The sequence below is a fragment of the Diadema setosum genome, chromosome 11 (assembly GCF_964275005.1).
Source record: "Diadema setosum chromosome 11, eeDiaSeto1, whole genome shotgun sequence".
NCBI classification, from domain to species: domain Eukaryota; kingdom Metazoa; phylum Echinodermata; class Echinoidea; order Diadematoida; family Diadematidae; genus Diadema; species Diadema setosum.
The window spans coordinates 21703055-21847233 of record NC_092695.1 but is presented as its reverse complement, the minus strand read 5'-3'; the positions used below and the strand labels follow the sequence as shown (position 1 = coordinate 21847233).

Sequence of the window (144179 nt, the reverse complement as noted above, 5' to 3'; positions counted from 1 at the left end):
CACCTGCTGAGAAAGCGGAGTTTCATAAGATAACATCGGATGAACGCGTTGCGGTTCTAGGACAATTACCCCCTGGACAATTACCCCAGACCCTTCCCCTGACCCTAACCCTAATCCCAATCCTGCGCCTAATCCCGACCCTATAACCCTTGTTCTAACCCTATCCCTAACCCTATATCCCTAACCCTAACCCTAATCTTTACCTTAACCTTAATCTTTACTCTGACCCTAACACTAGCCAGTATTTAGCCCGGGGGGGGGGGGGGTAGTAATTATTACGTCTGCTTTATTATGTCGAGCTGAAAAAATGATAATTGGATAACAAATTATATAAACTTCTCCCTGAGCTACCTTCCCACGAAGTTCATCGTAATCAGTATTTCATTCAAAACACACGAGTCCATGCATCCAATCCCTTATACGCGCCTGTATCCTCAGACAACTTGACAATGCATAATCTAATGGAAAGCTCTCTGCTTTTTCATGTATCTTACTCCCCGTCTGTAGTGTCCTTTACCTCCGCGAAGCTGGTCTTCCCCCTGCCAGGATGTTTGTTGTTTTTGCCAAGAACAATGATGACAGTTGAAAAGCGGAAGAGGGTTTAACAAGGGGACGCCCAAAGTCTACATGTCGCCTGCAGTTTTCTGTACATTAGATGATGGCTTCCGCATTTGGGAGCTGCGAAAAATGACTGATTCTTTCTGGCAAATGCGTGAAGAGCGCGTCAATATTGCCAAGACCCTTGTGCTGAGTGTTATCGTCTGTCCGTCAGACGCCGCCTTGGGAGGGGAGCAGCGAAAAACCAATGTGTAATGTTATTATCTCGTGTGACAGCAGCATGCAAAACATTGGTTTGCTGCAAGCAAACTTTGAGTGCAGCCAATTTGTTTCGTTACGCTTGGCATGTTTTTTATTACTGGATATTACTCTTCGTCTACCTCTGTTTTTCCCCATGTTGAATGAGTGATATGATGACGCGCGCGGAGTTTCGATCGCTCGCCCACATAATGGGAGTCCTGGATGAGATGAAATGGGAGAGGGGGGGGGGGAGGGGTGTAAGTGGGAAGGGGGCGGGGTAGGGTCGACACTTTTTGTAGGGCAACATTGAGTTGAACTGTTTTGTTTTAGTAATATGCTGAATCTCTAGAAGACTGTCAAAAAAAGAACCAGGGTCCAGTGTACGTCTCGTCCGTTGCCCTCAGCAGAAGAGAAAATGTGTAGAATGTAACGAGCGCCATCTCAGTCAAGATTAGTGACAGTCGTGTGCCGGTTGGGTTCTCTCAGCCGCCGGGTTGATATTGCGAAAAACAACAGTTGTCGTTCTCTCTGAGTATCATACACGGGTGTTGATGGGTTTATAGCTTGGAATCCGTCAAAATGGCAAGAAATGAGAAATTCTGTGGGATTTGGAAAGGATGTCTCTGTCTCTCCATCTTAAAAGAATAAGGTGATGAAAAAAAAAGAGATGGAATAATCATTTCCTGATGAGTGTTCACTTGGCACATGACATTCAACAGATTGCTTTCAGAGACAAAAATCTGTCCTGCTTTAATCTGCAGTCCTTCTTATTTATTCTTTCATATTTTTTTGCGGCTTACCCAATGTCACTCTTGAGGTTAGCCTTGGCAAGTTCATTGGGCTTACCGCCAAAGACGCGAAATTCCCCGCACTAGAGGGTTTTGGGGGAGGGAGACCAAAACAACAACATCAAACAAATTGGTGCCTTTTAGATGACGTTTGGAGAGCAACTTCACATATTCACCTCTTTATGTTGGAATGTCATTATTTTGCAATATTGAACAGCAGCAGTAGTGGTAGAAAGACAATGTACTTATCATCTACAGTCCGTTTTAGGGACGCAAAGGCGGAAGTCCAGTGGCTACTTCCCTGTGAATATTGAAGTGTTCCTTTGTGGCCGCACCAAACTCAAACCAAGCCCGGTATTCGATAATCATTAAACGTGAAGTACATGGCACAAATATGACATGGCACAAATATGACACCCAATTGTGGAAACACCAGAAAATCTGAATCATTAATATAGAAGCAAGACACTGCCATGCTCCTCTTCATAAGCCCTTGCCGCATGAATGGCGATCACCCGGTAGGAAGCTGAATATCAATGAGTTTGGCCTCTACATGGGTGTGGCGCAAGGTGGCGCCCTGGCTTGCATGCTTCCCCAGGCAATCTGGAGGGAGTGCATGACTGTGAGTGTAGGTTTCTGCTTCCACTAGTGACCGGGGTAAAAGATAGTTATTATGACGTAATAGTGCATTGAGCTGATGGTGATCACTGGTCTAGCGTCATTTAGGTATTCATAACGAGTGTTTATGTCAAGGAAACGTCGAGTTCCAGTCAGCCCATTTTTTATGCTATTTCACGAAAGTTGTCCCTTTCCTCCGTTGGCCCTTCTTAAGAATAAGAAAATTATGTTGATTTGATCATTATACAGGGAAATAAATCCATTCTGTATCGAGAGATATTTAGGAAAATGACATATCTTGCAGAGTCATGTTCTTACCAGAATCAGTAGGAAAGTGTCCTTCGTTACAAAAAGGAATGTCTTTGACAAGGCTCATTATGAATGCATAATAAAATAATGAATACCTTTTTTAACGAACTAAAGTTCACACGGCAGGTGTCTAATTTTGAGGTTCCCAACAGGGCTAAGTCACATGCTAACAATAGAGCAGTCCTATATTAATGGATATTTGTTTAGTTTGCTCAATTCTTTTGACCAATTTAACACTCAACATTCAACTAAACGAGTGACAGGTAACAAAGAAGAAGGAAGCCAACAGGCGAAGATTGAAATGGTGGAAGAGAAAAGAGAATGAGATAGTAAACACAGATACGAGAGATAATTTTATGATTAAGATAGAAATGTATGCTTTGGAATCTCTGATGCTAATAATCGTAAATTGGGGGGGGGGGGTGACCCAATAAGGATGGGTCGCGACAAGCACAAAGAAAGTCTTCACATTTTTTCATTGTTTGTTTGTCTATTTATTTATTTATTTATTTATTTATTCATTATTACTGTCATTATTATTATTATTATTATTATTATTATTGCTGTCGGATTGAGCCTGACACAGAGTGCTAGGAACATACTGTTTAGGTCTGCACACATGATGGCGTTTTTCTATGACCATCACATTTTCACTTGGCAGCCCCCCCCCCCCCCCGGGGGGATGGGGGGGGGGGGAAACACCCTAACTTCCCCTACCCCTTTTTCAAGAGAGTGCTTACAGATTCTTCCTACAGGGGGTTCTTGTCATTATTCTATCAAACGTGTCGTTTTCCCACTCATTTCTCAATCTATCATATTTCGCCTTTCGTGCGACCATGCATAATGCATTTGTTGAGCACAGTGCATAACTAACGTTCATTGTAGTCACCTGATTTATCTTAAAGGAGCATTCCAGACGATTTTCATGATTTCACATCATGTAGTACATAAATCGACAGCTCCATCATGTATAGATTTGTGGAATTTATTTTGGTCTTTGAGCAGAGAAATCAATAATCTGAAAAATCTTTAACAAATTGCACTGAACAGTGTTGATGACGTAGAGCCTCACATATTTCAGAAATGTAGCAATGTAATTCCATTACAATACCGCTTGATTGACAAGTTCACCTGTGTGAAATCTATGCATACCTTATTCTTTTGTTCTGTTTTCTTGAGCCCCAACTCAAGCATTCTTGTGGTGAGGCTGCCATGTCATTATCCTTGTTCATTGCAATTTGTTATAAATTTTGAATGCATTCTTATTCCTCATCCTAATCGTCATAAATTCTTAAACTCTGTACTCAGTATGAATAATTTTATCGTTGTTCAAATGTAAAAATCTAAAAATCATCGGGAGGTCTCGACTTCCAACACTTTCAGGCTTCACAAAACAAACGAATTTTAGCTTACAGCGCCCTCAAACATGTTCAATAGGCTATGCATATGCACAAACATAAACTCATATTATGTAAACACGCGCGCTCCTCTACTACTCATCCACAATCACTTCAGCCCTGATTTTAGACTAAAATTTTTAGACTATTAAATGGGGAATGTTTCATAAAATTAGGATTGATAAGTAGTTAGAGTGTATCTAAGTTATTGTGGAAGTTGCAAAAAATAGTAATAATAATAGTAACGTTCCAATACACAAGATATAACAACATAACTCCAGAATGATTAAGTTCAAATATATCCCGTGAAGCATATAGACAGCTTTAATTATTCCAATGTCAACGCTAAACATATTATACTCACGGGAATCACATAATACCACGTTTTACATTTGTGGGAATCGCAACGTCTCGCAGACAATGATTAAATGTTTTAAAAGCCCCTTGAAGTAAGTTTTTTTTTTCTTAATTTTTTTTTTTTAACAGACAAGTGTACATGGCATTACGAAGAATGCGTATTTTTCTATATATTATTGACAAACCCGTTTCTAGTTATAGTCGTTACACTTATTTGCTTTTTTTTTTACCAAACAGCAAACACGCAGACATGAAACAGACATGTGAACAAGACATACAGACACACAGACGAGAAACATACGTGTGGAGACTGCGACATAATTTTGATTAAACTTGGTAGTAGCCTACATAATCTTCCTCGACATCCATTTCTGAAAGAATTTGTCCATCCTTGCATTATACCTTGCGACATACAGCATGGACTTGGATACATAGCTTGACGATGAAAACGTGATTCACTACACAAGTCATGTACAACTTATGTCAGCTTTGGAAGGATCGACTTCTACTCTAATATCGCTTACCTAACCGAGCACGCGCCTGCTCGTGAGCAAGCCAGGTGACTAAGAATTCGCCATCTTTAAAGTTGCGCACTTGTTGCCTCCCTCAGAATAAACACTATCATAGTATACAATAACTGTCGTGAATATCGAGGTATATACAAAGGTGTGTTGCGTCACTCGATTAAATCGTGTAGATCCCTGGGCGCACGGCTATGAATCAACGCAAAATAATTGGGTATACCTTCATCATTCAATGCCGTTGGAGGGCTTTCGTGCAACAAATGACGCCCCCTGCTCGACAAGGTCAATGCCGTCAAACCAAGGTACTGTCAACAGTACGAGGAAAGGGGGAAATAATTATATCTATCCCAAATTGATGATTTTTCAGATTTCTAGAGATACAAAAATCATCACAAGTAGCACACGTTTTTACATCAGACCGCCTTAATGCAAGTAAACAAAACGAAACAAAGCAAAACAAAAATTGATGAAGCAATATAAACCTGTGAATAAACCTGGCTTCGCATTTGAAAACACCCTCATCTGGCCTGCACCTCAGCCGTGCTTCCTTGATGTCGAAGCTGTCATCGATACGACCTGGCCTCCTTTTGAACTCGACTTGCAAAGTCCACCCCATCCCCCACCACCTCCTCCACCTCTTCCCCAACCCCCCCCCCCCTTCTTAACTCATGCATCTCCAATCCCTGGCAGTGGCCTCTGAGACCAGGGTCGAAACACTGATTTCAGTTCAGCACAAAATAATGACCCCTCGGCAGCCTTCACTCCTGCTCCGTTTCTTACCCGGGGCCAGGGGAGAGCATGGCAGGAAGTTCAGCTGCAGGGGGCACGGATTAGGACCAAAAGTGACCCCGCGGTAGAGGATTAATAAACAGATGAATCATGACACAGACTGGGAAAATGGAAAAGAGTAGGGCGAGAGAGAGAAAAAAATGGTTATTTCTCTTTTATTGATTGTCATGGTAAAAGCGTGATCGAACTGCTAAAATCGTCCAGCGGAAACACAAACCTGATGCATTAATGTCAAGACGATGAGTTTGTTACGAACAAAAACGCATTTTCATATGAAAAACTTTAATTAGATAAAAGAAACGGGGCGACTGTCAAACAGTTAAGAAATTGATGCACCAACGTCGAGTTGTTGAGTTCGACAGGAACGAAAACGCATTTTATGCGATAAACTTTAATTAGAAAAAGGAGACAAGGCGATTGTCAAACAGTTAAGAAAGTAGATGACATCTCCCTTTCTTTCCTTTATTGTTTTTTTCTCTCTCTCTTTCCAGTTATTTTGCCTCTGAATGATAAGTTTCAAATAAAAGAATAAAAGAAGTGACACAGTGGAAATGAGTACGATGCGATATTTACCTTGCTAACTAAAATTCAGGCCGTTGAAACTGAGGTTGCTTCACATGTAGTTTTCAATACATAGTACCTGACAATGTTTACTACCATATCATTTATGTTTTTAACTTCTTGAAGAAGAAGTGAAGGCGCAACAGGAGTCATTTTCACGCTCTTACAATACAAACACGGTTTGGGGTTTGGTGGGGGTAAGAGGGTGCCAAAACGGCGCCGATTGTTTTGTGTATGATCAGGGTAGAGAGACCTAGACCAAAAAAGAAAGGAGACATTCCGCTGGGGATCATGGATATCTGTCTGATTTTTAACATTATCAATTTGTATTGACAAAAAAAAAAATCACTTTGATACCACTGTATTTGTAAATATTTTCACTGTGAGTCATTTTTATGTATACAATCACTTTTAGAGCAAATGCAAAACCCCAGTGAAAATTGTTGTATTTAGTAAATACAGCTGAACGGGACGGGGGACACCCTCCATGTCTTCATAATATAGTATTGTGCGTTGTATATGTACTTTCTTGTTATATTGTATTTATGTATTATGTATTCCGAATTAATCTGACAGTATGTAATTGTATGTTCTGAAATATGATTAGTAGTGATGATGCTGATGATGATAGTGGTAAGTATGTATGTATACATGTTTGTATGTATTATTTTGTGTAAAACTGTAAGTAATATTATTGCATGTATAAGTTTGTATAATAGTTTGGTAGTTACGGAACGCACTACAAAAACGTTTTGAATGAATAATCAACGACATGTTGAGATAATTCTAGCGAAAATTCATCTTCAATGGAAAAGAGTTCTCATATGAACTCTGCTGATATTGCTTTATCTCTTCTTCACACTAATCTTTGCCTTCCTTTAGATTTCTCTTAAAATGGGGAGGAACACCAGCTATGTTCTTACGGCAGAAGTTCTTCCGAACAAACCATCCTCTCATGAGGAAATTCAGCAAAACTCTTTCGCAACAGACGATTGGACACAGGGGAAAGTCAAAGGCAAATAAAAAACGCGTAATAACATTCTTCCGACGTGTTTACGAGGGTCCTCGAATTTGTACTCTTCAAGATTGTCTTTATTTTTTGTTATCATCACCATTATACTCTCTCTTTTTTTCTTTTTTTTTTTTGCGCAACACGTTGCAATAATATGCCAACCTTTGCCAAGTTCGCCATTTGCTGGCTTCCCCTCATCAAAACAACAGTGGGGCCCCGAGAAGGGTAGCGGAAATATTATGAATTAATGGAGCAATGTAGGCCGGTTATACGCTACAGCATCGTAACACAATTAGTCCTCGTTTTCAGACCTTAGGAGGACAATCTGTATAAAGGTTTAATTTCCTACAAATCCATCAGACAATAATTGCGAACAGTCAGTCTGTGACATTCTTTCCGATGTTTTTAAAAGACAGCAAAATGGCAAAGACAAAGGGCAAAAATACGGAAAGGAGAAAAGGCGTCGGAAAAGGGATAATGGCATTTTCAACCGTCATATGCAATGTCTGTTTTGGACACGGACAGATCTCCGTGACACCTGTAAGCAGGCTAGGACTGGGCGTCACATCCGCTGCGCTCCCTCTCGGGCCAGCGCCGGGCCCCCCTGCTCGGAAATGAGTTAATTCTCGGTACCGAATTCGGTCAGATCGCGGAAGCGCGGCATTACCGCTGCACGGATAGGACTCATCAGCGCGTCTTCACCGGCTTCCTGGCCGGCCCGACCCGGCGGAGGAAAAGTGGTTCGGCAGGTCCGCGGCAACAGCTCGAACTGCAGAACCGAACGAGCAATCCAACAGAATGGACGGGCTAAAGTCCACTTGCAATATTGGAAAAAATCTCTAAGAAATGTATTAATTGTCCATGCAATAAACTCCCCTAACTCGCACTCCAAACACCAACACAGTGGTCATTAACAGACATGCCAGTATTGGCAGCAGACATACTACGAATCTTCTGTTTTACGCTCATAACTTATAATAATGTCGATATGTTTATTTCTTTTTCAAATCCACTCCTAATGTCGCTCAAGGGAACACAATCGGTGTGTTAAGATATTTGAGATTGCGTCGATAATAGGCGAAAAACCCAAAACTTTGAACAATCACATACACGTTGATACACAACGTGTTATTTTCATCTGACACCATTACAAAAAAGTCTTTTATTGCTACGAAGCATCATTTACAACAGGGTAAACAATCAAAGGTAAATTATCCAACAAAATGTGCATAATTGGCAAAAATCTGTGCATTGAAGTTGCACTGAAGATAAACAGAATTTGAGTGCGTCACGGCAACCGTGGGTTTACAACGCCAAAATGCATAATTCAGATCTTCCTAGAACATACGGAGATGAAAAACAAAAAACAAACAAACAAACAAACAAACAAACAAAACAATATAATCGCTATGATCTCGGACTGGATATTGTCATGGTTTGATACTAATAGGCATAATATAGATGCCTGATTTTTTATTTTACCTGACATTAATGTCATAACTGTATTTTTTTAGTCGTGTCGTTGGTGGAGAAAGCGTTATTTCGTATAGAAATGTATTCATTTCTCAATTACGTATTAAATTAATTAATTGATTGATTTCGTCGTTAGTATAACATTGCAAAAATCACATATTCTTTCGTACAAACGTAGCAGACAAAAAACAACAACAAACAAAAATGCGTTTTGAATCTGCAACAGCTAGCGATGCATCTCCCTCGCAGTATACAAACCCGCTGTCGAATTTGCCATGTCTTCGGTGGTTGATCCTGAAGCAAATTACTTGGGTCATCCGCCTCACCGGCTTACTAAGACCCGACTCATCTCGGACCCATGACTCAAAATGACGAAGATGGGAGCATTTTGCTGCAGTTGTTAATTATGTTTGCCTTTTTTGTCAGAGGAATACTAAAAAAAACTGAAGTCGATTCGTGATGAGAAGAAAGCGTGAAGCGCAAAGGGATAAGAAAACAAGAAAATGGAGACATTATTCGCCCTTTGCTGTTTTTTTGTTTTTTTGGATGGCTTGTCATGAATTATTAAATGCTAAGTTATAGAAAAGGCCAAACATTTCGGGACAGCTTTTTCTTATCGTGTGAAATGAACTCGGGGCAAGCATCGCTAGATGAATAAGGAATGCATCCATGGTTGGACAGATTAGGGGCGACAAGACGAGACAAAAAACATCTTAAAGATGAATTATACATACCGAACGACCTCTCGATAGCGACATAATTATTGTCATGGTACAAATATTATGGGGAAATAGAATTACAGATGGAGATGGCCTCTTTGTCATATTGTGCTGTTGTTATGTGCGAGAAAGATACATATCTGATCTTTAATCTCTTCTTTTATGGTTACAAATCCTTCAAGCAAATTCGAGCACCAATCGGACATAATCACCTCATGATTAGTTAATCTACTGCCAACCTGTTTAGAAACCAACGTTCTTTTGCTATATGTATTTTCCAGCCTAGACTGTCGTAACCTCAAAGGCACGACGTCTTCTTGGCAAGAGCAATGTATATGGGATCCACACCCATATTGATTGAATAGGGAAAAAAAAAATCATCCTTTGAATATTGATGGCCGGCCGACCAGGAAAGGGTGAAAAATGGGGCTAGTCGTTATGTATAGATCACAGCAACTCTTCAATTCACGATATTTACTTGTTGGAAATATACGAATAAACATGATTATGTAGAGCATGTCAAGTGTCTGTTTTGTTGTCGTATTTTACCAAAATAGGAAGCAAATCCGTAGTCTTTAAAGGTCCTGTTTACCTTTGGGAGCAGTGATTTTAAATATGTTCAAGATATCACCTTTGATGCACATATATGGGTAGGTCAGTTGTATCACAAACATGATACCACATGAAATTGTCGCAATTAAAAGCCTAAAATAAAGAGGTATCACTATTTTTCTCATTAAACGTAACTGTAGACGGTTGAGTCTTAAAACATTTTTATTATAACTAGTGTTCACATTTGTATATTAAATATTTCAACAATATACTTAACATCGATTATACTGGTTCAAAATTTTACATTGGTTGTTTCTATCCCCGACTCACATTTTAGAACTATTTTGAAGCAGTAATACTGGATTTTTGTTCCATTTGCAAATGGTTAACTATGCCTTTAGGATGTTCACGGTTTTGAGAAAGAAAATAGGACTGCAGGGTGCTTGGGAGGGTTCTGTCTTGACATTGCTTGAAGGTCAGAGACTCTATGATACTCAGATCATCCCATCTCGCCTCCCACCGGAAAGATGACGTGATGTGCACCTGTTAAGGGAGGGATTAAAAAACCTCGCCACAAAATAACGACGACGTATCACCGCCTCGATGGAGGTTAGGTTAAAGGCACTATTTACCATTTGCAGATGAAACAAAAACCCAGCTTTAGTGCTTCAAAATAGTTCCAAAATGTAATAGGGATAGAAACAACCAATGTAAAATGTTAATCAGTATAATCAGTGTTAAGTATTGTTAAGTATAAAAAATGTGAACAATATCAAACTTTATGATAAAATTATTGTTTCTAGAATAAATCGTCTACAGTTATGGTTTATTGAAGAAAATAATAATATAGCCTTATATTTTAGGCTTTACTGTAAAAATTTTATATGGTAGGATGTTTTGTGATACAACTGACCTACAAAAAAAAATGCATCAGATGTGATAACTGGAGGAAAAAAAAAATTACTGCTCCTAATGGTAAAGAACAACTTAAACAAGAGAGAGCACGACATGTAGAGAGAGACAGACATAAAAAGAAAGAAAGAAAAGAAGAAAGAAAGAAAGAAAATAGGAGACTCGAAACAACCTCTTACTTTAACAGCATCATCGATCAAACTTCGTAACTGATTTCAATTCTCTACGATGAAAATATGATGGAGATGATGATGATGATGATTTGGCCACCCTGATGCAGCCCCTAACTATAACTACACCGTGACAGGTCCATTACGAGACGATATCAGTGTCAGACGTGATATTCTGTCTCGTATACTTTAAACGTTGGTCAGCAACATCCTCATAAGCATACAGGCACACAGAGCCCCGTGCATGCGCAAATGGGCACTCGCACAAAAGAGAAAGCCACACACTCAGGTGCACGCACGATACACCTGTTGCGCTAATCTTACAGTCAAATCATAGAACGCCATACATGAGAATCCTTTTCAGACTTGTGTGTGTGTGTGTGTGTGTGTGTGTGAGTGTGAGTGTTTCTGGGGGGGGGGTCTCCTGCAAAAAAGAAAACAAAAATAAAAAAGGTAATAATACCATCATTGAATTATTATGTTCAAATGAAAAAAAAATAAAATACATTATGATACATGTGGATCCTTTCATTTTTGAATCATTTATAGAACACATATATAAAGTGTGAGGGAAATCACAAAATCCTTTTAAAAGTTATGTATTTTCAAAGATTGGTACCATCATCGCTGGGTAAGAAGACTACAACAATTCCTAATTCCACAGTAGAAAGTGAATTCTACCAAATTTCATTTTTAAAAATGATAAGTACACATTATTTGAATATATATGAAAGTATTATGCTAGAAAAAAAAATGAAATTCTCTTCATATATTCTTAGTATCGTTGTAGTACTGTGACATAAGGAATTATGTATATAAGGTACCGAAACTCAAAAAACTTCATATCTTGCGAACGGATCGTCCGATTTTCTTTAAACTTCACTGATTGTACTATGTTATTCGTGGACAAAACATACAATTTATGAAGAGATGATAATCTTTCTTCAACATTTAACATCTCTCTTCATTTGTATCTTGTGGTTCCCAGTAATAGGGAATTAAGTCAAATGTCATGAACAATGCCATGTTTTTGCCTGGAAAATCCCAAATACTGGTGTTTTTTATCACTTTCCTTCTCGCTCAGTTACGGAAAGATTTTGGGCACACAGATCACGTCGTTCCAAATCATAACCTTTAAAAATTATCTTCCCAACAAAACGCTCTCATAATCAGCCATTTAATTAGCAGAACCAATATGTTATTTGCACAATATTTGCTCTTGAAATCTCTATGCATTAGCATCCATGGTTTCACTCCAAAGCACTTCATTTTTTTTTTTCAGAGTGTCAACAAACTTTTCTAATCACCTTAATCCGCCTTTCAACTTGGCGCAGAATTGAATGTGGCTCGACTTGGTGACTGGCCAGAATGATCTGTTCTGATTAAGTCATGAATCAGTGTTTCCGCTGCATATCGCGGTGAAAATTAATAAGTATTAGGGCTGGTGTAATGAAGATTTTTTTTTTTTGTTGCAAACATGGTATGCAATATTGACATGTCGATATTGATAATATTATTAGCATATAGGATCATCAAAATTGATACTCTAATGAAAGAGAGAGAGAGAGAGAGAGAGAGAGAATATTATGGATTATTTCAGATTACGATTCACTTCTTAAACTTGATTGTCACGTCAATATAATGCAGTCATCTGAAATTCACCATTCATGATTGATTACTTTGCTTTGTTAGGTTTCTGAATTTGTTCTTTTGTCTTCTTTGTGACTTGAGATTTGCTACATCATAACAGTTTCTTGACAAATGAATCGGTTCACCTGACACCTCATATCGATGTAATAATGTTGATGCATACTATATATGACTCACATTTTTTGTTATGAAGAGATTTCTTGATTATTTTTGCATCATTTTTATGACTGTATACCTACATATGCATTGTATAATTTCAACTTGGCCAATGTATTTTTGTTTGTGAAATCTGCCAGTTACAAACTAGACTGACGATAAAATCGCATCATGAAACGCTTGAGTTGCAGTAGAAAAGAAGTTTTGTCTTGGTTTGAAATATGATGGAAATCGCACGAATACTTTGTGAAACAGGACAATTTGATTTGACAAGGTTATTAAGTCACTTCCCTTGAAACGTAAAATCGACATAAGACTTCACACCAGTAAACGGTGTTGTTACAATAATTAATAAGTTGTGAAATCAAGAATGTGAAAGTTATTGACTTAAACAAAGACTGACTTACGAAACGCCAGGTCGAGGAGGATAAAGTTAATTGGTGTTGTATTGATTTACATCAAACACAATGATTCATTTTTCTTCCATACCAGTATAGTAGATTTATCAGAAACTATCCCCGTCACACCATAATTCTGATTTTTTTTTCGTCTTATCTATAGGAAGTATGCGACAAGGCATATATACTTGTTGTATAATAGCAATTAATAAGTCGTTAAACAAGACATGCATCTATTAGGTGGTCAACTCAAAAGTTTGTCTAACACGTCGTAATGGTACTCTTCCTGTCAAGCTTGCAGCCCCCTAAATAGCGAATCTCAAATTCATACATCAATGTAGATTGTAGAAGACAGTCAACAGTTCGCAGTTTGTGCAATGTCATGCTACACCAATGCGCGTTCCTGATCCCCTATGTGATTATGCTCAAATTCACATGTAGACAAAGTTTTGAAATTGTTTTCTGTTAATAATGATTATAAATTGGCTGTTTTCGGTGTCATTTTAAGCCTTTTAAGCTCGCGAGACCAACGCCACATGTAAACAAAGTTTGAAATTGTTTTATGCTAATAATGATTACGAAACCGTCTGTTTTCGGTGTCATTTTAAGCCTTTTAAGCAGGCGAGACCAGCACCGAGGCTTTGTTGTGGATAACTGCTAATTATGCTGATAATGCATGGAGGGGTTCGTACGACTGCTGGCACACGTAGGCAACAAACGCGGTGCCAAGGAATCACGGTCGATGTACAGTCATCACTATTACTAATATCACTACGTTGAGGTACAGGTATTACTAATATCACTACGTTGAGGTACAGGTACTGACGAGCACTTAGTATGTCGAATACCCTACTTACCAAACTTACCTACACGATCATACCATTAAATTGTCAATTACAGTTACAAAAGTTTCAGCACTATTGTAAACAAATTAACATACCTTATTTTGTATTTTGCATATCGCGAATATAACTACGTTGAGGTACAGGTACTAACGAGTATTTGATATGTTGAACACCCTATACAAACTTACCTACACGATCATACCATTAAATTGTCAATTACAGTTACAAAAGTTTCAGCACTATTGTAAACAAATTAACATACTTTATTTTGTATTTTGCATATCGCGAATATAACTACGTTGAGGTACAGGTATTAAGGAGTATTTGATATGTTGAACACCCTATACAAACTTACCTACACGATCATACTATTAAATTGTCAATTACAGTTACAAAAGTTTCAGCATTATTGTAAACAAATTAACATACTTTATTTTGTATTTTGCATATCGCTGATATAACTACGTTGAGGTACAGGTATTAACGAGTATTTGATATGTTGAACACCCTATACAAACTTACCTACACGATCATACCATTAAATTGTCAATTACAGTTACAAAAGTTTCAGCTTTATTGTAAACAAATTAACATACCTTATTTTGTATTTTGCATATCGCTGATATAACTACGTTGAGGTACAGGTATTAACGAGTATTTGATATGTTGAACACCCTATACAAACTTACCTACACGATCATACCATTAAATTGTCAATTACAGTTACAAAAGTTTCAGCTTTATTGTAAACAAATTAACATACCTTATTTTGTATTTTGCATATCTCTAATATAACTACGTTTAGGTACAGGTACTTGCGAGTACTTGGTATGCTTAACACTCTATTCAAACTTACCATGTACGAGCATACCATTCCATAATCATTGATACATTCACTAAAATGTCAGCACTATTGCAAGCAAATAAAAATGTATTATCTTGTAGTAGGTCTATATTCCATGAGGAAAAACGTTTAAAGTAAAGCTGTGTCATGTTAAATGTACATCAAAAGGGAAATACTTCAGAGTAAAGTTTAAAGGGATCGTACAGTTTTAGTTGAGACACAACTTCAGGTTTCTACCATTTTTGGTGAGATAATGAGAAACCTCTAATGAAATGTGAAAGAGCATGTAATTGCTGAGATATAAAAAATAGATCGATCCTATAAAAGGTGGGACCCACCTTTTATAACGATCGCTTTGTTCCTTTTTTTTTAATGTCTCGGCCATGCACTCCAAAACCGATTATCATCATTTATGAACTTTGAATTCCTCTTAGAATAGTATGCTCTGTACTATTCGAAAGCGATTTCTTGGTATCTCGCAAAAAGTTAAAAGCCTGATCCTCATCTCCACTATACTATCGATGGTATGCTGTGCCATCTCTTTAAGAAAATGAAATTCAGGGGATCATATTCATTAGTTTAGCTTGGCTAGGAAGATGCCCCTATTATGTAATGTAACAGCATTCATGACACAAAATGAACTATCATAAAGTACAATATGAATTCATCAATCTTACCGCTTCCTGAGTGGACAGACAATTGATGCTAATTTACAATGTCTTATCCTCTCCCCCCCCCCCCCGCGCGCTCTCTTTGCGTACATTTGGCGAACAGTTCCATCCAAATGCATGTCGTACGAAGGACATAGACAGCCCAAGTTAACCGCAGTATTCGTCATCGTGCAGACATTGAAATCTGATCCAGATAGATTTATCATGCCATAGCTTAGTCCGTTGCCTTTATCGTCTCGGCCGCGCGAAGAAACGGGACCATCGTATCCCAACAATATAGGGACAAAAGGATAAAAAAAACAAAACAGACCAGTTAAAAAAGTATTAATAGAAAGAGTAAAATTTCATCACCACAACAGCAACATTTATTAAATATGGGATAAAAATTAGTGAAGTTATGAAAGTGTGAAATTGGCTGAATTTTGGGCAAACGGTTCTCTAACACTGTAACAGTTGATATGAATATGCAAACGGGTACCTTATGATGACGAACTGACGAAAATTACATTCTATGCTATAAAAAGTAAGACATAATGTTATTCCTGGCTGAATACATTTACACCAAAAAAAAGAACAATCAGTCGAAGATATTAGGATACGAGAATGAGACATAATTATGTATGAACTAAAAACAAAAAAACACAAAAAACACCACAAAAACAGGAAGTTTCAAAATTTTGTGTTCAACCTATCAGTATATCTTTAAATATGGCAAGCTGTGAGTGGATGGGTTCATTGACATTTGATTGCTCCTGCGAAAATTGCTCCCATGAAATATCTGCACGCTAAGACAAACCTAAATTCTACCCACAAACATAACTCCAAATCTAATCCTAATCCTCACATGAAACTACCCTAAAACTATGTCACAATCCTAACCCTAACCCTAAATCCTTAAAAACAAACAAACAAACAAACAAAACAAACAAACAAACAAGATCGGAGCAATTGTCGCAGGAGCAAATGCCGTTTTACTGAGTGGATGACATCATCAACTTTTACAGTTCCACATTCAAATTCACTGTTCAAGAACTTTTCTTTTTCGAAACACTAGCGAAACTTCAACATTTCGTAACTTTCCTAATTTTGTATCTGAGCTTGAGCACATTTTAATAGTTGTGTTTATTGAATTTTACTCTTTCTTTTCAGACAAACTTTTAACTGCCCAGGAAATGCCCTGAAAACCTGAATGTGAGACGAATGCGTTTTCTAATGTCGTAAGTCCACTCAGGCATCATTCAACCTTGCATCAGAGGCTCAAGGCTCTTCTGTACCCTTCCCCTTTTTGGCAGTTACGATGGGTACACACTACTAAAGGTCACATGTTGGAATGAGTCCAAAGAGAGCACAAACTGTGAAACAGAAAAAACAATATAAGAGAAAAAGTCATAACGGAAAAGCCACAATCCGAAAAGGTTTCCCGGAATCTCCCGAGCAATAACACCCACTTAGAATATGGAAGGAATTTATTAAAATGTCGCAATAAAATCGCCCACTGATAGTTTTACTGTTGGTTGGCATTTCCATTGCAGATTTTCAAACAATCTTCACATGGACACGCCCCCGTACTTCTTGTATTTAACAACTTCTGTGACTCTAAAGACAACGCCCAATTTGATCGCCACAGCGGTGTACGTTATGTAAGTTTGTACATTGTATCTGTGCTTGTCTCTCTTTGTGCATGTTGTGTGTAGGTGTGTTTGTGATGATGTAAGTGTAGGTGTGTAAACATTCACTTACATAATGTGTTTTTTATTACTTTTATCATTTATTAACTTTATTCTTGTTTTATATCTTATTTGTAACATCAAGATTAAAATTGCATTGTTGAGAAGACATTGTTTATCTCCAGCGGTCACAGTTCGTTATTCCGAAGGTTCGATTAATCCTAAAATGAAATAAGGTTCGTCATTCCCAAGATTCTCTGACGCGAAAGTGAAATGAACAAAAAAAAAAAAATAATAATTTGGAAGGTTTGATAGTACGCGCAGTCGATGCACATTTTCTGATTAATTAACCATATTTCATTTTCGGATTAACGAACCTTCGAAATAACGAGCCTAATTTTATTTTCGGATTAACGAACCTTAGGAATTAAAAAAAAAACCCAACTAATTTCATTTTCAGAATTACGAACTTTGGAATAACGCCACAAAGACTTTCTGATTAACAAACCAGATTGTACCTCTTGGTATACGAAATTTCTGTGTTTCTGATTAACAAACCTTCGGAATAACGAACCCTATTTCATTTTCAGATTAACGAACCTTAGGAATAACGTACATATACCCATCTCAAGCATCGGAGTTGAAGTCAAGCAAATTGCGTTTGTACGAATATAGTTCTTATATTCATAATTTTTTTAATGAGAAAAAAAAAAGAAGAAGCAAGAATGCAAAATTCAATATGATTCACATTCTCCATGTTTAATCTGTGTGTCTTATAAAAATCCATACATTTATCAACTCGTTTACGTTCAAGATCCGAATTCTGTGAACGGTTTCATAAACTTTTGTTGGAATGAACTTTGGTCTGCATTGAATGTCAATAAACAGGAAATTAAAGGCAAAACATTATCCTACACACACCCACACACCCACACTGCATTTCATTTTCTTTTCTTTCTTTTTTTTTTTGGGGGGGGGGGGGGCTGGTCGGAAAACCGAAAAATTAGCATGATTGAGATCAGCTTGTGACAAGGATGGTAAGATTGACAAGAAGGGCGAAATACGCAAGTTGCCGTTATTTCGCAGGAAGGTGAGTCGGCCTTCTCCCTTTCCTCCGCAGACATGCGTACACCCACGCGTAAAAAAACACTAGTAACCGCACACTAGACGCGCAGCCTATCGTGTCCTGGCAATGCGAGCTACTCATTTGGCACTTATCGCCGCTGTACGTGACAGCTCGTGAGTGATGTGAGTTGAATGTTACGACTGTCACTATACTCTGTTGGCACGTGGTTTAACATGCATGTGTGTGTGTATGTGTGTGTGCGTGTGCGTGTGCGTGTGCGTGTGGATGGGTGGGTGTGTAGTAAGGCTTTTTTTTTAAAGAAATTGTATTCAGAAAAGTTAAATTTTATAATAGGCTTTATATTGAATAACATACAGTACGTGATAACAATACGGTGCGTATAAAAAAGAATAAAGGTAATCCAACTTTGGAGGGCTACTTTTTCATAATCGTCAGCTATGGAGAGCACGATGTTGGTTGTTAGGAAAGATGTACTCTTCCTCTTTCCATTGATACCTATTTATGTTGACAAATGTCATGCATGATTGAGCACATGAACTTTAAAGACAACAATGACAAATTGCACTTTTTCCTAGTTCGAATGTTATCGTGAAGGACAATGAATGTCTCACTGAATGGATGAGATCTGTCAATGAAAGTGGTCAAATTAAGAGGGTTGCTCTACGGGATATTGTGACATAAAGCATAAAGGAAAACAGTGTGATCCACTTTCTCCTCCTTTGTTTTTAATGGTTGTTGAAATTTTAAGAATTTTCAAGAATTTTAGGCATCACGATCAGATTAAAGGAATTCATCATGGTAATAAAGAAGTAAAACATTTTATTTTTCAGGTGATACTGCTATATTTTGTTAGAGGAAAACTCATTTAGCAAATTACAGGTGTTTTTTTTTTAAAGCTTTTAAAAATATGTGCATCAAATGTTAATTTATAGAGAAAATAGTAATGTTTATAGGTGAAGATATGTCGGTGTGAGACTTTTGGAGTCTGGAAATATTGTGACAGAAATCAAGATATTAGGAATCTTCTTTTCTTATGAGATCGTTAAGTTGCTGGAAGCGAGAGATATAACTATTATGGGGAAAGTATATATTTACTGATTTCTTTTTACACTTTTAAAGTTAAATTATGTTTCTTCGTCATAAATACTTCAAAAAATGAAAGGCTCTCCAATAACTTGGTGATGTCCTGTTTGGGTCACCTAAATTATCAAATTTCAATTTTTGGTGGCCCAACAATGAAATCTGGTATTCCGAAAAATGAAGAAAAGAAATTGTAAAAAAAAAAAAATAGGACACAATAAACCATAATAATGATGTGTGAAAATTTTGTGAGAATAAATGCTTCAAATTTCACTTACAACGGTGTCTAAGGTGTATATGTATATATATATATATATATATATATATATATATATATATATATATATATATATATATTATGTTTCACTGATACTAGTACATGGGAATTATTGTAAACCATGATAATTATATAATACATAGGCAGGTACTACAATACGCAGTGTAACTACGTTCACAAAGTCTTACAAATCTAAAAGTGCGGAATTGAGGCATAAAAATAATTTGCACGACACTACATAATCGTGAAATAATTTTAATCAATAATAAATGATAAAATCTCCTACTCTTTCAATATTGGAGAGCCACGAGAATATCAACCTTACTGGAAATGATATTGGAGATATTTTTTTGTAAGGATCAGCACATCTACACCTTAGCAGAAAACTCACTGACTTTAATACAACTTATCACTTGAGGCAATGCACCAGGGAGCATCTCCTACACCAAAGTTTGACTTTGTTGAGGACAATTTGCGCTCTTTTTGTAATCAAAGTACAGAAACATGTCTACACATATTTTGGAATTGCTCAAAGGTCCAAGCCCTGTGGCAGGAGGTTCTTGAGAGTACTGATTTTGAAACTCAGAAACGCAGATTGGTATACCATTCATTTTGGGCATTTAGAAGAGATCTTTTTGTTAAAGACTAAAGTTACTAGTATGCAATGCAGTTATATGCAGTTGCAATGAAATATATATATATATATATATATATATATATATATATATATATACACAATGTAATTTATATTGCATTAACTATTAACACATAATGTCATAAGCTGAGCAGTAAGCAGGATTGTTCTGATGTATATTAGATTTTGTTTTAGGTAAGGTGCAAGAGGTACAGTATTTACACGTATGTGTATTGAAGGTATAGGGCCTATAGGGTCAGGAGGTAGGGTTGGGGCGTGGGCGTGTGTTACATTATAGGTGAGGCTGAGGAGTGTTTAGTGAAGGGTGTGTTTTGGGTCGGTAGGTGTGTGTAGGTAGGTAGGTAGGCCTATGTGTGTTTATGGATGATAGAGGGAGTGTATGTTATGTCAAGTAATTGGTGATTTCCTCTTTTTTTTTCTTGGTAAATCCCAAGTGAGGTATGTTCATTTCTTTAACTGCTATTTAATATGTACTATTTGTGTTATGAATTCAGTTTGTAGAAAATTCAGGTGTAATAACTGGTTTGTTTGTTGTTGTTGTTGTTTTTGTTTTTTGCTGTTTTGAAATTATTGTGTCCGTGTGTGTGTGTGTGTGTGTGTGTGTGCGTTAGTGCAAATTATATAAGCTAATGTATATTTGTTTTTGTTTTTCGTTTAAGTTTGAATATAGGCCTAATTTTGACAATTTTGATCGGAGGAAACTATGTATTCATTAATAAAATGTAAGATATGCCATATGTAAGATTTTACCTTGTTTTACTTGCTGGTTTTAATCTGACCCTTTAACATGGATTGGCGTATAGCTTACATTAGACATCGCTCTTGTATGACAAAATTTCATACAGTATACTCAGTATATATATATATATATATATATATATATATATATATAAATATATATATATGTATATATATATATATATATATATATATATATATATATATATATGTATATATATTTATTCATTTATATATATATATATATATATATATATATATATATGTATATAAACATTATGTGTGCGTGTGTGTATGTGTGTGTGTGTGTGATCTTATGTCACAAGCTTCGGAATGGTAGAGGAATAATTTTTTTTTTTTATGAATTCGTGGATGCATAATGTCATTAACACTCCATTTCAGAAGGGCAAAAAAGGGTACAAGTGCAGGAGTTTGGAGGGGAAACAGAAAATGGACTGGGTCTAGTTTACTTAAAAAGAAAATAATTTACACGGTAAGTTTAAAGTGATCGTGAAATAAGATAACGATGCGTTTAGTGTTGTAGATACCAATGAAGTCAAGTACCATACTGTAATCTTTAGCATTATCGTCATTACTTTCAACCCTGTGACCTCTCTTCTTCCAGAAGTCAAGTTCACCCCATACCATTACATACAAAGATCTTCATGTTGAGGGGGAGAAAGCCATGGCGGGGGTGATGCTAATAGGTACTTCCTCTTAATTCCTCTTGGTGCATATATAAAGCAGACCTGCAGTCGGGGCCTTCTTAGCCACATGTGACAAGGTTGGACCTGTGCAGGATCAAAGGTGACAGACTTTTAATACGCCAGCTCATACCAGGGATCGATCGCTCGTTAGCTGCGATTTCGTGAGAGAGTAAACCAGGACCTAAGGGGGACCTACTCGAGACTGCTGCAACGGAGAAACCCTTGGTGAGTAACATTGATAAACATTTGTGTTTTTCTTACCGAGGTTAACTGTAATATCCAGCAGAAACGATTGGAAGTGTATTGCAGCAGGTGGATTGCAGTCGACGTGTTTGTGGTAAAAAGCAACAAAACTCTGCCCTAGAGTAAAAGAGATGATAACAGAAGTATACAAATTTTATATTTCACCAACTTTTATGTAGTTAAAACGCTCAAGGTAAATTAAGATAACTAATTTTGCACAGGTCAAGGAAATTAGAAATAACACACTACAGAGAGAGCGTGAATCTGGGGAAAGCAGATAGCATTTATTATTGCAGATTTTTTTTTTTAACTCAATGGATGGAGCATTTCGGATTTCGGTGTTAAGATAACTTATTCTAAAGGTGAGACCCTTTCTTTCCATTACGCTTTGCTTTTCGGATACCTCAACAAACTAGTGTTCAAGGATAAAAGTAATCTTGCAGTGTTAAAATAAAAAGTTCATGATTAGGAGCGTCGAGTCATACTCAGTTTGACACAACGCTTTTGAAGTGTTGCCAATAGTCACAATCTTGAAGAAATTCAAAGAAAATGCATGATAAGTGTAATACCCTCCCCTACACACACACACCTCTGTTTTTAGTGATGTACTCCCATGAGATTGGCGATCCAGCAGCGCCCAAGGACATGAAACATCTATTCTAATTGTCCAATTATTGAAAGGGAAAAAAAGAATACTGGCCCATAAAATGAACTAGGTTGCTGCTTCTTCTTTTTCTGTCAAATATATACATTATGCGACGTAAATCTTTTTGTACTGTTGTATGAAGTCAATGCAATAAATTTGAATGAATTATTTTGATCCTTTGCTTGAGCAGCCAGAATGCGTGCTTTCTAACACTGTTGTCTGGTATAACATTCTCAAAATGCTCATCTTTAATCTTATGAGTCTAACTGTAAGTAACTATTTCAAAACGAAATGCCTAGATTGTCGGATACAGATAGTGCTCTGCCATCAGGTCCATTTTTCGGCCATTAGAATGTTTTCTTGAAACTTCAGTGGTAATGTCTTTTATAAAGCATGTTAAACGTTATTTATGCTCGGTGTGCAATGGAGTTCACCGCATCACCTGTTACCGCCTGTCACTTAACATCAGAAACTCGTGGTATAGAAGGGTCTAAAAGAAAAAAAAAAGACTATTGATAAAAAAAAAGTGTGGGATGTAGACTCAAATGATACATGAAATTCATCAAATCCTTTTCATGATGTCATGCTTAGTCCATTCTGTCTCCGTTCCACTCTAACCAAAATACCAAATTCCGGCAGGTGCTTCTGAGACTCTAAGATACGGAGAGCGTTTCTAAGCAGTTACGTTGTCATTACATAAGAGCAGACTGTTTGAATGAATTGCAGTCAGAAGACTGATTTCTCCACAAAGACACTGCAAAAAAGAGACTTTTACATTGTCTCCCATGACATCATATAGAAAAGTCATCTTTTATCTACCACGAAATGTGATTATCGTTTTTTTGTTTGTTTCTTGCTTATATTCGAAATAAATGTACAATGTACGTACACTCATATTTTGCTCCGGCAGCATTTAAATGTAAATACGTACACACTCTCACCCCCATCCCCCCCCCCCCTCTCTCTCTCTTTCTTTGATGTATAAGGAAAGGGATAAAGATGCCTATCTTGAAGAGATGCCTATCTTGAAGAGAAAGTTCGACTCTATTCAATGCTATCGGTTTAATTTTGCTTTTCAATTCATTCTCCATACCATCTCCATTTTTTCTCACCCGGTATACCAGAGCCTGGTTTTTGTACCAATAATAGAGACGTCCTGTTTTCCTGTACAAGGGTGATAATAGACTCTTCCCCCCATGGTCCCCACTACCAACTGAGAGTATGGTATAGACTATTATTCTCAATATCCTGTTGTATTAAGCCGGTGTCTGTAGAAACTATGCCGGAGATCGCGCACGGTTTTATATCGTGACCCCCAGACACTGGTTAATAGCTAGTATCCATAATGTCTGAAAACGAAATGATTTTTGATATGAAGGAAACTGAAATTTGTTTCTTCCGTTGTTTCGTTCAAGATCCGAGTAGCCCATGTCCCCTGTCTCAATATTTCTTGAGATGAAGTCAGCAGTTTATAGATTTTAATTCATCGTTCTTGTTACTCTTATTTTTGGTTAGTGGTCTTTTCTACAGTATCATATTTGATTAGAGTAATTATAATGATGATGGTGATGGTGATGGTAATGACAATTATACTGTAAATAGTAATGAGAATGAGGGCAATGATAAGGACATTAACAATAAGGTAATGAGAGCAACATATCACTTTCTGTGTGTGTGTCGGCATCTCATGAGCATCTTATAAGACTGAATTGTAACTTCATGGATTTCCACCATCATTATCAGTCGTAGTAGTGGTAGTAGTAGTAGTAGTACGAGTGGTGGTGGTGGTAGTAGCATTATTAGCATGAATATGATGATGAAAGTGATGACGATGACGATGATGGTGGTGTTGATTATGATAAAAATTATGATAAAATCGTGATAAAGATAATAGTGACAACAATATCAGTATTATATGTATTATCATTTTGACTGTACTGTTGTGATAATGATAATAGTGAAAACAATATGAGTATTATCTTTATTATCATTTTGACTGTTATCGTGTGTCAGAAAGAATCTGAACCATGCATGGCGCACTTGTGTACAGAATCATGAGCCGCAAGTAAATGACTTCCGGTAGATTAATCATGATAGTGGATCAGTAAGCGACAAAAACCGACAATTTGGCAGGTTGCAGTCGAAAGTCGTGTTACTCATCGCCGAAAGCATGATATCACTCCGGCAAATCCCACAATGATATAGCACGAGGGGGAAGGGGGGGGGGGGGGGAGGAGGGGTTAAACCGTACATTTTGTTTTCTTGTTCGTTTGTTTGCGTGCCTTTCTCTCCCCCCCCCCCCCCCCCATCTCTTCACATTAGGTTAGGTTCGACTATAGTCTATTAATGTTTTTTGGGGTTTGGTGTATTGTAGGGTGTCTGAGTTGCTGTTCGAATTTACATCGTATCAATCGCAACCAGTGTACTGAATAAACGGCGATCGATATCATTACTGATGATCGACACTGAGAGTTGCGGTTATTGACCACATAACAGTAACTTCCTTTTTGTTTTCTTCGACAAAATGAACACACAAGACTATACCCCAGGTGTGTGTGTGTCAAACCGTTCCAAAGTTATTAAAATATTGCAAAATCTTGTGTGATGCATATAATTTTCTTTTTTTCAGTTGAGCCATAGATCATCGTAATTTCATGATGCCATGTTTGTGTGTGTTGTCTGTGATTTTGTCAAACGAATCTTACTATTAATGTCCACTGTGATCTTACCCCTGGAGTTGATTTGGGGCAATGACGGAGAAAAGCCTAATCATCAACACATTCTATGAGATTATTATTAATATAAATGGGTTATATAAACTTATATATCATTTAAGGTCATAGATTATGTGTAGGGTATAAATTACTATACATACTAATTTTGAACTACCTAAGATATCTAATGTATTTTTCAAGGTAAAAATCATTTAAAATTGCCCTACAATGTTTTCGTGCTACGCTACATGTTTTTCTTTTGTGACCTCTTACTTCTTAATTAATGAGAACGAGACAATCCTTGAAACATAAATAGGTAGAGATTAAACGCCTTAAACGCCTAAAACTTATTCGTTCATTCTACAACAGGTAATCGCATTCATCTGTGAATTTTTACTTCAGAAGGACAAGAAAGGCAAATGATCGCAGTGAAGTGAAATAAAAATAAACTTTTTGGGCAAAAAGGATATTTCACACTTGTCTATGGTATATTCCACGCGTACGTGTGATCAATGCAGACTTTCTAAAACCCCTTCGTGAGGGTGACTAATAGGCATCTGATACTGAAGACGTGCGCCGAAGCTGCGGGCGGGCACGTCAGCGAGGAGGGTACCTGCGCTCAGCTTGTTCCAGATCCATGACGTGTCGCTAAGTAGATCCGGGTTCTGAGCTCTCCATTTCCATATATGGTTATGAGTTCCTCTTGGCTGCGCGCCACACTCCCATCTTGCAACTTTTTTGGACCCCCGTTCGCCTTGCATTCACACGATGTCACATCGGAACTTACCCCTTTTCGCCAGCGTTTTATCATAAACGCGTAATAGACAACTTTTCTCTTGTGAATAAACTGTTATGAGATGGGTTTTTTTTTTTTCTCCACTCGAGTGTAAACGGCTTTGACCTTTACTTATAAAAACATGTCTTTAAAAAGTTTGCCTTTTCTATTAAAGTTTGACTCAACGGGAAAAGAACTGATTATCAAGTTTTCGAAATGTTTATACCTGTGATGGTGCTGTATATTTAGTTTGTTGACAGAAACTCACCTTTACAATAATCATACGTTCCTTTGGTGATTCTCTGTCATGGTAGGATCCAGACGACTTAAGATGATTCGTGTAAAACTGAAGTTCAATAGTTCTGATAGTATCTATGGCTGGCCAGATGTGCGTTACGTCATTCTAAGTAGATGTATTAAAAAAAAAAACAAGATAAAACTCACTTTCCCTTATAGATTCCCCATTTCCAGGGGACATGCCCAATGTCATCAATAAAAAAAGAATAAGTTTAACCTTGAGAAGAAATTGGATCAGCGGAGGCGACCTTATGCACGGATATTAGTATCCTTGACTTTAAGCATTTACCTGCCAAAAGATTTTAAGGGGTATAAAAAAGTGGAATAATCATGGCTTGAGGACCGCGAGTCCCCCGCCCAGTGGAATTCCGCACCCCTCTTTTTCCCGTGACCACTGCCCACTCGAAATTTTTCCCTCCTACACCATTTCCTCTCCGTTATCCGATATCTAAGATGATGCATTTCCGTTGCTGCGTGCAATCTGAATAATAAGGCGTGGACCTTTCTTTTCTCCATGTTTTTTTTTTCTGGTTATATTCAGAGGATATTATTTTGGTGTTTTGTTTTGTTTTGTTTCTGCTTTTGCGTTGCTTTTCACTCATTACCATTTTCTTGTAGAGTGACACTTATTTACTAAAATCTCATTCTTCCTACCTAACCATACCAACTGATTTGTATCTAAAATATTAATCGTATTCAAAATCTTAATCATAATCACATTTAGCATCGTTAGTACTTTCGTCACTATCGCCATCTTCATCTAGACCTATACCATTATCAGTTTCATCGTCACTATCATCCAGTATTCCCCCTGTTCTCGGTTTAATCTCCGTTTTACTCATCACATCAGCATCATTGTTAATGGCATTTATCGACATGTTTCTTTATCGTCAATTTAGGCATGGCACCAATAACGAAACATTTTATTGAATAGATCGTGTGCGATCATCAACCTCCCAAGCAACATCCGATTAACAAGCAGTAGACTCGTACCGATATATCACGTACGTTGTGAAAATAAATGACTGATAAACGTCAGCTCGATCCTTCCCGCTTGAAAACGATTAAATCTTTGATAACTTCTCTAATTGCTGCATCCTGCAAACTTCAACTATAATCGATTACATTTACTGGCTGTACGCTCCATTCAGAGTCGAGCTAGCAGGATGACAACAGAAATATCCTGTTTGTATTCAAAGTACAGACAGAATATATACCCTGTGACACAGTTCTAGAAGAAGGTTGAATCGCATACAGGTAAGCGTGTTTTTTTCCCCTATCACAATGGTGTGCGACCCGATTACGATTCAAGGTGCCGTTTCCTTCACGGGAGTAGACAGCGATGGACTGAAACTTTAAGGAAGTATTTAAACAAAACAAAACAACGACAACAACAACAACCTGTCGGATGGAGACGAAATCGCATGAAGCGCGCTTAGATCCCTTTAATTCGCTGTTCCTGCCCAGATTATTACACGAGGAAGTCATGAATGTTTCAGTGTTAATATCGCGTTTCCCCATCTTCGAACAAATTGTTCAGATCACGGAAACACTTGATTTAGAGGCGGGGGGAGTGGTGTCGAAGAAAGCCAGAACACAACATAGTCACAACTCTTTTGTAAGATTACACACACAGAATATAACTGGAAAATCACGACTGAGCCTTTCCATGCGATCATACACAATGTATTTTATCATATATTCCTGTCACTCACATAAAGTATTTGATGATGTAACTGGTGTGAAATGGCATTTTGTGAATCTGAATTTACCACGGGACTTCACTTGCGCATTTTAAGGTGTTGGTGTGAATGATGACAACGAAAGAGCAAATTTATTCTGCACTTAAAACCTTTCCATAACACATCGGTTGTAAATAATTTAATTCTGTGACGACTGCTGACAAATATACTTGATAGTGACAAAGTCGTGTCGTGAATCTCCCCTTTTTTGTTGAACTTGTTTCTTTTTTCATATTTATTTTCAATTCTATTGTTTTATGTTTATTCTTACGCGCTTTTGTAAAGGTCACTGATGCGATCTTGAACACAGGGACTTGCTTGTCATTGAATAAACCCGAAGAGAAATCAGTGTATAATACATTGGCTCTCTGACAGCACTTCCGCTCCGAAAGTTAACGAAACTTTCCACATCCAGATGGGAACCCCACGGCATATCGGATACAGACCTACTTGGCACGAAAGAGTTTGAACGTTATGTGCCTTTATTGTGCAAAACAGTATAACTTCCCGGATCCCCAGGCCAGCGTGCGCGGGGAAGGGTGGCGGTGATAACCCGGGCCCAATGAGAACCAAGGGGATTCGGAGTTGACTCATCGACTTTAGACTTCCTGCCCCGAGTTCTCGTCGGGGTTGGAGTATTCCGCGAGCGAGTGCCCCCAGGTTTACAGCTCTGCTTCTTGCACGCTACTCCCCAGCCTTGTCATTCTGCGTTTAGAAGCGGTGAGGAATAGTACCGTGGCAACAACGTCTGCAGGTAGATCCACATCGCATGTCGCGTCTACTTGCTTTCTTTCTTTCTTTCTTTCTTGTTTGCTTGTTTATTTGTTTGTTTAATTGTATCACAGATCGGATCAAAGCTTTTTAAGGGGTTTTATTTCTGAACAATAGCGGCAACAATCCATATTTCGCGATGATAAAATTGCTGTTGCATTTTGTATTAGCATAGCACGGCAGTCTCCTTACCCGTTAAGGAATAGGACTGTTTACTAAGTTCGTGACGCCGCCCCGTACTTGCTGAAGTGTTGTGTTTACAGCAATACACCAGCATTAAGGTGTGTCTGTCCCCACATTGTGGAAAGTACTGCTCTTCGACGCAATTAGCGATTGGAAATACCAGTAATTTTCAGCATCTTTCCATCGATCGCTCGCCTTGAGGAAATTTTTAGGCGTATTTCACACTTCTTCTCAACGAATTATTTGGATTTGAAGAGTCAGAAACGAGATTAGGGCGTGGCCTTGCGCAAGGTTGTGACGTCGCTGTAAAGAAATCGTGTCGCGCGTCTATGTGCTTGTCTGGATTCGTGGTCTTGAAGGATCCTTGCGTCGCGGGGTAGTTCTACGTGAAGACATGTATTGTGCACATTTGACGTATCTGTAATAATTGCAGGAGTTTCTTTGCTTTTCTGGGTAATTCTACGTAGTGGGACTTGAACGCCAGACGGTTGATTTCAAGGACAAGCTTACCGTCCAGTGTTTGTTGGGTTGATGGGCTTGTGACCAAAGACTTAATTGCCTTTTTGTGGTTTTTTGTATTGTCTTTCCAGATTTTCTTAAGAGTCTTTCTCGAAACAACCGAACACAAATCAAGATGACTAAGGAAGAGGCAGCTACGGAGGAGACCAAGCCAGAGACCAAGACCGAGTCTGCACCCGACACGCCGTAAGTCAAATTCTCTTCCACGTACTCTCTTCCACGATTTCATTTTCTCATTCTCTCGTATCACATAGCTCGACGAAAATATCATAGAGACCTTAGTAGAATAAAGCGCCCTCACAGTTTATTTTATAAACATAATACTCTCTCCTTTTATCGCCGTGTCGTGCTCTTCCATAAATTTCCCTCATTATTCTGCCAAGATACTTTTTAGTCTGCGTCTTCCAGAAAGGACAACAAAATACCTACTATTTTAAACATCTGGCGGTTTCTCAACAGCGCACAATGAAGTTAAATATTTTTTTTGAAAAAAAAAAGTTTTGTCAAGTGTTTGTAGTCGTGGGTAACAAAAATGCATTGAACATTCCAGGTTGAGTAATGATCATAATAAAACTGCGTGATACTATCATTGGTGAATAAGTTACCGAAATATTGGATAATGCAATTCTTTAAAGATTACCATGTTTCATATAATTGGGTGCAAGTAATTGTACACTAAAAAAAAAAAGAATGTAAATGATATTTTCTTTTTGTTCCGACGTTTATGTTTGGATGCAGGCTTTTTAAACAGCTGTCATTGCAAAGAGATTTTCATAAAGCGTAGTTATATATTTACGCAGCGATGTAAAAACATCGCTGCAAGATTTGACGAGCCGAGAATCCGTAGCTACAGTCCCCCAATCCCGACCCCCAAGCAATAGGCAAGTCATGGCGAGTCATATCTTGTGTAAAGGTACCTCACCCCAGCGCTCTCCATTATTTTGAGGGAGCAAGTCGCCTTCATCATGTTCACAGCATTGGTTTGGAGTTTCATCCCGGCATCCACAGCACCCGAACATCTACCCCCTCCCCTTTTGTAGTCACTCATCGCACAAACAAGCTTGGGACAAATTCTTCCCCTTCACCATTATGCAAGGTCGCCAAGCTCTTCTGCTAGACACCTGTGATGTTGCCTCCAACGTCAGGGGCTGTCGCCAGAAGTGGGGCAGATGCGTGCGTGTGTGCGTGCGTGCTTGAATCTACATTTTGTGCATGCGTCTACAGTGTGTGTGTCTACCTTGTGTATTCAAGTATGTGCGTGTGTACGTGTGTGTGTGTGTGTGTGTGCGCGCGCTTGCGCACGCTCGTGGTTGTGTTTATGTTTGTGTTTGGGTCTCCCCACCCCCCCCCCCCCCTTCTGGAAGGACTTTCGCACTGACCCCGCCCAACCGAATCTTGTTTACGACAGGCTCTGGCAAAATCAAGCACGTCATGTTGTTCCTAACCTAGACCCAGATTTTCCAGACAGCTCGCAGCCTTGCGCCAAACACACGTACACACACACACACACACACACACACACATATACGCACGAAAGAGAAAATCACAGCATCAAGACTTTAGGGAGAAAACAGGATATATTCATAAAGCACAATTATCTTTACCCAAGATATATCACATTGTGCTAGAGTGAGCGATGCCCTTGACAAGTAGTCATGTCACCTCGTCTTGTTAGTGTGTCTATATCTAACATAGATGTTTGATGGCTCCTCATCAATAGTAACGAAGTTACCGACCGTTTTCTTTTGCTTTTCTTTTTTTTTTTTTTACCGGACGGGGATTAGGAGGGGGTATTGCAAAACTCAGGGATATTTTTCTAATTGCTTTGTCTGGTTGGAATAAATAACCTTCATCAAATTCGTATCTGCCAAGCTAAGACCTTTACCATCCCTTTGTTTGTGGTGTTTTTGGCAAGTTATCACCCCTCCTCCCTTCTATAGGGAACAGGCATTCGAAATGATTAATGCGGTATACATTTAATTAAAGATGTTTTTCTTCTTTTGCTCGGTTTGCTTCGCAGTCCCAAGGCAGAGGGTGAGACCAAGTCGGATGAAGGCCAGAAGAGCGACGAGGGCACCGCCGAGGAGGGAAAGGCTGACGAGTCGAAACCGGAAAGCAAAACGACCACGACGTCGACAAGGAAGAAGAAGTGGCTACCGTGGCAGAGGCGAGACGGCAACAGCGTAAAGGGAGCGAGTAGCCCCACCACCGAACAGCCCAACAGCTCAGGTACGTAGGAGTTATAAACTTGGGCAGAAACTGTCTGCAACGACCGACCGTTCTACAGAGATTAGCGACCGTTCTACAGAGATACAGAGATATTATGTCTCCGAGAAGGTCATCATCCTTTTCTCTTGCCGTAACACTTCACACACGTGACACGTTACTTCCCTCAAATTAGAGAAAGTCCTTCGTGTTGATGCAAGCACGAGGAGATAACAAAAATGTTATGATATGGATATCATAGCATGGGAAGTTTTAAATAGTGTTTCTTCTGAGGAAAACAAACTGTCATTGAGACCATTAATGCAACAACAACAACAACAACAACAACAACAACAACAACAACAAGCCCACCAAACACATTTTATGGGTAACTCTTGGAGCTAGGAGCAATATCCTGGGTCAAAAGTGCGAGTGGAGTCAAGTAGGGGCGAAAAGAAAAAAGAGAGCAAGAGAGGGTATTGGCATTACCCCGGAACCGGAGTGGGGGTTTCGAAGGTTGTCATGTGGCGCGGTCCGTCATTGGCTGTGGCGGGTCCTTGCCCAGTCTCGCAGCCAGGTACTTCCCATTCGCCAATCCTCCTGGCGACGTTGCCGGCTCGAGGTAGGCCCCACCAATTATTATCACAGCCACCCACTATCCTGTGTGAGCAGCTGTCAAACTCATCCCTCGCTCTCCCCCCCCCCCCTCACCTCCCCTTATCTATCCACCCCTTCACTCCCCTCCCCTCTTACCTTCTCAGCACTCTATGTTGCCTTATTTTTTCCGTCCGTCTTCTTCTGTCTCACACATGCACACACGCACACACACAGACACAGACAGACAGACACACACACACACACACACACACACTCCTCCCTCAAAAGAAATCGTGAGAGATTAGGGCAGTAGTTATGCATCAAGGTTTTGCTTGTCCCGCAAAATGGAAAAAAAAAAACGCTTTGAAACGATCTTCCTAACTCCAAGATAAAAAAAAAAAGAACGGAATCTATATAATAATGTTTATCTTTTATTCTTGCTGGTGATACGACTGAAACTATATTTGAAACTATGGAATCCTTTCAGACAAAACTGGTCAATTCCAGCTCAAAGAATTCTTGTAGAGTTTTTATATTCAGAGCTGTACTCCATTTATGAGTTCTTCTTCTTCTTCTTCTTCTTCTTCTTCTTCTTCTTCGTCTTCTTTTTGTCAGCGCTTTGAGGAATTTTTACGCTTTTCAAAAACATCGTCGCTCTCTCTCGACGAAAAATATTAATCAGTTATAAACCCCAAGGTTTTTGGTTGGTCAAACAGAGTCTAGTGTGATTACCCGAATCTATAATCGCTTTTGACAAGGCCATGATGCACGTATACCATACTCCAGCTTGTATGTCATGTACGTAGCCACAAAAATTGCAACATTTTGGAATATTGACGTTTTGATATAGACGTGCTGTCTCGAGAGCTCTGAACATTTTTACGAATATATGCTATGCCTATTTGTATTTGGGGGAGAACTTTATCATCACAGCTTCATATACTCGCAACAAAATTAAAACTGACTTCAAATGTGTATGCTTGCCTCCAACGTGTGTGACATGCATCGATAAACGGGTTGCCACTGATTTCTTTATAACGATGAAGAGCTGAAGATATTTTGATAAGCAGCTGATGCTTTTCACTGTTACTCAAGACTTCAGTGTTATTTGGGTGCGCAGTAAACGCATTCATTGCAGCCCCCACCGTCCGGAGAAAACTCTTCAAATTTTAGTTTAAAATGGTGTTATAGTGAATTGCGTTATAGAGCCGCTGTAATACAGCGACATGAACACTTCTCTTCTTGTTTTGTTTTGCCTATTTCTTTTTAATTGTGTAGTATTTCCGGTCGTCTTACATCCCAAGTCATAGCCAAGTTGAGTAGACTATGAATGATCCGCTTTGATACGATATAAATCGAATACCTTGTGACTTTTCTTTTTGTTACCAGTCAAGTTGAGCAAGCAGGTCAACAGTTCATGAATGTCTGAGTAAATAAGCATTCGCACGGATGTCGACTTAATCTAACCATTTTTCCTGTTGTTGGTGTTTTCTTTTTCTTTTGGCCTCAGAAGACCGGGAGCCGACGGAGGCGGAGGTTGATGCGGAACTGCAGAAGCGAATCCAGGATCTGGAGCAGCAGAAGGCGAGGCTGAATGAGCGCCTGACGTTGTACAGGAAGATCTCCGACCTGGAGAAAGAAGTGGGCGAGATGCGGGGCGAGATCGACAAGCTGAAGGTGACCGTGCAGAGGGGGGACGAGACGGCGGATACCAAGGTGCCGGATGAAGGTCAGTGACATGGTAAATAAACACTCGCTCTCTCCCTTCTTTGTTTTTCTCAATTTTTTTGTTGTCAATTTGGTTATTGCATATTTGTTATTGTTGTGTGTATGTTGATTTCCCTCTTTTTTTTTCTCCATGCGAATTTGGTTGGTTCGTACTTGTTCGTACTTTTGGTTTTTATTACTAGTAAATCAATGTTTTCGTATGTTACAACTCTTGTTGAGTCTTCATCCCCCCCCCCCATTCCCATCTTGCCCCCATCAGCCCCTATCAGCCCCAGTGAATTTTTGCTGATTTTGTTCTTAGATACTGTTGCCTAGATACCCACTTTTCTTTTACTTTCTCAATATTCCACCTGTTTAATAGGATGTGAAACACACACACACACATACACACAAAGAAACAAACAAACGAGAAATTCTGACGAGTCTTTGTAAACTACAGTAGTCAAGGGTATGCGTATGAAAATAGAAATGGATAAACACTTATATAACAGTATTAGAATCTCAAAATTGATGATTGTCATTGCTTGGGAAAATGCAGCATTACGCTTCAATTTCTTGCGTCACATCTATGCGAAGTGGTTTATGGGCGACTTCGAGGTCAAGTTTTCCGTAGCTTCAGCAGAGCATAATAATATAGCCTTATCATTTAAACTTGATCAATTGAAGTCTATTTCAAAGGTCCTTTAATTTAGAAATTGCCAGGTTTCCTTGCATATATATATTTTTTTTGACGTAAGTTTAGCCATAACATCTACTCAGACAGTATTTTGCAGTCAAATTAAATAGGTTTGATATTCCAGAGAAACTAATGACATGAAACCAAGTCTCCTGTACACATGTATTCCATGATTCATTCGATTTATATGATTATTTGACACTTGGTTGTTTTATTCATCAATTTGTTCTAGATGCCCACCAGTTTCTTTGTTTACATGTGTAGTCCATTTTTTCCTTTAGACCAAAGGCATGACTTCCTTTAGTAGCGAGAGCGAGTTGTATTCATGTTCGTATTTTACAATCACTTTTATCACTCTTTTTTATTCTTCATCCACGTTGAAACGTTGAAACTTACAGCAGAATATCAATTAACGATGTTATATCATTGTGTCGAAATGATACTTCAATAGTTTAAGAATGTTTTCTCATGGACTTGATTTACTAGTACTCAATAAATAATTTCATACAATTTTTCGATAATGTAGGTGACTTTCATCTGTCAGACATTATTATAATTTTTATGCATAAAAATTTTTTGGGGGTTTGCTTTTCTTTATTTTCACCCAAAAAGCGGGAGTAAAGAGATGTTAACAAGTTTTCAAGGGTAGACACATCTCGCAATAAGATCTTTATTTTGCATTTTAATCAAACATACATAATGCTCTGGCCACTTTAGTCGCCATGGATTGTGTCACATATGGAATAGTATACTCAGTGATATTAGCGTTACACTAAGTAATACGACTAGGATTACCTATTTTTATCACGGTTGGATCAAACATCTACCATCTCTGAAAAATATCTTTGCTGATTAATCCTGTGGTGTCTCCAATAGCGTTTCCATTCGTTTTCTTTTCGCTGTGTTTAATATTTGACTGCACATAAATCCATTAGGATTTTCCTGCTATGTCAAAACGTACTCGCAGTTCCAAACATTATGTGAGACGCTACACACGCGCTATAAAAATAATGATTTACGCTAAATTCATTCAACGTAATCCTACAGCTAATAAAAATCCTGATTTCAGTCTAAATTCTATCGGTGAGTTTGCCAAGGATTAAGGAAAATCCATATTTCACGCTAAAATCTCTCTATTCATTTAACTACTATTGGATATTTTTTTAGAAGTGTTTATTGATTCATATAGATCATGAAATCGCTTCTTCATCCATTGATTCATAAAGATAATGTAGTCGATAAATCTATATCATCCGTGTTTCGGGTACCTCCCAGTTTAAAGGGATGGTATAGTATTGGCTGAGATGGGACTTCAGGTTTCCAACTTGTTTGTAATATAATAAACCTCTTATGAAACATGAAAGAGCATACAATTCTAAGATGAATTCAAAGTTTATATGAGGGAAAATAGTTTTGAATTGGCTGAGACAGCCCCAGTCCAAAAGAGGGAGAGAGAGAGAGAAAAAAAACCCCCACCAATCTTAATAAAAGGCTTTTATTAGAATCGTTTTATTTTACTTCGTTTTTAGATATCTCAGCCATTGCAAAACCAATCTTCACCATCAAATAAACTTTGAATTTCTCTTAGAAGTGTATGCTCTTTCATATTTCATAAGAGATTTCCCATTATCCCGCAAAAAAAAAAGTTAAAAGCTGAATCCCCATTTCGACCAAAACTATACCATCCCTTTTAAGCCCATCTTTTGTCTTCAGATTATCCCCCCATAAAGCTCTTACACAGAAAAAAAAGATCTTTGTTGAATTTCGACATCCAAGAGGGTGAGCATATTGGAGAGAGGAAACTGTCTGTGCATCCACACCCATAATAAGACTTTGAGTCACGTCCGCTCGACACCGCCATGACCTGGATTTCTCTGGGCCAACTGACAGTACTTTTCGCTAATATGTTATCTCAAGAACCTGTGTCACTGCAAACGTCTTAAAAACCTGCATCACAAAACGCTTTCATAGAAAAACAAAATAGATGTAAAGCAATCTTAATTATGTACCAAAATAAAACCCTACTCTCGTGTGATCCCCTGCAAAAAGCATCCCCTTTTCCAACAATGATTGAGGATTTAATGAACAGAGTATGATATTTCATATTGAAATAAGTTTTCTCACTATAGAACTTGACCTGGGTAAACAACCTCTTAGAGACTGGTACAGCCTGGGCCGACTACGATGACACTTTTTGCAGTGAAGTAGACCGGTTGATATCATTCATGATTTATCATTTTTGGAATTTCTACAGCACACAAATCTTAAACTGCGGTATGATGTCGCGAACGACTACGGTGGACTCCCGAAATCCGAGGGACCAGCCATATTTTCTTTCATCATAACGTAACAAATAAAAAAAAAATAGAGAGGATAACGGTGCGGCCTGTGTTCTTATTTCGTTGTAACCGGAATTTCGTTATAACCGTATTCTTTATGACGGGAGTGCACTGTATTAGACGCCTTTATAGGTAAAATATAAATAGGTAATATAGTCTTACTCAAGTACGTGAACACAGTGTTGCTTTGATTGTTGCGTGTGTGCATGAATGTATGGTGGCCCTGAAGTACGCTCGACAACAGGTCATGTGCGCCGTAAATTTTGCGACCAGGTCGCGAAATTCGCGATTTGGGACGCCAAGTTCGTGACTCGGGACGCGAATTTCATAACCCGGGACACGAACTTGGCGACCGGGGACGCAAAATTTGCGTCCTGTGGTCGCAAATTTCGCGACTTTGGGTCGCGAAGTTCGCGATTTTGGGTCGCGAATTTCGTGACCACAGGACGCGAATTTTGCGTCCCCGGTCGCCAAATTCGTGTCCCCAGTCGCCAAGTTCGTGTCCCCAGTCGCCAAGTTTGTGTCCCGGGTCACGAAATTCGCGTCCCGGGTCACGAACTTGGCGTCCCAAATCGCGAATTTCGCGACCTGGTCGCAAAATTCACGGCGCACATGACCTGTCGTCGAGCGTACTTCAGGACCTCCATATGAATGAGATGTAAAGTTCTGTGCTCTACTTCCTCCTGTGGATATTTTCATAAAAATAGTATTTCCTTGTTTGTATTTTACTATATCAGACTTCTTTTCTTTCATTTCACGAAGGTAATGGAACGACGAAGCCTTTTGCGTTTCAACAGTAACTGATGAGGCGAACAACTCAACAGTAAAAACAGGAAAGGAAAAGAAAGAAAACACATTAAAACAAACACTCTGCATCTGTGCACACAATATGTATGGGACAGTATGGAGGAGAGACTACTGGGCTTGAGACTACACTGACAAGATGGTGGCACGGCGGTCGCCATTGTGATGAACAAGTGAAAGCTGCCAACATCAACTCTGCAATACATTCTGTCGCCGGTTAGATGGGCAAGGATGGCCTACATCCGTTCTCATTGGCAAAACGAGGCTCCCATGGAGTAGGTGCCGGGGATTGGACTCATAGGTTACCAGGGGAAAACAGATTCTGCAACATTCAACTAGTTTCTTAAACTTGGATTCGTCCGTTCTTCATTTTGCAATATTCTGCTGCAGAGATGCGCACGCATCAACCTCCTCTTCGCATGCGTGTGCGCGTCCGTTCACCGAAATCTCTAGCAGACACAGAGCATGCGCCAACGTGTACATTGCATCGAGTTAACTTTTTGCTTTACATTTTCCTGTTTGTCTGTCTTTCATCGAATATGGCCCAAGGGCGGGGTAGAACTTAGGTTCCGGATGCCTAAATCGCACGATATTCGCACGATTTTATTTTGTGTGTGCTTGTGTGTGTGTATGTATGTGTGACTGTGTTTGTACGAAAACATGACTTTGTTACTCCGACCGTAGACGTCCCCGTTAAAAACAGCCTTCGTGGCGTTGATCAACGATTTGTAGTGTAAAGTATAGGTCACTTACTTTCGATGAGTAGCTGCTTATTCTCGTATCGATAAGACAATACTGCAAACCTCCCTCGAGCTAAATATAGCGTCACCCCCGCTCGGTCTAGTGCAGGTAATGCCAGTCAACTCAAAGAAGGGAATCAGCATTCTCATATTATTATTGCAAATTCATGTCAATTCAATCGTTCGTAATAATTTCACCATGTGATTTGGTAATGATGGATCTTAATGCTGCCTTCAGCTAGCCATAATCTTCTTCAATCCTCTCCCATTTAGTGAATTAGAGTTAGTTATCATTCTTTAGAGCCTATCATATGTTTTCATCTTTCTTTCTGTGGAATATTCTAAGTGCATGTTATCTAATCTACACACACAAACAGAAAAAAAAAAGTTTGGCCAAGTTTACCTATTTTCATAAAGTGATCCCGAGTTATGAACACTATGGTAATGAAATGATAATTATCTCCTTTCGCGAGATCTATATAGGATGCATAGTATTATGTATGGATATGTTATAAACAAGCTTGAAATCATGTATTCTGTCGTTTTTTTGAAATTGAAAAAAAAAGGTATATAAGTATTCAATTGCTCTGTAGAAATATAGCAATGTTAGCCGGGCAAAAAGTGCAATGTTACGGAATCGAGACATCTAAACCATGCTGAGTATTCACACGATACAATAGATCTAGCGTTAAGAGGTGTAGAGAAAGGCATTTTCTGTGTGCATGTTAAATTTCGATTTTGCACACGATTTATCAAGTATTTGTAATATAATATTTCTCAGATTATAAACGCACCGATTCTAACATGTACAGTTCACGAGATGATGGTGGTATTCCCATGATTTTTCTCTTTTTTTTTTCTAGATTCACTCAAGTAGAACAATTTTCTCTTTCAGTTATTCATGCTGTTTTTTCCGTTGATTTTTTTTGTATGATTGTTTTCAAAAAATGTAGTAAAAGATATATATAGTCGTGCATAATGTAATCATTCATTTTTTATTTCTTGGTAAATATACATATGATTGGTTTATTTCATTAATTAAATACGATGTGTTTGTGTTGTATTCTTTCTACACGAGCGTATAGGTATGGTAAATATTATATACTTCACATTTCTGTTTCATTTTGAGATACATAGAATCATCTCTCATTTCTATAGGAAATGACGTATTTCTAGGAGAAATACAATAATTCTACTTGGTAAATTGGAAAGATATTTAAAGTTCTATCAGCGTTTGGAAAGTTTGGAAAGTTATCTCAACAGATAACTACTTTTGTGATGAACGGAAAGAAAAAAACAATGAAAGTTGAAAAAGAATATATATATAGAATATATATGGCTTACATGGCTGTACGTTGCACTGTGTGTTTGTATGGGTGCGATGCGGTGTTGCAGAATATACATTGTATCATGTACAATGTATGATGTTATGATGTGCTGATGTGAGTAAGCTTATCATATTATTTGTGATTAAATCTGCTAAAAGCACGAAGCAAATAATTTAGATATGTGGGATGATTTCAATGGCATCTTCAGAGATATTTTATACATAGAAATATGTTATGTTATGAGTGCAGTATCACTGAAAAGACTTATTTTTTTTTCTCTATTTGATGATGACCGAGCTTTCAAAACTAAGGATGGTGCTTATCAGATTTTGCATTCAAACTTTATATATATATATATATATATATATATATATATATATATATACATACATATATATTCTATTTATTCACTGCAATCCCGTTATAACAAAATTTCAATATAACGAAAGAAAATCGCCGATCCCAATGACTTTGTTATAATGGGAGTGCACTATATATATATATATATCTATATATATATATATACACTATAACAATGATTATATAAAGACAGGATATATATATATATATATATATATATATATATATATATATATATATATATATATATATATATATATATATATAATGTGAGAAATAGTTCCCTGGGTCCCGAACGTACGCGGTGCCGCATTGTTGGATGCATATAGTTGAAAGAAATTGGACGGAGGCAATGAGGCAAATTGGAATGAGGACTGAGGCGGGACGAGAGCAACGTCCCGCCTCAGTCCAATTTCTTTCAACTATATATATATATATATATATACACTATAAAAAATGATTATATAAAGACAGAAGGATAAAGAGCATCTATTTTGGTCAACCGTTACCCATGGAGCACTTCACCTTATTTTATATCAACGAATGATTATAACAACTGTGGAGTTATTCTGTGACCTAGCCGTTGATGAAGTAGCTGTCAAATCAAAGTATTATTTTATCAATCAGTTGCGTGCAACCACACTACGACCGTCACCGATAGTCCCAGCCCATCACTATTCAGTCAAGTGGCAATAAAATGACACCGTCGTGTATCATACAATTCGATTTTTGTGTTTATTTATTTGCATGAAAACAGGTACAAATCACTCAAACTTCGAATCAAAGTAAAAGCAATAACTGAATGGATCGCATTGCTCCATTGACTCGAGCAAAGGATCTTTTGGTCGAATGAATACTGCATTACTGTAAATGAAAATTCCGTGATTTACCTTGGTTTGGACAGGAAAGGGGGGGGGGATGGAGGATAGTGTTCCAGCACATACCACTGTCTAGAAGGGGGAAGGGTAAACGGGACTGAAGGAATGCTATTTCCTTAAAAAAAAAATAAAAAAAGGGTAACACACCAGGAATACAGAATCATGACACGACGCAAATGGATAAAGGTAATCTCTTTGTTACACAGACAAAATTCTGTACATGAATGCTGCTTTTTAAGGCGATTGTTCTTTACAATGATTTTAGTTCCGTATTATTTTTTTTTCTTCCTCACAGAAAATACCGAAGAGAACATCAGGACAAAAATGTTCAGTAGCTATCAGATCAAAACAAGAAAAAAAAATATGTTGAGGAAGGTATGAAAAAAAAAACTAAACTAACAAATTGACAAAGAAAATAAAATGATCACTTGATATCCTGACTTGTAGCATTCTACTTGACATCACACCAGAACTACGGCTATGTCTTGAGTGTATCTTATACTAAGAAGCCATTCACCAATCCGTGTTTATAGTTGCAAACGACCAATACACTGGAATCGGTATGTACAAATCATGTGCGTGTGAAGACAGACGGCAAGCAGACATGGCTATGACGTCACAATGTGTGTCATGGCTATACAACTACGTGCTGTCACTCTATAATCCTCCCTTTAATATTTTTTTTTCATCCATTGCCGATACTGTGCAACACATTCAAAATCACTTCAAACCCGATGCAGACTTCCATACCTCACTAATATAAGGCCGTATCACACGAATCGCCACTTTTAATGTCAAATAAACTTTTTTTTTTAGACGGTACAGGAGAATTTCATCCTTGAATCTACATTATCACTGAGTGCTTCTTCGTCAACGTTTATTGCGGAAATCAACCTGTAACAAGAAAGTGTACATAGGTGCACTGTAAGCTAGCGAACGGAGCTCTGATTTCTGAAAGAAAACTAAGGACGAACCAGTAACAAACCTATCAAACAATAATATGATCAGTTTTGGAGACCCGGCGTATCTTTATTCTAGAGCAGCAGGCCGCATTTGTACAGAGAAAAAAAAAGAAAAAAGATAAAAGAACAAATTAAGAAATAAATGAATACAAGCTTCATTCTTACCTAAGAATGTCACCGTTTCACAATTGCTTTTGACCCAATGAAAAACTCTTCGCAAACTGTCAAATTATATGCGTTTAACAGTGCAGGAATCATAATTATTCGTTAGATATCAAACGGCGAAAATGACTTGGGAAGTGATTGCGTAATGATACTGCTTTACTCCTCCATAGCGGTGGTTTACAGAGCACATCTCAAATCCGTCACTTCTGATGTAGATTCAAGAGAATTATCTGACGACACAACCATTAGATAGTGCTGATCGCAACTCTAAATGATATAAATGTGTGTGATTAAAGACTCGATACTATCACCGCCACGGTAAGAATTGCTCACCTCTACACATTCGCGTGCACTGTGTCAATTAAACTGCAAAAATCAAAGTGATTTGATAAAAGCCATGGATGTGAAATGGATTTTTTTTTAAAAACCCACTGCTATGCAAAATACTGTCCAAAGTCTATGCCATCACACTCAAACTAATAGGAAAATAAAACAACGCTTGACTCAAATGACTCAAATTCTCGGAAACATAATCACAAAAGCCCCCCCCCCCTTTTTTTTTGAATGTGCTTACATTGTTTCTATTAAAAAAAAAAAAAAAAAAAAAAAAATCTGCCCGTTTAGACCCCAGAGCATATTAAGAGCGCATTCAAAAATAATTCGCCCTTGAAGCTTAAGTACTGGAATGGTTGGTACAAAGAAAATATTCTTAAAAAAGAGGAAATACTAGCGAATATGTAATAATTAGTTTTGCATGAATAAATTAAACATAACGTAATTGTTATTGCTCGATGTGTAATGAATAGATACGTACTATAATATAATGATACAGGATATATTCTAAAATTGCTATTTACAAAATTTACACTGCGCAAAGTACTACAATATAACGCTGGCAAAGGTAACGAAGGCTGTGGGATTAGAGACACTGAATGCCACAAAATGTAAAATCACTGTCTTCATTGTGGGTGTGTGTGTGTGTGGTGGGGGACTTTAGGAGACAGCGAAATTGTTTTTAAAAATCTCAAGACAGCGCACAGATAAAAAAACGCCAAACAAACACAAGTTCAAATATCAAAGCGTGGGGCACCACTTTAAATGAAGACTTCAATTACGAAGTCGGTGCAACGCTGCAATCGCTAAATGTGGAACAATGTCATTCACGAAAAAATAAAATGATACTAATGCAATGCTTAATAAAAACAAAAACTCTCATGCAAGTTACTTCCATGGTTAGATCTTTAAACATTCACGTTGATCAGTGATAATCTCAACAAATACGGCAAGGAATGAGGAAATTACAGTACAAAACAAAATATAGCGATCATTAAAGGGCCGTAATCAAATTCCCTACACGTAATGGACTACTCTGAATCCGTCTTGCACGCAAATTTTGCAGTAAACTTCTCCTAAATCACGTATTTACATGGTCAAACTTCCAAGTTATCATCATGTCAACAAGAATACATTTCCTCGAGTCACAAAGATAACACTAATCACATGAAATATGGAAACACAAAAAATAATAATAATAATAAAACTTTTCGAGGGTTGTCCATAACTTCTATTGTTTTTCCTCTTAATTTGACTTCAACCCTCTGGTGATAGCTAGATTTTAAAACTGCTACGTTTATATCCCTTGCCTGATTTTGTTACAAGCTTTTCGACGGACCTAAGTGTACTTGTTTCAAGTTCACGCCAAAAGCAATGCGAGTTTTCCTTTAATGCAGAAAAAAAAAACGGTATACGTTGAGAAGACAAGACATTTGCTTCCTGTATGAAACATCAAGCCTCCTGACGCTTGTAAGAAATACAACGTGCAGTACGTTGTCACTGTTCCCGATTCTTTTTGTTTCTCTTCCCTTCTGTACACTGTATCTCTCTCCATCTCTCTTTCTCTCACTTCTCTATATTAATTTCAACACTCCTTTCTACACTTACTACTACACTACAGTGCTGTCTTACTAAAATATACCAGGCCTCATGTTCCTATAACCATTTATAAGCACCAGTGTAATTCGAAAGGAAAGAGAACATGATATCTATAATGAAAGAAAAAATACGAGAATATCAACTGAGTAGCAATAAACGTTAAAGGGATGTTATAGTTTTTGGTTGAGATGGGGCTTCAGATTTTAATTCATTTTTTTTTTTTTGGGGGGGGGGGAAGACAACAATAAACTACTTATGAAATATATAAGAGCATACAAATCTAAGAGAAATTCAAAGTTTGATGGTATTGAAATGGCTAAGATATCCCAAAACAAAGGGATCCTAATAAATGATGGGACGAATCTTTTACCAAAACCACAACCAAAACTATATCATCCCTTGTGGACATATTTTGCTCTCCATCGAAAAACATTAACCGCTTTGCTACGAGATTCTGATATCTTCACGGTCTTTGCATAGGTACCATCAAGTTCAGGTAGGAAAAAGAGTAAAGTGAGTGAGGAATTCTAATTTTACACAGATATAATGGGAAAATATATTTCGTAGATGACGTATATACTTGAGTAACAGCAAATAAATTGTTCTGAAGTAAGCGAAAATGTTATATTTCTTCACTTATTTCATCTTCTGCCAGTCGAAGAGATCGGGGTTTTTGTCTTGTCTTACCACAGCTCCCTGTCGAAGACTTTGAAACCATATTATATGTACTAAATAAAATGTCAGTTAAATCCCATATAAAAGCAAAATTGTAAACAAGAATCTTTGTTCCATACACGCTCCATCGGCACTTCTCTTGATTAGCTGTCTACGATTTACAAAAGCAACTCAAAAGATAGTAGACATCCGCGAAACATCAAGTGGATTCGATACGAGCAGATTCTATGTTCACATTTTTGACTATGATAACAGCCCGAAAAATATAATTATATATATATATATATTTGTTGAATATTTGTTGAAAAAGAAACCATCTGATCTAGGACGTCCTACAGTTCTAACTACTTCGAGCTGACACCGTTTTGATATACACAGACATTAGCTGGTGCAATTAAAAGAGTGTCAGCAAAGGAGGGCGTCTATCTTTCTATTCCACCAAAAAAATAAGAGTTCCGACTACACAGTGGACACCGACTCACGAGCTATACTGGATCAGAAAACCGTGAGTATCTTTGTACATACGTTGTCGCGTTCAGACATCATAATTCTAAAGCGTTTGGTCCCACGCACGTCTTTTCTCTGGGAAGGCTGTGTAATAACGATGTATCAACGCTTCTTGCTGCTGTTTTCTCTTGGGCCACAACCAGGCGACTTTGGTAGGCGACGAGGTGGTGGTGGTGATGGTGATGTGGATGGGAGTGGGGTTGAGGGGGAGGAGATGACGTAAGCGGAGGGGTCAATATTCAATGAACACCAAGTCAGCGGTAGCTTGTTCCAATCATCCAACGATTTCTCGCAGAGACTTGAACTAGAGCGCGTCGATGTTTTATTCATGGCTTCCGGACATCACACTGAAGTTTATTGAGAATGTGACGGTCAACAATATGAAGACGATGGATATGTTTGAATAAGCGCTGTGCAGTCATCGCTCTTTTGGTAGGAGAAGAATATTTCAATCGAACATATGATGTTGTTCGCATTCATAACACTGTTCGTCGAGACTGGACGCTCCATGACTACATTAACAATTATGATTTAGTGCGTCAAAAACCTGCCCTAGAAATCGATTATAACAAAGTAACAAAGCCGCAATGATTGGTTAATTTTGGGGAGTGCAGGAGGAATTACTATAGGAGGGGACTTTGAAGTTGCTTGATATTTTCTACTTTCAGCTACAACAACAGGCTTTAGAGAGCTGTGTAACACAATAAGCACTACCTCTGATGCACCTAGAATGCTCATTCACATCTTGCAGCGTTCCAGAAACGTCGCGTGGCATTTTCTCCTTTAAATGAAAGAGCACTGTTTTTAAGTTTTCACTTCGTCCTTGTTCGAGAACACGCACTCAGTGCAACATCCAATAATGGGAGGTGACATACGATTCATTGCCACACTTGAAGATATGTGGACCAACCTCGACTCAGGTTCAGCAATGTCTCCACAGTGACATTAAGTCGGACATCGTACGATCGATCGCCTTGAAATTAGGGTCGTGCGACGTGCGACAAAGTCGATAACACTGTCTCCGTAAGAGCCAATAGAGGGCGTGTTCTGGACTTTTTAACCTAATGGCGGACGTTGCGTTGCGACTGTTGAAGGGTCCCGTCTTCACCTTCTTGAGATGAGAGCTGGAAAATAAATGGGAAAGCAACATTACAGGACTAGATCAATGAGGAAAAGGCTTCTCAATGGCAGGAGCACAGTATTCAAGCGGAAGCTGATTCAAATGCCTTACAATCACATACAGACATGCACATAGACACATTTTAGATCTTCATATTAATTTGTACACATACTTCGATGTTTTTATGTTCATTTTGCCACTTTGAATGTTTAAATAAGTCATAAGCTGAAGGTAGGACGATATGACTGCATATCAAGAATCAGCGAGGAAACATTACATTGTCCTCAGAGAAGTTTCTGCACAAAACGGACTGACTCAGTAAATTCATTTATGATATTTTAGCTCATGTCAGTCGGCAATAACACATCCATATTTCTGTTATTACAATATCGTGTTACACAAAATTGTAAATGGTAATCATATGCTGTAGTTAAAAATAATTAGGCCAGACCACCACTCACTTTTGTACGAGTATTTCCTTCTGTGCAGAGGGCAGTCCTTGCCGCCCGTGTACTCCAGAGCGATGTTTGTCCGTACTGTTCTCGTCCCCATCCTCTGAGGGGGACGATAGTTACGTAATATCCTCTTGACGGGCTCGGATCTTCTCGTCCTCAGGAGTTCTCGTAATGACTCAAGCTGAAAAGCGCAGAAAGAATGTTGAGGAGTGAAGGAGATGTCTGCCCAATATCACATTATGTTACGTTGTTTGTTTTCCCCACTAAAGGGCTGCCCTATACAGTATAATAATAATGATATACAGTTGATGTGAGTTGATGTCTGTAGTACGCTGGGATGATGCTTTAGGCACTTGTGAGGAAGCGATTATTTTTTTTTTTTCATTGAAGATTACGACATTCCACAAAATGCTTGTCTATTACTTGGCAGTTAAAAGTTGCCACAAAATGTTATAAACAACAAGTGAGGAGAGTCTTTAGGCATATAGAGCAGCAACCGCATCAGCAGTCACTCATCATGAGCATGGTCTGCCAACCTTACGACTGCCGAGAGAGGGGGTAAGTGCTAATGTACACCATCCAAGTTCTTCTCCATCTGCTCTTTCGTGACAGATGCGGTTCATCTGTCCTACAGCCATTTCAACTCAGTTTCAGATCTACTGCTTTGTTTCATCTTCTACATTTAGATAAAGAAAACTTAAATAATGAACATATCGCACCAGGATTCGACGAATGTACAAATAAACACAGACATAAAGCAAACAACGTATCAGTACTATAAAAAAAAAAAAACCCTTTTCTTTCCCTCTTTACCTCTCACCCCGCCCCCTCACGTCCCTCCGTCTCATCCCTCTCTTTCTCCAAATGTATTTGTATTTTTTTCATTAAACATTTGAAGTGAAAACTGAGGATCTGCTATAAAAAGCGAACTTGTATAATGCAGTCCCCTCACTTACAGTACATTACAACACATTTTATACAAAACCTACCGCATTATTATAGCGATATTAAAGGGCCTCTGAAATCCAAATGCAAGTTGATTTGTGTTGATTTATGATACCCTCAACATCACTTTTGCGGTGAAACGAATATCTAGAAACATTCCATATATTTTTAACAATTTTTTCTTCTATTTTTCTTCAGATTACTTGGGAACGCCCACAAAAAATCCTTCCAAACCAATCAATATTAATATTCTTGAGATGACATCATCTGTCAATCATTGCAAAAGTACTGAAATGTTTAACAAAAGACATTGGAATGCACATTCCTCTCGACTCGGCATAACTTGTCAATCAATGTCACTAACATTAGCAATGATTGACAGATGAGGTCATCTCAAGAATATTAATATTGATTAGTTTGGAAGGATTTTTTGTGGGCGTTCCCAAGTAATCTAAAGAAAAATAGAAGAAGAAAACGTTAAAAATACATTGAATGTTTCTAGAAATTTGTTTCACCACAAAAGTGATGTTGAGGGTATTATACATCAACACAAATCAACTTGCATTTGGATTTCAGGGCCCCTTTAAGATTTTACAGCCGATAACCTTTAAGTCACGTACCTGGTAGTGTGTGAGATAGACGGGCTTGTTGAAGAGAATCCATGTTACTGTTTCCGCACACATGGGCGTGGTCAGTGACCCTTCATACGTCATGTATTCCTTGGTTTCCGGAAGTAAAAGCGGGACGGACAGACCCGTAACGTTCAGCGCACTTCCTGCGAAATTGAATTGAATTGAATAGAATTGAAATGAATTGAAATAAATTGAATTGAATTGAATTGAATTGAACTGATTTGAATTGAATTGAATTGAATTGAATTGAATTGAATTGAATTGAATTGAATTGAAGTGAAGTGAATTGAATTGAATTGAATTGAATCGAATCGGACTGAATTGAACTGAATATAAATGAACTGAATCATGATTTTTTTTTTCTCAGGAAGCACATGGTTCTTGTAAGCACACAACCTCCTTTGCGTCTTTAAGTCCCCTCTGAGGGACTGGGTATTGATGGCAAAGTGCTTTGCCCAGGGGTACAACCGTAACTGTCAGGGGACTCGAAGCATGGACCTGTTACTGTCAAACCTTGTAAAGTACATAATTCATCTCTACATGACCCATCATTCATACAGGACAACGCAAAATGAATATATTGATTTCAAAACTGATGACTTCATCATTAACTAAAAAAAAACCCCGATAATAACGACAATTGTCATAAAAAGACAGATATTGACATAAAGAACAGTGAATGAAAAACAAAACTCGCCTTGCGTAAAGTAGTTTAATGAATTAATATTACTCGACTCTCCAATTGGATGCGCAAAACACTTCACATCAATCTATTACCCCAGTGACTAGACTCGCATGAAGAGTGCCCCCTATTGTGCTCCAACTCCATTCCCTTGGAAGCATTCTAGCTAGGATGCCACTTTGCAGCATACACATTATGCTGCCAGACCGCTAATAGCGTGCGTCCATGCAATTTCTTATACCTGGTACCCATTTACCAAGCAGAGTACAGAGTACAGGGTTTTGAAATGATAATTATGTCTCGCTGAAGGGCACAAGTGCCGTAACAAAGCTCGAACCTATGATCCTTTCGTTAACAGTGAAGTGCACATCCTCCACACCACGGCGCCTTCATTTTAAGACTCTTGCCATTTGACATTAAAGCAGCACATTAAAACCGATACCATTAATGAAAGACAAATCCCCACAAATCAACTCACCTTTAAACACAAGACGCTGAAGTACTCGAATTCCTGTTAATTTCCCCAGTTCTCGTCCCGTCATATTTCCTTCCTGTACGAAGGAAAAAAAATAATTGTTTTGGATATAAACTCCAAATTTTATTGCCCAAGAATGGAAATTCTTTTTGCCCAATTGATCGTGGGCCCGGCAGCCACTGAGCAGCGCCAGATCGACGTTGCTCTAACCTTTTCAACTGTTGAACGGCAAACAAGGTAGCAGCAACTCCCATCTTTTAACGTCTTTTGGTATGACGCGGCCGGGGTTTGAACCCACGACCTCCCGATTGTGAGGGCAGCCGCTCTACTCACTGAGCCAACACATCGGTTAAGATGGCAATCCCGTAAGCATTTATAATAAAAAAAGGGTTATATCCGTCATTGTTATGCTTACTGCGCCTATATATTTATTGTTAATTATCAGAGACTACTGGGAGTAATCTACCGTCATTTTATTTTGATTCTGCAATTTGGCGCTAATTCGTACGTTTGAATTTTTATTTCCAGTAAGGAGTTTTTTAATTTCTAAGGCCCAATGCATAGCCGTTGCCCACCTATAGTGCATCCCACAGTAAGATCATTGCATGTTTAATACCTCTCCATTTTATTCCTTTGGCTCGTCACTATTGGATAAGCAGTTTTCAGCAGTTTTTTTTTTTTTTTGCTATACGCGCAGCTAGGATCGAAAGCTCAGGCCTCTTTTGACCCAATTTAATACCTCTCATTTACAAGTCCATGGTCCATACCTACGTCTATTTCAAGTCTATCGCAATACATGTCTGGTATAAAGTATATCACACGTCTTTTTGCATGTCTTGTGAACACGTATTGCATGACAATCAGATGACGACTGGTGGCGTTTGAATATCTGATGTCAAAATCTTGGAGTCTTCACCTTTGGCATAAAATACCCCCCCCCCCCCCCGGAAACTTGCAAGGTCTCTTTCAATACTTTCTCATTTTTTGTGACCGATTATAATGTTGCATCTTCCAGTGAAATCTGAATGAATTTTCCGCTTTTTATTGCAAAGCAAGGCTTGTGCGACAGTAAATTGACTAATGTTTGAAAACGTTAGTCGGTCATCTCTGGTTGTACTGACGATCAGAATTACAGAGTGTGAATAATCTAATGCACCGACGATTGTGATGTGGTTTGACATTTAAACTTTTGTTTCACCCCTGCCACCCCACCCATCGTCATTCTGCCGCCACTTATTTCATGTTTCCATTCAAATGGTACATTATGATGAGCTTCATGATTTTGATCTTGAAGATTTAGTTTTGTCTTTCTTCAAGTCAAGGAGTTGCAAAATACAGTATTGTTTAACGAATTAAGAACACAACTGGATCATAAATGATATTTTACTAAGTCGTCACCACCTCCAGCAAGGTACTGAGTTATTGTGTTCGTCGTTTGAGAAACTGAGGAATCAGTATTCGAAAAGACACTCGGTTTATTTTGGCACACTTAGCCTCGTACAAGTTAATATGCAAAAAGGATAGAAAAAGGAATGGGCACCAGAATATTATTGTGTGCTGGAACATGTCCTGTGTTGGATATAAAAATATTTTTTCAAAGGAGACCCGTACCGGCAGCACTTAGGACGATGCCGGCTGACATCGAGAGGCGGAAAGGTGGTTTTACTATCACTATCCGGGTCGGAGTTAATGGGACATGACATCAGCTGTATTTAACTTTATTGGCTGACCTTTGGTTTCAGCAGAGGGGAAAAAACATACACGTACCGTATCAGCGTCACAACGATCAATAACAACTTTTAACTCCGAACTGTCTTGTTTGCAGAGCGCAAATCACGTCTTTGCTAATTAAGAATGACACCCTCATTTTGCAAGAAAGACTGGCAACCCACTTCCAAAATCGATAAACCGGGGGCTACTTTTTTCCGTTCTTAATCTCATCATCTGGGATTTAATTAATCATTCACCTGGTGAACAAGGGTATAATAACCGTACCCTGTAATTAAACAATTTCTAGACAACAGACGACCGATACTCATTAGCTGATTGGCGCGATATGAGGAGTGAAGAAGAAAAAAAAAAAGTCGATCAGCAATACGGCGCCCTCAGCGGGGAGTGCAGCACTTTGGAGCCATGCCTGTCTAAAAAAAATCATTACAAGAACAAACTGACAGATTCGGGAATCTATGCCCCCTGAAGTACCATCCGGTCGAGGAGAGAAAAGAAAGTACTTCACAACCAGGTTGCCCCCAGTCCCTTGGGACGTAATGATCGATCGCTGTGATCGAACATCGCTTTAGCGTGGCACGTCTCGAAAGGGAAACGATTACAATAGAATTGACTGAGTCAATATACAATGGAATTAGCTCCGTATTGAATCATGTCCAGCTGTCACCATTAGCGTGTACCCCGTTCCTCGTTCCGATCCCTCGGAAGGTATCATAGGATTAATTGATGGATGAAACAAGGGGTTTTAGATTCGATTGATGAACCTTTTTGTAACGAAGAGCCTCATTAAAACTTTGGACTCGCTGCTACTTTTTGTTGAGGGCATGTCAATCTCAAATGCCAAAAAGACGCTGCAATGAAGACCTAGAAGCGGTTTACGTTGGGGTGACTCTAGTCTAAAATTTGTGGCATGAAATTATCAATGTGACGCTTTAACGAAGATTTATTGAAAAAAAAAATCTATAAAAAGCGAATCTTTAAGGTGTAAATCTATGTAGTCAATGTGAGCGAGGATTTTTTTTTTCGATCGAATCCTCGCTATCTGGATAACACAGAGATTTGAAAATATTTGTGTAAGGAGACACAGGCAAAGAGGCATAAATCTAAGATATATCATGTTATTCTTTATAAGGACTTGTTTAAAAATGAAATGCTTTGGCTGAGAAAGAAATGGATATGAGTAGATGTGTTGATACAGAAAAATTACATTGGACGATGAACTACAAACTACCTCGAACTTCAGAGAGATTATGACAACTGACAAAATTTTGTATAAACACGCAAAATATGGATGAGCCCTCAAAGATACACGCATTATATACAATGTATATATACATTAATGTTAAAAAGATGAAGACGGAATCATTGATGTATAATGCATACCTCTAACCTGTACACAAGGATAGGAGGTACAGGATTATATTTATTTAAAGAGCTCTCACCTTAATGAATAGTCCAACAATAGCCAGTCCGTTAGGTGATGTTTTAGCCTCTTCAAAGCTCTCATAAAAGTTTTCGTTGTAAAAGATCAGTTGTAACTGTTGAAAGGAACAAAGAAAGAAAGAAAAGAGATATTCAATGTTTAAAAAGGGCAGCAACAACAACAACAACTATGGGTGAGGAAATTGCAAACTTTAAGTTTTAAACTTTAGGAGACTGCAAACTTTATGCTCTGACTTTTTAACAGTTCCCTCCATTTCCAACAATTTTGGCTTGGTATTTGTCGTAAAAGTCATAACATCTATTGTATTTCAGTTCACAGTATTTTCCTTGATTACAATGTAATCAAGGAAATGTAACTTTAGTACAATGATATTCAGATGTGTTATTTCAATTGCATTTTTCTTGGGAATGAATAAAGGAAAGAACAATATTTCAATTTCTCACGATTATTTATGCTTCAACATCACAGCTGTTCCGATGCATAGCGTAGGTGGCAAAGTACCTCTGTCTATAGCAGTTTCAACGTCCATCAATATAAAGCTAATGCATGTAACACTCACAAAAATCATAATTTATATACGCAGAACAATTCATACTAAAAGTTTACTGTCACTTTTTCTGAATGATTTCACGTATTGCATGTTGGTGTAATTATCATAACACAAATGTAAACATATAAATAATCGTTCCATCACTCTTCTCACTAGGGGAAAAGAATGGTATCTGAATATCAAATTGCTATATCAATATCGCATTGACGTAAAATATATAACAAAACTACCTGCGCCGGCGTTCTACACGTTTGAGTTTATTTTTATTTTTATTTTTTTGATACATGCTGAATGAGAAAATCAGACAAAGTATGGACGAAAAACTTAATCGAGACAAATCTTGTATTAGTATCTGTTTAGGTTTTCGGGGAAACGTGAGTTTGGCGGATTTGCGCATTTGTATAGGATCGTCTTGTATACAAGATTTGAAGAGAGAACTCTTGTTAATCTATAATTAACTATTTAATCTATAGTTAACTATTATATTCTCTAATGTGTATGCATATCTCATGATAGATTTGAATTCATTTAGGATCAGACGTATAACGGCTTGGCGGGAATGGCGATGGGACCACGCTGTTTATGTGCTACGCCTTGTGGGTCACAACATCTTACGATTGAGGTGAGGATGGGGTTGAAGATTATATAGCAGGACGAGAAGGAAGAGGAAGAGGAATATCGTAACTCTGTTCGAAATCGAAACGTGTGTAGAAGTGAAAACCCCGAAAGGTTCCTTCAGCAGTCATATTTTTTGAACGCTCATACGTTTTACTAACAGAAAAAATAATGGATGTCGGGGTTTTGCTTTTCAATTCTGAAATCAGACTGATATTACCTATGCCAGCGTAGGATTTACAATGTGCATTCAAAAGTAAATAACGACTCATGATTGTGCTACACCACCTGAAACAAGATGGAATTACGTACTTCAGAAAGTTGTTTGCTTGCTTGTTTCTTGGTCATATCGACAATCTGCCGAAATTTGGAAACCAACCAAAGTGTCAAAGTGTTTTAAACTTTGGAACTAGCTTTTAAAGGCACATTAGCAAATACTTTCAGAATAATACACAGAAGCCTTTAGCAACAGAAACACGATTCCTCTCGTGGGGAAAAAGCCCTGAAATGAGTCTTATAATACTCAAAATGCATGTGCTTATGAAATGATAGACAATGGACATAATTATGTCTCTTATAGTCCATGTTTTAAGAAAACAAAGAAAAAGAATGATAAGTATGTAAGAAAATGTGATGTATAGCATTCATCGGGTGCGAGCATTTCCTGCGGTCTAGCGCCCAACGATCAGTCTTGCACCATGACGTGACCCACGAAAGCAAAACCCTCGCCTCGGCTCGTCAAACATTCAACAGAGATCCGAAAAAGCACGGTATATAGACGAATGAGAGTGTTGTCCGTCTGCCGATCCCACCGGGACCCGCGCGGAAATGTTTGCGCCTCTGGTCGATCGTGCAAATACCATTATGGATTGCATTACACATTTTGCGGAAGATCCTTTTTTTTTTTTCTTATTCCCCTTCAGCAAAAAGATGTTGGTGCTAGATGCTGGTGTTCGACAGGAACTACGGGGAAGGGTGGATAGGTGGATGAATGGATCAATGAAAAGTCGGAGGAAGGATAGAATAGTACAGTGTATAGAAAGAAAAAGAGTGAGATAGGTAGATAGATAAACATAGGTATAGGCAGACAACCATACTATCAGATTTCATAAGTCCTTTTGTTAAGTCATTTATTTAAGGATAAATTCATTTCATTAAGTTTATGCTGAACAAAAGGCGATGACACATGAGAAGACCATCATAACATCTCTCTCTATACATATATAATTATGTATAAAATTATCCAAACATATGTATATATGTATGATGTTTTAGATAGATAGATAGATAGTCTCATCAAATCCCTAGAAACAATAACACTGATAACAATGATATATAAAATTGATAACTACCATGCTGTTCCCTGACTCTTCTCATGTTTGCAAACTTTGAATTTTGTTTGCTAACTTACTGCTAACGTACTTACAGAAAGAAACAACAAAATAAAGGAATGAAATCAAATCAATTATAGACACCCGCATGCTATCGACGCATGATATCATAGGAAAAGCGGCATTTTCAGTTTGCAGGTAGATATCACATCTTATCACTGCAACCAGCCGGCTGCGCCTAAAGTGGGAACGCGCCATCCCCCCTCTCAGCTCTCAGGATCTCCACCGGTGGTGATACGGGTGGGTGTCTCGGCGACAGAACGTCATTAGTCAAGCCTAGCTTGTAAGGGGGTCGCGGGCCATGGAAACACCAAGAGATACAGTACCGAGCATCTGGAGAAAAGATACTATTGGGGGTGATTTCATCGTGTCTCATCGATTCCGAGAAAAAAAGGGGGAAAAGTGCATTCAGTGGTTAACATTCGCTTTCATAGTAGCCATCGATTTCTTGCCCTTACCGTGAGGCATTTGCCCCATGGCATTTGTCTTCGGATACGGCTACCATGTGGCAACATTAAAACCACTGTTGTCGAACTCGCATCTGCGGGAGACAAAAATGAGGAGAAAAATAGTCCACTGAAACTGTCGTGCACACTTCTGCTGTTACTGACACATTGGCTATACATCTCCCAAGGTTTCATGACACCAGTTATGATGAACATGGAGAAGAGTCTATCACCATAATCACGCTGGAGTGTGTTATTCTTGTCACTGTGCTAATGGTGGATGATAACACAGAGCCATTAATGATGAGAAAAGTCTTTTCAACAGAGGTCATGCTTTTAATGTCATACAGAAAGGTGACTCGCGAGGGGGTTTGTGATTAGCCGAATAAGAATGATGTATAGGATACTTTTACTTCTACCTTTCAGAGTTCCTCACAGTATCTGATACAGCGGAACTATGCATGAGAGTCAACAACCACATTAAGGTCACAAATTGGAAGCGATAAGTGTCAACGTCCTTCTATTTTGGCGTAACTAATAGCGATTCTCATTAGGATGCATCATCAGTCAACAGCCATTTCTGCACGTCTCAGAATACGCCGTTTCCTAATCGCAAAGAAGGCTCATAACGAACTTCTTCTTTTTTTTTTTTTCTATACGCACACAGACCAGCCAACACGCAGTCGTTGGAATTTTAAACGGCAACAGCCCAAAAATGCCCATTTTCGGCCAGCGGAGACGCGTCTAGTGAAATGTCAATTGCGCAGTTTGGGATAACGGTTGGAATTGCTAGTCACAGAAGCGGTTCCGTAATAGGCCTATTTCAACACACCAACTTCACTCATGCGAGATGCTTATAGTATCGTTCATCCCTTTCCCCTCCCACTTCTCTTTATCTGTATTGCAGAATGAAACATTTTCCTGCTGTGGATATAATACTGGGAAGATGTACGATTGGGGATACTTGTCAACGGCAGGGCATGGCTATTGTCATCTCTCTCCCCCCTCCCCCCACTCTCTCTCTCTCTCTCTCTCTCTATCTATCTATCTATCTATTTATCTCCTTATACTATATATATATATATATATATCATTATATATATATATATATATATATATATATCCGTCTCCGTCTTTCCATCTCTCCCCTTTATCTATGTGCAGCCATTTATAAAAAGGCTAGTTTGTATGTCCTCTATACTTTAAAACAAGTACTATCTACAATATGTTTTATCATATAATCTGCATCATACATGTCGGTTAAAAATGCTATACCTAACTGTATACATATTAAAGGGACTGTACAGTACTGGCTGAGGTGGGGATTCATGTTTTGAACATTCCTAAGTGAGATAATGAAAAGCCTCTTATGAAATATGAAAGAGCATGTAATTTTAAGAAGGATTCAACGTGTATTTGATGAAAATTGGTTTTCAAATGGCTGAGATATCCAAAAAAGTGCTAATAATAAAAGGCGACATGCCACAATTTTATTAGGATCTCTTTGTTTCACCTTGTTGTTGGATATTTTACCCATTTCAAAACCGATTTTCATCAAATAAACTTTTGATACCCCTTAGAACTGCATGCTCTTTGACATCTCATAGAGTGGTTTCTGAATATCTCGCAAAATGTTAAAAGCTAAATCCTCACCTCGACCAGAACTGTACACACCCTTTAAATACATTTAGGACAGATTTGATATTTGATTTACCAGCTCCGGTTTACAACAGATCACTCTTTTTTAATCAATACATTTAGTTTTTGTCACCATTGCAAAGTATGTCTTGCTTCTACCTTTACACATTCCCTCGTTCGTACAATGTTTTGTATTAAATTTTATGATATTATGTATTTCTCACAAATTGTTAACAATATGATTTACAATGTATCAATGTATACTGTGTATTTGTATTAAAGTTTGTTGGATGGAAATAAAGTCTGACTGAATTGAATTGATAATGAAAGGGTACAGACGTGACTGAAAAGGTTCATATTGGCGGTCATAGTTGTCAATTACTTTAGTAAATGGGAATGAGAATAAATTATTCCCATTGTCTAGAGGGTTAGAAGACTGTCTGATCTAGGAGAAAAAGAACAGAAATCGTACGAGGAATACGAATCAAAAATGCCGGGAGAGATAACTGCTACTAGACGCGAACTAATGTAGTAGGAGACAGCCGTAAAGTACATTTTGAAACTATTAATTCTGATTAAACAGTCATGAAGGTATACTGCCATATATCGAGTTGATGGGTGGCATAGAAATACCGGCAGTGATATCAATATGCCGGATCGGAGTCAGTTCAAGAGTGCACATTGGTACAAACGACCTTTCTCTTTTACTCAGTTGCCATGGTTACGCACTTCCCTCCTTTACAAAGTGATATAATGCATAGACTTGCACGTCCGACGGGGCAATTTACGGAATTCGTGTTCAAACGATCATTGAACTTGCGTAGACCGGGTGACCAGAATGGTCGGCAATCGGCACATCGACAGGCATTCATTTTTTCGTTGTTTTGTATTGAATGCATTGACAAACTTTTTCTATTAACTTTGCCAAATACCAGGCTTACTGTCAGGTGGGTGTACTGCCAGGCACTATTCATACGGTTTAACACGAAAAATTATGACATCACACATGTTTATCTCAGCAGTGGCGGATCTTTGCTAAGCGAAAATGTTATGTGCACAGAAAAACGCCATCATGTGTCCAGACCAAAAAAAAAAAAAGTATGTTCCTCCTAAGCACTCCGTCTCATGCTCGACCTCAAACACTTGCATTTTATAATCATAGTGATGTATACAACAGCCGTATCTGTCCATGAGTCATACAGCTCATGAGTCCGACACCAGGCAAATAAGGCTCCCGAGTCCGACACTAGGGAAAAAAGGCCCGCGAGACCGCGGGACTGCGCACGCCCCGTGATGAAATGAGTGACAGACTCTTTGGTCGTGTTTGCCTACACTGTAAAAACATGGGTGTTAGATTTAACACCACGGGTGTTAAATCTAACACCGATCAAACTTCAATAAAGGACCACACCGACAGGTGTTAAAAATGCACTGTGATGGTGTTCACCTGACACTTCGTGGTGTTAATTTGACACTGTACCAGGTGTTATTTTGACACTGTACTGGTGTTAATTAAAAAATGACACCACATGGTGTTGATTTGATACTTGTTGGTGTTAATATCAATGGTTTAACACCCGTCCAGCTTCAATAAGGGACCACACCAGCTGGTGTTACTTTGGTGTAAAATTATTTTCAAATTTTTTCAAAAATCTAGTATTTCAACGTAAAATTCTTGATCGTCTTGTTTAAATTAAAAATCAACAAGAAGTGCAGTTACTAAGAAACTCTTCAAAAAACAGTTTAAAATTTGGAAATGACACCCGGGGGTGTTAATTTAACACCATAAATGAGCACCAAAAATTTAACACCAGCTCGGTGTTCACTATATCACCGGACTTTTTGCAGTGTAGTGTCGGACTCGTGACGTGTACCCGCTATAACATGGTTCTTCTGAGACTCTTTTCATGTCTTTGTGTATACACCGTACTATTCTAACTCAGAGTAACACATTGTTGTCACTGAATCGATAACTAGCCTTGTGATCAAATCTGTACTTTCTTCAAGTGAAAGGGAGAGAAAGACTCAGTCGTGAACTGATGCATGCTAAAGAGTGTATAATTATATGCCTTTTGGAAGCATATATAGCAAGAGTTCATCTACCAAGAGACAAATAGAGGAAGATATAAGTAGATGAATAGATAGAGAGAGGGAGAGAGAGAGAGAGAGAGAGAAGGAGGGAGAGAAAGTTTCTCCCCTCATCTTATCATATTCTCACACTTCGTGACGGGAAAAGATTGTTGAGATATAATATACGAAGATGATCAATTATTTACATTTGGAAACTTTGGGGGTTTGGAATCGCTATTACGAGACGGCGCGGGCAATTTAGGCGGCACACGAAAATAAAATCACACATAGAGAAAAAGGCTTGTGTTTGACATCGGGCGCTTAATTCCCGTTATTTGTCACCGAGTTTGATTTAAAAGCACATCTATTATTCACCAGATACGAGACGAAGACGATTTCTACTCTGTTTTCTCATCACCTCCCTGTCCCCGCTCTGCTACAAAGCCCCCCTCTCCCACTCCAAAAAGGAGAAGAGCCTATATCCAAAGTGCTATTAACGCATTCCCCGTTGGTGTTGTTTCAATTCGTCAAGGATCGGATCCATTTTCTCAGCTCGGGCCGTGATGAAGGAAGAGAAAGATTTGCCAGAACAACAAAGGGAACGACATGTCTTTCTCCCTCTCCGCTTTTCTCTCTTTTTTCTATTTTTTTTTTTTCGTTCTGCCTTTTTCATCTCTTTCCTCCCTTGTCAGGGACGTCGCTCTGGTATCGCCAACGCGCGATCGATACCAAAGCCAAGGTATCCAGAACAGCGCGCGCGAAAGTTTCGGCGCTCATTTTGGTTTGCAAAGAGCAAGTGGACAGATGTCATATCACTTGGCTGGCTGCGAATTGCAAAATACAGTCTCTAGCAATAGGTGAAGAAAAAGTTCAAACAATTCATATTCATTCAAAGCACGTACTGGTTGCTAAATCAACCATTTTGAACAAGTACTGTTATCCTAATCGACCAGCATAATGTGTATTGCACTTATTGTTCCGTGTGACCCAGACGAGTACAGGTGGTACAATGCACTAATGAAACAAAGCTGAATTTACATGAGTTATGTTTGAACGCCGTTTATGCCACACCCAAAATGCTATCAAAATTGAACATAATATAACAATTTACACGTAACTAAAAATGGATGTGAAATATAATTCATCATATGTTGTAGTCATCGACGATGTGCGATATAGACACAGTGTTCATGTATAAAACATTTCTACATGACTCACTGCATTGCTGAAAAAAAAAACCACACCTACCCGTCTACAATTGATATCAAATATAGTGCAATTAGCAATTTATGAATCACGAATTAATGATTAGGCCGACGCGACGCCGTAAAATGGTTCCACAATATAAAGGCGTGCTTACAAAGAGATACAATTGTAATGAATGAACACCACAGACCGGTTCATTAATTCAACTTTTGATTAACTCAAAACGGATCACGCGCAATATGTCTCCAATGCCACGAATAAAACGACCGGTAAGCGGCTTCTGGCGGTTCGCTTGTGTTTGAAAGCGGGGTGTGATACAGAATTTGATACCACAATATATGCTGCAGATTACATAATCCTCATTTTTCCCCTCAGATTGTTCCGTTTGCCTTTGCACTTTCAAAGTAACGTAATTTATGTAATATCCTACATTTCTCATTAATTTGATGTACAGCGGGATGTTGACTGGAAAGTCGAATTGGGATTAATTTAGAAAGTGATTAAAATACTGTAAATATCAGTTGTTGGGAATTTACGGGTTTTTTTTTTCCACGACTCAAATGAAAGGAAACACAGATATATTTCACTGCACAGATAAGCAACTCTCTCGCTAACAGAAGGTAAAGAAATGGGAAATAGAATACTACCGAAGGAGCTTTACTTGACTTTAACGAAACGAGTAACATTTTTTTTTTTTTTTGATAGAGTGACAGTAAACCATGACTCGATACGGCTGTCGTAATTTTTGTAATGGGTTGGATATTTCCGCATGTTGTACTCAGTGTAACTGTTTTTCTATCCTTTTTATTTTAGTTTGTAAAGGTATTATTTACACCTCATATCCTAGTCAACGATGGCTACACTACCCTACAGCTTTTTCCTCTTGTACTAATAGCTTAGGCTTGGTGTTTGTTTCCCCCTGTTATTCCAAGCCGTCTAGCTACTCTTGTCATTAGCAACACGATTCCTCATCGATGAGGTAAGTTGACTCGTACACCGATAGGCGAGCGGTGGTCACGACGAAATGTACGCAGAAAGTCCTAATTTGGCGACGACTGAGGTATTAATTCCCTCATTACCATCGGGAGCTGTAAGTGTGTAATGTTAGCGGCATCTCAGGGCGGAGGGTATGAAAGAGTTAAATTAAAGCCGCACACGATGTCAACGCCCGAGTATCTTCCACCTACTATAGCTCGTCGTAAACCGAATCATTCGCTACATTTCCCCCGCTCCATTTTGTCGCACTTTTTTTGGCTGTTCCGAATGAAAGGCGGAAATCATTTGCCACGTTTGGCTCTTAAGCTTGTCAACAGTTGGCAATCACGTGCCTTTTTACACGCCAAACAGAACTCCAGAAATATGTTGGTCGTTAAAACAACGCACTCCAAACCTTCACTGAGGTTGGGTGTGGTGGATTGATGATGATGATAAAGGAAAAAGAAATGAAGTCAAACGCTGAAGTAAAACACTTTATTGATTTGAAAAAAAAAATACAGAAAACAGATAGGTTAGAAAGAGCAACAACAACATCCTTAAATGTCTTTCTGCTGATTGCAGACGCACTTAACGACAGTCGTGTGGACATTTCAGATTCCAGTGATCATTTTAGCGCCATTGCCTTCTTACAATCACATTGAATTATAGAGAATACCGAAGTGATGATATCACAATAGCTTGGGCTGGAACCAGGTGCGAGCATGGTTAGTAACAATATGTTTACAGATATTTGGGCCAGGTGAGGTTTAGAACCAGTTTCCATGGCGATGAATGGATATGACAGCACACTTTGGCGCTGTATTTGCCACCAAAGGAATGCAAGCAATGTCTACATTACATTCCTTTTCTTACTGAATAAAGAATTATTTGCAGTTCTATCAATAGGCGTTTTCACATCAGCCCGATAAAAATCCAAGCTCGAGATATTTTTCGCGATCGCAAATTAGCGCGCTATTTCATTTCCTATTCACATCAGCCCGAACATTATCAAATAGCGCGCTAGTTCAATTCAATCATATTTATTTCCAATCAACGAAAATCAAAACATAGTGCAAAGTATACATGTCATGAAATGATATTGTTCAAACATTTGCAAAAGACTCTTGTAGTATACAAGATAAGTTATATAACAACAACAATAATTAGGAGGAACAATGCATATAAAATACTTCATGGGCATGCGGAAAATAAATTCGATTATGGAAAATAGTGATCCACTAAAAAGCAAAGCTTGTGGGACGTGGATCGCTAGATGATTAATGAGTAAACAATATATTATTCAAGATTCTTTATAACTATTGTATCTAATATAGATTATTAATTATCCTGCTATTTCATTAATTATCCTGCTATTTCGAAAATTTCCCGAGTTGGACTCGAGAAATTTTCTCGATCAATTAGGTTAGCGCGCTAATTTGTATTCACATTATCAATTAGCGCGCTATTTCGTGATCGGGTTAATTTCCCAAGTCAGAAAATAGCGCGCTTTTTCGAAACATCGGGCTGATGTAAAAACGCCTAATATTCTCAGACACAATTACTCGAGGGAATCATTTCTTTTGTCTCCCATTCTCCCATCACATCGTCTTGTTTTCGCGCTTTCTATGGAAAGGGACAAAACAAAATAAGACAAAGCAACAACAAAAAATTGACTGAGACACGAGATGTTTTGAGATTGTGTATAATGAATCTAGCCAGAAACGGGCTAGTGCTCGTCGGTGACCATAAGCCGTAAATCAGGAGGATCTTAATTTTTGAATTCTAGCACGAATTGTTTACGGGGGTGGATAGTAATGACGGGGGAGGAGACCCTTCCGAGAACCACGTTAATGAGGAGGTAGGGCCCCCCGTGTCGCGAAGCCCTCGAAAAACGATCAAACGTCACGTGCCTCGAGTGTTTTGTTCCCCATAAAATATCACAATGCATTGCCATTCCAGCCGAGAGACTAGAGGGGGAGTGATTAGGGGGGACGTCCCTTTTGGGTTGCAGAGAGTTCGGCGCTTGGAACGAATCAATTTGTTTTCCTTATTTTCCTTCCTGTTTTTATTTCTTGGAATACATTCTTCTTCATTCTCCTCCTCCTCCTCCTCTTCTATACTTCTTCTTCTTCTTCTTCTTCTTCTTCTTCTTCTTCTTCTTCTTCTTCTTCTACTACTTCTTCTTCTATTCATTTTAATCTTTGTTGTTTTAATGTCAAACCTTGGAATATGAATAAAAGCACACCCGTCTTGGGATCTCAAGAAACTATGTTCACCACCATTATAAAAATGTCAAATAATACAAACGATACGTAATATCAACACCCACGAAATCTTCTTTAGCATAAATCGAGATCAGAAATGATGGAACTAGTGTTCCATTTCAAATATTCACATTCTTCACCACAAAACTTCAACTATAGCAGCAGCAGCAACAATAACAACAACAAAGAAAATTTAACCGTGATTGATAATTTAAGGGCGGGGTTGTCATTAGCTTCTTAAAAAACTCATAGCAACTTTTACGTATTTGAACACATTTCCTTTGTGAAAATTTTTTTTTCTCTCTCTCTTTACAAGTGCAGTCATAGATAGACGTCAAATGGTGATAATGGTTAGTACATATTTTGGTTTGTTTGTCATTATTCTCGAACCAACGAAAAAGAAAGAAGATGCAGAAATGCCTCTAGCCTCTATACGATGTCCTAGTGATGAACCGTTGAAGATGCAGTCCCAGTGGACAAGCTTCTGTCTCGCACAGAAATATCCCCAACTAAGCTTAAGCTAAAGCAGAGGAGGTATGATACCTCCTCGGCTAAACTAGATCGCTGCCGCATCTCCGCAGCTATATACTATAAGGCTTTTCTTACACAGTCAATGACACCGCATAAGCTCGGAGGAGTAGATGTCTTGTTGAACGAAGGTGGCAGAAAAGGAGAGTAAGAAGAAGAAGAAGAAGGGTGGGGGGGGGGGGGCTAAAAGCTGATTCCGTGATGATGCTGAGAGGGATAGAGATAGGTGGATGAGAGAGAGATCCTCCAATTTTGACAAAGCGTCTGCCGAGGATTTGATTTGAACTGGAGTCAAATCCAATGAGTTGCTCTGCCCGTCTTAGCCGAGACTTCATCATTGCTCTTCTCAGCCACGAGAGAGCCGCCGTAATCAGTATGAGGCGTCGATAGCTATCCGCGCTCTTGTCGCCATTCCAATGCAAAGCCACACGACAAGTGTAAAATGAAGAAACTTTCCCTTCCTATCCATGTTTTTTTTTTTTCGTTCAGTCTTAATCGACCCACTTAGACGCTTGCGTATCAAAAATCATGTACGGTTTGTTTCGACAAAATAATGAGCATTCCCCGCAAAACCCGTAAAATGCGCAAGCGCAACTCACTGTTACGACTTTAGCACAGTGCTCGTAACAGTTTGAATCTCCGTTGTACATTCGTGGCACTGTTGCGCACATACGCAGAGATGCTGTATATCCAGCCTCCGGCATTTGATATTCATAGGGCATCGCAGCCTATGTCGTTATCGACGCCTGAACTTTGTGGTTACACATTGTTTCGTTTGGGCTCGTCGTTTTCTCTATTTTTTTTTCTTAGCCCTTCCTTCGAAGGCGCCAACAAAATCAGGGCCCAGAGAAAGGGTTATCAAAAAACAGGATAGCAAAAATGTTGTCTGGATTAGACGTGCGTCATAGCGGATTAAACCATGGATGAAAGCGTGATATGCTTTGCACGTTTTTGTTTTTGTTTTTTTAATCTCTCTCTCTCTCTCTCAACTGCAAAACGTCACAAATAAGGCATAAGTATGGGCTTTGATACGCGATATTCAACATTCCTTGAAGGAAGATTATGCTCACAAAATATTATGATTACACTATTCCTGGCCTAATCCTTTTTTTTTTTTTGATAATTGCAATACGTTACAATCATGATGTCTTTTAAACACTGGAAATGCATAACGAAATGAGGCAAGCAAAATCACCACAAAACAGGCTCAAATATTAGGTGACTATAGCTTAGAATTACAATAAACAAATCGTAACTTCAAGTATTGTGTAATAATGACTCAATCACTAATCAAGGAAAAAAAAGAAAAATGATGCAAATCGACTGCAAGTCGTCTACATGCCTATAAATACAAATTGTATTTGTATTCGAGACATGATTAGCTGTTATGATGAAAAGTCTGACAGGAATACATCATTCTAGAAAACGTAGAACTTAAAATTCATGGATATTTCACCAAATATCTTCATCACTAACGTCTATTTGTGTGTGTGTGTGTGTCATGCAGGTTGTGTTTGTAACATTTTAAGCTACAATTCGAAATGCACAGAAATAAATGTTGATATGAACATTGTAACATTTAAGCGATTATTGTTAAATAATTAGACTGAATAAGACTCAATGGTGTCTATTTTATGAACAATTCAAAGATTTTGTCATGTATGATGTTTGTATAATTAATGATTATTTTGATTTGTATATCGATTTTTAATTTGAATGAGAAGATAATATTGAATATCATTATTGTTATTACAAGACGATATTACCCCCTTTCCTCCCACTTTTTTTTCTATATTTTTTTTTCTTCTTCTTCTTTTTCTTCTTCTTCTTCTGGTCCCCATGGAAGACCAGTGACTCTATAACAGTGTCGCTGAATATGGGTTTTCCAGCCGTTTTCCACTATCTCATCTATCACTTTGTCTTTGTTATTATTGTTTCGGTTCGCTGTTTGTAAACTCATACTCGTACCGTTTAATGATATTAATTTTCTCTTGTTTGTATAGTTTGTATAACATTGCATTTCTGTAAACTCTGTATATTTGTAAAGATATTTCATTTGTATGCTTTTTATGACGGGAAATAAAACCAAACCAATATGAAATGCAAAAGGACTTCGCTAGCGATCACAGTCTCTCTCTTTTTTTTTTTCTGGAAGATATTTGCGCACAGTAATCCCAATTGCATTGTTTGAATATACACTGTTAGGTTCTTAAAGTGTTTGAATTATTAATTTACTTACGTGATACGATTGAAAGATTTGCCCCTAAAAAAACAAAAACAAAAACAAAAACAATAGTTTTGCCGGAGGATGACGCATAAAGTACTCTCTATGTATTCTAGGCACGTTTGTATGCGGTATATAACACATATTTTAAGTTACAAACAGAAGAATTACGCGTGCCCAATTACAGCAACGCCGTGGCGTGATGTTGCAAATAATTGATGGACCACAAATTGCCCGCTACAACAACTGCATGCAATGAATGCATAATTAACACCGTTCTCACCTCTCCCGGAAACGCCCTCCCTCCGACGGTGTGTTCCGATCCAACGCTGTCTTGTTCGCCAAAGTGCAGGCGGATCTCGGTCAGCCGGTAGCGATAGCTCAGCGGGCCGCGCGATATGTACGTCCCATTCATCAGGGGGTCCGGGAAGAACGAAATCCCGCGGCCTGTGTTGTTCACTATTCCATTTATCTATATTAAAAAAGAGAATCAAGGTAACAGGGAGAAAAGAGGAGAAAATAGTGTGAATCAAAAGTCGTGGTAGTTTCATCATTTATTCTGCATTTCAAATTACCTAAGGCAAGGATTTAAAAAAAAAAGCAAGGAAAAGACTGCCAGCAACTACCATGCAATGTCACAAATTTACTGTATAACAGAGGTAAGTATCACTGCAGGGCTACCATTACAGAAAATTGCGACTCTAAAGGCGGGACACACTTTTTTTTCTTTTTGACTTTTATCGAATCGTTGTGTTAGAATGAGACATATTTCTGAAAATAGCTGTTAATAGTTTAGAGGTGATTAGTAGGAAAATTCTGATATAAATGATTTATATAACATATATTAGCATTTAAGCACTTATTATATAAGTATGAGAATAAAGTAGTTCTTACGGGAAATGACATTCTATTTGAATTCACATTATAGAAAAAAAAAGAGATCATGGAGTTTAATAGTACTACAGGCATTGCATTTAACATAGGCCTACTTGAAAATATACTATGGGCAGAGTAATTTCCCTTTAGCTCAAACTTTGTAACTCTTTTCCACTCAAACTGCAACATACTATTATATCAAGGATTCTTTCTCAGCATCAAAAGAGATATATGCATCTACGAATGTTGTGTGATTTCTGTCACTTAGTACAGTTCATCCATAGAGAAGTTTGTTTTTGTCCGCCATGCGTACTGACACGATGCCGTCCAAATAGAAATAAACCGTCTTCTCTCGTTGCAGGGGTGTCCATCAACAGGAGCCCGCCATTCCTGTGTGTGTGTAAATCCACTCATTAATAAGGTAATTGGATACACTCCATACAATCCCCGCTATCGGCTGCTCCACCCCTAAGGCCGGGTTGAGTGATGCTTTATAACTCCACAGTCAAGGGAGAAGCGAAATGGTGGAGCGGTCCAGGGAGCTAAAGTGTGTGTTCACACCGCGTATTGGAAAAGTCAGCTTAATGCTCGTATGTAGGCACCTGTTATTTGTTTATAAAGGAGTTCTGATGTCATAAATAATTTGATGTAATACCTGTGCCAAAATACCTGTGCCAATTGTCTTTCATTTTAGTTAACTATTATAACATCCCTATAGAAGATATCAAATGATATCAAATGCAGGGTGCAAATCGAATTTTAGCCTGTATCTGTTAACTACTCAATGCAAAGAATGTGAGGTAGATTTCGTATAATTCTCCAACAAAAATTGCCATATCCTCCAGAAAGTTGCCACTTTACCTTAACAGATAATCCACGTGGTGTTTTCGATAGAAAAGTGATTCAAATACATAGTCACGCACATAAACAATTGCGGTTATTGTTACATTTTGCCCTATTATTGTAACTTCACAGCATGGTAAAGTACATGATAATGTCAAGATATGTTCATTTTTTAAGGGAGTATTTTAGTTAATCCCGTAATCCCGTCGCCATTTCAAACATCCTTACTGTTTTGGTTTATCCCATATCCGCTCCATTTTAAGAGGAATGGAAAATTCCCTAAAGTGTCACTTCTGGCCACAGATGTTCCCTGTCTGGTCATTGACCTTACTGGGAATAATTATGTACAATACATAATCTCCCTGGAGTTGCTAGTGGCACTTTCAAAATGTCACATTTCTACTTTTGAAAATAACAACAAAAAAGAAAAACAAATGCTTTAAATGAAAGAAAATGTCATATTTTCTTGTGGCTAAGCCAGTCTGATCTCATCTTGCTAAAAGTGAACACAATGATACGGAGAGACGTCTAAGCAGACATCTCAGCAGATCTTTGGCATATCATCTCGCACGGCCGGATTATAGGAGGCGACGATTTCTCAGTTTGATTTCATTTCATTACGCGCTAACCCGATTAAACAGAGCAAGGCAGGAGTGTATACAACAGATAGAAAGAAGACGAAGGAGATAGATAGATAGATAGACAGATAGATAGATGGAGAGAGAGAGAGACAGACAGAGAGAGAGAGGGAGAGAGAGAGAGAGAGAGGGAGAGAGGAGATGATGGCACAAACTTGGAGGACGAAGTCCGAATTACAACATAATCCTCAGTTTGCGAAACAGCTTGTTTTCATTTTTACAACGGCCGATGAGTTACAGCTCGACCGAGAAGATCTCTGTCACATATGTCTTAAGTTTCAATGCAACTTCTTACCACTATAGAAACGGTAAAATGCTTTGAAAGATTTAACATTGTAATTATTATTGTGTAAGCTACTTCATACTGTAAAATCAACAACGCGCGAGGATCTCTGTTGCCATAAATGTCGCAGTTAAGTAAAACACATTTTTCTAATGTTTTCGAGCGTAATCATTCATGTACCTGCTCCAGTTGATACGTATAGGCCTACTTTTAGCTAAGACAAGAATAAGATAAAGACAGAGACTAATAGAGATTAATTAAAGAGGAATTCCAGATGATTTTCATAATTTCACATCATGTAGTACATAAATCAGCAGCACCATGTATAGATTTGTGGAATTTATTGTGGTTCTTAAGCAGAGAAACAATACTTTGAAAAACCTTAAACGAATTACGCTGAACGAGGATGATGACATAGGAGGCTCACATATTTCAAAAATGTAGCAGTGTAATTCCATTACAATACCGCTTGCTTGCAAGTTCACCTGTGTATAATCTATGCATGCCTCCTTCTTTTGTGCTGCTTCCTTGAGCCCCAACTCATGCATTCTTATGGTGACTTTGCCATGTCATCATCCTTGTTCATTGCAATTTGTTATAAATTTCGAAAATATTCTTATTCTTCATCCCGATTATAATAAATTCTGAAACTCTGTCCTCAGTATAACTAATTTATAGTTGTTCAAATGTAAAAATCTGAAAATCATCCGGAGGTCTCCTTTAAAATATTATGTTGTAGTTCGGGGGGGGGGGGGTGCAGGGGCACACGCACACCTACATCACTCCACTTCCCCGCTGCTTGTCCGTTTATAACTGTTAGGATTGATGCATTCAAGTAATTTCTTACTTAATGTTTTATTGATGATTTTGAATCGTCAGTTTCGTTATAGTAGGAACATCTTTATTATGTGGCAGGGAGTGACACACATGAGGGCTTACAATCACGTCTCCGGGTATAACAGAGCAAAGAATGATACTTTTGTAAGCCCATGCATGGTCAATGTGTGTTGATACATTGTACGGCTACTGCAATTTTCTACAAATAGTCAAATAAATAATGATGATAAAGATAATAATGATAATGTTAGTGATAATGATAATAATGCTAATAATAATACTGATGATGATGATGATGATGATAATAATAATAATAATAACAATATTAACAATGGGGAATAGCAATAACAGTATAGTAATAATAGTAATAATGATTTGAGTGTACGGACACTCAAATCACTTTGCTGATTTTCACATGATGAAACATTCAAATCACTAACTCGGAAAAGGAATATTAGACCGAATGTAATATATAGTAAAATACATATAGTATTTGTCGAGCAACTCGTAGTGTTGGCAATAGTGTCGGAAAATCCGCGGAGACCATTAATGACGGATTCGCATACATAACAGCAGTAGGATACTCACAGTCAACGGGGAGTCGATCTCCAGCTGCGGAAGATTAGGATCGTAAAGTAGAGAATCATCTCGGAGATCAATCGGGGATTGCCTTTTCCCTATTGAACAGAGCGCCCACGCGTCCCATAAATCCCCCCAGTACAATGGACCTGTCCAAATCAATGACAGAAAAAAAGAAGAAGAACAAAATCCAAGATAATAGATTCATCAACAATGGGATCATGGGCATCTCAAAATATAGAACAAACAAACAAACAAACAAACAAACAAACAAACAAACTTATGAATTTTTGATAGTAAGTATGTGTTGATAACACCATACTCCGCATTATAATAAGCACGCGGGATACAGCTGTCATAATGTATACACGATCATGAAGACGGGGAAGCTGAACACAGATTAATAATTTAATCTCCTCTTTGCTCACTATCCATTAATCCATCCTTCTCTTTGTGTTTCTACAAAATACAAACATACAAGTACTATATGCATGATATATATATATATATAAATATATATGTAGCGAAAACTTTGAGCAAAGAAAAACCCATTTTCTTTGCTCAAAGTTTTCGCTATTTATTATTACATTTGTTTCTGGTCAGTTTTTCCTTCCTTGTTTCAAAATATAAATATAAATATATATATGTATATATATATATATATATATATATATATATATATATATTATTATTATTATTATTATTATTATTAATATTATTATTATCATTATTATTAGTAGTAGTAGTAGTAGTATTATCATTATTGCATATATTATGTATATGTACTATATGTATAAATATAATATAATGTTAAGTAGTTCGTAGTCCACGTGTTGGTACAATGATATAAACAACAGAACAGAACTGAGGAAATCTATCATGCTGTCAGTATATCAACAGTTTATTTGTCTTCTTTAAAAAAAAATGTTGGTAATGACAGCATTATACATTTCTTCAGTTATTTTTTATACTGATTATATACATACACATAATCATATACATTCACACATAATGTAGAGAGAGAGAGAGAGAGAGAGAGAGAGAGAGAGAAAGAGATAGAGATGTGAGCGTGGGAGTGTTTTTGTGGTTCAAAGTAAAGCTAGTGTGCTATTTTTTTTTTAAGAAAACATCCAAAAGCCTTTTGCTCTGTAGACATGATAGATGTTAGTGTCTTCAACAAGTGGTATGGAAGCTCATCTGGCCTTGCACGCGCCTTAATTTGGGCTGTGCATTCTCTTTTTTCTTTCTGTTCATCTCTATTTCACTGGGTTCTGTGGGAGATAACGATCGAAAAATCCAAAAAGTCCCCATGGCAGTAAGATGGTTTTCGAAACCGAACACTGAAAAACAACGAGTATCGATGTTTACGATGTTTTTATCATATGTTTTTTGTTGGAATGTAAATAAAGAACACAAAGAAATCGAGCAAAATAATGAAAGTACGATTACTTTGCTTTCAAGTGATTAACCTTTTTTAGAATTCATCTGGTTAAAAGTAAATAATAGCATTCATTTCCTTACATCATTCACATATTATTTTCGTTCTTTCTTGCCCGACCTCAAGTGATCAGTATGAGGTGCTCGACGTATTGCTAGTCAAAATTTGAACGTCGATATTGGCATGCACACGACGTAAAGAAAGATGAAAATGTCAATTTTAGCATGCACACAATGTCGAGGAATAGATGAAATGAGTCAGGGCTGTATGCGAAGGCCAGCGATTCGGTCATTCATGGCATACTTCCTTTCATCCGATCCAATCTTGCTCTCATTCCTTCACACGTCCATTCATTCATCCACCTACGTTGTCTCTATAATATAATGTATACGGCTTAATCAGTCAGGCTCACAAAATGATGACGAGAACCGTATAATATATAACGGAGCCTGCTCCCCGCTAATGGCGAAAACACAGGCTGAACAAACACTGGGCTACCTCTGCGGCAGGGCCACCGCGGGGGGGCTTGTCGCATGCGGAAATCGTGCGTGCGCGCCTGTTTTCACTCTACATATATCGCTTTCGCGTTGGCAAGGTGTATATGGCGCCACTGCATGAGTATAGCTCTTTTTCGGAACGCGGGAAGTCCAAAGGTGGAATACGAGCCTAATTCCATCTGTCGTATCATCATCTGCTCAGTCTTTCACATTGTCCTGTGTCGTGTATGCTTCATTCATCAGTACATCGTGTCTAAGAAAAAAAAAAAGAAGAACCGCTACTCCTAAAATTTGGTTACACTGAATTTCTCGTAGCTTAGTGGTCTCTAAAATAATGTCAAGTTTTTTTAGATTCTCATTGTATGACTCCTTTTTCTTTTTCTACACTTAGGTTTCTGCAATGATCTCCTGGTTACAATCGTTATCATGGTTACGAAAACACTATCTGCTATACAATAATGACCTCTCTTCAGCCAATACAAGCCACACTGGTTTCTCTCTCTTTCCAAAGGGTCTGAATCATGTCCACTTTTCGTTGGGAGACGTTTTGTATTCTCCTAGTTCCGCTCATTTATATCGAGTCTGCTCACTGATCAACTCGTCATCGGCTCAACTGTCTACGTAAGGGTGGCAAAAGCGCTCACTGATCATGACAGACATCTGATAGACTTACAGGACAGGAGTTTCCACGAGAAAAAGGTTACGACATTTACTGTTCTTCGGACTCCTCTGCGCTTGGCTGGCACTATTTGGCGGGAAAATGCTGGCAAGTTCTCAACGTACACAGATTCAATTATGAAGAGTCTCGGCTAGCCCGATGTTTACTTTCAAAATATTTTTGATTGTCATGCCAATCATGCAACTCAGCGAGTAACGACGGTGGTGAAATATTGGCCATGACCGATGTGTGTGCGCGGGGAACGAGGCATGATATACTAGTTAGCTTCTAACGATGCGAGTGCGTATCCCGACGGTGGGGTATTGACGCGTGTATGGACTGGATGGTTCGGAAACCTCGTCGAGGGATCTATGTCACTCCTTTTTTGCCGCTTAAAGATCAGATTGGCATGAAATTGCATTTGAGACGGAAAGTTCGGTGTTCTCAAGAGTACAGAGCGTCAATGCCTTCTGTGTGTATTGGTATATACGTGAGAATAAGAGGGAACGGTATGTGTGTTTAGACGTACGCGCGCGTTGGTCAGATTCCTGCAGTAGCCGATCGACGATTTTTCCCGTGTCAATATTTAGTATTCGATGCCTTTATGGCTGATATAATACACTCAACAAAATTTTGTTAAAAAAAAACCGCTAAACATTCAACGACTGTGATGTTCTTCATGTTTTGCTTGTTTTTGCATATCATGTATTCATAATGTGAGCCCCTAACTAAAGGTCGTATTTACAGACAATGATAATGATGGAAATGTATTGTATCTGAATTTCCAGCTATATACTCAAAGTAATATCCAAACATTCAGTTTACGGAGTGTTGTCAGTTCCCTTATTGGGATAGGCCCCATAAGTGAACTTGGCAACGGCGGGAATGAGAACCCCGTTCGCCCCATTGAAAGCCTTAGTACTCTTATATTTAAATAAAATGACAGCTATATACAAAACCAGCACCGACGCGAAAGAGAGAGAGAGGGGGGGGGGGGGGGGCAGCGGGGGAGGAAGCGAGCAAGGGAGAAAAGAAGTTATAGGTAGTGAAAGTCATCAGGACGCTATCCGGGAAGGATGGTTTCCGGAGTTATCGCGCTTCTGGCAGGAGATGGACATTCCCAGCTAATGTTCAAGACTTAAGCAGAACACATCACGGGCTTAGCTGCATCTAACAGCTGGCTACATTGGTTGGTATTCTTGGTTTTCGTGGAAAGACCAGTGCTCATCTCAGTAAAACGGTGTAATTACGACGCAAACTTTAAGTAATAATTAATAGTGCTTGGTACAATCATTACTAGATATTGAATGCAGTTAACATTGCATCATCTTTAATACACAATTTCCACATTGAGTTCTCTTATGACATGAGCCAAAAGATCATTTAAAAACTTTATGCAATCATTATTACTCAGTTTATGCGTCCCTATACATTGTTATTTAAGGTGTAGGTGCCATTCATCTACTTATCACCATAGTTTTTTCTTTATTCCCATTAAAATTAATGTATTTCCATTGCAGAAGCTGGGAGTATTTTACCTTTAAATTGCATTTTCTAACTTGTAAGTCACTATAACCTATTGTTGAATTTCAAACTCCCGTTCCACATCTATATTTACTTTTCACATTACTACATGACATATACTGAACATAATATTTAAATTTGCATAATATACAACTTAAGGGTAATTAGAGTACTAACAGTAAAAGGAGTCGAATACTCGTTTCATATAACGTTCAATATAAACATGCGGAGGAGGAAGAAAAGGAGATAACATGCCTTGCAAATCGTTGGAACTTACAATTGAAGGGGTCGGTGCAATAGAGTGCTAACCCACACTTCTGTCAAAATTGAGTTACATGCATTTTCATAATCCGTATCCTTCACTCTAACCTCCGTGAAAATATATATCATATTTGAATTCAACCAATAAGATGGTAAAAAATGCATGCATTCATGTTTTATCAATGTACACTGTATGGACTTTCCAAACATTCAACAGCGATTATCTCAAAATGAACATTGTGTGGGTTAGCACTATATTGCACCGACCCCTTCAATTTTATTCATTAATCTTTTTTTTTTTTTTTTGCGCTCGACAGCTAAAGGCTTGTCTAAAATAGGCCCCTCAGGAGTATACAGGGAGACAGACAGAGAGAGAGAGAGGGGTGATAAATAGGAAATAGACACAGAGAGACGTGGAAAGGTGGTAATAGGTATCAGTACAAAAACGTCACTCACAGAAAGTACACGAATGTAAATCACACATAGATATCACAGTCATATGCATTAGTCACCTACACTTGCACTTTTTTTTTTCAAAGGAAATTGCAGTATTCTTTCCGCTGAATAAAAGACAGTCTTGGCAGACTTGTCATGGGTTGTGTGCCATCTCTGTTTTCATGACTCAGAGCTAAAAGCCGCGATATCAAGATTTTGACATTTGTGGTTTGTTAATCTCCTCGTAATGATCGAGTCTATGCGCATGGGCATATTCGATGTGTATTCAATGAGTTAATAAAGCTTAAATATAGTAAAGCTTCAACTCTGGATGTCAATAGAGAAGCCACGTCACATATTATATAAACCGCCACAGAGAACATGGTACCTTGTTTTTATATGCCCTATGTAACTTATAGAGTGCGAATACGAGTCATAGCTAACCTGTAATTCCCCACTCCATCAAAAAGTACATGGGGTAATCTGACATGTTTGCAAAAGTGACCATTGAGAGAGTGAAAGTAGTGACAGAAAGGTTAATGACTCCACAGACCAACCCACTTTGTCCCTCTTCCCCGTTCTGTAATTACCATTGGCACGTTTTTCTTGCTTTACTATACTGCGCAGTTAGCAAAATCTACGAGAACGTCCTATGGGGGCGAAGTAGCGATCTACGGTAGATCGTAAAGTGTTATACCTCTGCGCGGTGAATAAACGCTACTTTCTTCAAGAAGGAAGAATAAACAAAAACAAAACAAAAGAATATGAAAGACACTAAACACAGGGGATATAACAGCATTAAAGATAACAACAACCAATCGGCACCACTTCAACAGTTAGTAGTGGGGGCAACATACGCTTTGTAAGTATCTAGTAGCAGTATGAATATGGAGTATAAATAGTATCAATGGCTGGAAAGGCGTGCTGGGGTACGCGTGATTGTCAAACATGCCCCAGGGTACAGCTGGAATCTCGCTTGGTCTGAACGTCGGGCAAGGGGGTGAAAGCACTCTTTCTCATATTTAGGTTACTTCTGACCGTTGGCCACCACAGGGCAATATATACAAACACACACCACACACAACACACACACACACACACACACACACACACACACACACACACACACTTACTCACTCCCACACTCTCCAATCCATGTTTTAATCCCGTCAAGCTTTAAAAAAAGGGGGCACCGGCCTACATTATTAGGGGATGCGGTGGGTGTGATTTGATCGGATTCTTAATAGATACGGGTAACACAATATTTTTATTTCAGAATATTGGTTTGAAGTGGCTTTTCTTTCCATTTCATCAGCTGGAGCCGACGGATTTTTTTTTCTATTCGTTATGACGCATCGTTAATGACGCTCACATCTCAATGCTAAAATTCTTGTTGAAAACAATCATAAAAAAGTTCTAGAATAAGACAGCAGACAAAAGAGCAGCGTTAGAATAAACATTTTCTTTAGAGGTTGACTAGCATGGCATGGTAGATATGTGTTAAAAGATGTCTTGATGATGACAATTCATAATCCTTAGAGGTTTTGTATAGGCTTGACTATTTCTTCATCCATTTTGAATGTCATTTTTCTAGCTTCGTGAAAAGAAAGGTGCGACGATTTTTTTTTGTCTTAAGTGAGTCACCATGTTATTCAATTGTATCTTAAATTGCCGAAGCCCTGTTGATGCTTCAGTGTGTTACATTCGAAACAGAATCGTTCATCACTTCATATCAGTTAGGTCATCCCCCCATTTCCCTCATTTTTGTTTAAGGACACCATAGACTGTGAAATTTCACACATCTATAATATGCTAGGAAGGTGTTTGAGTTTGCAGTCAATTGAGGCCATCTTGTTGCTACGCACAAATGCACATTTTAATGTGTAAAACAGGATATACTGTACTGAAATGTCTGAATAATTCATGCTGTAGTCAGTGAATGCAGTTCATCCGGAGTCGGTCACCCAACACGCTGTACGTTGTGGAATAACGTCATTTTGAAAAATTGTTCGTTTTGATAGTATCATCTTCATTAGTGACTATAGATAGAAACAACAATTTTACGATAGGGTAGTGCAGTATGTGTATGATTACAATTCGTGGGGGATATGTCATAAGTCAAAACTAAGCTCCTATAAGTGACCTCTAACTACCAGCACTTTGCACAATTCCTTCGTCTTTTCAGAGTGCGTCTATTCCTGGGGCCCCGCTCCTTAATTTGGCAAGAACACATGCAAAACTATCAAATGAATGCGGTTTGCCCAAGGGGAACGCCGCGGGCGTGTTATGTGCGACGTTTGGCGGGATTTGTCTTCCACAGGCGCCAAAGCAAGCACCACTTTTCCGGCAAGCGCAAATTGCGTTAACGCCAAAAAATTACGTCGAGGGAAAAGAGGTAACGGCAGGGAAATGGCACGGTGTCTGCGGTGCAGATTTCTAGCCAGGGGCTGTATTTTCTTATCTGCGGGGTGTGGTACGACCGCTTACATTGACACGAAGCTATACTCTTGTCTGCATACGCCAGGCCGCTATTCGGTCCCCGATCACCGCGATGGAAGGTGGGAGGGGAATTTGGACATTAATCTTGCATGCGTGCCGGTGAAAGGTTCGGCTCGGCCGACACATCTTCGAGATAGATTCCAGTCGAGAGGCTGTGAAAAAAATGAAAATTGGCATTCAATCTTATCTGATGTACATTGAAAACGTGACAAGCGCCTTCCGCCACGTCCGGAAGGCGGGTTTGATTTCTCCATAGACGTTTGTTATCGCGTAAATGTCAATTTAGATCACCAGCGAAGTTGCTATACGATTTTAAGATATACTTATCTTATTTTCAAAGCTACAAACACTAGCTTGACTCCTCAGAGGCGTAGCTCGTAGCTCAACTTAACTCCGAGGAATGAAAATGAGTACATCCATTCCCCTCCCCCCGCATCCGAGAGGTTTAAATATTTTGTCCTTGTAAGCATTTTAATGGTATTTTGTTTCGCCAGTGTCATAGCAGAAATGCGAAAGAAAACTTGTGAAGAAGGTCTAAACTTGAAAGCGATAATCGGCAAGATTCCGGTAAGCCCCACGACAGACTGGAGTTCGGGCAGAAGATTTGGGGCAAAATCTAAGTTGCATCCACTATTTTCCTTATAAAAATCCTCTCCGGTGTATAGTCTTGAGCCCATCTTGAAACGGTCATCTTGTCAAAACCCCCTCTGTATACTGCCCAGACCGTTTAGCATCACCTCCCTGTACCTTCTTGAGTATACAGCGGATTAGTCCTTTAAACCGTGTTTAAATGATTAAATAGCTCTGTTTAGCTGATGTGGCATGAGTCGTCAAAGACGAGATAGCGCACGCTGCTGCAGTGATAAACGCAGACGTCCAAATATTTCTGGCCAGTACGAAGTGACGACATTATAACACTGAAAGATTGCATGGATGAAGACTGTGTGATATGCAGTTAGAGCAGGAGAGAAAGAGAGATGTAAGTACATACACATGGTGATTCATTAGGTGACTGTGTATCGGACAGTTTACTGTATATCCATGCACCCCTTATTTCACAAGCGATCAACATCAATTCACCGCCTCTCTTATCACGCTATATGCCGCGAGTTTTCTACACATTAAAGTCGAGGGGCTCCGCCGAGCGGGGGAGCTGTGCGGAGTAAATCAACTCCATTGGAATGGGTACGTGCCGCGGAATGAAAACGTTATGATAATGGCGGAACGCGTTTTCCAGCTGCAAAACTCAGCTAATTATTTGTTGTTCAAATCGAATCTGATGGCGCTTAAGTCGCACTTGACATTCTGTACAATGTTCATGGGAGTAAGGCCATTAGATGTAGCACCTAACGTGTGATGAACACATTTGTTTGTGTGTTAGTATGTGTGGGTGCGTGTGCGTGTGTGTGTGTGTGTGAGGAAGGGGTGCTGGCACTGGAGGAAGGGACACTAATGCAATTCTTGGCACATAGTTTCTCTTGATTACAGAAAAATATGGAAGAGCAAAATTAATGGCGACTTATGTTGTTGTTGTTTGTTTGTTTGTCTGCTGCTGTCTTTTTTCCTTTCGGTTAGTTAATCAGGACAAAAGTCCTTATGTACGTGCAATCATACTGACGTCACTGAAAAAACGTTTCACACACACACACACAAACGATTAATCTATAAGAGTTTATAATCCAAACCCAGCTTAAGACTGTAACTCCTTAGAAAATTGAACGCACTCTTTTACACTATTAAGCCCGTCAGAAGAATGAGGGTTTTGTTGTTGGCATCACATCAAGCAATATTCAAACTTAACACCCAATATTAACAGGAAGAAGTACAGACAGACACCTACAAAAATGCAAACACAGATTCTCATCATTAAGAGAGCACTGAAGAGAGGGAGAGTCGTTTTTTTTTTTCTCTGTCAATTTGTCATATGAAAATATTAAAGGCAAATCAGTGCGTAATGAATTTTTGATAAATTAATTTTCATGATGGTAATACATTTATACATGATAATTATATAGATAATAATATGAATATCATTAAGCAATATACACAAACATAATCATATTCGCTGCATTATAATGTGTAAGAGTTAGTGATACATGGTATCACGTGAATATTCGTTCGTTCGTATTCAAAATACATTATTGTAAATCACATGGATGTGACAAATTTACACAAAACCTAACCAAGTGACATAGGAGCAATGCAAAAGTCTATACTACATGCATAACAAAAATCACTGTAAAACATATTTTGTGGTTGTAGTACAGATTATTCTTTATATTTGTGTGCGTGGGTTTGTGTGTGTGCGTGCGTGTGTGTGTGTGTGTGTTTGTGTGAAAAGTCATTAAACAGTAATCTCACCTTGTAAGCCGTCGTATGACCACACATCCTTCCATGAATCTGCATCGTCGGCTGAAGCGAAGAAAAAAGGAACAATAAAAGATATTAATCAAGCAACCATAAAGATAAGAATTAGTGGAAAAGTAATAGTAGCTGCTTGATATATATATATATATATATATATATATATATATATATATATATATTGTCTAAAGACGGAGAGAGGGGATGAGGGCTTTAAAAAGGCAAGCACACACACGCTTGACCAATGTAAGTGAAAATTACGACTTATCCATGATCTTTTGAGCCATCCTGCTGCGTATGATAATACAATCCCAATCTAAACTTGTTGTGTTTTTTTTTTATAGATACGAAGCATCATTTAGCGTCAGTTTTTCTTCATCAACACAGAATAAAAAAATCACTTGATAATCACTTGGACTTCCGTTCCCTGCATGACATGTGTTGTTTGATGTGTGTGTATGTGTGTGTGCGTGTGTGTGTGTGTGTGTGTGTGTGTGTGTGTGTATGTGTGTCCGTCCATTTGTGTATGAGTGTGAATGACAGACTATTTCCTTCAAACCGTCTCACTCATCACCACAACAAAAATGGTCGATAAACATGAAAATATGTTTGTGATGATACTGCACCTCAAACCATACCATGGGCGGGATTGCTGATGCCAGACATTCCGCAAGGGAAGATCGCACAGATGTTTCTAGATGATGACGATTAGTCTACTTTCCAGTCGTAAGTCTTGCTATTTAGGTTTTTTTTTTCTACTTCTCTGTAACATCTTCCTTATCTTATTTTTTTTTTTTGTGTGTGTGGACACCATCCTATCTACCATATTTACTAAGACTATAATTATTGATATTGTGTTTGCATAATTATGTACTATATCACTATATCATTCAAATTTATGAAATTCTTCCGTCGAGATGTTTTCATTGCAACTGATTGACAAATTGCCCTACGTCGATGTAGGGCAATTTGTCAATCAGTTGCAATCACTATATCATGTTGTATTGATCATGATTCTTGATTATTCCAAACATGTTTCCACATTTTTGAACTAATTCATATTACAAGATCATAAGAAAAAAATGATGGTTAAGTACTGTCAAAAATGTACACAAATTTATTGTGAAAACAGTCAAACAATACACAAAGCTCCCACTATTCTGAAATTTCCTGTATGGAGATAAATAGAACTGGGCTTGTACGATGGCGGACCGCGTGTATAGGCGTTCAACACGAAATAATGCTGCATCTATAAAAGGCGCGAAAGATCTCGCTTTAATTATAGCGAGAGCAATTATCGGCATTCGATAATTTCTGCCTCATGTCACGGCCGATATCACTCGCGATGATCCGAATCATGATGCTTTTACCCGTCATAAGCAATATTGAAATCAACAATAAAAACGCTTGGGTGTTGGTAACGATCAAATCATACGTCAGACCCCACTTTAAAAAAAAAAAAAGAAGAAAAAAAAAAACGAAGAGCGGCAATGCGGATTCCAGCTGACGCCGTGAGCATCCTCCACTGCTCTGTTATGTCATCTTCTTTAATCTCAAGCATAAAGTTTAGTCCGCTGGAAGACCAGCGGTACTTGAAAATCGGCCAAGTGCAAAGCGAGAGTAGCTCGACTTAGTCCAACTGGACCACGAAACTCCCAGGCGTCTGCACGCATCAGTCTGGAGTTGACTCTCATCAAGCAAGAGGAGACGGGAGCGGCAAGGAACACCTGCCGTGGATCTCTATCAATTTTCTCGCGACGGGAAGAAGCCCGGAAACTAAATAACGGCGAGAAAAGAAAAACACAACAGAATAATAAGCAACACACCGGACTGCCAATTATGCGAAAGATAAACACCGGCGGGGACATAATGTTCAGTGTTACCATAGGTTCTCCAGCGCAAAGTGCGTTGCTCTGATAATATGGGAGGGAGGGAGGGCGAAAAAAAAAAAGAAATATGAAATCATATATAACCAAGAGGTGTGTAATTAGATTATTCGGAAAGGGAGGATGAGCATTGGTTATTCATAATCAACGGGGCAGGTAATACTGATTTTGTTGAATAAGCGTTCTTTCCTTTCATCGGAGCAGTCTTATCTATTCTCATTGGGCAGCCAATGAGGTATTATTATTTCGCGAAATTGATGACGAAAGACATTTTTTATAATATTCGCTCCCCAGTGGCTCAAACACGTCAGAAGTCAAGCACAAACGCGAAAAAGTGCATGACCAGTGACGCTCACCGCCGCGCAGCCGAACTATCTCAACCACGTGACAATCAAGGCGTTTATGTCCTGAAACATCCACATACAGATATTAATTCTAGAGAATTAAGTGAAAACAGCAAGAAATTTGGCGGTCATTTTACAATCATTTATTTTTGATGGTGTTAATGAATTCAGAATTTCGAGAAAAAAAAAACACAAACCATTTTCTATTCTGAATTGTGTAAGCAATAGACATGCTATAGAGGAAAGGCTGATTAATTCTGTCCTTAGAAATTTGTGGGTATAAAAAAAAAACAAAAACAAGTTGACCTAAGAAATATTTCTTCTCTACAGGGTATAGGAGAATACATCTAATATTATTGACAGAGAAAAATATTAAAGAAATGATGTGGTGGCCCTTATCATGAAAGCAATCTTTGTTTTGCTGAGGAGCTTATTATATGCAAACGGGGACATACAGATATGTAAGTACCCTTTAATGGAGTAATTTTCGAATTCTGAAATAATTGTGAGAATTCAAAGGATAGCTGCACACCATACGTTATTTTGATTTTTGTAGTTAAAGACAGACGAACGGAACGGTCGATGTATACCTGCAATTTTCATCTAAGTTGTATACATTTGTTCACTTTATAGTGAATACCACACAAATAACAAGGGACAATGTTGAATAACTGTATCTACGTAATATATATATATATATATATAGCTATAGATATATATACTATATATACGAATCGCATACAGTTATCATAATCATCATTGTTGTTTTTATCATTGCTACTTGACTAGTAGTATTATCACCATTGTTATAATCATCACATCTCACGCCTCTCTCAATGGTTTGTACGCAGAAGTGTCAGAAAAACCATTTGTTCGTATAATATTATTTTATAGTATATAGTATTCATATCATTAACTTTAACCCTTTAGCCCCTTTCTTCACAATCATCGTTGTTGATAAGTTATCACAAGACTATATGATTTGATGTCTCATTTATGTATCACACACACACACATACACACACACATACACACACACACACACACACATACACACATATATATATATATATATATATATATATATGCTTTAATGATGTTGTGCGTACAGGTGATAATTATCAACTCCTCCAATTTCCATATTGAATGCGGTTGCTACTCAAACCATCGTTTCCTGACAATACGCGAAACCTTGAATTTCCAGGTCTTACTTATTTTTAGGTCGTATTTTAAGGAAATCTCCACTATTCTGTTTGCGTGACTTTACTCTTTTTTTTATCAAAGCCAACAGGAATTTGATGCCGAATAGCACTTTAAATAGATCGAGGGCGCCCTTGTAACCTCCCCTAATGGGAATATGTTTTCAGTGTAATCAATGCACAGGGACATTTCTGATAGAACGAACAGACTAAATGAACTAATGGGGTTTCAGTCGACATTGCAAGCACTCATGAAGAAAAAAAGAAGAAGAAAAGCATATCTTTGCCATAGTGGGACGATTCCAAATGAGGTTCATTAACTCACTTTAAAATCAAAGCCGAGGTCAAGGCAAATGTATCAGCTCAAGTGTGACCTTTGATTGAAATACACACCGAGTAGATCTGATTCAAATACTCCACTAATGTCCTTCGAGACGATCCCTTTTGGGCGAGATATAGCCTCACCGTCGAGAAAGAGATCAGTATATCATACTAGCCGGAAATCGCACGGATTTTCTGGTAAGGTTATGACAGTATGAGTACATTGACGGCCGTGCCCAAGCCAAACGAATCGACAACGTTTGGTTGGTCTCTTGCTGCTGTATATAAAGCTATGCAGACGATTCATTCGGAATCGGTGTGTGATCGCAAGGACAGTTTGTCTATTCAGTTTGGAGAATACCCAATACATTCTACCAAATATAAGGGGGTATCGCTTCACCAGAGGCGATAGTCATAATTCAAGTAGCAATATCGGTTATTACTCGATATGAAGCGACCGGCCTGCCGCAGGAAAAGAAGAAAGTTTTGTTATTGATCTCTGGCAGAGAGGGAGAGAGAGAGAGAGTGGAGCAAATACAGGAATGCAGCCATACAGGAATAGACAATATGTGGAATGTGAAATGTTTCGGTGCAATAAAGCAAGTTGTTTAATCATTCTCAACGCATACTCATCGCTATTGATGTTCGCAGAGAAATCACAACGGGATAGAACCTCGGAGACGCTTGAAGACGTCTGCCAAGTGTTGCTAAAACGAAATCGACAGGCCAAACGTGACCACTCGATATCATTACGTGCATTCCTCTCTTTCTCCCTCTCTCTCTCTCCACACGAATGGAATTTGTATTTTTATCGATCCCTCCTAACTTGAACTTTCTTGCCATCGATTTTCTTGGGATGAATTACTAACTCAATTGAGTATAATAAGTGAGTCCAGCGCAACATTCCCTTGTGTACACGGCTCAAAAGCGTGATCATCACTCAAAATTTCCAGTTCTTCTGAGATTTTTATTTACCTGAGCATATTATTCGTCTCTCTCTAAACGCATGACTGCTTTCCTAAAATCGATAATTCTTCAGCGTAACTTCTATTTCTAAAACCAAGTGCTATTTGGGGTCAGTGGCTGTTGTTGGTCCTTTCGTCAAATAAGAGCTTTGTTTTGTTTTTACAAGTTTCCATCCAGATCCGGTATAAAAAAATCTAGGACACACTCCTGTTACAGACCCAATCAGCGTGGCCTGTTTTTTCTCTTCTTTTTTTTTAAAACCTAAATGACTGTTTTCCTATGTAATCAGTTCTGATTATAGTTGATTCTTGATGATACAATATTGTACTTCCATATCTATGGTGAATACGTCTTTTTCAAAGCCAAATCATCATGTACCCATTATCTTTGGTCATTCAATAATTTGACAGTTTCAAAAGTCACATGAACCCCTGACACAGATTTCAAATACACAAAACATGACTGAGCTCTGAGGATTAAAACCGCATCAAAGGTGAACACAATCATGACGCAAACATGAATGTATGGGACTACCATTTGCACTTTGCACTTGAATCTTAAAGACGATTGGGTCTTTAACCAAAATTCGGCATTGTAAATGCATACATGTAACAAGAAATGGTTTTCTCCTCGAAAGAGATAGGACATGTAGGAGGAAATCAATATTCACGAAAGACTCGAAATGCTCTTCATTAAGAAGGCATCGATCTATTTTGAACGCGCGATATTCATCAGGTATTTCAACTTGTTGAAATCTTTCGTGCGAAATCTGTATGTTACGCAGTTGTTACGTCTTTCTATGTATAATGTGTCCTGTATGCTTCTGTGGGCACGGATAGGATTAGAGTGTATCCGTGTCTATATTTGTGTTATTGTCTCTCTCTATATATGAAGAACTTGCTTCCAAAAGGCGCTAAATCCATCATTTTTCGACAGATTTAGCGCCTTTTAGAAGCAAGCTCTTCATTATATATAGCTCATGCGTAGGTGTGAATGTGAATGTGTCTCATGCCCTGTTAGCAAAGCATCGTCGTTTTCGTAGAAACACAATTTCAGCGGGGAGAAAGACAGGGGACGGGAAAGATATAGTCTACATTTCTTGGAATCGCTGAGAAGAAGGCGTGCATAATAGGTAGGCTGAGGGACAGGAAAAGAAGAAAATCGAGGGAAAAGGTCCATATGTCTAAAGAAATGCCAACATATTCGAAGAGTTGCCAACTTTTTTTTTCTTTCAGGAGAAAACAAGAGTATTTTCTGCACGTTTTCATTACTTTTTTTTTCACTGATTATCAGTCAGACAAGACACCATTTAGTGTATCTTACCCAGGAAAGGAGATGCCATCGGCCCTGACATTGAATGAAGTGTTGAACCTGTCGGACGGCAGGCGACCATACCCGAGCCACTTGAACAACCACGCACATGGTCAGAGAGTATCAAAACAATTAGAGTCCACTCGGACAACGCAGCAAGTAGCCGACAGAACGCACGAGTGTTTAACATGTTTCGCTGTCTCCGTTTGACGAACACTCGAGCCAACTGCTCGGCGATGATTTTCTACGGCTGTATAGCGGTTCATAATCTATTCATTTTTTTTTTGAGGGCATTAAACTGCAGTCCGCCGATTATATTTACTTTCCGTCCTTTTGTTTCACAGATTAAATAGACATTGTTCATCAACTAGTTTATCAACAACTACGCAAACAGTTAATCTACGACTAATTAAAAGTACCCCATAAACTTATTTAGAAAATAGGGGCGATGTTGATGCACTTTTTCAGCACTTAATCACAGAAGCATATTGCGCCTGATGAGAACAACATGAAGGTTCATGGACTACATATGCCCCTGGTTTGCTCATGAAAGCACAAAGAAGAATTTATGAGGATGTCTAATGAGGAGTTAATTGTTACACGTCACTTTGGTGAATAATGGCGGGAAAGTACGACCCAGTAGCTAGCTGCCACCGTTTTTATGCCGCCATTAATGGCTCCAACAGGAGCGTCGGAAGCTTGTGAAGTCTTCTGCTGGCGATAAAAGAGTGAATAAAGAAAGTGCGCCTCCACTGGTTGGTGAAGGAATGCTGTCAGTTTGAGATGACGTTCTCAAGAACTTTTTAATTAATTGATCACGAATGAGACGCCAGAATTCCTCGTTTGCCCCTCGCTACAAAAGGTTATACTTTGTTATAAATCTAGCAATATACAGGGTATGTACTCAATAACGTTGGGAAAATCATGTGAGAAACTGAGAGAAGGTTAAGACGGTAGAGAATTTCCGGTATTAGGAAAGCTATCACATTATCTGATTTGATTTATTGTTAATTATGGAATTTTTGTACTTTGTAACATACGCCAGGGACAAATTGGAAGAATTTATTGTCGTGGATCATAGGAGTAAAGTGCAATGCCTAGCAACAGCAAAAGTAGCACCGATATATCACATAATAACGGATGATGCGCTATGACAGACGCGCACGAAGAAAAAACAGGATAAATCAATCCCAACTTTGTCGGCTCGTTATAGAGAATCCAGTTACCCAAGTAAAGAAATATCTTTAATCGCTTATAGTTGGCTAGTGTGCTCTTAACATTACCAGGGCACATGGATGAACGTCATGAGCTCAACATTCACGAGTCGTACAGCCAACGAGTTATACAGCCCACAAGTCACACAACCCACGAGTCAAATGACCAACGAGTCATATAGTCCACGAGTTAGACACTAATTTAGTGAACAAGGCTCACTTTTATAAGCTCGACATCGAGTAAAATAGGCCCACGAGCTATACGGTCCACCTGCTCGACACTTAGACACTGCATACATTAAGCCCCGTGGTGCAGTATCGGTCTCGTAGGCCCTTTTTGCTAGTGTCGAGCTCGTGGGCTGTATGATTCGTGGTGTCGAGCTCGTATGGGATGACCCCGGGCACACTTGTATCTGGTGTAGTCACTCACCCTCCCCCCCCCCCGTCTCTCTCTGTCTATCTCTCTTTTGATTAATTCTTTCTTTCTGAATCTCTTTTAATACTGACAAAGGTCGTGATCAGTAGTTGTCGTCTGTTGATAGGCGGCTGACAGATTATGAATCTACCGCGAAGGGAGTCTCTCTAAACTGTTGCTTCATTTAATGAAATGGGCAAACACGGTGAAGGCAATTGGCTGGATGAGACGTGACTTGGGTCTGACCAGCGTGTTGGAGACTGGTAAATACAGCGATGATTAAATTTGATGGCATCTCGTACACATGTAAACAGACGAAGAAGGAAGCGGGATGACAAACGAGAAACGAGCGATGTCTGCATGCGGCCGGCCTGATGTGAGAAACCGAATATTTTTTTTTTCTTTCAATAGCCACGAATCCCGCCCGTACTGGCAAAAAGAAGGTAAAGCAATCTTTATCGCTGCTCGCGTGCAGTGGAGAAGGAAAGGACACCACTAAAAGTGACTGATACACTCAAATGAGGCGTTTCATGAAAATATAACTGCGCCACATGCTATGGGGTGATTGTACGAAACATAATTAAATGCGTCTAAGTGCAATATCGTGCCTGATCAATCAATTAATAGTGATTACAGAGATGCACGCATCGGCAATGCACAGAATGAATAACTCTAGACATGACATGTCGCCGGTAACGTTTGCAATTGCAGTTCTCGTTGGGCATTCCGTGTTTGTAATTTGTGTGAATGTTCACGCTACATACGCATGGCAAAATAACATTTTCATCGCTTGTATAATCCATCGGTTTGTTTGTTGAGCAGATTCATCATTAAACACTAATAGCCAAACACTCTCATAATCAGATATATAGGGGCAAGGTACGTGATTATGGAATACATACACGTACAGATTACGATAAAGTTACTTTCGGGAACAAAGAAAAAGGAGGCCGAAAGACCGTAAAAAGATCGAACAAGTTTATTAAAAGTTCGAAGTAAACCATTTCTTCCTTTATTTCATGAATAGGGGATGAATGGTCTGATTTTCGTCATCGTTTCCTTACCTATTAAGCTGATTTCCAACCAAAGGTCTCTCAAATTGAAGGAAATTCTCCATAAATACGAAGGCGGCTTTGTAAATGATATCCTCGTTAAAACAGCCGATTTGAACGAAGCTTGCTGAGAAAATTGGATGCATTTGTCAGTTTTATGGACTTAGATTGTTGGACCCACAGAGGGAAAGTTAGAGAAAGAGAAACAGATCGTGAGACAGGAAGTTACAAACAAACAGAAACAAAGAAAAAGATAGGTAGATAGATAGATAGATAGATAGATAGATAGAAAAGAGAGAGAGAAAGAGAAAGACACGAGATTGCGGGGGAGGGAAGAGGCACATGATAATATTCCCGTTTGTGTAAAAATACTCATTGATGCGGAATTACAACATTTTGGAAGAATGGTATTATCAGTGTTAGCGGTAATTGAACTGACGCCAAACGTTAATGATATCCATACATGTGGCTTTGCCGAACGTACAATTTGCAATAGACGCGGTGCTCTATCATGAAAAAAGTGCATTTTTTTTCTCCAAACTTGCTACTCTCTAATCTCTTCAAAAACAAAAACAAAAACAAAAACAAAAAAGACTGAGTTAAGATCTGATTCCCCCCAAAACAAAGTGTTTTTGCTTTGCTTTTTATCGCGTTTCGAAATCTTTCACTATGTTTGTTGTATCGAAAGATCAAATCATAAATAGCCTTAATTATATTCATTTCCTATGTGAGATTAAAGATGACTTCGTTCTCAAAATTTTCACATGATGGCTGAGAATGTCACGATCTGGGTAGACCCTTATTTAAGCCACAAAAAGCCTCACACGGGTCGAATGAGCAACGTGCAAAACAGTTACCGTCGCGCCAAAAATATACTCCACGATTATAGACCGGAAACAAGAAATTCATTCATTGTGTCTCTTAGTCTTTCCACAAGGTTCTTTTTTTACGAGTCCAGGGTTTCTCATGCATATTCATGACATATTAATGTATAAGGCCTTCTTAAAGTAGGAAGAAATAGAAACAGGTGTTGCAACTGATTGACAAATTGCCCTACATCGACGTAAATAAGCACTGAATTGATCAGTGTCTTAGTAGTAGCCATGATAAAAAAATCATGGGCGTACATACTCGAGCAGGATTCGAACCTACGACCTCCTGATCACCGGACAGGCGTCATCTCCACTAGACCACCGAGCTTTCGCCCGACAGCAAGTGTTGGTTCTAATCCTTATAGCATGCAGCGGGTACTGCTTTGTTATTCAAATTTATGAAATTCTTCCGTCGAGATGTTTTCATTGCAACTGATTGACAAATTGCCCTACATCGACGTAAATAAGCACTGAATTGATCAGTGTCTTAGTAGTAGCCATGATAAAAAAATCATGGGCGTACATACTCATAATCATGGGCGTAGCCATGATTTTTTTTATCATGGCTACTACTAAGACACTGATCAATTCAGTGCTTATTTACGTCGATGTAGGGCAATTTGTCAATCAGTTGCAATGAAAACATCTCGACGGAAGAATTTCATAAATTTGAATAGAAACAGGTGTTTTGTAAAGTTGATTTTCGGCTTGACTTTTTCACCTTCCGCTTGACGTAATTTGACGGGGCGTCCAAAAAAGGGCGCTCGGTCACAGGTATCGTGCGTCTAAAGTCCTTCAGGTGGGGCAACAATAATAATCACAGTTTCTGTTGATCGAATTCCTGCCAATGAATTTACCGAGCAAGGTTATTTCAATGAGAGATCCGACGGAAAATATCGGGTCAGCGGCGGTGACGACATCAAACGTATATATAACAAACGCAACCATAGCAGTCACGTCATTCCATATAACTATCGGGTAATAACAGTCATCGCCCTTCATTCATTCCGATTTACTTATGATAGATCATCGCGACCAATATTGTGTTGCTACCAACATGAATCGTTTCACTTAATTATTTATGTCTGAATGCATGTGGATTCGATCGGACCGAGTTAACCCATTGGTTCCATTATTTTTGACTGAAATATAGTGTTAGACTGAATATACATCCAAACTTACACTGTAATGCTCTCACTTCACTTTCCTCAGGTCTGATAATTGTGTTGCCTGATGGGTTCAATGTTCATTGCACGGCGAGTCGAGTTTGTATATTTGTGTGAACTTCCTTGACCGTAATGGAAATATTGAAGGTTTGGGTTAGGTTTCGTCAGTCTAATTTCTGTTGCTAGGTGAAGGAGCTCTGTCCCAAGGTAGGAGATCACGAGGGAATTATGTATGTACCTGCATATGAGCCTTTATGTTAATGGAAGAAACACCGAACTCAACAAATACGTGTTTACTCTTAAAACTGATCGTTTTCATGGATGCAAGATACAGTCTGTTGATACGTTTGTTGTTGTTGTTGTTGTTGTTGTTGTTGTTTTTGTTGTTGTTATTGTTGTTGTTGTTTTGAGGGAATCAATGTCATAACATTTTCAACCTGATTACTATTGCTTTCATCATGATTGTTTCATAAAATCATATTGTGTCTTGTGTAGGGCGCTTCTGTTTCAATGGTTACGATGGTTATTCATCATCTACCTTTTAAAGAAACCTCAAAAGAACGAATTTTCAAATCATCATAATACCAGTGACAAATGATGCTTTTGCTCACAATTATAGCTGATATTATCAATTGGAGTAACGGTCTGTTCTAATGGTGTCAGTACTGGAAAGATGAATGACAACATGAATGATAGGAGACAAACGCGATCAATCCAGTTCCCTGGGTAACGGAAGCGAGTTTGTTGTGGATTTTTTGAACGGCTTTCAGTTCAGTGTTGTTGGGGATTTTTTTTTCTCCCCCAAGGTCATACGAGAAGAGCACCTGCGGTTGCTGGGCCCTCGGGCTGCCTCCGCCAAGAATTCATATGCATCACGGTGTGACACGTCCCCCACGGGCATACGCATCTATGTATCGTTATCAACACTCGTCAGAGACGCGCTAAAAATGGGTTGGGGGGGGGGGGAAGAAGCATGTTTCATTGCAGTGACATGATATGACTGTCGTTAAACTTAATTTTTGCTATGCATCGAAGCACAGAAACGCAGCGTACCAGAACCAAAGTGGGACTATCACAAAATTCTCTGTACGAGCATACACAATTCAAGATTAGGGCAAGGCAAGGAGCACCTTAGCAATTAGGGAACGCTGAAATCAAATTTCCCTTTCGGGACACGTGGAAAATCTAATAAGCATGTCCCACTAATATTGTTTCACTTTGATGTCATTATGTGACTGAAGTTTTATAGATCAGACTGGTGCAAATATGAGCACAACACAAGTAGGCACTCTTTACCGGAGCAAACACTGTCGTAAAGGTTGAATGCGCTACTAGGAATACATGTACACCGAAAACTTGGCAGGCGTATACCGCTCATTATACAGAACGGGTTTTAGCCGGAGTTCATTGCTGGAGCAGCGTATTATTTTTGCCATGTTGAGTCGTCTCTCTCTGATGTGTGTATATGAATTGGTGACCTCGCAAAGCCTTCTTGTGCCGGCTAAATCATCGCGAAATGCAAGGCATGATGATGAGATTAATCTATGCAATATCTTTTCAATTGTTGGCGGGAATAGTCAGACGGACCCTGAATGAGATTAAAGTCTGTCCTCAGCCCGCGCGTATAGTTCATGCTCGGCACCTATTGACTTCATGAAAATAAGTGCGCAAGCAGGTTTTTTTTATTTTTTATGCACATGCATGTTTTTGTGTTGAGGGCGTGCTGCCATATAATTATCGCATAAATGTGTTTGTGTGCCATTGTTTCATAGGGTAAAATGTGTGTGTGTGTGTGTGTGTGTGTGCGTGTGTGTGTGTGTGTGTGACTGTGTGTTGCTGTTGTTCCTGTTGCGTGTTTAATTGCCAAGTGTTCGTGGTGTGGTTACGATTGTTTTATATCTTTAGTGCACAGACTGATATGAATAAGTATTTTGTTCATAACAATAATGAAAAAAGTAAGCATTTAGTTTGTTCACAGAGGATACAATGCCCAGTTTGAATCCCCACAATAAGATCATGACTTAAGGTGAGACCATTATCATCATCAATATCACATCTATGCACAGCTTGAATGACACATTCGGTTGTTGTGTATAACAACCTACATTATCATAATATTCATCACCTTCCGTTTTTCTTTTACTTTTTTTTAGCAATTCTTTTAGTTTGCATGGAATTCACCGAAATAGACCCCATACGTATACTACACCGAGGCTTCAATTTCGATGTTTGTATGACATGACTTGAGGAATAATTATGATACATCTCCAATAGGTAACTTTTACTTTTTGTGGGGACTGTTGGCTTGGTAATCAGACAGAAGATTTCCAAATCAAAACCAGAGCTTAAATTATCATTATACACAAATGACGAGGAAAAACCAGTCGCCTCATTTCACCGATTATTTTCCTTCCAGTACTAGTACTTGTCTGTGTATTCACTTTACGAAGTAACATGCTGCAATTGATCCCTCTGGATCACATCCCCATACATTACTCCTACACATCCAATCCAGAAGGAAGCATCAGTGTTATATCAGCCATGATCGGGGGCGGGATTTTTTTTTCTCTCTCCCTCTGCCCTCGGCAAACGGGTGCATCAACCAACATATCCATTCCACTTTCCGCAAGGATCCCGGATAGATAAGTACCCATTATATCCAGTCTCCCCTCAAAAATTATCCAGTCATAAAAAACAAAGCAACCGCGGCCCATAAGGTAAGGCACTTCGATTCATAGCCTCCTCGTGCGCGCGACATAGCAAATCAGGACCTCGGCTCAAAGCACGCGTATAATCTATGGTCGGCTGTGCTGGGGGAATACGCGCACGACTTTCAGCTTTCTTGTTTAGATATGAAATCACTGTAGATTTGCAGCGATTGAAACGGAAAGCATTCTGAATCGAAGAAGGGTGATGACTCACCGCGATCAGCAAAGATCGGAAACGAAAAATAAGGAGAGAAAGAGGTGATGTAATTAATAGATCTGAACGAAACTGGGACAAAGCACTGCCTTGCTACAGAAGGAATCTACTGACGTCATGGAAAAGAAGGAAGTGTAGATTTCATGACTCCAACGAACAACAACAACATAACACAGCAAACAAAAAGAACTCAAATAAATCAAAGTGTTCGAACTCTTCGATTGACAATATATACAGTTTATTTTTTTGTGTGTGTGCAGTATTCTGAATATAATTATCATCATGACATAATAATTAAACAACAAGCAGTGCGTTGTGTTTTAGCATCACACCTTCGGCAACGCATAGTGCTAAAGAGTGCAGACCTGTTGATAGTGCACGAAAGGCCAATACGTAGACCTATCACGTTACGAGTCCGGGTTCACGGCTTGCATTTCACCCTCCTGCCTTCCACAGAGCCCCATTCCTTCGCCGCGGTGTATCATATTTTGAACGGAGGATCACCATACCCGGGAGCTAACGAAGATGTGACCAAAATACACGCATACTATGCAAAACTTCGTGCTTGCATATGTGTACTAGACATCATACACACGCACGCACACACAAACACATGCACAAGTATATATATATATATATATATGTATTCATCTAATATACACAAAATGTTCACGCGTGTGTGTGCCTAATACAGTTCTGCCCAGCTTTCGTTAACATAGTCCATGTTATTATCAGTTGAAATGTCGGTCAAAGACCTACTTTCTTCAAAGTGTAAACAGGACGTACCCAAACACTGGCAACAATCACAGGGTCACGAGTGTCAGTCTGACAGATATGGCGATATAAAATGTTCTATTTTATCGTTGTTAATCATTATTGTCTTACGTGGTTACCTTTATATACACATATCAAAATCCTTTTACAATTGACGTTGTCACAGAGAGTGGGAGGGATAGTATAAGAGAAAAAATGACTGTTTGTATATATGGCAAGAGGTAGAATGAATCTGAAGATAGATAAATAGGGAGACAGACAGACAGACAGACAAAGAAAGAGAGACGGGGAGGGGAGAGAAGAGCCCCCATAATCCAAAGAAAATGACGGAATGATATCGTACCAAGTGAACACATTTTGGAGTTCAAGAACACATTGAAACACTTCGGCTACAGACGCCTGGATACAGTTTGGGGACTCGCCCTACATATTCAAGCGGGCTCGAAATTCCTGCGCTTGAGTTTTGGCACACCGAGTATCGGTTTCAGGGATGAAGAATTACTGGTTCCTGATACTTTGAGCTGGATTACACTATTATCTCCTCTCTACCAGACTGGAGGGGGAGAGAAAAGGGAAAGGGCCGGAGGAGAGGGGCAGGGGTAGGTAAGGGGGGGGGGGGAGGGAGAGGAGGCTTTATGATATATTTTTTGGCGCTGAAATCTGACAACAGGCAAACTAGAGAGAATCTTATCATTGTGGATGGATAGCTTAATGCTGTAAGGCGCATATATGCGCCCCTCCCCCGCCCAAATAAGAGTAATAATAATGATAAGAAGGAGAAAAACTAATAACAATGATAAGAAGGATGTTTCATTAGTGCCTGGTTTTGTTGATGTTGTTGCTGCTGATGCTGCTGGTTTGGAATGGGAGGAGACATTTATGTATAGATATAGAGAGAGAAAGAGAGAAGGCAAGACCCAGGAATGGTATCGAAAATTATTATACAATAGAGATTCTTTAATTGTGAAGAACAAAAAAAAAGTCATTTGTTTTACTGTTTTTGCGAAACACTAGCAATCATCAATCTTCTCAAGAAAAAAAATCGAAAAAACAACAACAACAGCAGCAGGAAAGTCGCCTGTATGGAGCTGGAAACTCTGACGGATATGAATATTCGACAGCCTTGGACAGGTGTTTTTGTCAAAGCAGCTCCTCGCACAATGCCATCAATCTTGGGCCAAATTAGATAACCGTCCGTCCAGACCTTGTGACATTAGGTGTCCATGACGTGTCCGACTTCGGCGATCCCAGTTTGATATGCGTCTTCACGGCGTCCACACACAACATACGATCTCGCGCTCGAGACGCGGAAATTAACATTCACCCATCATCCTCGCTTTAAGTCCTTCAACCTCCCGTGCCCGAGGTAATTGGGTTTACGCCTAGGGCGCAGGCCATCCTCGGCATGCTAGGAGTTACTTTCACGGATGTTACTGTCGGGTATTTTTTTCTCCTTTTTTTTTTCGTTCTGGCGCGACGGAAGTGCGACAAGTTTAAGGTCACCCTGATGAATAGGTATTTGGTATGTGTGGAACACTTGTCAATAGCGCTTTTGCCACTCGGCCTTACTGACACGCTGTATATAGCTACATGATGGCGAAATATTAAAGAGATGCCAAAAGGAGCTCTGTCTGAATTGTGGCAAAGTTTTTCTTTCTTTTCTTTTATAGCAAATTAGAGAAGAATAGGCCTTCAACATGACAATACTGAGAAACTTTGGTCAATACTTTTATGAAACACACAACGGTTAAGGACATGGAAAACTGTATACATCAGCTAAAAAGCACAACGTGCTAACCTCGATTTTTATATTGCGTTTAGGCGGAATTTCATTACCCGTCAGGAACAATGGATGCATTCCCACGACTTGGCCGACATAACTGGTAGGTGAATGACATCTCTTGATAAAGGACTCTACCCATAAAACCTTGATAACCCCGATGGATAATATTTTTGGTTTTTTTTTTTTTTTTTTTTTTTTACTCATGGTATAAACGAATGCAGACGGGCGCATTCTTTTGCAAATGATGTACAAAAATGTCTAAACGTTGTAAAAAAAAAATGCCATCAAAACACCAGAAATTGATACGGGGGAGGGGGTTTCAGTAAACAGAAGTGTTAAACTAGAAGTCAAAATACCACACCCCCCCCCCCCACCTGATAAAACAATGAATGCCCACGGCCAGTTCCGATGTCCTGTGATTCAAGACCACCTGACAATTAAAACGGTGTTGTCTCCAACTGTTTTCATTAATAGGTGTTGCACTCTTGCATACATTGGTTCTTTAATTCCCGGTTTTTGGTGGGTCAGTATTACCTTTTCCTTTTTTTTTTCATAGAAAACAGTAAGATGATTTGTATGCTATTTTTGCGAGGTTCCAATCCGAACTGAGAATGGAAAATCACTATGGCAACTGAAGCGACCCTTTAAAATCCCCCAAAGTCTGATTTATCAGGAAAAAAAAAGAGGGCCGCGACTAGGTACGAATGGGAGGGAAAAGTAACGCGGTCCCATCATCGGCCGCAATCATTTCATTTCCTCTTTCCATCACTTTCGTGGCATGTTCACCTTGTTCCCGACCGATACCTCACTGGCAATGACGAATTCGGCGGGAAATGGGTGACGAAAGCGAGCAGGCGACACTGTTGTAACGTTCCATTACGGCATACAGGGAACAAGGGTCCACCCGGTGTCACTGCTATGCGCGCGCCCTGCTTACCCTCCAGAAATGAGAGCTCTTTGCAGCCCACGTGACTGCTGATTGCCGGTCAATTACAGGGTCAAATGGCATATGCTGGTGTGCGGTAGCATCATGGTTTGATATTTCCCAACACGCCATATCCCTACAACTGACAAAGACGGCAAAAGTCACAGCACTGAAATCATCGAAGATAACCCAGTGAATGCACATGCATTGTACAACAAATTATTTACACGCATCTTACATGTCTTAGGAAGAATGATGCATACAGATTCTCAAACGAATCCGGTTGACAACAACAACAAAACTTTTCTTTTCTGTCACAAGACCATGAATTACACTGTTATGTGTAGCTTTTTCAGAGAAACTGCGTTAAACAAGCAATACAAGAGTTATGTCAAGTGAGGAGCAACGCGAAGCTAACTTGCCAACAGTATCAACGTTACCGAAGGTTATTGAATACCGCCACACACCATCCAGATTTCTATCTGCAGTTTCCTGGGAATCCCAAAGAATGCATTTAGATTCAATCAAGTAATCACTGTGTTTCATCGGATGATAAAAACAATAAAAAGACAGTACCAACAGCATTGGAACTCTGTGGAACGACACAACATGCTGAAGGATATGTAAAACATTGAGGGCAGTTGGCCAGATTTCATGAAATATTGCTCGTGTGTTATCTTGGAAACTGGCAAAAATGTCGATGCTGTGGAATTGATCACGTTTGCACGTAAATCAAAGCCAAACCAGTGCGTTGAATGTCAGCGCGGACGGGGCCTCGCCTGAAAATGAGATGTTGATACACTTAATGCCGTTTGAGGACACTTTGAACGGAATGTACGGACTAGGCGGTGGGTGGGTGGGAGGGATGGGTTTGAAATGAACTACGATAATGGTCTGAAAGGATAGGGGGAAATTATCATAATTGCAAAATTAAATGATTACCCCGCAATTGTGGCAGAGGGGAGGAGGAGGAGGGGAGAGAGGAAAAAATTGTCTGTGCTAGATAATGGGAGGGTAACAGCTTGATGGGAATGAAGGGTAAATGGGCGATGTAGGGTGAATCTATCGGACCGATCAAACCTGGCGGGTAATGGACGGCTAGTCGGCCTCAGAGGTGGTTTGGATAAAAGGAATGCTAATTAACGATCGATTGATGAATAGTTGCGCGTTGCGTTGTGCGTGATACATCTATAATATCATATCGATGCCGTTATTCATGGACATCAATAGCGCTCATATCATGCCCTATTACGTGGGTGGAATTATTTAACTACGAACATTACATCCAAATAATGTGTAACGCATTGCTTGTTAGTCACTCCCTATCCAGATGGTTAGGTAAATGTTTTGATAAATCAAAGCATTATGTTACCGTGCACACATACACACCCCTAGTTATCATAAACATTGTACTTGTATCTACGCAATTTATGTTCGTATATATATATCTATATATATATATATATATATAGATATATATATATATATATATATAGATATATATACATAATTTTTATTGCTTAAGCATAAAGACACTGCGTATATTATCTCTTATCTATCTACGATTACATAATTACATATGTATATATCTGTGTGTGTATGTGTGTGTGTGTGGGTGAGTGTGGGTGTGTGTGTGTGTGTGTACAAATGTATACATTTATAAAGGTAGTATAAAGGTAGTATACCTCCTGGGTAGAACACTTTTGGCTGTTGTCATTTGCGTCAAAAAAGGTGTGATTTTGTATGAGTTTGTACAGCAGCATCAGCTGATAATATTATATTTGCGTTGATTTGAATGTCAATAAAGAGTATTGAAAAAAATATATATACTCATGCGTTTTCACCAACCATTTATCACAGGGTTATATGTTTGAAAACACTGGGTATCTGACAAGAACGAACCTTGCATCGGATGATATCAGGACATTACGTTTGTGTTCTGAGGTGTCATGCACTGAATTTCTACTGAGATTCATACACCTGTAATGTAGACACCATTCTCATTATTAATGTTTACACATTTGCACTCTACCGTTCCCTTAATTGTATTATTGTTATAAGGAAATTACAAAAGAAATTGTATATTCTAGCTGTTGAATCTTGATGAACCTTATAATAATGTCATTTTTATTCATTTAACGATAAGATGCAGAAATAAATTTCCAACAAATTTTGCAGTTCACTTCACTTATCCCTCCCCTCTATCAAAATAGGAAATACACAAGTGATACAGCAAACACGCTGAATATATTATATATATATATATATATATATATATATATATATATATATATATATATATATATATATATATTTATATTTATTTATTTATAATTATATATATATGTCTTTCATAGTGTATATGATACATGCGGATATAGATATATGTATATTTCTTTCTTCTTTCTTTCTTTGTTTCTTTATTTATTTGTCTATTCATTTATTTATTTACTTATCTATGTATATTCCTTTTTCAATTTGAAAAATGATTAAGCCCATGTCAACCTCATCAATCAACTCCATGTCAACGAACATTCCATTGAAATTAAAGAACAAGACAAAAATCCCAGGATAAAGGGCCTTTGGGTGCTACATACATGCAAAGCCATTGTACATATCAGTCTACATTGACCATAACGATGTAGGCCTTCTGCCGCGATAGCATCCGATCACGGTAACGAAATATCAACAGGAAGTATGATGGCGACCGGACTTCAGGCGTGAAAAATACAGAGAGAGACTCCCGAAATTGCCTGTGGCTATGCTACGTGGGGAGGTATCATAGCCGAGCGAGAGAGAAAAATGATAACAAACACAGTGAGCGATATAGTGAGAGACAGAGACAAAGAGATAGACGGATAGACAGATCCGAATTGGAGAGAGAGAGAGAAACATTAACAGAATAATACCATCAGTTCAACGCTAACAACATCTCCAGAGTATTAGCCACAGATCCGGCTGCTAACTAATGACTCGGCGAATTCCCCGCCTGTATTTCCGTTAGCCGGGGCCTGCCGGATTGGCGAGAGCGCGATGCCGTACAATTAACAGCGAAAGAACCGAGACCATCGGGGCAGCTAAGAGGATGTATTTAAATCAAATGATATTTTATGTGCGGAAATTGATGCATTTCAATTTCGTAGGTCCAAAATGTGTCCAAAATCATTCTTCAAAAATTGCATAAAAGACCCATATCACACACACACACACATACACACACATACACACACACACACACACACACATGCACACACATATCATATTATCATTTATCTGCCTTTATATCTACCTATCTATTCATCTATCAGTGCAAATTATAAACGTGTGTATTTATACATAGAGAGATAGAGATACAGATATGTAGATAGATACATAGATAGATAGACAGACAGACAGACAGATAGATAAATAGATAGATAGACAGATAGATAGACGAAGAGGGAAGATATAGAAAAAGGGCGACTGATTTATCAAAAACAATAATTAATGATAAAACTGTCTGAGAGAAAAAAAAAAAGATATCTCGGTGGAATTTGTGTTCGAGTCCGTTCGATAGACATTTCGTAAATGACATCTACAGTGATTTGCCTAATGAAAACAACCTCATTATACCTAATGTGACAACTGATATGACTAATGCCCATCTTGCGGGATAAATAACAACCAAGGTCGAGTGTGGTACGTGTGGGTAAATGCATTGCATGAGTTTATATCAATAATATCTACCAGAGTCTGGTATTACACGTGTTTCAAAGTTTCAATAAAAAACAAGAAAGCTGCAGTTAAAAAGCTGTGTAGAATTGATGAGGGCAAATCCAAGCCTTCAAGGATTAATCGGCGCATACTCCGGACAGGAAATGGTCCATCTTTGCGGGTTAACGATAAACTCAGTGTTTAGTCGTTGACATGCCTAAGATAAAACGGAAGCGAGGGTCCATTAAAAGTAATGATTCACGACAAATTTGTCAATGAAAGATGACGTCTAATTGTCGAGGGGAGATAAAGCCTGCAATGGAGATAATATCACTGCGCCATCCGGTCCTTAAATAGGGTTGGTATATCACTATTGATTATGCATCTGAGAAACTTTACAATCGTATGTATAATACTCAGAGCTATTTGCAGTACGTCGAAAGATGACGAATAGTCATGGAACGTCTAGGAACATTAGCCTTTTTCTTTCTGTCACATGGGCATACATAGTCGATCTGTTAAAGATATCATCAAGATGTGCTCGAGTGGGGGGGGGGGGAGGGGGATAGGAAGTATTGTTGATGATATTCTTATGACAAATTATATCATAATTGTATATCATAGAAGTTGAAGTCTTGGCCGCAAGTAACTCCCAGTACAGTGGCGTATATGAGACGACGACTTCACGTCTTCTTGCATATTAAAGCATTAGCGAATGGTAATTAACAATGGCAAACGCTAATCAGCTTTAAGGATTTTAAGTTGTTGCCATGGTAACATCAACCGCAGTGACTTGTCGCAAGTATTAAAGGAAAAAAAGAGCTTCATGGCATAGCATAGGAACATGTACGGCATGACGAGAGGAAGTTATCTCTGCAGTGTTGCCGTCCATTTCTCTCTCTCTCTCTCTCGGTGTAAATTGTGTCTGTGGTTTTAACTGTCTCCCTCACCACGCCATCCCTCCCTTTTTCCTGATTTTATTGTCACATATATTATTGATTTCTTTCCTTTTCGGCTGTATGCTGTGATAAATAGCGTGCTTTGCATCTGTTTCTAGAATTTATCACAAAAACTATATTTCTTCCGGCCAGCATACTATAAACAACAGTCCGATACATACTGCACTCTTACTGCAGTGTCAACGTCCTTTCCAACCTTGCTATGGTATGAGAACATCCTACTGCTTGCTACAATGTGTTTGTTTGTTTGTTTGTTAATTTTCCATCTAAGAAGATGGCTGGATAGCCCATATTAAGCTACGTTAAGCTGGTCTTCCATGGGGTCCAGTTGGATGTGAGGTGGGACCACTTCACCGGGTTAAACACCCTGCTCTTTGCGATGGATGAATGAAGCGGGATCTTTTACGTGCATGAGTTGTGACTCTCTCATACACGGGACCTATGTCCTATCCGAGGGACCTAAGTGTTCCTACAGGTAGGACCATTGCTACCTAGGACTTTTCATTTTCGATGCCCACACAGGTATACATCTATAAAGATTCACAGGATTTCGTATAGAAGATTCATTCATAGCGCCGCCTGCCCGAAAGAATTGCTCGAAAACAGGGTTTTGTCGTTGTTTTTTTCGCTGTGGAATGTACGTGCTATCGCACCGTATTTTGGGGTTTTTTGTGCTCTGCTGTAGATGTGTTTTTCGAAATCTTTCATTAATAAAAAAAAAAGAGAGAAAGTATTGCCCAACTAGTTTCCAGACAGCCCTTCGCTCACAATAATGGACGACCATAAACGATACATTCACGAGTACACACATGGATCTATTAAACTCCTCCACATGACTTGTAGCATGCGATCTATACACTCAGACACTCCATATGTATTGGTAATGTCCAACGAGCGGGTTGCAGAATTTATAGTGGACTAAACGATCAAGAGTTATGTGTATCCATTCAGAAACTGTATAAAGAGTCTTTTTTATTTCGTCGATGTGTTTTGTCCCTTCAAATCTCTCCCAAAAAAAGTGGTCTTGGTTTACATGCAATTCATTCTTTTGTTGAGGGTTAGAAGAACGTGAATTTTCGCCTTCCAACGCGGTCCAAGCGTACGCTTGAGATTAGACGCTCTAACAGGTGAGTTAAGAAAAAAAAAAAGGCAAAAGGCCTCCCTCTCTCTTTCTATCTCCCTCTTCCTCACACAGTGTTTACCATAGGGGCCATGTTTGTTGCACCAAACAATATGAGTGGTTTTCCCCCTGTACGCTGCACTATGTTTGCCAACCCTGTGTGGAGGAGTGAAAGGGGGGGGGGGGTGCAATGTGAACGCAGGAAGGAAGAGGAGGAGGAAACGGGGTGGGGGGTTAGATAGTGTTGCGGCCACGGGGGAGAGCACGCTCGGCTTCGTGCACCATTCTCCGGGACCGCTGACTGGCGAACACCGTGTTGATGCTCGGGCACGTGTTCCTCGAATCCTCAGTAGAGTTTCGCGAACGTGTTCGCGGCGCTTCATCAACTTGCTTTTCACCTGAAAAATATATGCAGGGTCGTGTCCCGCGGCCCCGCTACGGGAGGCCATCGATTATTCAGCCGCTTTTGCGCCGATTAATCCGTCTATCGGGGTACTATATGCCCCAAATTGTGAAGATGTTATGCCCTCCACCCCCAAACACACTTTCGCCAATGCTTGCCAAATAGATTTCCGCCAACCCCCCCCCCCCTCTTAAAGCCGAAAAAGTGGTGTTGAGAGAACCTGCAACGACTTGTTCCATCTGATGAAAAACGAAAATCTAAATACATTTCTAGTAACTGATAGAATGACGAGGCTGAAATGAATAGAAATGAAACAACAGCAAGAACAAGTACGACCATCATAATGAACTCCTTAAACATATTAAACTATCCTTTACGGAGTCCTTAGATTATTGTGACGATTTTTCCCCAATATTTACTGCCACACATGTTACTTGATGTATTCTCTCATGCGATCGTGAAAAAAAAAAAAAACAATTCGATAATATTCCTGGTAATAAGATGAAGTGGTACATTTATGTGCACTAATGGATTATGAAGTGATAGCAAAGACAGTGTGTGCACCGCAACACTGAATCAACAACTTGAAAGCAACACTATACATACTTCTACTTCATCAATGAGTAAATTCTGTTTTTGTAGTGAAAATATCGCTGCTAATATCACTTGTTACACGTGACCACGAACCTGGGCCCTGTTGCATGAAGAAGACGCAATCAAACGTAAGTCAGATAAAAACAAACATAAGTCAGGTATCAGCTAATCAGAATTGAGTATTCAGAGACTATTATGTTCGATCTCAGCTTCTATGCGACAGAACCCTGTATGTATTCATTTTGAGCGCTTGATTAATACATTCAATAGCAAACAATTGGACACAGTGGCGTGCACACACTCCCCCGCACACGCACATTCATAAAACACGGAAAGACGTGGTGAACGCTACATGTCATTCTAACCTACGACTAATTCAAACATGCCTTTCCATAATGTCTTACTTTTCCGAGAACCCATCCCCCTTTCCCCTGTGTTATAAAATAACCCATGCTCAAGCATTGCGCGAGCACATTATCATCCGCCATCTTGTAAGCGCAGCGAGATCTATTACGATTATAACGGCATCGCTCTTCCATCCCGTAATCTTATGAAGATGTTAATATATGGGTGGTGGTGATGGTGGTGGCGCGGTCTGCGAATCGCATCATCTTTCGGGCTGAAGTTGTTTCTTCCCAGGACGGAGGGCTAGAAACGGAATATAGGGTGAGGAGGGAATGGTTCCTGGCTCCTCATCAAGTCATTATAGAGTACGGGTTGATCTTTCAAAGTGCACTGTGGGCCATCGTCATATATATCCTTTGGCATCAACTTAGTGATGCGGTTTCGCCGTGATAGATGTGATTATTATATGGCATGCAGACGCTGTTGAATGCATGCCATCTTTCACTCCCACCATGCAGACATATACTACACAGGGGATATGATTGGTTTAAGATCTACACTGCGGACATTACATTCCCAACAGATTTAAGTTTGTTTGAGTATCATATTTCAGAGAAATATTTTTCTTTAATATTGTTAGAGTATCAGAAGCTGCTTCAGAAGCATGTTATACGAGTAATTTTGTGTTTTCGACTATTTTCTTAACTATTTCTATTTTATAAACTACAGATTTTTTGAGTGGCACGAGTTATATGAACATTTGCAATTTATCTTTAATATATAGACACAACAAAATAAAAAAAATAAAAAAAACTTAAAAGAGGACAATTATTTTCAAACTCTTGTACAACAATGTAGTTACACTTCAGTCAAATGCATATTCAACTGATTTATTATATCTTTTTGGGAAAAGAAAATATCAACATGATCAATGCAATCATTCTTGAAATATTTTCAAATTGCTTATTTCTTCTTCCTTTGTATTCACTTTATCGTCGTTAATGTCTTCTTTGTGCTCTCATTTTTCTCTTCCGCTCTGAGTCTTTTGAAGAAACCGCCAATAGGCTTGGTTTATATTACAGATATCATGCAAGGGGCATAGATTGTTGTTGTTGTTGTTGTTGTTATAGTTGTTTTATTTATACACGGGTTACAAAGATGTAACATTTTACTTAAATGTTTCTCGAAAATAATGTCGGAATGAGTGCCTTTCTGCTGCAGAAGGTTATTGGGTTTTTCTTTTGTTTTGTTGTTTGTGGCATCCTCCTTTTCGGAGAATGGGATGCACTTTGCTACGGCCCTGTGGTCACCATAGCAACACGGAGGGAAAGTGATGTGTCTGCTCATCGATGCTGTTGCCGTTTAAGTGCTTCGGATACGGGCAAAGCTCATCGCTATCATCCTCATGTAACTACCACCCAACTCATGTCCCGTGTCCCCGTCAAGTTTCACTTAGCCCGACGGGTGGTTCGTTCCTTATCTTGCCACCCCCTCCTCCCCCCCCCCCTTCTTCCTCTACTCCCGATGTTGCGACATGGCGTCGGCAGCACGGTGCTGTCTGTTATAACCATCCTCGCCACCTCCCTCGGATGCCAGCGATCCGTGACGGGTACTTCTGAGAGTAACAAGCCCCTAATCAGTCCGATCCGTCTCTGTCACATGAATCACTATGCCGAGGCGGAACACGCCCCCCTGTGAGAGGGGTCTCCCCGTCGCTTCTGTTGACCCTGATGAAAATAGAAATTGCATTAGGAGCCGACCGTAACGCACGTTTAGTAGACGAGGATAAAGCACTTAATGTACCGGCTGAGAGAGGACGTACAAAGTCAAAGATCCATTACCTCTACTCCATTTTTTTTTTATAAATATAGAAAAAAAGTTAAGATTATTTCCCATGATCATCGCACGCTGGATCATGTTAACCTCATTGGCTGTAACGGTCATTCTGGGTCAGTAAACTAATGCAGACATTCTTCATACTCCGGATATAAGCTTGTCTCTTTCCATCTCGGCATAGCGTAATTCAATATGACTAGACCGTCATAAAGAAAATACGGCAGTCATGATAGCTTCATATTCCCCACTACATAGCCCTGCTTTCTTTTTAGGGGGTGGTGTTTGTGGCCCTTACCTGTGTGTCGTCCCGCAGTGATAAGGAAAACAAATACTCCAGCACACGCCACCCTTCGACGGAACCCGATCCGCGCCTCACGCCAATTACTTCGCACGACAACAGTTTTATGTACGGTATTAACATCACCATTGCTCAAAGTTTGAGCACAGGTCCAGTCGCATTTCACGCACCATCCATCTTCTATCATGCGGCCACTGTGCCGGCGACACTTTGTGTACAATGTGGGGTCTTGTTGGATCTTTATGCGAGTGCGCCAAGAGGTTGTCGAGACACTATGACTTCAACTAATGTTGAGTAAAAAGCCAGTCAAGAAGACAGGAAAACATCGAACAAACTTTACAAAGTTCTGTTGTTTGTTTGTTTTGTGATGTCTTGCAGCTGAAGATAACCATGGCTTTTGCGTATACATTTGACAGCATAATAATGTCAAGTAAAGTAATTATTTTGAATAAACAATTATCTTGATGATTGATCTAAAGATACAGGAGTTGAAGGAGAAAACAAGAGGCGAACAAATCAACATGTTTTCCGTGTCGGTAACCATTACACCGTTTGGCTGGAAATGGCGCCCGCTGTTGCAATTTCATCACTCAATGATTTGAAATGAGAAGAGTGCGAACATGCTGCGAAAGGTGTCATTGCTGGGCGATATTTTTAACGATATTAAAACCAAAGTATTGAGAAGAGTATAAAGAGTTACACCATCTCATAAGAGTACCAATTCTAAAGTAAGCTAATGGATAACTCAATTAATTGGTACAATCTGATGACGGAGTACAATAGAGAAAACGTACAACTGGAAGAGTTCATATTTCGTAAAGTTAAGAGTAAAAGTCCCTTTCTTGAAACGAATGTCCCTATACATGCAAAGTTATGAAAGCAAAAAACAAACAAACAAAACAAAACAAAGACAAACAAAAAGAAACAAAACAAACATGAAATCGGTAGTTACAATAGTAGAAGTTGTCACATATAAAATTCGCAAAAAACAATCACGCTAATTCAAGGAATAAAATAATGAGAGTGTTACAAAAAGACTTCAATCATGAAGACTGAGTCATAAGTTCAAAAGAGGTTCGAGGTGAGACAAATAATTGTCAGTTATCGTCCATTTGAGGATAACAGCCATGACATGACTTTCACCCACACCAGTTATCTCATTTGATTAGTTGCCGACAAAATAGTGATAAACCATGAAAGACATTCACTCTAATATCATTTAATTATAATCCGCCGCAACTTTATTGGGATAATTACTATCTGGTGCTCTCGACAAAATAATTGAGTGCTGTAAGTCCAAATATTCATATACACCCACCAACTTAAAAAAGGGGGTATTAAATAGAATGTGAGGAATGTGACTGTCAAAAGAAATTGATAATAATCGGATGTTGATTGAAGGATTTCCTATTTTTGTTTGAAACAGAAAGAAATTAAGCCGGTCATACCCTTTGCTTTGTCCTTTTGAAGATTCGAAGGACTGCCGTCGCCTCTACCTAGACTGGGATTTCTAGGAAACGACAAATGACTGAAAATCTTGCACACATCCAAATCAAAATCGTGAGAATTAAAAGCCAGCTATTTTTCTTTTAGTAAGTTCATTTTCCTGCAGGCAATAATCATTCTTGGACCCGTGACAAGCCATATCTACTGAAGTCATTGGTGACCATCCATGTCGTTTCGTTTAATTTAAACAACGCGTGTGTTACATATTGGTGGACAGTTGATACATCATTAAAGAAAAGTGAAAATGTGTTGGAGTTAGCCGGTAATGCGCCTCCGCTCCCACCCCCCCCCCATGAAAAAAAAAGTCAGTCCATCGTCTATTCTTGTTAAACACATACAAAATATGCGAGCGCACACAGACACGGTCACATTGTATGCACGTACACAAAAAATTGTGCCCCTTTTTACGTCTCCGTATTTCTCGCCAAGATATCATCAAAAAGGTTCCATACTGCAGACTATATTCTTTGCACTAGCGTCAACGGCTGAAACCAATACCGCCTGTTGATTAAGGTCTTGAGTCGTGTATTTTGCGCGCCGAGGAAAGATTTTCAATCTCCGCCTAATCAGTGTTTGAAATAGGAGATGATCAAACAAATAGAGCGGTGAGTACATGTTTGCAAAGATACGAAAAACCTGCCATTGCTGTTTGCAGATCAGAAGGAATGGTGTGCTGGAATAACTGACGTAAATATGGCGCCACGTACGTTCTACATCAATGCAGTCGCAAAATTAGCGTTTGACTCGAGACGAGATGTGTTTGTCGATGTTTGTTACATACATTTGACTGCGCAAATTGTAGAAGGCTGTCTGAGCGATGCACTCAATAGAAACGAAAGCAGTATTTGTTTGAATATGATAGCAAATGACTGTTAAAACGTACAGTTTCCAACGGCTTTCACATGATGTTCAACTGTCTGTCTGAACACGATGAATAAAGCTTGAACGATTACTTTCTAATGTAAAATTGATGGAGGGTATTTCATACAATGTATTTGATGTTTCTCGTGTGTGGAATCCTGTATTTCAAGCCGCATTCTGCTCATCAATCTTGTATCATCATAGCCATGGTATCAATAAGTTACACATTTTTATGTGCATATCTGCTTTTCTTACGACTAACACAGCTTCCATGACAAACTACGAACACTGCATCACGATTACTAACTCTACACCTATATTCATGATTACACTGCATTTTCTATCACTACTTTTACTTCACTTTGTGACAATTTCCTTGTTGTTATTACTACTATACTGCTGCTACTGCTGCTACTACTACCACTACTGCTGCTACCTCTGCTCCTACTATGACCACTTCTACTACTACTATTACTATTACTCTATACTACTACTACCACCGCCACCTCTATTAATACTACTATTACGACGACGACGACTACTACTACTACTGCTACTACAACTACAACTACTAATTTTTCTATGATTACTACAACTTCTACATAATCACATCTTTTTTTTCTGTTACTTCCACCACTGATATACTCCTACAATAATTGCTGAACGGAGTATAATCTTGTACAAGTCTTCAGTGAGAGCTCGACTGACGACAAGGCTATCAGGTAATTATTGATCTACCCTTTAAGATTTCCCCGAAAGTGCATGTGAAAAGATTACATAGACTGCAGTTGAAAAAGGAACTGAAGCAAGCCAAAAAAAAAGCAAACAAATATACAAACAAGGGCGCAGGCTCCAAGTTCACGCATGGCTGGCCCCACATCCCTCAACATCACTACCATGCCGCCGACTGATCGTCATTAATGTGGGTTTCGCGCTCTTTGATATCTTTCGCAGCCGACAAGGACGCGCTGCTGAAATAATCGTCTCAAACACAGTTTTATCGTTTGTGATTTGCCAAGTTTTCATGCCTTCTGAGCACACACACTCTCTGCTCCCCCTTGAAAGGAGAGCAATATTAGGGCCCAATCTTCTGACAGGTTACGACTCTGGTGAGATGGATTAAAAGAAATGAAAAGACTGTCTTTCCATACCCTTGACACTTAAACGCCTGGAAGGCACAAAACGACGCATTTTGAAGCGCCTTCAGCGTTCGAATTCCATCTAAATGTCGGGAGAAGAGAGTAATGAAACACACACACATATCGTCTTACAACCATCTGGTGTATATGCAGGATCTGTGAGGGGAGAAAACGAAAAAAAAAAAAGGGTTTCACCCTTTTTCGGCGCCTCCGATATTTTCGTGCGGGCTTAAAGCGCCATGACAGAGTAGACGGTTCGCGCAAAACTGACACGATCCCTCTACCTCAGGTGCCGTAGTGATTGACTGCCATCGACTCGACAGAAACGTGTGAAATTCTGCAGGTTTCTCCCTCACACCAAGAAAGAAAAAAAAAACGAGGACAGCTCCTCGGTAAAGATATGGCAAAACGGAGGTGAGAGAATATGGAAAGCGCTCAGTGAGGTATATAGAGAAGGGAGATAGAAAAGGAAGAAGAAAGAAGAAACGTGGGGAAAAAATCGCATAGCAGATAATAAGGCGCACAGATGGCGAGATATCATAAAAGATGTGATAGATATTATGGCGAGCACCATGGGAGTTCATACTTCAAATATCCGACAAACGGTAAGGAACGCAGTAACTTAAGCGCCACGCCACTATCTTGAAATGGAGGATTATACGTCAATATTTTATGTCACTTCTCATCAAATATATACATCTAGGCAGGAACGATTGCTCGTTTTTCAAAGCGACGACATGTTTGCCTGGAGCTGGAGGGAATATAAGAAATCTTTCTCGTGTTTTCCTTCTATCTCTCTCTCTGTATCTCTGTTTCCTAACTCTCTCTCTCTCTCTTTCTCTCAATTCACAATCTATATATTCCGACTACTCATCTTGTCTTATTACGATAATGGTATCTATACCTCGGAAAGCAGCAGCAAGACAGAGAACAGGAACAGACACATTATATCACTCAGGCAGTTAATATAAACAACTCTTGCATCATTATTCACATTCATGTGCTAGACTGGACGCGTGGAGATATAGCCGTCTTCTATTACAGGCTTGATTATTATAGCCGAAAAAAACAACAACAACGACGTGGAAGTCATTGAGTGGGACAGGAAGATAAACGGCCCCATCATAACTTTAGACAATATCTGTGTTGTGGACATTTCAATGTATATAAGTTAATGTTCCTGTTGCCCAGTATATACCTGATGAGGAGGGTCTATGGAAATGAATGAACATTTTCAGAGCCACACCTCAGAAGGTACTCCCAGGAAGCACACCGAAGTGACCGCAGAATTCAACAATCTCATAAGGCCACATACTTAGTTGAACTAGGATGAAAGTCGACAAATGCTGCTGTGCGTGAGTGTATGTGTGTATGAGCTTTAATATCTTAGGGTTTAGCCAGCTTCGGATGAACTTATGATGGAAAAGACTCACAAAAATGATGTTCACTACATGACAACGGCTCGTCTTTATTATGTATTTTTCAAGAAAAACAATGTTGTGCATTCATGTCGATCATTTACCTGTTTCCTTGTATTTCTTCTGTTCAAATGTTACTCAATAACTTTGTTCAATTGACTATATGTTATATTATTGTATGAAAAAGGAATGCAGAAATAAAATGAGATCAAGAACACCTTCCAGAAACATCGCCTCCTGTTATGACCACACCTTGATCACGTTTTGTGTATATAGAGACGTATACAAGGACATTAGAAAGAAACTCATTATTGTCTAAAGTCAGAATAATTGCAATAGCAACCATGGCCACAAAGCTTAGAAGAAACATTGTTCCCTAGTTATCGTCAGCGTTGAGGCATTTATAAGATGCAGTCCTACTGAAGCAAAGGATTACTGGTAACTGGATTTGGCGTATGCTATTCTAGAAAGATGCTGAGAAAATATGCAACACTATTCATGCATTTTTCATTAATCATCTCACCTGCATAAAAAAGTGATACATACTAGGAACTTAACTCTATGCTGTAAACACACACAAAAAAAAAAACATACTGTAAGATATGAACGTAAACTAGCACATCATCACACACACTAACAGACACAGACATTATACGTGTATATAAATGATATGTATACACACATACTATGTGTTCGTATCTGTATGCGTATATCTAACTCGCATATATAAATATATAAACAAACATGTACCTCTGTGTGTGTGTGTGTGTGTGTGTGTGTGTATGTGTATATCTAACTCGCATGTATATTGTATAAATGTATAAACAAACATGTACCTGTGTGTGTGTGTGTGTGTGTTTGTGTGTGTGTGTGTGTGTAGACAAAGCGAAACGGGAGATTTTTCATAAACAATGTTCTTGTCGGAGATTTATATACCAGTAGGTCCGAGCTAACATACACAAAATTCTGGCTAAAGGGCAGAGACAATGCAATGAGTTGCAATGGAAGAAAATAGACAATGAATGCGTGGGTGGACAATCAAGCGGAGAATGACGTTGACACGAAGTGAAAGACGAGAGAGAATGGGGAGGAAGAAATTGAGAAATGGGACAAAAGCAGTGTGCGAAATTCACTCGTGAGTGCATGAGGTCATTGTCGGATTGATATGTGCAGAGACAGAAGTTTGTTTTTGTTTTTGTTTTTAACATCATTGATACAGATGTAGACGAGAGCAGGCATACTCAAGATGTCAATGTTTGTTTCCGAGGGATGTATACTGCATGATGCGTGTGTGAAAGGCTGGGCGCCGTTTTCCCCCACGTGTATAATGTGTTGGCGTGAATTCCTGAGAGCGTGTTCCAATGTTGTTGCTTGCATGTTTGTAGATTTGGTTTGTGTGTTTGCATTGAAAGGTACGCGTGTTTGTGCCGTAGATTTCTGGCGTGGTTCGTCAACAGCCAAGACAGTGGCTGCTGTGGACTGTTGTTCTTTTGTGTATGCATGAATTCGCGGCATCGCGGCGCAAAGTAGACGCCAGGGATCGTCTCAGGTAATGTATCTCCTGGCGGGAATCTTCCGCAATACGATGACTTCCACGCAAGACCTCATTCTCTCGGGTTGCACGCTCGTCTGTCGCAACCGCCGTGCTATTCCAGCCGGGGCGCGAATTCCACGCGACTGACTAACGTGCCCTCTCGTCTTCGGGACAGAATATTAGCCGCACGCCGCTTCCCGCTGCTTATTAATATCTTGCATGTAACCATTGGCTCGGCTTTCATGCTTGATGTGTGAAATAGTCAATATCAATTTATGCTTGCTTGCAGCAATGGGACAGCTCGCCACGCCGAAGTGCCGCTTTTCTAGCCTTCGGACATTTTCTCCTCGACCGCATGTTTTTATTTCTTTTCTCAGGAATACATCCGCTCGTGCACAGGTTGTCATATTCAAATTGATACGAATCACCTTCATTTCTCACGATGCTGATTAACTATACACAGCCCAGTCGCCGCTGTACATACGTAGCGCGACAGGGCTGTACCAACGAAGCTCCAAACACGAAGAGGGTCCAACGATAGCATGCGATCGGATTGAATTTTGATACTTTAGATCATTTTTTTGTCACTTCAAACTCATCTGACGAACAAAATGATAATGAGACTTCATATCTATGCTATGAATATTGAAATTTAGATTTGATAACTTACCTAAAATGATGGTTATATGCAGCATGTGTGAACGGTTCACGAACGGTACATCGTCTTTCACGCCAGGCCATTTCCAATATCCGGGAGGTCACATGATCTGAATGCCCTTTCAAAAGGTCGCGCTGTCGACCGTGCTGCTACACCAACACTCAAGCAGCGCATCGCACGCACGCAAAAGATTTCCGCAGAGATCAAGGCGCCATTTTGAATTCTGCAACGATGAACCCTGACGGTGTTAGGGAATCCGCCAGAAAGTATCATTTTTTGGTTCCACGGACTTATCACGAGGGCTCTCAATGGACTTACGAACCTTCTCTAATACAAGCATGTACTTAAGGTAAGTAACGTTTGGTAACGTGTACATTGTTTATAAAGAACGTATAAATTTTCATAAGTTTTGTAGTTGTGTTGTGGTTCCCCACTTTGTAGGTGCCCGCTCGTTGGTCAGACGCTGTATTCGCGTAGCGTATTAACAGCGTCTGGTCGGGCTAGATGCTGATTAAACCCCCGTACTGCTGGTTCAGAACTTCAAATACAAGGCAACTTGCTTTACGCTCTTACAGAGGAGTCGTACACCCCGAGACAGAATTGTGACGGAAAGCTATTTCCCGGGAAACGTGGGCGGTACTGACTAGCTAACTGCGCCATTAAGACATGAAATGATGTTTTGTGACCACAAGCCTCACGTAATTGTACCATGCTCTTGCGCCCTTATTCTGTAGTCTCAGTTTTATCTGGGACAGATCAAACATATAAAAAGTTCTGAAGGAGAAAAAAAGAAGTGAAGTATTCGTGCTGCAATCGAGACTACAGAGTAGCGTTCATTTGTTATAAACTCAGTCATCATTCGCGGGCATACTTCGCCGAAACTTGAAGCTTTACCCCGGTCGAAACTAATTACCTACCGACAACATCTAATCCGACAATACCAGTTTACTTGGGGGCCAGAGATAGTTTTAACCCCCCCCCCCGCACACAACACACACACACACACACACACACACACACACACACACACACACACACACACACACACACACATATGCACATGTATACACATAACATACAGACATATAGGGCCTACACAGAGTGGGAAAGAGAGAGGTGGGGGAGATAAAAAGAGAAATGCTAAAATGCCATCACTTTGAGGTCCGTAGTCTGCCGCTCTTGTTTCCCGCGCGTTTTGACAACTCCGTGTCCGTATTCGTGTAATAAATTTCAACTACTTAGATTGCCCGTGTGTTCCCGTCTAAACGATTCTGTCACTTCTCATTACTCCTATTTGTTTGTCAAATTGGCTAATGGTCCGACAAGCGTGGCGAAGGGTGTAGAACAAACAGAAAAGCCGCTGATCAATACTAATGTAGACTTTACAATTTCGGCATTTACGTCCAGTAGCCGATCTTGTTCATTGTCCCAGCCGCCTCTCTCGATATCGTCGGTGCCTATTTAAGTATGATTAAGTCAATGCTCAATACGCACATTAATACCATTCGTGTGTAAACGGTCCGACAATCAATGCGCATTAAAAAACCTGGCAAAATCCGACTACCATCAAAGGAGAGCGAGATGGCGAGATGGAAAAAAAAATGTTGCCAGCATTTGCTTGAATCACGCGATATGATACTAGTATAAAAGCATGCCCAGAGGTTCAGGAAGAACTGCCTATCCACTCTGCATCCGCCATTTATACCCAGTTAAGAGGAATCCATCAGAAGTCGGATCGAAAACAATGTATTATTCACACTAAGTCGGCTGGCAGAATCCCAGTACGCAAGTATACACTGCGACGATCACTGCTTTAGCATATTTTGCCAACGCGGCCCAGGGGGGCTGACGCGCATTTACAATTTGTGACACAAGCACTCAGTGTGTATCTGTATTGGTTACAACGCTACTATCATTAATGCAATACAGAATCTCCAGAGACAGGTATTACAGCTCTCGCCTTTCTGATTTCGCACTTGAATTGCTGTGAATAATCACTCTTAATGGGTTTTATATATATGACTGAGAGCCTATAGAACCCTCCTTTAGTTCTTTCAAAGTTTTCAATTCACTATTATAAAAGACTTCTTTGATGTTTTCACATTATTTCTACAGAGTAATTTATCAAGATGTTAGTGTATTGTTTTTGTTTTTTTAGAATACCTTTAATGTACGGAGTTTATCATATTATTTCTTTCAGTTAATAGGAAAAACATATTAAGTTTGTTACGCTTTCTTTTGCATGAATATTTTTCTCAACAGTGGGACAAGAATGAAATGGCTCAAAGGGGCGCTTGTCTTTCTGATGAAATTCAAAAGAGCTGTTTTTTTATCATTTCCGTGACTTCTGTTATTACATGTGTGAGGCGTGATGTGTCTATTTTATTTCTTTTTCATTTTATTATCATTATTATTATTATTGAAGGTTGCTAAAAGGATTATAGCTATAACCCATACAGCAATATTTCTGTAATGTGAATACTCAATACTTTAGAATAAAGACTCCCCACCTCGAACATCTCTTACAAGCAGAGCAACTCCACCACTCCAGATGTTCGGTTAAAATTATACATTGTTTTACATCCTAAAAAGAATAAGCCATCGTCATCAATCATCCGTGTTCCAGTGATCCCAACAACAGAAATCGAAATAAAGACATGATAAAGTTATAAGCCACTGCTTATGCGATTGAAATTCCTCCTTGGACTCCTCGCATTACAATGAAGCAATGCAAACTGAGACGCGTCATGGAATTATTTGTTTCACAAAACTCATTGAGATTTGAATAGGAACAGTCAAAAACCAGCGCCAATATCGAAGTCACTATATATATATATACAAATCTACCCATAACAACCAACAAACAAATAAACAAACGACTGATGATGACGTATATGACACAAAGAACTGAACTGAACATTAGTCCCAGGTGTTCCCGATTGTCTGCGTGCCCTACCAGCACTTTCCCGCCGTCCCTTGTCAATGAAAAATAATCCTCCCATGACTGGTCCACGACATGTGCATCATGAAAGATAGGTGTTCCCCGTCCCCAGTGAAAAGCTTGAAATGACGTGGTATAGTCTGATGAGATGTACGTGATATGGCGACACTCCCTATGAATTTACTATGAAGGCTGCCTTCTGATAGGTCATTGTAATAATCTTGTCATGATTGGTGCTTAGAAACATCCTTTGCAGATTATGTTTTCTTAATACTGAAAATGGGCGGAAGATGCTTGTGTACGAAGCTTATAGCTCTGGTTATTTGATCATTGATTGTTTTTCATGAGCTAGATAGCACGACGTCTTGGCAAATTTGAAGCTGATCGATTGAAATCTTGACATAAACCAATAAATCATTGATTAAGATCAGTGAAGATGATGACATGGGCAGCGAAGGGGAATTGTAGATATTAGTAGTAGCTTGCTTGTATATCTATTAAGTAGGTTTCATTTAGACGAAGAACTCAACGCAGATTGAAATTATTATATACCCGATGATTTCCCTTATTAACGGCACAGCAGTTATGATAGAAAGAGTCATACTATACATGTATAGAGTCATGAAACCACCACCTGCTGGTACTAAAATTTGTTAAAATGGTATCATTTTCTTGATGGTTAATTGACAATGCAGATAAATAGAATTAACTAATTCATAATCAAATTACATGATTTGGGGGTGTTTGTTGTTGTTGTTGTTCAATATTGGTACAGGCGGTATAGTTTCATCTTGCAAGATTGCTGCAACTCTTACTGTCCAAAGTGTGTGTAAACTGTGTCATAATAATATTATGACACGATTGAAATCTTGTAGTAGCTTGCGTCGTTGGGAAAGGTTCAATGCACGACACTTCAACAAACGAGAGTAGTGTTTAGTTTTATTTTAGGAAACACATTTATTTTTAAGGAAAAGTGATACAAAACTTATTACGGAAGGGATGGAAATACTGATGACACAACAACGTGTCACACATTCTGACAACAAAACAAATCACCACCACCATGATATCAGACTTAAAGTAACAAGAAAACTTTATTGTTTAATTCCCTCGCCTCAAGCGTCATTGTCCCAGTGTCGATCCATCTTCTTCTCCAACGTAGGCCGAACAGGCCACACCCACTTTGTACAAATGTATATTCATGACAAACTATTGTTGCATTTCTAGGAAAAGTATCAATCCCTGATGTCTATGATGGCTATGTCTATTGTTACAGCGAGACGTCGCTTATTACGAACAGGCGATTATTTGGATAAAAATGTAAGCGAGTAGAGTATAGATTATTACGGACTGCAGGTCAGAAATTCACTTTTACGAGTCAAAGATACGTGCTTCCGTGAGGAGAACTACATACATATGAACTGTAGTCCTTAAAGTAAGGAATGATTGTTGAAACAAAGAAATATAAAGAGCCCACAGTTTAACAGCAACCACGTGATCAGAAAAGATACTTTATATACGTCTGATGTTATCACACCAGAGTAATAATATTGGCGCCAACTACTTCTACAGTACTTTTGCTCACTCTCCCTTTCACACTTTCTCTCTCTCTATACATTATATATTTCTCTCTCTCTCCCTCGCTTTCTCTATCGCTTTCTCTCTCTCGATCCCATCACCTTCTTCTATTCATCTCAGTGTATCAGCGTATACTATGCACATGAATATATACGTCTGTGGGTTTTTTTTTTCTCTCTCTCTCTCTGTGTCCGCCGATAACCATCCACATATTATTTGTAGACACTCGGCAAATAGTTGGGGAAAGTGGTAGGGCTCTTTCGCATGACCTCGGGTTAGTTTGTCAGCCCCACTCTGGAGTCCACAAGGTTAAAACGTTTCCCCCTCTCTTCCATTATGTTCTTGTTGTTGTGTTTGTTGTTCATTGTTTTATTCGGACGATAACGGGCTTTCGATCCGCGAGAGGGCAGCGTCAACATACATAATGCGTCTGCTGGGGTGTGTAAGGGAATCCACCTGCTCGCCCCCATCGACCGACTTTAAGGTGGTTTCTGCTTCCTCAGCTGGCCCGGCCGCTTAGAGCCTGCCAAATTCAAGACGTCTTCGCTTGTCATTTACTTTGACAGATGCAAACTAACTCCAATTTCGCTCGCTCTCGGTTTATACTTCACTATCTTCATGACCCCTCTTTTTTTTTTCTCTCTACCCCTCTTTTTTCTCTCTCTCTCTCATTTGAGGATGAAGTTCTTCGCTGCAGTGAGAAGTCATCGAAAAGCATGATGCAGCAGCTAGCCAGTGATGACGATATGGGGCGATTGTTGTACAGACGGTTACCATGCTGGCCAACATTACGGAATTCGGACAAACTCCCTCGGGATGATATAGTTTTGGTTGAGATGAGACTTCAGTTTTCCAACTTTTCTTTGTGATATAGTGACAAACCTCTTATGAAATATGAAAGAGCATATAATTGTAAAAAGAATTCAAAGTTAATATCTGATGAAAAATGGTTTTGAAATGGCCGAGATATCCTAACAAACTGATTCTAACAAAAAGTGGGACCCCCTTTTATTAGGATCGCTTTCTTTCACGTTATTTTTGGATATCTCAGCTATTCAAAAACAGATTTTTCCTTAAATTAACAATGAATTCCTATTCGAATGGTATGCTCTTTAACATTTTACAAAGTGGTTTCTAAGTATCTCACAAAATGTTAAAAGCTTGGAACCCACCTCTTGTTAGATCGCTTTGTTTTACTTTGTTTTTGGATATCTTTGCCTGTGCAGCTCCCAAACTCTGGAATTATCTACCACTAGAAGTCCGGAAATCCCCAACAGTAGCAGTCTTTAAATCACGACTCAAAACACATCTTTTCTTTTAACTGTTCGTTATTATCAAGCACATCAGAAGCTTTTGCAGCGCAGAAGAATATATGTCTATAGGTTTTGCGCTTTATAAATTGATATTATTATTATCATTATTATTATATCTCTGCCATTTAAAAAAACAAACGATTTTTCCTCAAATAAACTATGGATTCCTATTCGAATGGTATGCTCTTCAACATTTTACAAAGTAGTATCTAAGTAGCTCACAAAAAGTTAAAAGCTGAATCCTCACGTCAACCAGTACTATACCATCCAATGTAACAGCTTCTGTGCCCTCCATCGTCCTGAGGTCTTCTGAGGTGATAGACGGTGACGACATGGCCAAGGCAATTAACTACATTGTAATGTTGATGGTTGAAGAGAGGCCACTAAGGGTGTCCGAGATGGCTTTCTCTCTTCACGTCCTCTCCAGCAACCTAGAATGGAATGGTCGCAACGAGCAATAGACAGATTGACAACCTTTTATTGGATGTTGTACTGTGGACTTTGTTTCGATTCACTGTCTTCATGATAATGCAGGTATTGCAGCCACTGGTATGGACACATTCAGAGACACCATCGACTTTCCGTGTACTTGCTGAAATGGTCGTGACACACCCTAATGAGACTGAATTCAAGGACATATCACTCTTGCTATGGAAACCAACTTTTGATAGATGGTGAATGTGACAAAAAGTGCGCAAGGAAAACTGAGTGCATATCATTAACAGTTCAGTTCAGTTTATGTATTACCATATTATTACCGTAGTGGTACTTAAATATTACCATACCGGTACTATCGACACAGAGTAAGAGTTCACAAGGGACGCCTTATCATTCGGGTGTTTCGATTTTACTTGCTCGTGAGTAGTATAACTCTGCACAACGATACAATCAAAAGACACCCCCTTCCCTCCACTCCTTTGATACCCATTTCGATGCAGGCATCAACGCGTTTGTTAAGGTAGGACCCCCTTGAGAAGGTGACTGGATGAAACAAGGGCGCGATCAGCCCTTCGAGCCCAAGCTGGCACACATCCACATGCCCTCTGTGGCAACCAACATCTAAATGGCGGCTTAAATATTTGCATGAGGAATGTCCCTCCAGGATAGGCCGCATGGCGCTGTTTGCCCGCGTCCGATGGGGCCAGCGGGGAGGACCGAATGATCATTCCTGGAGGGGTTGCCAGGCAACGGAGGCAATCACAATTAGTCAAGCAAATCCGAAACTTTCGACTGTGACCTTCTGGTGATGCCATAGACAATATTGTTTTAGTCGCAATTGCACGGATGATCTATCGTCATCCTCCTCGCTCGCTTAATGTTTTAAAGTTTCGCGCTTAAAGGTTTGACTCGTAGTAACAATAAGGCCAACCCCCTGTGCGTGCCATCTCGTCCATAAGTTTGTGTGTGAAATTTGTGCACGTTTGACTCATTGCCTCAAAAAGAGTTACAGAAAAAAAAAACTTTATAGGATGATATTAAGTCGCGAAATCAAAGTTTTCACATCGCCTAAAACACACAAATAGAAGTTTGAGACATTCTTCGGGGGATTTTTTTTTTCAGTGATAGTTCGCTAAGATCAGCCATATGGTCAAATTACTACATACAGTAATGTGGGTTTGTGAAAATGCAAACCCAAATAGCCAAACGTGAGTGATAGGATGGAGTCATCTTCTATAAAGATACCAAATTTTTGTTCATTTCTAGGAGTATTTTCAGCCTCTAAACATTGCCAAGAGAAAAGAAACGGTTGAGGATAAGGTTTATCGGAAAAAGAAAGCTTATCAGCGCCTCCAAATTTTTGCGTCCTGGTTTTGAGCGAAGCAACGTACCTCCCGGATTGTAGTCTTCCTCTGTCCCTCTGCCTAGATATGCAACAAATGACGCCCTGATGCTATGCGTTCTGTCCGCTCTTCAACCCCGATAAATGCTATTATGAGGTCTGCTAGGGGCATGCATGAATGGAACCTAAAATGATGATAAAATAATAACAATGAAGCAACCGAATAAACAATAACAACAACAAGTATCTTCCCCGTCAGTCTGCGTGACGTAACTATTTACGGCGGATGATTTGAGCCATTTCAAGCCGCTCCATCTCAGAACAGATTTACATAATTGCCGAGCCGAATCGTCTCCCCCTCGTTACTTCCGATGATCTTCCTCTTTCTCCCCCTCCCTCCCGACCCCAATCTCCCGTCTCTATCTCCCCCACCCCGTCTGCCATTCTCTCGATATTTGACGTGTAATGAGTAGACCGGTTTACTAACATATTCACATTAACAATAGATGTTTCTTCCTTCCAGACGCAGTGACGAGCTGCAGTATTCCATTGGCCTGTACCTAATGAACACTTTTCAATACTTGGGATCCAGTAAGCACGTATTCGTTGTTGCTACGACGGGAAAACCTCGGGAAAGCTTTCAGGTTGTCAAGAGAAGTTATAATCAGAAAGGCATGCATAAAATTTGAATATGAAAGCAAACCGGTCTTTTGCATGAAAAATTGTCGCTCAAGCAGGCACAGTCGTATGATGGTTCAGAAGGGGTGGGGTGCACGGGGAGAGGGGTGGGGGTAATTCCTGCACAGAGCAAGGTTTATATAGAATGTCGGCCCTATATAGCTATGGGAACTGTATAGAATAATCCATTTCAGCGACAAACCTGGGAGTGGTACACACAATACCGCTCCGATGCCGCGACCGCATTCGCAGACAGGTTTGTATTGATTTGAAAGCGTACCTCAAATTTCAGGTTACAGGTAGACGCGAAGTAGTTTTCCGTTTCATCGGAGGGCAGGTGGAAGGAATGTTTGACCTCTTTGTGAGGTACTCTTGATCTCATTAGATATGTAAATCATCGCCAGCAAAATCTATTGTTGTGCACACGGTTCTTTCAAAATTATGCAAATGTATGCATACCTTCATATCAATAGGAGTTTTGCTATTTCTGGCCTGAAAGCTAACCCGAGCCATGTCCGACAGGGTATACCTGATGCGTGTGCACATGTATATGATTCGAGTTGTCAACACAAGCTCAGGGCAAACAGGGGAATGGAATAAACAGTAGGTTTGTCTTCAGGGCGAAAAATCCATAAATTTGAGCACATCCGTGAATCGTTCTACTTGTATTTAAGTTGAAATAATACCAGCTTGCTTTACCTATTCAAGTCTAACGCTTATGCCCCAGTCACATATTATAAACACGGATGCTCAAGGATCTACACGGTGATCCGGGGACGTCCGGGGAGATCCGGGGAGATCCGGGGAGATCCGGGATTTTGGTATGACTGTACACACGGTATCAACACGGCAGCTACACGGATAAGGCCGGAAGAGCGCGGCGTCTTCACTACAAACACGGCAGCTACACGGCAGCCACACGGACCACCCCGGATTGCTCTGCCAACACGGCAGTCCCCGGATGACGCCGGATGTTTTTGACCTCCAAAAGTTGCCGTGTTGGCCTCCCGGCGTCAACACGGATCTCTCCCCGGATCAGATCCGGGGTGGTCCGGGGTGATCCGGGATGTCTATTTAACTGGGGCATTACCTTTGTAACAAAATACTATTTTCCAGGATCCAAAAGCTTGCCGAGGTTTTCCCGACATAGTAATAAATAATAATGCATGCAGAGTGCGTTCTTATGAAGCACTGAAATGCATTGGGTATGTACGAGTCGATGGAATAGCTTGCTACGAGGTCCTTACAGGAAACTCAGTCATAACTTGAGCACACTAGAGTAGACTAGCCAATCGGATATTTGGTTTTGAACATGTTGAAAGACCCAGCGATCATTCACGTGAATTTTGCTACCGTTTTACTGGTAGCCGAATATTAATGGCAAGTCGTCCGTAGATCATTTATACAGATCATCTTTGATTATGACATACTTAATCAGTCATGTGTTAACCAATCTGAGATAGATATGACGTCACTTCGACCTTGAAGATGGCAGGCAATTTGCAGCCATGCTTTCAATTTGTCGCGAATACCCCAACTGTTTTGAGGACTTCTTTGACATCGTCTTTGCTATGACGTTTATGGAGTGAAGGACTTTCTCAGCAACACAAGGCGAAGAGGTGAATTTTAAGCCAGAGGAACAAACACCACTGTGGGGCGAATTTCCGAGGCAGCTGTTTTTGCTGCTGGCTTCCGCCTAAAATTGCTATCCTCATTGATGCTTGGCTTCGATGCTCGATTTGGACGAAAACTCGAACTGACCAGACTTTTCATTCTCAAGTCATGTCTACGCTTCACGAGTTCTTTTCAGAGATAAAGCCCAATTCAGAGGAAAATAGGGTGTGAAAATTCTGACAAAATAGCGATTCCAAAGCCCACGGAGCCAACGAAGCGCGGTAAAATTTTCAGAATTTGCTAGGTTTATTGTGCTCAGTCCTACAATCACATCTGGATCAAAAAAAAAAAAATCTGAAATTGAAACTCTGCTTCTTCATATTTTAGCGATGGAATACTGGCTTCTTAATGGATTATTTCAAACAACAAAAGCTTTCATCACAAAATAAGCAGGACAAGTGTGTGTGTGTGTATATGTGTGTTTTTCTGAAACTGCTTATGTTAAATTGATATTCGCCCTGCTGAGTATCTTTAATACGCGCTCACTCGCACACGCGTGACAACTCATGCAATCGTAATTGGAAAGTGCAAATTCATAGCTAATGGCATCTTAGCATTTGTAGAAGCATGAAACGCACTCTCAAATTACTCTCAACATTGTAAACATCGTAAGTGCGTGCACGCATTTCGTGTTGTAGCTCTGTAAAGTATACTACCGCTACGGCTATAATCTTCTAACAGGGCAGCTTAGTTCATTGAGTTGTTTTGCCTGTCATTTTGCATCATAATCATGCCTTTATACTGGATAACAGCGCAGTGTCAATATCGGACTCCACAGGAGAGACAAAAAAGGGACAAAAATGGTTTGAAGATCTCTGAGCGAGGTATACAATAGAAAGTGAAGTATTTTTCTCCACCGCCGCACAGCTATCAATCAATAAGTCTCATTGAATATGAATCACAATGGCTTCTCTTTGTTACTGTAGTTAACACGGTACGGTACAGCCTTAATAACTAATCGTTATTTTTTGTTTGAAGTTCCCTCTCTGTAAGATTAAACACCTCGAGTGTTAAAAAAAAAAGTATCGGTATCTACCCAGCAGATCTACAGCATCGTCGCAGCCGCCACTGCCCGCCCAGCGCACTGCGCGTGATGTTCGCTTAGGCATAAGTAATTAGATCGAACCCGTTAATACAGGCGAGTGGCGTTGCTGGTCTAATTAATCCTTCCGGAGCGCTCCCCCGGACTCGGGCTCGTATTTATTGGCCGTAGCTCCGTGCCCCCGAGACCATGATAGCCACGTAATTATCGGTATTGAAGGCAGTGTACGAGGAGCGAGTAAACAGCATGGGTAGGGGAATGTATGGTGTGTTCATGTGTGTGGAAAAGGGTGCAGATTTTGCTTCTTCGTAATAATGGTCCCAACGAGACGCCTGAAAAAGTTCGTTTTGTCCACAATTCGCGCGACACTTAGCGCGCGTAATGAGACAGTTATTGGTACCGCCGGGAAGCAATCTTGGGTCTGAAGATGAATCTGGTTGTGGCACTCGGGGAAAGAAGGAAAAAAAAAAGAGAGAAAAAGCTTGGAAATGACAGGATTATGACCACAATATCGGCTGAGCCAGGGCAGTTTCAAAATTGATCGCGTGGGCGCAGATGTAATTGCCATTTGAGGAACGCGTTCGAAGACTTTTCTTTATTATTTTCTTTCTTTCTTTTTCTTTTTGCTGGAAAAGGTAGAATCATGAACATCAAAGACGGTTTTCAATGTTAATCGTTTCTTGAAATAGTAAAACAGCATTCCGAAATATCCTCTGTCTCTTAATAACTATATCAAAGTATATGGTTAAAATTTGTCAACAATCAACAGGCACAGCATTCTTTATCAAATATCTACAGAGCAAAAATTTGATAAAACTTCCAAAGGTTCACGGGAGTTAGAATTCCGTGAAAACCAATGTACATGATACATTTATTATCGACGAAACAATTTTGACTGCTCGAAAGAAGGAGTTTTCCATTGAAAGTACGTGAGAAGTTTTTTTTTTTTTTGATTTATTTTTTTTTAATGAAGTTTGAAATGAAGCAAAATTGACAGGTACTTTTCTTGCAAAAGAAATCCCTAAATTTGTTTCCACAGAATGCCCATGTCTATACTGTGGTGCAAATTACAACGAAAATAGGCGCTCAATTTAGAAGATGTTTTCGTTTTGGTTTTTTTTTTTTGGTTTTTTTTTGTCTCTGTGCTTTTCTTTCCTATAGTAATTACTTAGACGACAATCACTCAAGGTGGAAACATAAGATTTTATCTGTTTTCTAACTTATCAAAGAATAATGAAGAAAATGCATTGGATAGGCATTGCGACGGGTATTATCAATCTCCAAGGCCAACGATGTCACACCGTCCTATAACGTAGAAACGCAATACTGTAAGAGGGCGTTACATGTTGCATTGTCGTTTCATCCGCAACGGTTGGATATAATCCACCAAGATGTAATATAACATGTATAACGATACCAATAACGATAACTGCAATGGCGATAGATGTGCTTCCTAGAATACATCGAGACGACATCTCTGTGGTATTTGTTGCGGCGAGGCCCGTATCACGTGTTCGATAATGAATCGTTCAGCAGAAAGAAACCGATATCATAATGCTAACTAATGACTGTGGCAGGCCATTTCAAAAGCTTCTTCAAAAGCTGCTCCAAATTGGCTGGCCTGATCTCCCCTCTATATACCCAAAGCGTGAGTGATGAAATGTCGGATTCGAAAGAGAATAGGGAACAGAGACAAAAAAAAAGATGAAGACAGGAGGGGAAAGAACGGGAAAAGGTCTGAAGTTTCCTGAATGACCTCACTATGCATTGCTAATTCGCCGTCACATGGAGCGGCCATGAATCACATGGCGGTAATACGATCCGCCCAGAGACGAAACGGCAAGGTTCGTAGCGGCGCGGCGGGTCCGTCCAATCCCGGGCGGCCGGCTGCCCCTCCCGGCAACATTGCACGCGTGTTCCCATTTTCGTCGTTCTCGCATCAAAAGAGGACACTTTGGCAAAGCTAATGGCCCCCAGTCTAGAAAACTCCTAATTCTGTTATACGAGGGACATACCCCTTATTCGCTATACGTACTCAATCTTGCGCGGGTAGCTTTCCATTTGCATGTTTGCTGTTAAGAGAATCTGCTTCCACAATTTGGAGACAATTTTCCCGCCCCTCTACATACATGACACATAACCACATTGCATGTTACTTTCTGCTGATTTGGAAGGGGGTAAAACAATAATGTGAGCCTACCCAAGTTTATTAAATCAACTCTCTGATCATGTTCTCATTATGTGGTCGTTTTACCGAATGTCTGTCCTGCTTTTAATTACTTTTACTTTTGTAACTGAGAGAGTCAAAGTTTTTGCATCGAGTGCATGAGTTGTCCATAATAGGCCTTTAAAAGCACTCTTTCTCGTGGAACCTTAACGTCTTTGAACATACTAGAAGATAAAGCAACACATTTGGGTTGAAACTATAAAGATATTATATTCTGTAGAAGAAAAAAAAATAAATTGAAACTGAAATTGAACGGTCGATCTTAACGATTTCGTTGCGTTCCAGCTTATTGAAACACTTATGCCACTTATCAAACATAATCTACAATTATCATGTACAAGTTTGTTTTGTTTCCTTTTTATTCTTTGGTAGTCCCTTTGGCCAAAGCCCTGAGACTTTACCTCAGTAAGATCACCAATAAAGGCACAGTATGCTCTGTTCCTATAAACACGAGAGCTAGCGGAAATAGGAGAGTTTTACCATAGTATTCTCACACGCGTTCTTAGGCTCACTCCCGTAAAACGCTTTTGTGGAGTCAATAAAAAAAATTAACAAAAGATTGTGTATCATTCAAAATGATAATAAGATCATGCTGAATGGGAGCTGAAATGCTCTTTTTTCATAACTAAAATCCAAGCGGATCCAAGCGGATTAGTGTTCAATATTAGACAGCTTCACGTGGATCATTGTCAAGAACATCAAAGACGCTATATGATTAATATAATCATCCCTCTCCCTTCTCCTCACGCTATTACTGGTCTCAAACGGGCTCAAACGGGGAAACTGTTCCTGCGAAAGATTAAATGATCATCATAATCCTGTTGCTCAGGAAAAAAAGAAAACATCAAAATTATCATCAACCTTAGGTAGAAAGTGCAAGTTCACTTCTATTTTAAGGCAATTCTATGCGTGTAAGTTTTTCCTCTCCCTCTCTCTAGCTCTTTCTTTGCTAGTATGATAGATGAATAATAAAAGCTTTGAATATGTGCACATACCTGTGACGTACATCGGCTTCGATGTCATCATGCCGAATAAAATGGCATCTCCTCTGAAAATTGATGCGATCATTTCTGAATTCGGTTGCTAGGCAGAGATAGAGAGAGGAGGAGGATAGAGAACCATGCGAGAGGAGCAATGATGCTCGTGACATAGTGAGTGATGTGTTCCATCTCGGAGAGAATGATGTGCGCTCGTTTTGTGTCATAGCGGTTCCCTGCAGAAAACCACGTGACAAGCGGTCCTCCGCCATTATTCTAGACCATGATGCTAAAATATGCACGACAGAAGGATAACAGCTTCCCCTTCATTATACATGCTTACAACTTGACTAATATTACCATTCACATTGAGAATTCATCTTCAGTAGATATGAATTCTCCGTGTTAATGCTCTTCCGCAATTTATCTGCTCTTTTGTCTGGTTGCTGTTGAGTTGCGGGTGAGCTTTTTTTTTTTTCTTCCGTGAAGAATCGAGGGGAGTATTTTCTGCTCGATTACGCCAGCTCTAGCCAAATTCAATGAGCGTCCCATTTTCCGTTTCTGCCACAAATGAATAATGACTCACTGTGCAAATACATTTCGAAAAGAGAAATACTAATCGATTGCGATCGATCAGGGAAATGGCAATTTTTGCTTCCTTGAATTGCATCACTGCAAGATGGTGATACGATAAAGGACGCCACAAGGGAAGATAAGCAAGAAAGATTAGTTACTTCTAATGGATCGATGCTTAAAATATGATTAACTTTTCCGGCAATGTCTTTTAACTACATGCGATTTCGTCTCCCTTCTCTCCTTCTACTTCTTTTCTTCTTTTTCTTTCCTACTTTTCTTTTCTTAGTATCGAACACTGGCAATATTATACGCGGTTGGCTGTAAGGACATTTTAACCCCTCAAGCGCTACTATCCGAGGCTGAATACGTAATTCAGGGTTATCCAAACTTTACACAGTGCGCGACATGCACAACGAAAAAAAAATGAAAAAAAAAATCCACCGTCACCAAGTAGTTGGTGGTCTGAACGCACAGGGGATTTTTTCATTAATCATCTCTCTGTCTATCTCTCTTTATATTTCTATATAGATAAAATCATCCTCGCTCTTTCTCTCTTTCTATCTCATAGTTTTTGAACGCGCCACGATAAAAATTGCATGATTTTTGCAGGTGTTGGCAGCCGTGACAATGTGTATCCGTTTATATCCAATGCTCTCACTGTCACTCCTTTCCGGCTTACATTGTTTGCGCCTATACTACCTATGACCTTCCCTTTGTACCGAGGCTAAGAACGGCCACGTTGCATAAAAGGTTGCAATAGTATGACACGTTCTACAACCATGTATAGGAAACATCAAGGAGAAATCTTTATTAAATACAGGTGGAATATAACTGGAATAAATTGACTTGGTTAGACAAAGATGCATCCTGAATAATACACACATGGGACTACCAAACTTCCCCATTGCGGAATACAGACACTATAGGACCTACCACACCATACCTGCACAAGGTATTACAATAGCTGCAGGGGGTCGACGGGTTAATGTGTGATGGAATAGGACGTTCATATCTACAGACGATGACTTCTTTGCATGTTAAGGTACATGCACTAAAGATCTAGAGTCTTGAGAATGGAGAGGCTTTTTCTGAGTATTCATTTTGTCAAGGGATGGTCTTATTCTCATCAATAATGTTATCATTATTACTACTTTATTACCCTAGAAACACACACATATCATGTATGTATGTAGGCACACGTACATGTGTTTTATATATATTAATATATGAGTGTTTATGTGTATGTGTGTGTATCTCAAAGACACTTTTTATCAATGTATTGGCTGCAGAATGATGCTCAATAGAGGAAAAACACTTAGGCAGACACAGCTTTTCAATCTTTTTATCTATGGCTACAAGAAACATTCTGTTTAATCTAGTAGTTTTATCATAATTCTAACTCCCGGGTTTTCTTTAATTGTCCATTGCTCCAGCAATGTACTCTCTGTCGGGAAAATTTAAAGTAGCTTATCCATTATTCACAAATATTTAATGATTTGACAGCATTCAAATATAAGATTTTAACCCTATTGATTCTCGATGGCTCCGCTTTACACTTTAATATGAGAGAAACTAGGAGCATGATAGACCTTGCAGTCCCATTTTTCAGACTAGAGAAACATTGTTTAACATTGGCTTTAAACTTTATCAATATATACATGTATGCATATATATATATATATATATATATATATATATATATATACATATATATATAAATATACATACATATATGCATTCATGTATGAGTTTAAAAGCATTATACATGTTAGAGAGCACGGAGCTCTTAACTGCGGTGGATTAAGTGACGATCCCCCTTTTCACTCAGCTCGTATAGCTCGCATCCATCGACGCGAACGTGTGCGAAAAGATGGATGGTACTTCCGAATGTATTTGGACAAGAAATAAACAGGATATGTCAACCACTCATCAAAATTAGCTCGGCGAATAAATAGAGAAGAGAATATGAAATACTGCGCCCATAATTGATGGGCTATGTATATTATTTCTCTCTCGACTTTTTTTTTTTCCTTTTGGTATCTCTTTCTGTCCTAGCTATATTGGAGAGGGGGTTATCCATTTCGACTCTGGCAATGCTCAGTGAATAGGATTGACGTGGAAAATGAATAGCGTGTCTGCTCATACCTACGCCTCAACGATCATGAAGAGGAGTATGCCATGTTGAATAGTTTGAGTCACAATAGATCCAGTCGAACAGCAAAGTATTGATATACACACAAATATACATGTGTGTATCAATACAATGTTCAATATATATCTCTCCTTATTATATAATAATTTATACAAACATATACATACGTCATGTACGTATAGCAAAGAGATGCTATACTATAGGCGTATATTTATGTAAACACGAATACAAAAACAAAGGTACCGACAAAATACCCAAGAGTATACTTGAAAAAATGTGTCTATGAGCGTTTGTGTTAGCGTAATCTTTATAGGAGCACTATATTGTAAATGAGAATATGCTTGACTTGTGTTGTTTCATAATTACCTGCAGGTCTCCAGTAAGACTCCTGCACAGCAGGGGGATTTCATCCTAGTATTTTCAGTTTCTCATAGATAATATCACCATCACCCCTTCTTCATTGTTCTTCATTACCACAGGAAATTGTCATTTTGTTATACCCTCGCACAAGTATATCATTGTCGTATGTTCGAGCAAGTCTACTTCCAGCCAACAGCCAACATGCGATGTCTACCCGATGGATTAATATGTCATTTAGCGCAAGTGCCTAGCTGTGTTTTCTCAGGCACAGTGTCTAAGATGTTGCAGCGTTAAGAACAATATTAACCCGTCTGGCAACAACACCCGCGCGAGTGTCGTCTCCGGCTATTTACCCGCGGACGCCTGTCCCAAGAGTCACGGCAACAATGCACGGTCACTGTTGCTCCACTTACACTTCGCCCACTCCACCTCCCCCCCCCCCCCTTTCCTTCTCCCTTACCTCAGCCCATCTCTACCTGCCCACCCTTGGCCGGATGCAGCGTAAATTCCCTTTCGGAATGTAGACACTCGGTCGTTTTATCGTTTCATCTATCTTCGTCACCTCTCCGTATCCCTTGACTTCTAATGCAAGTCACACACACACGCAGAGCGTCAAAGCTTATTAATGCAACACTACGGGGGTCATGTGCTAGGCTAGTGTGTATGTACGCCCCCCAAAAAAAAACTCATGCGAAATATAAATTAACATATTTGTAGAGATTGTGTTCTGTTTTTGTTTTGTTTTCTGTCTCGGCTGCATCATCGCGGGAAAACACTCGAGATGTCATTTGAGCCGCTTGATCTCGACAAAGCGCGTCATATTTCGCTCGCATTTCTCCTACCCAAATGCCAACCGGATGATTATCGCAGTTTATGGTGACTACGAGTCTGCAAAAGAATCACGACCGACATATGAGCTTTCTCTGCACCCTCCCTCCTTAATGTAATATCTCGACTAATTGCAAAGCATTACGCTTTTCTGGAAACAATTCACAGCGTGGATGCTGCCAAACCCTGATGAGTCACATCAATTTGGGCCTGGAAACATCAGCAATAACTTAAAATGCACACATGACACTACGCTACGCTACACTACACACACGCACACACACACACACACACACACACACACACACACACACGCACGCACGCACACACACACACACACACACACACACACGAACAAACAAACAAACGCGCACGCACTCACACACACATATACATGCATATATGCATATCCACATATCCACACACACACACACACACACATACACGAAAACAACTTTGCAGGTTACATTTAAGTGAAAGTGCGCAGCAAGCCTAAATTTGTTCATGGAGCAAAAATTAAAGAAATCGGCACTTCATATTAGGAATGATCAATACGGTGACGATCATTCTCGGCAAGTGGATGTGGCACCAGAATCCAAATTATGTGAGTTGGGAGATATTTTGATAACATTAATATATTGATGTTTTACGCTAGATGCGTTCTCAAAGAACCATGCATACGTTCCGGCTGAGGACTGACTCTCAAACAGATGCTGCGGGGATAAGCCGGTCCAACTCAATCTATTCAAGTATACCTCTTTTCCGTGATCTTATCAAAAGTAATATAAATCTTTAACCGTCGTGCATGTTCGCTCTAATTATCATCACATTTGTGATGCCATTAGAAATTCCACTCCCTTGAAATCATACCCTTTATTGACAATGCTTCATTGTAATTCAGGGTGTGCGTTATAATTTTGTCTCACTATTATTAAAGATGAGTGAGCTATATTTCATATGCAAATGAGTTCATCTGTGTCAAAATGAATAGACACCATACTTAGAGAAAGAAATGTGCTTGGAATAGCTTCTCGCAGCAAGAAACCCTTGAATCTGCAGAACACTGGAGAGAATGTAGGTGGAGGCGGGAGGGGGAGCAGAAGTCGACAGACAGCAAAGAAACTTTTTCTGTAGCTCGGGAGAAATCTTTAAACGCCAGCCAATACGAATAGAAGTGTCAATGTATGAGAGCGTGTCTAAAACGACACCATTATCAGGAGCGATTTCACGCCTCTCCCAGGCCGGCGGAGGGATTTGGGTCTGAAATGGAAAGTGGTGGGAAAGCAGCGTGGGAGGTGAGTACTGTTCAGTTCCGATATCGACGTATTTCTTGGTGTTCTACACATTTGCGACTTCAGTTTAACTCTGCCATTGCAAATACAGCCCGTCTGAAAGAACTGGTGTGAATGGACTGATATATTTATATATCAGGGCTCGACACTAACGGTGCCCCGGTGGCCCGAGGCCACCAAAAACGCAAGTCGGGCCACCAAAATTTCGGAAATGAAGAATGGGGTAGCCTGATCGGGCCACCAAAAAAGGTCGGATGTTTGCCTTTGGGCCACCAAAAATAAAAGTTAGTGTGGAGCCCTGTATATATACACACACATTGTATATATAACTAGAGTTTCATATCAGTGAACGGTATCCGCAATTTTACGCATAGAATTAGGTAATTTTTGTTTGAAAATTGCAAACTTCATACGCACCTTTTGTGAACCGCAGATTTGTTACTGATTTTTTTTTTGCCAATACTTATCTTGTTTCGTTCTCAACCTTTTTATTGCTTGTGTACCATTTGCATTTTGTTATAATAACTTTCTACACCTATTGTAAACTGTGACAGTGTCCCGTATTCACCTTTGACCTTCTCCCATCGGGCAAGAAAACAGTGTTTGCGTCATTAATTTCATTTTGATGAATCATTGCTTTGAAAAAAACTCGAACTCCTTCCTTGATGGTATCAAGGAATACATATCAATTTCAATGTATTGGAGACAGCACTTTCTGAAGAAACGCTGAGCGGCTATTATGTTCATGCTCTTTCACGGCTCTTTGAACTCAAGTCAAAGGTCTCCATTTAGAAAGGCCTCTATCATTTTGAACTGTGTGGTCTGTTTACTTTAAGTGACTCGGATGGAGAACAACAACTGGCGTTCACTTGAATTTTTCTCGCTCGCGTCAAGAACCTCGAGTTCAAAGGAAGCAACGGAATAATGGTTCGAGCTTTTTTCCCCTTGATCTCCTCTACAGGTTCCTTTGGAATTCCCTATCAGATACAAGGTGATGTGAACGTCTCAAGTACAGATAATCGAGAAATCAGAGCTTAGGCACAGTGCTAGGTATCAACGACAAGGAGAAGACTGAACGTAGTGAGCTGTGGTCAGCCGCAACAAATACCAACCGGCTCGTCTTTAGGTTGCGTGAACTTTGCATTGACAGCCTCCGCACGCACTACCCCACCCCTTTCTCCCCGTCCCTCCCCGCCCCCTCCCTCCCCTCCTATTCAGTACGCAGATACAGAAAATAATCAGTTCCATATGAATTGTGTACGACAGCAATGCTGGACAGAAAACCAAGATATTTATTTCATTGGCTGGGCTAATAAATCTTTTCATTTTTTTTTCCTGTGATCTGTTTTTGTTTTTGTTTTTATTCTTGATTACACCTATATATATGAATCCTGGGTGACCTACCGAATACTATTCGCATCATGTTCGGCGAATGACTGGGGCCTAGTCAAAATTGCAATATGATTACTTCCCCCCGTGCCCCTCGATCCAAGACATGGGAGAGATATCAATAGCTGGGTACAGAGACGTGGAGATTTCCCGTTCAGTATACCCTCGCGTTGTGGCTTCAGTCAAACATAGAAATGAATCGGTTGGTATACTTCAGTGTGCAGTATAAGATCCGAGGCAGTATAGAGAACGCTCAATCATTCCATCATTTTGGCGGGTTATCTCTTCCTCTCTGTCTATCTATCTATCTATATCTCTCTGCCAAATTGCTACATCATTGCAAAGAAAGAAAAAAAATGATAATAATGAGCCACGTGTTGATGTTTGTATTCCAAATTCCCTCTGACGCAGCAGTGGGGATGGGATTATAGAGGAAGATAATTGAGAAATTGGTTGTTGATGTAGGGAATGCTGGGAGCTAGGGAGAGAAGGATATAGACAGCGGATATATATAGTGACAGAGCAGAGAGAAAGAAGAGAGATAGAGAGAAAGGGTGAGAGAAATAGAGGAGAGAGAGAGAAAGTTGCTTCCATTTATATATCACGTTATTGTGTTGACATTAAAGGGCAACATTTATTTGAAAGCGCATACGTTTTAAGCAGACTGTGTGAAGCCATTGGTAAAAGCCGATCATATTGAAATACAGACAAGACGACCTTTTTCTTATGTACATTGAAATATAGACATGTAACAGTGCGATGTAGATGACATGGAGAAATGTTGGTGTGGCATTCTATTTTCGTCACAATAATTCATGCAGGTAATCTGTGCCTTAGGCCGTTAGATAATCCTCATGTTTATTTTTTTTCTACCATTTTATCAGCTGCCGTGTAGATGACATGGAGAAATGTTGGTGTGGCATTCTATTTTCGTCACAATAATTCATGCAGGTAATCTGTGCCTTAGGCCGTTAGATAATCCTCATGTTTATTTTTTTTTTCTACCATTTTATCAGCTGCCGCAATCACGGCATCCATCCAAATAAGAATCGTGAGTAGCTTTATGGTAATGGATCACGCCTTGAGAAAGGTATAATCTTTTTCATTCTACATGAGAACAAATTGGAAGGTGTGTACTTCGTTTGTACAGAATGTGCTTTACGAAGGGAGAGGGTGCAAATAATCTTTATCGTGCAGATTATGATGATATGAACAGTATTTCCACTGCGATTGAAAAAAAAAAACAACAACACACACTATGCCACGGGCAACACTTCCATAACATCATCATTAAGAAGTATGAAGTTAAGGGGATATTGTACTCAGTTGTATTATTAATTTTCTAGGTTGCTGGGGTTCTTTTTAAGTACTCACAGGTCATCAGAAGGATTTGTGACGATTGAGATCTCCGTATTATTATCATTACATGCAGAGAAAGGGGTAAAAAAAAATCCACATACCACTGCGATGTGCATGTCAAGTTTTGCGACCTGAACATCCTGAAAGTTAATGTTTGCTATTCAATTATTCAAAACTGGGAAGCATTATCACGCGACGTGCAGGTCAGGGAGCAGTGACCGTAACTTCTTCTCTCTATAAGTCATATTAAACGTTTCTCTCCCCTATATACCCCTTCTCCCATCTCTCTTTCTCTCTATCTACCCTCTCCAATATCATAATATTCGTGCAATGGGGTTGTATGAGGGGTTTTTTCAGCTTTGTCTCCCTCTGAAATGCAGTTAGCGCCTACTCTCCCCTCCCTCTCTGTATTGCTGTCGAAGGTGTTTGAAAATATGTATGTGATATCCATCTGTCTGTTCAGTCGTGAACTGTGGGCGCGCGAAAAGGTTTCGCGTTAGTCTGCACTTGCAATCAATCAACGAAAATGCACAAAAAACAGCGCGCATGACGGCACACGGATTCTCTGCCGCAAGACGTTCGCTTCAGCCGGCAAATCCCGGGAACGGAACAAACACGCAAAAAGGATGACATCGACAACAACAAGAAGAACAACAGTAATGATCTGGGATTGGGAGACGTTGATTCGAGCGGAAATGCACCCCAGTGATCGATACAGGGGCATGCAATCGGTAAGCGCGGCTCTGTATCCTGAACGCGAATCTTGTCTTTGAATAACTCGAATTCGAACTCGCATCAAAGGTTGCTGTAGAAAAAAAAAAATCTACTATAGTATGTCACACTCCGAGCTGTACACGTAATGATTATGAGTGGAATCGGTAGCCGTGTCCCTACAGCGTTCATCCGTTGTCTTGTTCTACCTTGTACTTATTTAGCATTCATCTCAGCGTTTAAATACGCCTCGCATATACCACTGCATTAGTATTTGCATTTGGGGCTCGGGAAGGTAGCAGTCGTGGCGAGTTCACGCATTCTGCCATTCATAAAGTCATACGACATCATTTTTCCCCCGAGATACTAATTGGTGTAGGACGCTTTCATTTAGAACAGAGGTCAATTGTATTGAAAAGGTGCATTAAAATTAATCGACTTTCATTCCAACGCCCACGAGGCGGACATGACTTAAAACATTAAAAAAGAAAAAAAACTGTGGGATAGCAGAGATGGCTTCATTTACCAATAAATGGAATTTGAATAAACTAAAAAGTCCTTTCCTCAAATTGCATGACAGGGGTTATTTTGAGGACTATATGACGTCACAGTCTTGCAGTCTAAACGCAGATATCGGGACACGAGTACTGTCTACGAGAAAATCGGAAATGGGATAAACCCGTTGGCTGAGAATAACTCAAAAAGTAAAAATAAAAAAATAAAAGGTGTGTATGTCTGAACGTATTTTTGTTGCCTGTCTGTAAGTCTGTGAATACAAATGAAAGATTTGACTGGTTTATCTAGTAACCTTCAGTTTTGTTTTGTTTTGTTTTGTTTTAAGTACGAGAAAGATGTTATTGAATTAGGTGATATTACAGTGCATCAATAATCATCTCTTTACAAAAATCTGCTCAATTAAGAAGACAAATGAACACACTGTTCAATCAATATGTGCCAAAAGTGACTCGTTTTTTATTTTAAAAAAAGATCACACACGATCTCATAAATCTATTTCCCATCCTTGTCTATTGGTGGATAAAAGATGACGATTTTCGGTTATATTTTTTAATCTTCCTACTGTTGAATGAGACGTGTCAGCTACACAATTACTCTCTATGTTTACGAAATGACATTAAGATTTTTAATGATTCCATTAAAGTTACAAAGACATGATATTGATATACTGCGTGAAGTTGTAATACTAAATTAAGTTACATACGTTTACATTAGGATGGACATATAGATATTATTTTTACTTAAAGGACCGATGACTTACTCTTTCTTCTTGTCTTAGTGTTTTGTTGTTGTTGTTGTTGTTGTTTCAGGGAGAGGACATAATTTACCCTTTTTAAGAGGCTGCTAATTTGATTAAGCTTATCCTTAGAAAAGAAAAAAATGATTTCTTTTTTCCTTCTAAGACTCTGGTATTCTGCTCACATCCATTCAATGAAAGGACCGGACCCAAACGGATAGCCAGGTCAACAGTGTACGTTTCACGCTGGACATTGAAGACGGACAGTGCGATCTGAATCCAAAACCCTCTTACCCTCTTTAGCGCTCTGAAATCATGAAATGCAACAGAAGTGTGAAGAGAAAGAGAAGTCCCACTTACCTTTACAAGTGATGGGCAAAATTACTGTAAACAAGAGTGTCAGCATGGCATAAATAGCCGCCTTCATGTCTCCTTTTTCTTCTTTACGACCTCCGAGACGAAGATAAATCAAATCCTGGAAAACACTTCCCTTGTCTACACAGCTCCTCTTTCTAAAAATGTCGAACATCTGCCGTCAGTAACTCGTGAAGAAAAAAAAAAGATGGCAAAGAGTTAGATAAGAAGAAAATGCTCCCGCCTAAGATGGTCTAGAGTGTCCCCAAATGGCTCCGAGATCAGTGCGGTAGTTTATGAGGCGAGGATGATGCGGAATTGATGCAGGAACCGTGGATGAGATTGGGGGTACGAGCAAAAGTTGGAGAAGCCCGATGAATTATTTGGGAGCACGCCTCCGAGATGCGATGCGTTCGTGTGTTCTACTATACGAGATGCGTGTGTGTATCATGTGTGTGTGTGCGCTCCGGCCTGCGTCGCGGAGCTAAATGACTCCGTGATGCGCTGTGCGTACCACCAACCCCTCTTCGCTACTATACCAACCGAATGAAGCCTTCTCGCCAACGCCGCAACACTCGCTCATTGGTTTATTAATGACATAAGGCCGAGGCCTGGGCCCTCGGGGCGTGTTCGAGTGCTTCTGAACAGCGGCGAGTGTGTGGCGCGAGTTCGAAAGTCAAGAATCTGACAACTGTTGGCACAGCGCCGCCCCAAAAAACACTTTTGCGTGTTATCACACGCTGTACCGTCCGGCTGATAATGTAGAAGACTGTTTTAGCGTCCCCAAGAGCAGCACCAAACTGAATGTACTTACACGGGATTTTGCTGACACGCTCACCTTACTTTTCTCTCTCAGATTTCAAATTAACTGTACAAGATTGAGTACCAAAAGCTTCACAGTAAAATCAGATGAGATGTTGTTCATATCTAATGAAGATCTCTACTGTTTAATCATCCTGTGTTTGAGAATTAACAGCTGCATGAATTGTAGAGCATCCTGGTGATGGTAATTACAAATGTGTCAAGAACAGCTGGTGTAATTAGGTCTGCTTATCCCAGAAATGTTCATTTGTTAATTGATGTTAGAGTTAAGTCGTGGAATCCAAATGGCTAACTACTCTCCTCTTTGACTATCGTACAAATGAGAAGTCGACAGCAACTCCTACCACCGATGCACTTCTCATTTCGGCGGGAAGGTGCGTCGCAGCCGTCGGTTAAATGTACAATTCAACCTGTATCGCTGACATGTGCCACTCAGAATGACAAAATTGCAAGAAACAAACGCGCATGGGCAGGAAACTCGTAACCTATATCACGATTACATTATGGCCCTTATAATTTGAAGTCAACATCTGCCACATGAAGTCAGATCGACCGCCAACAGACCAAAGAATTGTCTAAAAATTCTCATCTCTAAAACGAATTTTAATCAAACACGTTGGAAATTTTGCAGCATCACTTGTTTGCAAGTTTATTTTTTCGATATAACCATGGTTTTATGGTTGCACACACACACACACAAATACAAATACACAAATAAATAATCAGTTGATATATATATATATATATATATATACATATATATATATATATATGTATATATATATATATATGTATATATATATATATATATATATATATGTATATATATATATATATATGTTATATATATATATATATATGTGTGTGTGTGTGTGTGTGTGTGTGTATGTGATTTTATATACATTCTCAAGAATTCAAGCTTTCGAATATAGTATACATCTATGTATTCCATAAACTTTATTTTCAAAAAGCTGCCACAAAAGCGGTAGTGAAAGCCGTCCACCAGATTTCACGATATAAAGCTTTGTCAAAAATAAACTTATTTGAGGTTTAGGTATCATATTCGAATGCAGGGAGATAATGTGCTTAAAAAACAAAAGGTTTTTAAAAGAAAGAATGGAAAAATAATCGAAACTCTAAAGATCTAGATTTAATAGACTTTTAATTCTAAACTTCAAGATTTTGAATGAATATCAGTTTTTGCGGTATTCGGTGAAATCACCTTATTTGCAGATTTGTTTACGACCTTTGTCTACGACCTTTCATTGCAGAGTGTCAGCTGGTTGCATAAAGAGAATGAATGTAGAGAGTGACGGAGGGGGGGGGGAGAGAAAGGTTGTATAGGAGGATATTCAGAGGTTGCGAATTCATGATTCTTTAGTGTCATAGTAAATAAAGATCCTGTAAGCTGTGTAACACACATTGCAACTTGTTTCTGAAAACGCGCATCTCCGAACCATTACGAGTTTGCCCGGGGACTTCTCCCCCCCCCCCCCCCGCACCCCCTCCCCAATAAGCAATGATTGCTGAGTACGAGTGTACAGTGCATCGCTTTAGTTACAAAAATGACTCTTGATATATTAACTACTCTCAAAGACTGACAATACCCAGCGGTTAAGAAATCATCATATTTGAGACTCTCGTATTATGTTGATGCGTTTCGGTGAAGATGATGGATATCCACATATCATTTAGCAATGAGTTGCCAAAAGGGGAACAAATACGCGGGAAATGCGAACACAATGATAATTTGCAAAATTAGAAAAACAAACAACATTATAACATGGATACTTGACGACTCCTCAATCTGAATATACAAATGAATGAAAATATTTGTGTTTTGAATATTCAACAGTGCTACTTCTTTCTCTTCTATTCTTCTGAAAGAAGACAAAAAAACTAGGAAAGTTTCATCAAACCTTTTGCATTGGAAGCATACGAATGAAACAATAATGCATCTTATAGTAGAGGAATAAATGACAAAATGAACAAAGAAAAGCCGAATGTACAGGTGGATAACCTATTATGTGAAGGATAAAAACATACTCGTGAAAGCAAAGTAACGGTCTCTAAATCGAACCTTAACCACACTTCATCTTTCACTACCGTCAATGTGGGCAAAATGAGGGATGCGGTTTATCTCCGCCCCATGAAATACCATGAGTAAACAGAGTGGGCTGTATATCCATCACCTGTGTAAATTGGTTTCTGGAAACGCCTCAGCTAATTCGGCTCCGCGTCGGTCAATTTGTACACAGTATGCCGGGGTGGGCGGGTACTCTCGGGTAACATTGAATCCCCATCTCACCGGATTCCTTCCTCAATAACTACATGTATCAAGATATTCATTACTTTATTTTTAGTCAGTCAGTCAGAGATTGATTGCCAAACTATCCGAAAGTATTGGAATTCGATTGTTGGTGTTTTTTTTTTCCTTTCAAGAACATTCAGGATTTGTCATGTATACATCATAAATAGAACAAGACCGCTTCATATAAGTGACGTCACTTTGAAACGATTCCATGTGATTCCACGTAGCATGACAATAAGATCTTGCACGAACACTAACATGCGGTATAAGGGAGCATTGACCGTTTTTATTGAAAAGCATTGTGACAAACTGTGGATATATGACAACATTATGACATCACTTTATCTGAGGTAGAATCGTGAACAGTGATCATTAACAAATACATTGTATACATTTGAGACTGTTTTGTCCAAATTGCATTGAGGAAATTAAGTCAAACGATTTTACTAGCATAAACAGACAAGAGTCTCTAAACGTGCGCCTATGGTGCAATGACGGTTAATCTACCGACATTCAAGCGATGAATACTTTCCTAACGCGTATTCGTCTTCAGTGAAATTTTCTCTGTTTTGTTTTTGTTTTTGTTTTTTTACATCTAAAGTAGTTTCTGTCTAAGGTAAATTCATCTCTTAATGCTGACGAAACACCGTACGCTGTCTTCAAAGCAGACGATTACTTCTTTTGTTACGCTTTTCTAGACAGCAATATTGATTTAAGCGCTGGCATGAAGTCGTCGAATTTCTATCATACTTGGTAACCATTTCGAGAATGGAACATTAAACTGTCACACTTCCCGAAGAAAGAGCATCTTTACATCATATTGATATTGGTTGATATCGTCACTAATATCCCCCATGCCTCTGGAAAGAACCGTACCAATGTGATAACTGCTTTGTAATGAGCAATGTGGAGTAAAAGCTTAAGAATTCCTGCTCGTGTTCATCTCTTCAATCGGGAAATCCTTTGAACTCTTTTAATGCCGGCTGTATGCGGGGCAGCTGGTTTTCGCATCGGCCCACTCTTTCGCGCCGGCGTGACAGAGCGCACGGCAAATGGAGAACTTTGACAAAATGGCGCCGCACCAACGGATTTGGAGCCTTTTCGTGTGTCAAGGACACAGATCAAGCTAATCGAGGGATCAGGATAATACGAAGGACGAGGATTTTAGGTCGATTAGAATACTCGATAGTGGCCCTTTTCCTCCAGGCTAACTTTCTCCGCTCGAGCTTGCTCAGGCAGCCACGAGGACTATATTTGGGTGATCGCAATCTGTATGAGACATGAATAATTATCACTGTCAGTTTGGATGACGAGAAATGGAATGATTTCATCTTGGGGCGACCTTCCGCAAAACATCGAATGAGACAGCGTTCGCCTGTTAGACATGGAAGGAGATGTCAGTTGGGAAAGTGAAGTTGATAGTGGTTGTTCTTTTAAAATAAAACAAGAAGAGAACTAGTAGAAATTCCAACACTGCGGGGAAATACACGAGAAATTATAAGAAATGAGAGATTATCATTCCCCCGCGTAGACGTTAGCTCTTGTATGAACAGATGAAGGACTGATATAAGAAAGCACAACAGGGGTACGTGTATAAAGTACGAAGTATAATTCAAGCTGACAGTGAACTTCGGCACGTATTTCAGTAAGCCATGACTAAAAATCAAACATATCCGCCTTTTGTCCTTAACAAATATGACACAAACTCTCCTTTTCTGGAAAAAAAAAGTTTAAATTCTGTACCACATAAGGGAATGCAGAATACTTTTTAAGAACATAATATATTTGATGCTGTTCTGAGGCTGATTTTTTTTTTGTTGTTATCTATCGCTGTTGATGAGATTTTCTCTACTTCTCATTTCATTCAGTACGCATTTAAAGAGAGCTGGGACATGACTAAGTGATTAATTTGCTCATGGGTGGGTTTTGTTGTACCTTACTGATTTGTTGTTGTGTGTTTTCGCCGTCTTCGTCGTCAGTATTCGGTTCTAGAATTTGCCAACAAATTCGGCATGCAGAGAGCAAGCCACTGAATTGCAGCGCGTTTTTTGCGACCTGCCTTAAGAGGCCAACTCTAATCGCCGGCATTGACAAAGACGGAAATTTCCCATGGAATAAAGCGCTTCGTTTGAATTCAAGGAGAGCGTGAAATCAAAAGGGATACCGGCAAAGAAAGAAGAATATGAGAAAACAAAAGAATACAGAGAGACGCGGAGAAGCAGTCGTCGCGGATCGATATCATTTGTCTCTGTTCTTCGGCTTCATACCGCCCCATGCGCAGCATGAAAAAAAAAAAAAAGGGCGTGAAAGAATTGGCAAGGCAGAAACGATATAGATTAGCTCTACGCATTAAATCACAGCGTGCTCGGACTGGCATAAGATGATGGAA

At 39.3% G+C, this 144179-nt stretch overlaps 2 protein-coding genes across 2 annotated transcripts; one reads left to right on the top strand and one right to left on the bottom strand.

Annotated features, from left to right (window-relative positions):
• The first annotated feature begins 28901 nt into the window (after positions 1 to 28901).
• On the top strand, positions 28902 to 37989 carry LOC140235226 (uncharacterized). Its single transcript, XM_072315260.1, has 5 exons — positions 28902 to 28925; positions 29716 to 29830; positions 31665 to 31873; positions 33957 to 34175; positions 37952 to 37989. Exons 2-5 carry the CDS (start codon positions 29760 to 29762, stop codon positions 37987 to 37989), a joined length of 537 nt encoding a protein of 178 aa, XP_072171361.1. The 5' UTR covers positions 28902 to 28925; positions 29716 to 29759.
• Positions 37990 to 46156: 8167 nt separating this feature from the next.
• On the bottom strand, positions 46157 to 138832 carry LOC140235076 (carbonic anhydrase-related protein 10-like). Its single transcript, XM_072315112.1, has 9 exons — positions 138664 to 138832; positions 80658 to 80708; positions 70994 to 71133; positions 67212 to 67400; positions 53020 to 53115; positions 49853 to 49925; positions 48681 to 48835; positions 47122 to 47296; positions 46157 to 46664 (listed from the first exon to the last, which is right to left on the bottom strand). The coding sequence occupies exons 1-9, from the start codon at positions 138830 to 138832 to the stop codon at positions 46645 to 46647; spliced, it is 1068 nt and encodes a 355-aa protein (XP_072171213.1). The 3' UTR covers positions 46157 to 46644.
• Between the last annotated feature and the right edge of the window lie 5347 nt (positions 138833 to 144179).

Excerpts from the sequence above, each read along its gene's own strand:
- LOC140235076 (XM_072315112.1), bottom strand. The coding sequence starts at position 138,832 with ATGTTCGACATTTTTAGAAAGAGGAGCTGTGTAGACAAGGGAAGTGTT. Across the intron at positions 67,401-70,993 it reads AGATCGACTCCCCGTTGACT|ATAAATGGAATAGTGAACAA; the intron begins GTGAGTATCCTA and ends TTTTTAATATAG. Across the intron at positions 53,116-67,211 it reads GGAGGGCGTTTCCGGGAGAG|TTACAACTGATCTTTTACAA; the intron begins GTGAGAACGGTG and ends TCCTTTCAACAG.
- LOC140235226 (XM_072315260.1), top strand. The coding sequence starts at position 29,760 with ATGACTAAGGAAGAGGCAGCTACGGAGGAGACCAAGCCAGAGACCAAG. Across the intron at positions 31,874-33,956 it reads CGAACAGCCCAACAGCTCAG|AAGACCGGGAGCCGACGGAG; the intron begins GTACGTAGGAGT and ends TTTTGGCCTCAG. Across the intron at positions 34,176-37,951 it reads TACCAAGGTGCCGGATGAAG|GTAATGGAACGACGAAGCCT; the intron begins GTCAGTGACATG and ends CATTTCACGAAG.